The 144,179-nt window shown below is 39.2% G+C and overlaps 1 protein-coding gene across 1 annotated transcript; it reads left to right on the top strand.

Annotated features, from left to right (window-relative positions):
* The first annotated feature begins 4,494 nt into the window (after positions 1 to 4,494).
* Ap1s3 (adaptor related protein complex 1 subunit sigma 3) lies at positions 4,495 to 74,045 on the top strand. Its single transcript, XM_087205960.1, has 8 exons — positions 4,495 to 4,558; positions 5,488 to 5,573; positions 11,738 to 11,863; positions 54,972 to 55,150; positions 56,459 to 56,567; positions 59,395 to 59,451; positions 65,083 to 65,220; positions 69,623 to 74,045. The coding sequence occupies exons 1-8, from the start codon at positions 4,495 to 4,497 to the stop codon at positions 69,656 to 69,658; spliced, it is 795 nt and encodes a 264-aa protein (XP_087062086.1). The 3' UTR covers positions 69,659 to 74,045.
* Positions 74,046 to 144,179: the final 70,134 nt, after the last annotated feature.

A 144,179-nucleotide genomic window follows, 5' to 3' on the forward strand; every position in this document is an offset into this window, starting at 1 on the left:
GCAGCTCTAGGAATCTCTAATCATTTGATAAGTACTAATAAATTAATGGATAATTAATGCTAGTTCACTAGTCATTTATGTTAAGGAGTAACACGTATCTTCTGCCTTGAGTCTGGAATCCTGCACAGAGGCAGGGGCCAGGGCTTTGCCTCTTGCCAGGGAGCTGAATGTGAAGCAAGTCACTGAGTAGGATGGGTCTGAAAAATAAATCACTTTGTAGCCTGGTGAACGTAGTTATCATGGGCAGAGAGGGAGAGTCAGAAGTCTAAATCCTCTACTGGTCCTAGGACATATGGAGTCTGAGAAGATCTTTGTGTTTGCCTGGACAGTGGCTCACAAGAAGGCTTGACTTTAATAAGTGCTTACAGGCAGAAGGATAAACACTTCTTAGGTATTATTGCAGTAAATTCTCACAACAGAATATCATCTAACGTCATCTCTGTTGGCAGATTTGGGTGCCCAGGCACCAAATGTGAAGTAATTAATTGGTCACATGGCTAATGAGGGTTGAGCAGAACTGACACAGAAGCCTTAGCATCTGAGATTGTGACCACCTCCCTGGAAGCCTTTGGACAGAAGAGACTCAGCATTTCTCTGGGGAGGTGCTGGGCGGGAACGTTGCAGCAAGTTCTCGCAGTGATTCTGTGCACAGCAAACGTCGAGGTCCACAGGCTGGAGATGGGAGCCTGGAGTTCGCATGGCTCCCCCAAGCTGCAGCAGGACTTTGTCCAGGAGTGTTGGGGTCTTTCTTCTCATCAGTTGGACCCTGGTCTGTGTGCAGGGTGGCATCTCCATACCTCAGATGGAGGAAAAGCCTGAATGTTGTGTGAGGGACAGGGGCTCTCTTCAGAATCTTGCCCACAAACTCAAAAGGTCTGGACTATAATTTGCATGTTGAATGTCCCCAAAGGTCCATGTGTTGAAGGGTTGGTTTCCTGGGCAGCATTACTGGGAGACAGTGGAAGCTTTAGGAAGTGAGGCCTAGTGGGAGGTGTTGTGGAGTGCCAGTCTCTTCCTCTTTCCTTTTTACTTTCTGGCTCCTGAGATGAGTGATCTGCTCTGCCACACATTTCCACCCACCACCATATGCTGCCTTGTCAAGGACGCAAAGTGGTAAAGCTACGCAGCCATGGACTGGAACCTCCGAAATAGTGAGCCATAATAAAGTTTTCTCTTCATAAGTTAATTGCTCTAGGTTTTGGTTATAATGACAGGAAACTGATTAATATAATTTGGCTAGAATAAATACAACCAAATGAACTGGGAGTGAAGAGAACAGATCAAAGGAAAGCTCAAAGTCTGGACGAAGCTCATTCTGGAGGCTGGAAAGACAATGAGCTTTGGGGGCAGGGGGCAGGTGAAGGGAAAGAATGTGCTTTCAGGAAACAGACAAAGAGTCTGCAGAGAGGATCTCACTGCTGAATGAATTCCTGGCATCTGTTTGCTTTATTCTAGTCTTAAAACATTAGGTCAAAGGGGGTAGCATGTTTCTTTTAAAGACACGATTAATAGCTAATATTTATTGCCTCATGAAATGTAGCTTGTAGACTCACGGTAGAAAAGCTAACATGTTACAGACAATTATGATTGGAAGAATATTGTAAGGACAAAAATTAGAAGGCAAGGTACCTGATCACTTTTGTTTTTTGCTGAATTTTACGCATTTGTCCTGATTTTTTTCTTATTCTGTTTTTCAATATAATATATATATATTCATATTAAATTTTCAAAATATTGGGTTTGATTGTGGTATTTTCATACATGCATATAATATGCCTTGATTATATCCACCCCCTATTACTTTCTTTTACACTTTCCTTCCTGCGCTGCCTTGTTTCCTTCCTTTTGTCTAATGGTCTCCTTTCTACTTTCATGTACTTTTTTTTTCCCTTAAGGTTACACATATTAGTGAAGATGTGCTTCGTCTCTTTGAGTCTGGTTTATTTTGCTTAACATTATCTCCAGTCCCATCTGTTTTCCTGCAAATGACATAATTTTATTCTTTATGGCAAAATATCTGGTTACCCTAAACAAGACAGAATGCATTTTTTTTCATTCAAATTTCTAAATGTGGGAGACAGACAAAAACGCAGACCTTCTCTCAGGTAATAATCTCTGTCTTTGCAGGTCCACTGAAAACAACAAGCATTCGTAGGACTGATTCTGAAGAATCATAGACCGCGGGGTCCCCAACTCCTGCTGTGGTGCAGAGTACTGTTCTACTTATTTGCTGGGGGTCACGTGAAAGGCACGTATGGCTTACAGTGTCAGTGACGTCCCATGCCACAGCAATTGGCTTTCACTGATCCTTTAAAATAGGGCACTCTGACGTGCTTTAGACAAGGTATTTTATCAGTGAATATCCAATGTAGCTTTCTACCCTTTCCCTGTCCCCGCTCATTTGAGGGCTAGGTGATTGACTGTTTTACGTCCTCCTTTCCACGCTATGCTCTGGATTTTGAATTACTGGCCTGAATTTCAGTCTTTTGCCTAACATATACATTTACCTAGTGAACTCTGTACTTAATGCTTAGCATGCAAGCAGAGTTTATCTGAAAGCTATAAAATCAGGAGCGCCAGAACCAACTATTCTCTAGTTGATATTGAATTTAAATATCGATTAAGGAGTTGAGTACATTCAGGAGGAGGCTGGCAACATCAGATACCAATGCAGCATTAAGGTTCAGGCCAAACTGAGGGCTTTCTTTTTGGGCTTTTCTTCTCCTACACAGCTCTGACTGTGGCCCCAACATCTCTTCAGTGTAACTCCGGATCTGCCCAGCAGCCACACGAAATTCCCAGAGTAGCAATCATAGGAGCATTTCAGCATTCAGTCTGAAATAGGGGGATGTGATGAGGAACGAAACAGTGGCAAGTCACACAAGAGTCAGATCCAGCAGGCAGGAATGATGCCAAGCCCCCCAGTGGGGAAGCCAGCTTCACTAACACTTCCTGCAGGGATCAAGCCCAAGGCTGATCCTTGCACGAGAATACATTCTGATTGCTTCGCAGCCTCTGAATCTTACTCAGCACCTGTGACCCTGACATGTCGTACATTTTAAATTGTGATTGTAATTGCCACTATCCAAAGCGTATGTTTCTTTTCTCTTTTTGGTGTAGCCATGATAGACATCAGTGTGCTTTGTTGAAGTATTCAACAACAGCAGAGATAAAAAACTTTGGGATTAGTTCTCCTGGGCCCAGTTACCTTTGGTTTAGTTAGCCTTTAACCAACTAGTATCATGGCTGGGCTCTGTTCTAATGGGAAACACCTTGTTTTCTTCCTGACAGATCTTATTTGAAGATGCCAAATGAGTCACATCTGTTTGCAGAGTCCAGAGATTATTGATAAGAGTTCAATAGGTATTAGGAAGTGCTTTTGGTAATTACACAGACAAAAATGCTCTCTCTGCCTTTGACCACTCACCTTTTTTTTTTCATTCTAAAGACAACCTAGCTTTTGCAATGTGATAAAATGACATTTGATTGGCATTAAACAGTTCATAGAGGTCAAGTGGATCAAGATAACATTAAAACTCTAAGGCAGAGATGAAGGTAACTATACAGGTATTTGCCTCATTCTCAATGGGAAATTTCACATTCTCAGAGGTCTGCGTGACTCCTTCAGCTTGCCAGGAAAGAATGTCAAGAACAGGTACAGTCACTTTCAGCGATATGTATGTGACACTGGTATTTTTTAAAAAGCAAATCAATGTCTCTAGGAATAATGGACAAGGTTGATTTATGGCTGAACCAGCAGGGACTTTTCCAGAAAAGAACAGATCCACTCTCTTGCTCAGCTTCCTCAAGGTCTGTCCAGAGCCCACCATGGCTCTGGCTCTTGGGCATATGCTCTTTTCTCATAATCTTGACGGTATAAAAAGCATACTATAAACACACTCATGTAGAAATGGAAATATCTCCAGCATTTGCATGCAGTCTTTCCTGGAGATTAATTTTAATAAGCAATACAAGTCTTAGCCTTACTGAACTGAGCCCTTGTGGGGTGTGCTCAGGGTATGTGTGTGTGTGTGTGTGTGTGTGTGTGTGCACGCACTTATGTATCTAGGAATGATGTCATAAATACACTGAATCTCTTTGCCAGGTTACCAATTTGTTCTCAAATCTCAAAAATACATCTACATTCTTACCCAACTGGGCACCCAGAGGAGGTTGGAGCGATTCCCTCAAGCATGATGTCCTCACAGCCTGTAGCGAGGTATCTTCTCAGATAATCTTCTTCAAGTGCAGCTTTGTTGTGTTTGCACACCAACCTCTTTCTCGCTTAGTCCTTCCCTCTCCCAGTCCTCAGCCTGACTCAACTCTTCAGCAGACCCTCACTGCCCAAATTCTTTGACTGGCGTAAGTGTCCTTTAAAGATTGGGCCACACTTAGACTAGGGGCTTTCAAACGCCCACTCTCTCAACTGATTCCACATCCAACCAAACACAAGAGTGAGTGTGAAGCTGAGACAGCCAAAGACTGAAACCGAGTATGACCATGTTGAGAGGTTTGGAAGATGAGGAGGATTCAGCAAAGGCAACAGGATGGGAACAAGGTAGGAGAGAGAAGACTGAGTGCTGCCCGCTGGATTGGGCAATTAGATCTTGTTAGTGATCTTGTAATCAGAAGCCATAAGGGAGTGTCTTCAAAAGAATGTGTGAGGAGAGCATAAAACTAGGGAGTCATTCCTATAAAGGGGAGCGGAGAAAGAAGGAGCCTATTAGAAGGGAATATGAAGCCAACAAGATTTTGTTTTGCTCTTAAGGTTTAAGCATTGCATAGAGATGTTCCCTGTAAACAGGGAAAAGATGATGAATGAGAGAGTAGCAAGTGCCAAAGAAGGTCTTTGTCCACGTGGGAGAGAGTGTGAACTTTGGCCCAGTGGAAGGAAGGGTGGAAGGGCTGGGGGGTTGGCACTGACAGGCCACTCATTGTAGTGACAGCAGAGACGATAAGCAAATGCTCTGGAGGGGCAGTGAGTGCAGGAAGTCTGGGACCTTGCCTGTCTTAGGGCTGATGACATTCTCTTTGGATGGCTTCTCTATGCTCAGCAAAAAATTGAGGAAAGAGCAGGAGGTACTGAAGTAAGAAGGAAAGAGAAGGTGCAAAACAATCCTTTAGGGAAAGGGAGGAGGGCAAGGAGGGGAATGCAGGGATTGCTTGTTAGCCTCAGGCCACTTAGATTCCCAGGCAGGAATTTAGAGTCCAGCCAGCTGCTGGGGCTTTTCTCATTAAATTCAAGGGGAACTTTGATGTTGACATTTATTAACTCGAGTTACGAGTTGGTTTCAAACTGGAGGGAATCTGGTAAAATAGGGACTCTTGTATACTGGTCAACCTTTCTTATTTATAAATCTATACAGATACATAGATACTGAAAACTTAAAAGATTTACTCTTTAAGCCAGTAATTTGAGTTTTATGAATTATTCTGATGTAACCAGAAAGTTGGATGCAAATTTTATGTCCTTAATTTGTGTTATAGTATTTGTCAAACTGGAAATAATCTCGGTATTTAGTTATGAGGACACAGACTCCAGGAATTATATTACCTCTGCAGTTCCACTGTTGGTAAAACTGGAAGCAATCTCTGTATTGAGCTATAAGGACATAGATGGCAGGAATTATACTTATTCAGTTATAAGGAAATAGTATATGAATGGTCCAAGAATGGACTATCATGTGCCCTTTAAATATGATTTTAAAAGTAGACATTTGTGCTGGGAAATTATCACATTATAACATTAAGTGAAAAATCTATTTCAACCCTCCTGGCTGGAGCCACTGTATGATCTCTAACTTGAAATATTTTAGGCCTCTAACGAGTATTCCTGCATCCTTCCTCCTCTGCTACACACTCTACATACTATTATTATAGACAGATGAGTTCGGTAGAAATATTATAGGCAGTCAGATAGGGCTAGATCCTCAAGAGGGTCAGGACAAAGGTGAAACATACCACAGCCCTGCAGTTGGAGACATATCAGTTGGAAACCAGGCCTCAAGATGACCAGACCTGCATACTTCCTCAAAGGACACACATTGGGCCTAATGAAGGCTAGGTAGACATCAACCACCCCTGTGGGTAACCAGAGACCTCTGAACCCACCACTTCCTAGGAGAATCTTTGTTCTTTCCATCCACAGTTGTTGGGTGACTTGTTCCCCCCACTGGACCACCATCACTTAAGTGACTATACTTGTGACCTTATTGGATGATCATGGCCGTGGCCCACATTATATCCACGTGGGTTTCACCCTACAAAACTCCTCTGTAGAGTGGGGTCCCTGGTTACCCACTTGAGTCCCCTCCCATCCCTCAGGAGCTTTCCTATCAATAAATGTCTTCCTACTCTTAACCTCCATGGTTCCTAGGACGCATTCTTTGCGTTCTAGAGAACAAGGGCTTGGTGTCTCATACAGCTAACAGGTTGGGAGATATAATATTTCATATTCATCTCCAGTATTATTTCCTATATCATTATGGTCATGTCCACCCCATTATCCATCCTCACTCTACCTCCATGCTCTCTCCATTCCTCTTCCTCTTCTCTAAAAGTTTCTCTTCCATTTTCATGTGGCCCTTTTATTTTCCTCTAGATTCCTAATCAAGGAGGTAAGACTTCTACAATAAAAATTACAATACACTGAAGAATGAAATCAAAGAAGACACTAGATGCCAGGGATTTAGCTCAGTGGGGCCGCACCTCCCTCGCAAGTGCAAGGTTCTGAGTTTGATTTCCAGTACCGCAAAAAAAAGAGAAGACACTAGAAGATACAAAGGCCTTCCATGTTCATGGACTGGCAGAATTAATATGGTTAAAATAGCTACATTACCAAATGCAGTGTATGGATCCAGTACAATCCCTATCAAAATACCAATGTTATTCTTCAAAGAACTAGGAAAAAAGAATCCTTAAAACTCATATGGAAGCACAAAATACCAAGTACAGCCAAAAAGGAACCTCGAGAAAAAGCAATGCTGGAGGTGTTATAATACTTGATTTCAAATTATACCACAAAGCTGTAGCCACAAAAACTGCATGGAACTGGTATCAAAACAAACATATAGACCAATGGAACAGAATACAGGACACAGAACTAAACCCATGCACCTATATCCGTCTTGCTTTTTTTGAGTCAGGGTCTCTCTTTGTAGCCCAGGCGGGTCTCCAACTCACAGTGATCCTCTGCCTCAGCCTCCCGAGGGCTTGAATTACAGGCATGTGCTACCACGCTTGGCTCCAGCCACCTGACTCTTGACAAAAGAGCCGAAAGCACAGATTGCAGAAAAGATGGCCTCTTCAATGCATGGTGGTGGGGAAACTGGTTAGCCACATGTAGAGGATTGAAGCTAGACCCCTATCCCTCACTCTGTACAAAAATAAACTTGAAATGGGTCAATGACCTGAAACTCAGATGTAAGACCTGAAATTTTGAAATTGCTAAAAGAAAACATAGGGGAAATACTTCGAGATGTAGGCACAGGCAGGGACTTGTGACTAGGACTCTGACTGGCTTCTTGATGCAACCTGCTAACGCTTTCCTGTTTGGGGTGCACCCCTCGTTCCCTCTGTGTCCACATCCATGGCTCTGCACTGTTCCCTGCTCCAGGCCAACGTGACTCCTACTCATGCTCCAGGTCTCACTTTACACGTCCCAGCTCCAGGCAAACTTTCCCTGACATGCTTATGTCTAGAATCATCCTTGGCACCAGGAACAACCCAAATTGTTTCAGGTAACCAACGCATTCAGGGTTGGTTTCAGGCTTGATCCATTCCTCAGAAAGTGTCATCAGGACTGGCTTCGTTTCTCCACCTAATTGGTCTGATAGTCTTGATGTTGGCGGCATAAGAAGCTCATCTTCATGGAGCTAAGATGTTGGCATCAGCCTCAGCTCCCTCCTCCTTCACATTCAAACCTAGGAGGAAGAGCAGATGTGCTTCTCGAAGAGGGTTCCAGAAAATGTCCCAGAGTTTCGTCTCATTGGTTTGGGCTTGTTGACTGACCATATGGCTATTTTAGAATCAGGCATTGTTGCTATGGGAAAGAAAAATGATGATTGGCAGGACTGGGTCATGTGCCACCCTTAAAGGTAAAAGTCCATGTGTGAGTTGCGTCCTCAAACCCAAACACAGAATTGCAGGAAGCTGGGGAAATGGATCTTGGAGAGACAAACAACAAATGTCCGCTAGGCACTTCTTTATTACATGTTTGCAGAGCGCCTCACCCTTACACACCGTTTGCAATAATTACACATTTATGTCTGTAATTTGCTTAATAGATGTCTTCCCCATCACACCGTATGTTCAGTTGGAGAGGGGCTGTCTCCAGGATGTCTTCTTTCATTGTTCTGTGACCAATGCGAAGCACAGTTCTTGGTACCAAGTAGATGCTCAAGAAATATTGGTTCAATCACAGTGCTGCCAAAAAAATTGAACAGTTGGATGCACAACAGTACATATGGTAGGTGTCTCAGTCCATTTGTGTGGCTGTAACCAACTACATGGGCTGGTGTATACAGAGAGAACAGACATTTTTTTCTTACAGTTCCGGAGGCTGTGAGGACAGGATCGAGGTGCTAGTAGTTTTGGCATTTGATGAGGTCTCTCACTCTCTGTTCCAAGGTGGTCCTGTGAACGCTGCATCCTCCAGAGGGGATGCACGTGTCTTCTACACTGTTTCCCTCCAGCCCTTCTATAAGGCAGAGCTTTCCTCCCTTAATTACATCCCCACAGACCCAGCCTCCTAGTTCTCCCACAAGAGGGATGGAGTTTCACAGGCTGGCTTTGGGGAGGAGACATTTTCAAACCATAGCAGGAGGATTCTGGTTTCTGTTTTAAAAACAAAACCTCTCTCTCTCCCTTCCTGTATGTCTACACAACACAAACCTGAAAAGAAATATACCAAAAATAACAGTGGTTATTGCTTGATGGCAAAATTAAGAATAAAGTTTTAAAAATTAACCCTTTTATGCATTTTCCAAATCTACAATGAACTCATTTTATAATTGAACAAATTTTGGAAGTATTCTTGCTCTCTCTCTCTCTCTCTCTCTCTCTATCTATCTATCTATCTATCTATATATAGCAGTTTGTCTTCTTCTATTTGGAATAAATATGCTCTATTTCAAAAAGTGAAGGGAGTCTCTATGGGAGTAAAAGTTCCACCCTGACAGGACGAATTCCTGGAGATGAGAAGGGCTGCCCTCCGGGGTGCTGATCACTTGAGAGATTACTAGGAGGGTAACAAAGAACAGCAGAGTCAGGCTTCACTTAAATGTGTGTGTTGTGAAGGTAGGGGATGAACTGCTTTTGAAGCGACCTTTCCTCTGCTCTTTTTAGTGTTTTAAACTCATAGCTTGATCTTGTACAGCTTCTGAAAAGTGAATGGTATCTTGGTTTACAGGCTATGACTTTACTTTTTCCTATCACACCTCTAACTTGGTCATCTCCGCTGCTGTGATTCAGGGGTGGCTTTTACTGCGTTCTCTCTGTACCTTGTGTTAAAAAGTATTTAGGGAATGGGATCTGCCAGGTGAGTCTCCTAGGCCAAGCTGACCAATGCCAGGGCCTTGTACTGTGAGTGAACGTGCATACACAAGCCGCACACTCTGGCTCAGAAACAGCCCACGCCAGGACGCGTCACGTCACACGCTGCACGCTGACAGGGACAGCAGGTGGGAAATCTGACAGCCCCTCTGGGATGTGGCCAGGGAACTGCTCTGGGGCTGGAGTATCTCTGGCTAGGGGGTCTCTGGGTCCTCCCCAAGGTTGGCCAGAGCATCGGTGGACTCCACAGGGAGCCAGGGAAAGGGAAGTGACAGTGAAAGAGGCAAGTTATTCTGCAGAAACAGCTGAGTATCCGATAAACACTGCTTTGCTGCCTGTCCTGATAGGCCTGCCAGATAGATGCAGGGCTCTTGGGGCAATCTGACCAGGTTTTGGGGCCTTGGTCCGGGCTTATCTTGGCCTGGGCTTAACTGTCTCAGCCTACTTTAGTCTTTGTTACTGTCTCTGAGCCTCGGGCTCTTGTCCCCATAGGGAGCACAGTGCCTCTTTTCTTATGGTTTGTCTGGAGGGCAGAAGAGATAACATAGGCGAAACATCCAGTCTACAACAGGCCTCTCTTAGGATGACTTTAGGTGTGGTGTGAGTATATGGAAGGAAGAACTCACAAGGGAGGATGAGGCAGGATCACCATGAGCCTCATCTACACGGTGACACTATCTCAAAAGAAAAACAAAAGCCAAGAGGGAGAAAGTCCACTGCCCCTTTCAGCAAGGTCAAGAAGGAAGGCAAAGAATGCCAACAGTTTTTAAGTTAAACTCCCTCTTCCTTTTATCTCACTCTCTCCAGTGGGAACCACATAGTACAGGAACTTTCTCCTGCTTCTATTTTTGACTCACCTGCCATGACAAGAGCACGGAGCCTTCTGAAGCTTTAAACCCCACCGTTAGCAATGCCACCTCTTTCCTGGTGGGTATAGACCTTCTGGGTGCCTAGCACAAGCTCAGGAAGGTGAGGGCAGAGCTGGGCCCTGAGCAGAAGACAGAGGAGAGCTGGGGGAAGCCAAAGGCCTGTGATGAGGGAGCTGGGGCAGAATTCGGGAATTAGAAGGCAGCTTTCTCTTCCCATCTTTCAGGATGAAAACTGCCCCGTAGCCCATGTGGACCTTTGGTCGGTTTGCTTTTGTGGTACCGTGGATTGAACCCAGGGCCTGGCACAAGCTAGGCACACCCACTACCACTGTGCTATACCCGGCCCTTTTCATTTACTCAGAGACAGGATCTCCCTGTGATGCCCAGGCTGGTCTTAAACTTTCTATCTTTCTGCCTCAGCCTCACAAGCGGCTGGGATTACAGGCATGCACACCTTGCCCTCTCAGCTCTAGACTGGGGTTAAATTGTCCAGTCCTTTTCCTTTGCCCCTGTAGATGCGCCCACACCAGGTTTGAAAGGGTTGTTAGAATGTGCAGCGGGCTTTTGGGAATTGCTCAGGAGCTGCGTCCCTGCTCTTGGTTTAGTTGTAGCAAGGCCTTAAAGCTGAGAAGGTCCATTCCTGGGGCTCTTGGTCACCTCAGACCTCTTGTCACTTAACTCCAGCCACACAAGCGTCTTTAGGGTCTTTCCAGATGGACAACCCTTCCCAACCCCATGAGAGTACTGCGTCTCCCATTCCAGTCTTTCCTTGCTTGTGGATCGGGGGTGGCCTTCGGTGGCCACCCAGCTGAACTACACAGCTTCCGAAGCCCACCTTTAGGTCTTCTCAGCACCCATTTGCTTCGTCATAATTTGTGTACTTGTTTGTTTCGAGTTGCCCCACAGGACACTGAGCTCGGGGAGAAAGGCGGCTGTGTGTGCCCGGCGGTCCCCCAGGGCTCCCGCAGGGCTGGCGCAGAGTGAACTCGGACAGTATTTCTATCCGGAATGCTGAGCCCTTTCTTAAAATATTTAACAAAAACAGTCCACTTTCTCCCCACAATATGCACTCAAAACTCTGGTTACAACTTGGGGATTAATACCCCAGAAAATCAAGAGGAGGAGTGGACTTAGAAAACCAAACTCGGACACCACAAACGCTTAGGGATAAGAGGGGTGGCTTGAAATCATCTGTGTTCTCGGCGTGCAGAGTGGATACCGTAAAATACGAAATGCGCGGGGAGAGAGAGTAAACGGCTCCCGTTTCCGGCGGCCGTGCCATCTGCTCCCTCCCGGCACCGGCTGGCACCTGACAGCCTTCCGCGCCCTCCCCGAGTGTATCAGGAAGTATCTTTGCCTGGTCTGACGAACGTCTATCTAAGATACGCTCGCGGGGCAGGATCAGGAAAGCAGAGTCTGGCTGCTCCTGCTCGGGGCTCCAGGTAGGAAACCGCGCGCTCCTGGCTGGGGCGCCGGGGGCGCAGGCTCGGTGCAGCGGCCGGGAGGGTGCAGGTGGCGGGGCACCTGTGGCGGCCAGGGGCGTGGCCTGGAGGGGCGTGGCCGAGGAAGTGCGGGGAGGGGAGAGGAGGGAAGGAGGGAGCTGGAGGGGTGCTGGGGAGGAAGAGGAAGAAGAAGAGGAGCTGGAGGGATGGGGAGGAGGTGGAAGGGAGGAAGAGGAGTGGGAGGGGCGGAGGGAGGAGTCAGTGAACTTTCCGTTTGGGGCATTGTGGGAAGCAGCCATGGTCTGAGCGGCGCTCACCTGCCAGCCCTGCGGGCTCCTGCGCTCCGCTCCGGCCCTCGCGTCCCTCCTCTGTGCCAGGCAGGGGCGGCGGCGGTCCGGCCACCATGGTGAGTGCGGCCTGGAGGGTGCGGGCGAGCCGCGGGACCTCAGCCCGGCTGCTCCGCGCCGCGGCTTCATTCATCGGATCCGCGCTAGCCGAGCGCTCTGTCTGCGCCGGCGGGGTCCCGCGCGGGGCGCCCAGGGATCCCCTGCTCTGGGGAGCTGACGTCCAGCAGGACGCGCAGGGAAGGGTGTTCCGAAGTCTTCAACGCGGCCGGGGAGGAGAGGCAACTTTTGATGCAGCCAAGGGCTCTTTGCTGGAGGTGACGTTTGAGCTGCTGGAGGGCGCCGAGGGGCAGGCGACACCCGTGCGGGTGGCGGGCGAGGGGCCGCCCGATGAGGCGGGTCCTCTGAAAAGAAGTAAGGACCCAGTGGGGAACCTTGGGAGTGTTTTAGCTGGAACTTTGACCTTGACTTTTTAAAGATCCCCTCGGCAGTTGGAGATTGGGTTGGGGGTGTGTGTGTTTGGCCTGGGGGGTGGGTGGGTAGCAGACTCCAGGTGGAACTAGGAGGCCGGTGACGGTGCTGCTCGAGGGAGAGGTGTCCTGCACTCCGGAGGAAGCCGGAGCCCAAGCTCCTCTGCTGGCGCATTGTGTAGAGAGTGCAGCGATGTGAAGAGGAGCAGCCCCACTTCCCCAGTTGCGCTCACTTCCCAAATCCTTGGAGAGAAATGATCTGCGGGCGCTCTGCGGGCTCCCCGGCCTCGAGGGAGCTGGAGGGCCGCCGGGTGGGTCAGCAGGTTGACTGACAGGTAGAGCTGCCAGAGTCCAGCACCTGATGCTAAGACCACCGAGGGGAGTTCCTGGGATCGGCCTGGCTGCTCCCACTGGAGGCCCATTTTGCTTGTAGGTGCGGTGTGAGGCAAAAAGGAGGCTGTAAATAATGGAGCAGCTCTCTTGGCTTGCTCAAGTTTCCCAGGGAACACGGTGTGGGCCCAAGCCACCAGCTCATTTGCCTAGTGGAGGATGGAAGAAGGCCCTGAGTTTCTGAGCAGCCAAGAGCTGCTTCCACTCTGTAGGGTGGGGCAGGGTCTTCGAGGAGAGGACTCCGGGGACAGCACCTGATGAAGGGTTTTATTTTTTCTTGTTGGAATCATAATGAAATGTTCTCCAGCTTTTCAATACCAAGGCTTCCAAATGGGAGACACTGTCATTGAGCCCTTGGGATAAGTCATTGAAGATGTTCAACCTCCTAGGATTCCATCTCATTCCATCCTTGCAGCAAGCAGAGGAGCTGCTGTGCTCTGCAGTCTCTCTGCTTTGAGCTGCTCTAGCAGTGAGCGGCTTTGATGGCTCTGCCTCAGTTTGTTAATTTATCCAGCCCGATAATAACTGCTCCTGACTGATAAGGCAAAAAGGTTCTCAAAGCATAGCCTGGGTACCCTTGAGGAGTCTCCAAGACTTTTTCAAGGTCAGGACTATTTTTGTGATGACACGGAGAGGTTATCTGCCCTTTTCATTCTCATTTCTTGAGCCCACATGACCCAAAGTAGCACAACAAATCGGATGCAGTGGAATTGTCTTCTGCTAGGCCAGACATTAAGGAAGGTTTGCAAAAAATGTGATACAGTGCCACTCTTTTCACTAGTTTCTTTCTTGTTTTTCCCCTTGGAAAATATTGGTGATGAAAATGCTATCAGTGTTAATGTATACTAGGTTTATTTTTTCAGTACCTACAATTTTTCCTGTTTTAATTTCTAATATAGTAAATATGAATTGATATAATCACATAAACAAAAAGATCTTGGGGGGAGGGTCTCAATTTTAAGAGTTTCAAAGCTGGGTATGGTGGAGCATGCCTGCAATCCCTGCATTCTGGGAGGCTGAGGCAGGAGGAGCACAAGTTTAGGCCCAACCCCGGGGAAGCTTAGTGATTTAGCAAGAACATATCTCCAACACACACACACACACACACACACACACACACACACACAAGAAGAGGGGCCTGGGGATGTAGCTCAGGGTAAAAACACTGGCTTCATCCCCAGTACCACACACACACACAACAAAATTGTCTAAAATGTTTCCTAATCAATGCCACAGAGATAGAGCTGTGACCGGTAGCAAGAAAACACTTGCAGGCAACTTCGCAGTGAGCGCAGTATCTGACCTCTCATCTCTTACTGCTCCGGGTAGGGAAGAAACACGCAGCAGCACTGGTGCTTAGCCCTCTGTATTCAGGGCACTTTGTGATTCTCCCTTTCCCTGGCTGCTTTCTGGATTCCTGACTGTTACTGACCTGCCTTTTGCTAGGAAAGGGGATGGTGCTTGCTGCCTGCTGCCTGGTGCTCTATGCAGAAAGTGTTGCTCCTTCTTCTATGTTTCTTATCTGAGTCTGCTGGGAGTGAGCCCTGTTTGCCTCTGGATTATTCTGCTTAACTCAGCTGTGCACACTACTTTATCTTGCCCCTGCTTGAAAACGCTTTACCTCAGAAAATGATGCTAGGCCTATTGAGCTTCAGAAACCTAAGTGTGCCTAAAATCTTACTAGTAAGACTTTGCTGAATGGTTAACCCAGGTGATGGAGGAAGAAGGATTTTGTTGTCATTGTTCCTTTATTTGTCCTCTAGGGAGATAGCCTTGGGGATGGATAAGGTGACAATTGAGCCGCCCTAGAGACACCTTTAATAAAAATGCAAGTGGGCTTTGACTTCTTAAGCTGTCCTTGTGCTTCTGAAAGGATGAGGTGACTTTAAAACCAGGTTGTGAACGAAATAGGGGAATCATTCAGTGGAAGAAACTCAAAAAGTGACCCCCTTGGAAATATGAATAGTCATCTCTTGGTGTTGTAAATTCAATTCTCATGATGTATGTGATTTATATAAAGTGGGACAGACTTTCACTAAGAATTCAAGGATTATGTGTGCTATTTAAAATCTGACTTCAGGGAGAAGTAACCATGAAGCCATTTCTTTATCAGATTCACATGAGTTTGGAAGAGTGTGGGTGTACCTTTCTCCTCAGGTAGATTTTTTAAAAAAGGTTGCCCTATTTGTTGTAATTTCAAGTTATGTAGAAATAGGAAGGTTGCCGGGAGGGTGCCTTCATGAGGGTGGAGGAGTAGAACCCTGCACCTGCAGCCTCTTCCCGGGATGGCAATTTTATTGAGGCTTAAATGAACTGTCATGGGTATGTAGTTATTTTGGCAGTTTAAATTCCCGTTTGAGGGTGAAGGGGCCCATTAGAGTAATGAGGCTCCCCTCCTCAGGGGCCTGGTCTGGGCCGCTGGCCAGCAATTAGTGTGGGGTAAGGGGCTGGAGTAGAGGGGAGAAATGACGCTTTGTGCTGTTCACTTGTCCTAAGCAGCCCCCCAACAGACTCTTCCTGTGGGTTTCCCAGCCCACTGAGACTTGTATTTACCTTCTCCATAGTTGCTTGTTGTTCGTTTGCGAATGCTCTCAGCTGCTTATGGTTTTTATATGGTAAGCAGCTGGAAAGAAATCACCTGCACACTGTGTATTTGCTGCACTGGCTCACCAATGGCTAGTCTTTGGGGTCCTACGAATTATTTATTATTGGCTAAGACATAATTGGTAAAATTCCCCCTATTATGGGTAAGATTGCCACTTTTACACACACGTGTGCACACACACACACACGCACACACACAGATAGGCACTTCTTGATGTTTCCATAAATCATTTCTTCAATTTCATCTTCTAGTTACTGTAGCCAGAGCCATTTCCGCAGACCCAAGATTCCCTGTGGTTTATTTTACCCTGAGGCTTGTCCTTGCCTGTCTCATAGAGTCTCCCTTTTTGATATATTTTGTCCTTCTTTGACACCACTTCCTGTGGAATTCTGTTTTTCCTGAAGTGTCTTGGTCACTTGCCCACGAAAGCTTCCTTGCTACAACGGGAAGCTCCCAGATCCTATGACGTAAAAGAATGTACACAGATAGCAGAAGCAAATGGTCCTAAAATTTTCGCTAGCCACCACTCCAACCAGCTAGAGAAATATCCTGATGTGTGACTACTAACAGCAAGGTAAAATAAGAACTCGAAGTGCAGGGGAGTACTGTAGATAGTTCATGTTAGAAATACAATGCCCTTGACCTTTACGAGGAATCTGGCCTTCGAAAAAAATCTCTGCCAGACTCCCAAACTTGTAAACTTTCTGACAGGTGGAGCTGGGTTCTGAAATTGCTCTAAGTAGTTTTTGAAAACTGCCCAGGGAAAAATAAGATGGTCACTCAGTCTTCCAGGGCGATGGGGCATGGAACTAAAGTGCATTCAGTCAAGAATGAGAACATCAGGGGTTCTATATGTTAATGACCTAGTTGGATCTTTCCTGCCAGGAATTTTGCACTGGTAGGAAATGATTGGAACATGTTGCAGTTGAGTAGACACTTAAATGCTATAAGAGTCTTCCTTCCACACTGGGTACTGTATATTGAAGAGGAAGAACTAAGACCATGACTTGCAAATTGGGGTCCCATACACCCTCTGGGTGCTCATTCTTGTTGAGGTGGAACATGAGGGACTAAACATGAGCCAACCTTGGAGTCTTGTTTAGATAGAAGAAAATATTTTTGTATTAAAACACAAATATATTTGGGTCCAAGATGCAATATTCACTGTACATTTCCAAGACATAGCTTATTTATGCCTGTCTGTTTAAGGCTAACACACAAGGCTGAATAAGGGTCTCTGCCTTTCAGCTGTCGGCTGGGTGGATAGGAAAATTTGAGAGACTGTGTTTAGGGCAGGGGATAGCAAACTTTCTCAGGAAAAGCCCACTGATTATAGTTTAGGCTTTGTGGACCTTGCACTCTCTGTCATTATAGCTCAGCTCCTCTTTTTTTTTTTTTTGGTACCAGGGATTGAACTCGGGTCCTTGCACTTGTGAGGCAGGTGGCGGAACCACTGAGCTAAATCCCCAGCCCCTCAGCTCCTCTTATAGAGTGAAGCAAACCATGGACAACATGCAAATGCTTGGGGCCGTGATTTAATAAAACTTTATGAACAACAAAAAGTGGAGGGCCCGATGTGGCTTATAGGTTATAGTTTCTGACTCATATTCTAAGGCAACTTACTAACTTATTCATTTGTACATTAGACAAATAAATTGGGCATCTGTAGGTCTGCATATATAATTTGTGGCACCTAGTTCAATATGAAAACATAAGGTCTGTAGTTCAAAAAAATATTGAAAATTTAAAAACGATGGTGGGGCCTTACGCCAAGTGCTAGGGCTCTGTGTAGTGACCCAGAAGCCCCCTGGCCTTGTGGAGCTCCCATTGTGGTGGTGAATTCTCTGAGCTCTGTATGTTGGATGTGTCACACAGACGAGGAATTCACTATGGAGTACTGGTCAGTCAGAACATCATCTTGGTTTTCCTCCATGGGAAGTCACAGATGTTTTGCGGCAGGTGGTGTGGGGACCCAGTCATGGCACATGGGTGGGGAACAGTGTTGGCTTTGGTGGCTCCTTCAGCCTTAGAAGTGGGGCCATTCCTTCAGCAACTCAGCCACTTCCTGAGCCAGTTCTGACCATGAAGAAAGCCCAGAAGCCCTGTCCATCTCCTGGCATTTGGTTTCACTTTGATGTGAGCCCTGAACACAGAATGTCAGGGCTTCTCCAGCCTCTCCTGGCTTTCTCTGGTGAGACAAATGTGGTATAATTTGTCGACTTCGGTCATGTGCCTTATTTCTTTGTGTATAACTTCTTGAAGGATATGGAAGAAGGCAGTTATTTCTAGGAAGGGCTCCAGGAATCGGATGTGGTAAAAAGATTCATTTTTAAATTGTGTATTCTTTTAGACACTTCAGTTTTTCCTATTTGCAAATAATACCTTTTAAACTAACATGAAAAATGACTTTTAAAGTAGTGTCATTTATATTACTTCTCCAGAAAAATACTGTTTTGTTTTTTCCTTGTGCTTTGTAAATTCCTAGGTCTAGGTATGTCTGAAATTGGGATGGAAGCAGAAGAGGCCCCTTAAAACACACACACACACACACACACACACACACACACACATACGCATACACATAGGTACACACACATATACATATATGTGCACAAATGCACTTTTTATCATCTACCTACCTACCTGCATTAGGCTCTTGGCAAAACCCCCAGGATTCTTGACTGTATCTTGTCTTCTTCTTATTTTAATTTTAATTTTTCTTTTGAGATACCCTATGTAGTTCACCCTGGACTTCAACTCTTGTAGCCCAGGCTGGCTTCAAACTTCCACCACACCTGGCATACTTTTTCTTTTTTGTGCCATAGAGTACTACTTATTTTCAGGTTTTTTTTTTACTGAAGTCAGGTCTTTAATTCCAGGTCCAGGATGTGAGTCCTGTCCTTCAAAGTCCATTTGGTCTATGGTTACAGTGCTTTAAGAATGCAGATAATCTAGCTCATTGGAACACTCTTTGCAAAAAAATAAGAGACAAAAGGAGGCTTAACTATATATCACAAGGGAAGTCTGTCCCTCTGATTGACTTTAACAGGGTATAGTGGATTCACCATTGCCAGCCTCTTGACAAATTTTATTTGCAACCAAAGCCATCTTTGTCAAGGTGGAAAGTCCCTAAGGACAGATTTTCAATGAGTGCTGAGTAGGCTGGAGGAGGAAGAAAATGAAAGTTCTTAATAAACATTTAAGTGGCCATTACCATGCAGGACATTGAGCTTAGCATATTAAGCATAGTGTCTTGAACAAAGTTAAAAATAATTTTACATTAAGAAAGATCTAATAAGCATCACTATTAAATAGGAACAGGGTCTCAAGTTATTAATGTTTTATTCAGCATCAAAGTCATACTGAAAATTGCCTGGAAGTTTCACCTTCTATTTCCAGTGTCTTTTTTTCCCCCCTGTTTGGATGACTTGAAGTAGAACAAAAGAATAGTCTATCTCTCAGAGGACTCCAGGGAAAATCCAATTGGAACATATTTAGTGTAGGAAAAAAAATACTCCACCAGCAAACAGGTGTCTTGATATATTCAACATTGATTACTCTGTCTTGGGGAAATGATAAATGTAGGTGCTACGTTTATCACATTTTAGGGTATTTTCCACTTGTCCATCTTGTGTACTTGGTTATAAGGAAAGAAACGCCCACAGGTGAAGATACGTCACTTGCTTACAAGAGACTCCTCATGTTGTTGAGGAGAAATTTGCCCTCCGATTTCTAGAAGAGTATGGGCCTGGGAATCAGGTATATGTGTGAGTGGGAAGGGGTTAGAGAGAGGAATATGAAGAAAGGGGTGGTTATTAAGCAAATGGAGATCCTAGAGGAGAGCTGGGTGAAGGTCAATCATATGGAAATGTTTTCTCATGGACCATTTCACCTGTACCCTTCTTTCCCATTAGGAAAATATTTATCCAGTATTATCATTTCTCACAAGTAGATTTTCTAAATAACTTTTTAGAACAACTTTTAAAAAATGTAATGTTTAAAAAAATAATAATAAATATGAAGCACTTGGGGAAAGGGGTCAAAGCCAGGAAGGGCTTTACTACATGGTTTTGGAGACAGCCGTGCCTCTGGGCAGACAAAGCTGGCACGGTGCTGACACTGCGGGTGTACGTGGGCAGTGTGTACTTGTCTCAGGGAAGGTTCGTTCCTTTGTACAGCTCTAAGAAACAGCCACTGTTCCCCCTCCAGCACCCTATGTGTCTGTCCCCAGCATTCTTCCTCGCCTACGTTAGTGTTTGTCTTTGAGATGAGGAGCTTGTTTTTCTTTTTAAAAAATTCTTTTATTGGTACATTTTAGGTATACAATACATTTACATCTCTCTTTGGGGACTTGTACCTTTACATGATGCATCTTGGTTCTCATTTTCTCCCCATTCCTAGCCCTCCCTTTACCCCCTCCATCCCTCCCTGTTTACGAAGACTTTGTTTCCATTTTCCCACTTTCTCATAGTAATACCACAATTTTCTTTAAGTTCATCTAGTTCTAAAAGTTGACAAAAGCTGGGGGCCCACCTGTAGTTCCAGCACTCTGGACACTGAGGCCGAAGGATCGCTGTAAGTTTGGGGCCATCCTAAACAACACAGTGAGACCCTGGCTCAAATAACTAAAAAAAATTGACAAACAAAAATAACACAACAATATGATATTTTATATATGTAAGCATTGCAGGATGGCTAAATCAGACTAACTTATATGCATCACCTCAGATGTTTATCACTTTTTGTGTGTGGTGAGTGCCCTTAGGATCTGCTCTTTTAGCAATTTTCAATTATACACACATTGTTAGTAAGTATTGTCACTATGTTGTACAGTTAATCTCTTGAGCTTATTCTCCTTGTCTGAAATTTTGTATTCTTTGACTAATATTTCCCTAATTTTTCCCATCCTCCTCCCAGCCCCTAGGAACTACCATTCTAATACTCTGCTTCTATGACTTCATCCTTTTTAGATTTCACATATAACTGAAATCATGTAGTGTTTGTCTTTCTGTGCTTCTTTGATTTCATTTAACACATTGTTCTCCTGGTTCATCAACATTCTTTGGAAATAAAATGATTTTCTTGATTTTTTTAAAAGACCAAATAATAGTCCATCATGGATATGTAGTGCATTTTAATAATTTATCTGTTGATGAAAACTTGGATTATTTCTATTTCTTGGCTATTGTGAGCAGAGTTGCAATGGATATGGAGGTGCAGATGTCTCTTCAATATACTGATTTCATTTTCTTTAGCTATAGACTCAATTGGGATTGCTGGATCATATGTGGTGGTTCTATTTTGAATATTTTGAGGAAATCCACATAATTTTCCATAATGGCTATACTTAGTTATATTCTCTCCAGAAGGGTATCAGTGATCCCATTTCTCCAAATATTTGCTAATAACACTTCTTACCCTTTGTCTTTTTTTGGTACTATCCTTGGTACATTTTTTGGTACTATCCTAATCTTACTCTGGCTTTAAATCGGGATTTCTGTGGTGATTGGTCATATTGAGTATTTTATATGTCTGTTAGCCATCTTTATGTCTTCTTTTGAGAGCTGTCTGTTTAGGTGCTTTGCCCATTTCCCAATCTAGTTATGTGTTTTCTTACTATTGAGTTGTTTGAGTTCTTTATATATATTAGATATTAACCCCTTATATATGGTTTGCAAATATTTACACCTATTCCATGGGTTGTGTATTTACTCTGTTGCTTGTTTCTTCTGTGGGGCAGAAACTTTTAGTTTGATGTAATAGGAGAGCTTGTTTTGCTAGAAGCTTAAGACAAACATCAATAGAAAGACAAAGAGAATTTGTTGGAAGGATTGCTGGGCTGGAAGATAAGGAGACCTCGGTTCAGTACTCAGCTTCACCAACAGCTTCATCAGATCACTCAGCTGACTGAGGACCTGTCCTTTGCTGCCAAGTGAGAAGAACGTGGGCCTGAGATAAAATCTGAAGCATCCTTTCTAGCTCTAACAATCTGTGATCAGCTAGGAGAAAATAATAATATGGCTCTCCAAGCCTGATGTGTGTCGTGTTCTCAGTGTGTCAGAACCAGAGGTGTGCCTGGCCTGATGTGAAATTATTCATCCATGTGTTCACGTGTTATGGCTGCGCTGGGGGCTTGGCTCTCCCAAGTGCAGCTGGTAGGTGGAGTTTCCGTGTCTGTTGCCTGCATGAAGATCCTGCTCCAGCACAGATGTGTGTGGTTGTGTTCTCAGGCCAGGCATGGTTTACAGGCATGGTTTATATCTGTGTGCCTAGCCACCATAGTAAACACAATTTTGGCTTCAGTTAGGTGAAGTGCCACAGAACAGCCCTATTATTTTGCTTTATATACACATTTATTGGACACCTGCCAGCACTGAGATTACTGAGAGATGCAATGTTAACAAAACCGGTTATACTTCTGTTCCTATGGGGAGCAAAACAGCCATAAATGGGGTGACTTGTCCCTCATTCAAAATCCTGGGCTTCTTTTGATAATGTGGAAAATGAAGGTGTGGTCAGGAGTAAATTCTGAGTCCTGAGAAAATGTTACAGAAGGGGAGCATATTTCAGACTTGGGGAGCAAGCTGGAGCTGGGGTGGTGAGGCAGGTTTTAGCAAGATGTACCTCTGGGCCTGCAAGAAGATTGGCTTGGATTGGGAATGAGTTCAGAAGACCCCCCCCCCAACTCCCAAGAAATCTAGTTTCTGAGAAAAAGTGGAATCATTTGGTAGATGTTGAGTAGCAGGAAATTTTCTCCTTGTCATTTGTCTGAAGGACAATCCAGAAAGTTCTCTTCAGAATTATTCCTAACTTTAACTTATTCCTAAGTTTAAGATTTTATATTGTTTTGTCTATGGTATACAAATTACACAACCACATCCATATCTTAGAAAACTCAAACCTATCTGCCTATGGCCGTTTGAAAGGCAATTCAGACAATAAATCTACTTAACTGCACAGCTATGTGTCAGCCTATGCTTATTAAACTCCAATCCATTAATTCTATTTAATAATAAAGTGTTTTAAAACATAATCGATTGGATGCAAAAACTTCAACTCTGGGGCCCTGGGTAAAGCATTTGGAAAAAGACTTTCATCCTATGTCAATTGCAAGATAACTTTTGGTCTGAGAAAAAAACCCTTTAAACCTTGAAATAATGGGCTTGTCTGATTTATTAGTAAATTAATTTCAAAAGTACCCTTTAAATCATGATAGAAAATACTTTTTGGAGCAACTAGCTTAGCAAACCTTGTGCTAATAAAATTTGCATTGGTGCAATCTCTTCTCCACATAAATCAGTTTCAGGGTTAAAACTTTGATATTTTAAAGACCACACTAAATCTTTCTAACAAGAATCACATTAGCTTTTTAAATAAAACCAGCTTTTAAATTCCATTTTCCCTGAGCTCATTTTTACAACATGTGAACATACTGGTATTTTTTTTTTTTAATCAGGTAAGAGTTCAAAGAGCGGAATACATTGTAGTAAATGTTTGCAATGTGAATGCTTCTGTACTTTCAATTTAACGTTATATTTTGTAGTAGAGTCTTGGCTATGGAACCTAAAAATTTAGGGTCTTGAGTAAGGTGAGTAAAAAAGTATACAAAATTCTCTTTTGTTAACTGTAGAATAAGATAATCACAGAGTAGGACTTCCCTTTCCTTACAAAGCATCTTGAAGTGGTATTTTCATAGTATCTTTGAAAGATTCATAATTAAATACCAGTTTTACTGCCAACTACTATAATTACTTATGGGTGTCAGTGCCTTTATTCTACTGCTATGCACTGCTAAAATTAGTTTGGATTTCTGAATTTTAGAATAACTTAAATATTTGGCAAGGGAAAGAAGTAAGAAAATAGAGTGTGTTTTTCTCTGTGGAGAGATGTAAAGAATGATTATTTCTAGCAGAAGGGACCTGAAAACATCTTACATTCATCCTTGAGAAAACTTCATGTAATCTATTTGGCAGGTCTTATGTAAAATAGACAGACAGACAAGTATTCAGTACTCAAGGTGTTGGGTCTGTCTGCACATGGCTGCTGCCATAACCACAGAATGAGTCAGCCTGAGTGTGGATCTGGTTCTTGCTATGTCACTTGTGTGTAGAGAACTAGAAGCCGCCAGATTGAGAACAGATGATGTTTACTTTACTATTCTCCCTCTACCACATCACCTTATAAGGACAGAAGTCGCTGAAAGGAATCATGTAATGGGATTTGAGTTCACTATCAAGTAATTAGCCATGGAGTTACTTTAATAACAAGTAAAATAGTATTAACCTATTTTCTCATAACTAAAGCTGAAGTGTATGACTATTAAATAATGTTGTCTTCAGAGTAGATTGTAGTTGAGTTTTCTAAGACAAGAATAACTTTGAAATTCTGCTAAAATTCTGGGTCTTTCCTTTACAGCAATGATTATAAATGTAAATTTTGCATACTTTCACGAAGTCTACAGATAGCCCCTTTCCTTCCAGATTATCCTTGGACCTTGGGTAATTTTTTTTATAAAGCTGTATTGTGCAACTTGCATTCAGAATCTAGCCATGCCACCTATATTTTGATGATTCTGGAAAAGCCTTTTGTGTCAAAAACTTTTCTTTCTTTCTTTCTTTCTTTCTTTCTTTCTTTCTTTCTTTCTTTCTTTCTTTCTTTCTTTCTTTCTTTCTTTCTTTCTTTCTTTCTTCCTCCTCCTCCCCCTCCTTCTCCTTCTTCTTTTTGGCTTCAATATAACACATTGCCTAGGTAAGTGGACTAAACAATATAACACCCTAACACCACACCTGGCATGCAATAGGTCATTTTTATCCATGAATATAATTTTCATGTGGAATACCATACTCACATTAGTTGGTCCATGTGTTTGAGTCTTCCTGGGAGAGAGTTTCCTTGAGAAGTTAGATGGCAATCAGATTTCTTGGGAGAGATTGTAATATGCCAGGGGCTGATCAGACCATTGGATACCTGTAGGGGGGATGACGGAATAAAAGAAGACAGACAAAATTCAAGGTATAAGGGGACTGGGAAGAATCTGCCTCTAGTGGACAGGCTTAACAGTCTCTGTGGTTGATCCACTTTTATTAGCCAGAAAGAAGTGCAGGGGAGGGGTAGTATACTTTTTGTGGAACAGTGACTGCAGTAAGAATGGGTCAATAAAAAATGAGGAGCAAGTTAATCCTCACAAAGGAAATGAGTTAATGGGGATTAGATCCTTCCCTATATCTGGATTCCTATATCTGGATTCCTGCCTTTTTTTTTTTTTTTTTTTGCATTGTCCTCAGCAGATGCTGTCTTGCCTTAGGAGTGCTGTGATTAGGAGCTTTCCTCACACAGCTAGGAAGCATGCAGCCTTCTGAATACTTCCCTATTCCTAAAGCAGGTCACACCAGTCTCTTGAGACCACAGGACCTAAGTCACATAGCCTGCTCCCCAACATTTTCCTCACATAGCTTGATCCCCATTAGTAATCAAAGTAGCAAGAGGGAGGGGACAACTGGTTCATTCCTAGTGTTCTCTAACTCCCAGCTGTTGTATGTGTCTTTACTGCAGGTAAGCAAGTCAGCAGCAGATGTTCCTAAAGCCCTGGCTGGTTATCTGTTCCCATGGGGATGTACTCATAAATTCTTCCTCATCTTTGTCAAGCACCTGCGGCTTGCTGCCATGAACACATCTGTCTTTAGACTGACTTCTGTAGATGTATCTGACAGCCACCTTCTTGTTATCATTTCACCTGTGTCTTACTATGACTACCCCACAGTCATATTGATTGGGGCATTTCTTCTATAAAGGGCTCATCACATTGGCTGTGGGCTATTTTATTTAATTGCCAATTTAGGAGGATGATCTGCAGTTATTCTTGAAGAATCTGTATTTTGTTTCGTATTGATTTAGCAGAGACTCAGAAGGCTCAGGGTGGTGGCCAGCAGTCCCGGTGCACTGTATGTATGTGAAGACTGCATTTGATTGGTGGGAAGGCTGGTGTTGGAATTTCTCTGTCACTGTTACTCTCTGAGCTTAGCCCTTGGCACAGGTACTATGAGACACCTACCCGTTGCCTCCTTTTGTACTTGCTGTCTGTACTGTGCTATGGGGTATGGTGATTGGTATGGGTGGTGGGCGCTCACATTTCTGGCTTCCCTTAGCAATGCTGTGTGCTTTTGGCCTGGAACTCATTTTGCTCACGAAGAATCACTAATCTCTGGATTTGCTTTTCACAAGTGACCAGTTAAAGTAGTTTTATTTTCATGTGCTTAGAAGGGGAAGGAATAATCATTGCCTGTCATAGAGCTTTGTATATTACTTTAATTTTTCACTTAACCAATCGACCCAACTGGTGATAAAGGTCATCATGATAGTATTGTGTTCTGTGGAATGCAGAATAAAGCATGCATAAGAGTGGTTTGTGTATTTGGCTTTTTTGCTGTGGAATTTAAAAATATTTAGATTTTATAGGCAAAAAGGACTTATCACCATAATTTTTCTTACAGGGTTTATATGCTAGGTTGGTTTAAAAAATGTAGGCATGCCTTCATTTTAGGTTCTATAGTACAACAGATGGTTCATAAACTTCAGAGGGAAAGTGACTGTTACTTTGGGAGTTGGGTCAGACCCTGAAGAATCATTAGTTCAGTCTGCTTGGAATTAATTAACTCAGTCTCTCTACTTTGCTTGGATTGCATCCAAAATCAACTACATACTTCATCCCAATTCCTCCCAAAGAAAATGTGTCATAGACTTGAGCCCAAGATTTAAGCTTTCCACATAAGGAGACCCAATGGCAATCTCTTTAGCTTTATAGCAAAAAATACTCAAAGGGTTTCCATGTGGCTTATAAAACACTGACAATTATTTTCAGAGTCAGTGGTATTGTTTTACCAACTCTATCAACTCTATTGGTGAAATGAATAAAAAGTCTAAGTCAAATACTAACTCACATACATGTAAAATAAAGATTGGTCTCTATTCATTTATAAATTCATCTCTATTCTTATTGTCAGCCTGAAATCACTTGTCTAGTTCTAGAACTCTTGTGTTTTTAGTTTAACATACTAGTTCCCCTTTTTTTTCCTTTTGTTTGAAGTATAACTAAGAGTTTCTGTATTTGAAACAGGAGACTATTTTGTAAATAGTGGATATTCCACATGATCAGTGAGAATTACATTTGGGAAGTTTGTTAGGGTCTTTGGTAAGTTAGTCTCAGATACACATTCCCCATGATTTTGGCATGGGGAGGGGGCGGCTTAATGCTACCTTTTGAGCACATTTTGTTTTCAGGAGTAGGTGATGTGTGCGGAGCAGAAAGGCCACCCATTTGCCATTTTTTGTCTCTTTATTAAACATGATGCAACAGACTTCTGAGAACTAGATGGGTAGGACAGACCATGAAAGGCAGAGAAGAGTCACTTCCCATTTTTAATAGAAATACAGGCAGGCACGGGGCTCGTGGTGTCAGCTGGAAACCTCAGTCCCTTCCCACTGGTTTTTTCCCTACCTTAATAAAGGACATCTTCTTCTCAAGGTCCCAGAAGTACAAGGCTTCTCACGCTTGGAAAGTCCAGGCTACTTTTATTTCCTGAAGCCTCTGGTATGTGAAAAATGAAGTAACCAAATGAATCTATAGATATTGTGGCATGTTAGAAAGCCTTATGCTGAACAGGTTAAGGGATGTGTCGTGCGTACAATACTGTGTCCTTTCATTTTGCTTTTTTTTAATAAAAACTTCTAGACCCACTCTTTGAGCCAGGAGCTCAGGTGGAGATGTGACACATACTATGGGCACAGGGAGGATGCCTGTCTCGTGGCAGCATTGGGGTTCCTCTGTGACAGTCCAAGGTATGACACCAATCTAAACATGAGACCTTTGTGGAGGTGAGGGCTGCCCTTTCCTTTTCATGCTTTCCCTCAAAGGGGTTATCTTGTGATTCTGCAGCCTTATTTGTCTTTGCTGTCTCATATATTGGGACTCATATCATCCGTCCTTTGGAAAGTTGTTTATAGAAGGCTGCAGGGATAGTGTTAGAGTGGCTTCAGCCCACCTGTGTCCTACAGACAGGGCTACCATTGGTAAAAATGTTTATAGGGTTGGGGATCTGCTGCTAGTCTGCTTGACTGATAAGCCTACTTCTGCCATTTGTAACTGTATGACCTTGGGTGAATTATTTAACCTTCTGAGCCTCAGTTACTTTTTTTTTTGTGGTGCTCGGGATTGAACCCAGGGCCTCCCATATGCTAGGAAAATGCTTTATCACTGACTTACACCCACAGCCCACTTATTTCATCTTAAAGATGGAAAATAATCATCATCGACCTCATGTATGTTCTGTGAAGATTGAGAGATTAAAATGCTTGTGGAAAAATCTGACACATGGTCAAGGATATTACAAACATTGCACAAATTATGGTTCGTTGTATTATTTATTCCTTCCCTCAATGTCCTTATTCTCTTGTCCTTTGCATTGTTCAGATAATTAAGATCCACGCGTGTATGGCATGGTTCCATGTCTGGGCCTGAACTCCAAAGGAGAGCCTTTGGCAGTCATAGAACAAATTGCTCCTGGCCTTTTGTAATCTCTGTTCTGAGGTTGAAATGGCTGACTACGTGGAAACCCCAGGAGTCCCCCAAACTTTAACCAGAGCTACTCAAATTCTACTTCTCACTCTTTGCCATTAACGTTTATTTAGATCTAGAGTTTCCATGTTTAAAACAATTATCCACAAAATGTGATGACCACTTCTCTAAGGACAAAGAGTACAAGAGGGAACTGAAATTTCTTGTCCCTAACTCACCAAGACTCAAATACACACATTGGCCAGTGGAGGAGGACTTGGTCAGTGACATAATTTGTGTTATTCCATAATACTTAGTTTCTGAGAAGTAGGTAAGAATTCTTCATGACTGCTGACCCAAGAATGCTTCTCTGTACCTCATTCTTCTTAAAGAATATATGATTATCATTGTCTTGTGGATAGGACATATGATGTCAGATATTATAATTGAAAGAAATCTTGATAATCCACTCAGATTCAACCTCCAGAGCTGCTAGTCAACTTGCATAATCACATAGAAATGGTTCTTTGGGCAGTCTGAGTTTTTGAGCAGTTTCTTTATACACCTGTGGCATATTGTTTCTTTTTTTTCCCATTAAGTTTATTGGTACATTTTAGGTATAAAATACAGTTACATTCATCATTGGGATCCTGTGCCATTACATGAGTATCTTGGTTCTTAATTTTTTCCCCATTCCTCTGCCTTCCCTTCACCCCCTCCACCCTTCCCTATTTGCAAAGACTTTGTTTCCATTTTTTTCATTTTCTCATATTTTTTCTTTTCCCTTTTTCCTTTTCCCCTACCCCTCCCACTTCCCCTGCTCCTTTAGACTTTTCTTCCTATTACACAATATCAATTATACATTTTTAAAATTAAAATATCAAGATCCAGGAGACATTACCACAGATTTTACAGAATTTAAAAGGATATAGAAAGCATATTACAAAAATCTTTTTTGAAATAAATTTGACAACTTCTAAGAAGTACCTTGGAAGACAAATTAATGAAACTAACTCTGGAGGAAATATAAAATTTGAATAGCACCTATTAAAGAAAGTATATTCCTGGCTTGAAAACCTACCTATATGACAACAGCAGGCTCATATACATTTTAACTGATAAATTATATCAAACAATTAAAGCAGAAAAAAGAAGGAACACTTCTCCCCTCATTTTAGGAACTCAACATTGTGCTAATCCTAAAACTGGATAAAGATAATAGAAGAGAAAATATGAACATAGATAGAAATTTGTTTAACAAAACAAACTATCAGGAGTCAGATCTGGCAGTATGTAGAAAGTGGTTTTATTATAGGGATGGCAGTGTTGGTTCAGCATTGGAAGATCCACCCCCAAAACTCATCATTTGAACAGAGGAAAGGAAAAAGCCATATGATCCTGTCACTAGTTGGAGAAAAAGTGTTGGACTAAATTCTACAGCTGTTCATGGTAAAAGCTATCAGGAGACTAGAAGTAGAACAGAACCTTCTCAAAAGATCAAAGACATGTACTCCATACTTCCAGTGAGAACGCCTTATATGAATGGAGAAGATACAATGCTTTCTCTTTAAGGTGGGGAACAAGGGCAGATATGCTTACTCTTTATCTGTCCATTAAACTTTGAAACCTAGACCCACCCAAAATAGTCTGGCAATAAAATGGCACAATTAGGATAGGATTGGCAAGGTAGAAGTAAAATCTTTACATGTAGATGAGATGATCATCTACAGAGAAAATATTAAGAAATCTCTAGGAGCCCCTAGAACTTGTATTTGAATTTAGCAGGATTAGAAAACAATGCTATAAATGAAGAATTGGATATTGAAATTTAAAAGTTATGTAGGAGTACAAAGGACTAGAAAAGTTAAAAGAAAAAGGACAAAAAAACATTGTTGGAAGATGTTTAGTACCTAATTTAAGACTTCCTCTAAAGCTACAGTAATCAAGGCAGTGTTTGTGTAAGGAAAGACATATAGATCACTGGAATAAAACAGAGAATCTAGAAATAGAACCAATTTTAGTATATGTGCTGCTGAAGCAAGCACTAGAAATAGAACCATACATATATGGTCTACTGAGTTTTGAAAGATTATTTAACATTAGCATTTTATAGAATATAAACTCAATTCAAGAGCCAAGGAAGAGACAGTGTTTTCAGCAAATGGTACTAGAACACCTGGTATCCTTATATAAAAAATTAACCTCAACCCTTTATTTCCATATATGAAAATAACTTGAAGGGGTCTATGAACCTAAATATGAAAGCCTAAAAGTATAAAACTTTAAGAAGAAATTATAAGGGAAAATGTTTATGAATTTAGGGTAGGCAAGAACTACCAAGGATACAAAAAGCATGATGTATAAAAAAAAATTGATAAATGAGATTCCATCAAAATTTAGAACTTTAAATGACATCATTAAAATGAAAATGAAAATAGTCCTTAAACAGACCATATTTCCAATGCATATAACCTATGACCAGAATATATAAAGAACTCTTACAGCTCATTAATAGACAACCCAATTAAAAAGTAGACATAAGAAGATGATAAATAGCCAGTATAGCACAAGGAATGGTGTGCAACTCTAGAATCAGAAAAATACGAATCAGTACAATAATAAGATTGAATTATACACTCGTTAGGGAGATGAAGTTAAATGTTTTAAAAGCCTTGTCGTGACTTTTTCTTTTTGTTGGTTTCTCCCCCTTTGCATTTAGTTTGTCACACCCAATGGATTCATTCTGCTGGGTTTCCTGGGGTTGCGATCCTCATTGTCTTTTCCTAGGGTATTGTCTAAAATTTTTTGCAGTGCCGGTTTGGTATTCATGAAGCTCCTGAGGTGCTCTTTATTGTGAAAGTATCTTATTTCTCCATCAATTTTGAAAGATAGTTTTGCAGGGTACATCAGTCTGGGTTGGAGGCTGTTTTCCTTTAGGGCTTGAAATACATCACTCCAAGCTCTTCTTGCCTTGAGGGTTTGCACTGAGAAGTCTGCTGTGATTCTGATGGACTTTCCTTTGTATGTGATTTGTTTCTTTTCTCTCACTGCTTGTAGAATTTTGTTCTTCTGTTGGATTTCTGGAATCCTAACTATTATATGCCTATGTGTAGATTTTTTTTGATTAAGGCTAGCTGGAGTCCTATATGCCTCCCTTATCTGTATGTCAAGTTCTTTTCCCCTGCTTGGGAAGTTTTCTGCCATCACTTCTGTGAACAGTTTTTTATGTCATCTGCACTCTCTCCTCTTTCTTCACTGACTGCAATCAGTCTTATGTTATTCTTCTTTGCATTGTCTAGCAGCTGCTAGATTGATTTCTTGTGTTCCTTTACAATTTTGAAGGAATTTTTCTTTTCCTGGTCACTAATTGTAATCTTATCTTCTATATGTGAAATTCTATCTTCACATTGGTTCATTCTGCTGTGCAGACTTTTGATGGAGTTTTTAATCTCCTGGAAATCTGTTTGCATCTGTTTTATAGATTCCATATTTTTCCTATGTTGGGATTCCATCATGTTCCTCAGATCTTCTATTTTTTTTATCTGTGTCCTCTCTAGATTTATTAATCATGTCTTGCACCATGAGCACAATCTTTGCTGTTATCTGAGTAATTATTTCTGATTTCATTTTTCCCAGATCCTCTTTTGTTGCCAGTTCAGAGAGTCCAGGTGGTTGAGTATCAGATTGTTCCATCTGGTTTCCCTTTGGGGTTGCTGTAGGTGATCCAAAAGTCTGTTTTTGAGGCTTGTTTACTTGTCTTCTCATTTCCACGGAGGGGGAGGGGTGCTTCTGGTGGCCATGCAGCTCACCTTCTCTGCCCTAGGAGCTTGGGATGGCAGCAGGGGATCCTCCTTCCAGGTGCTGGGACCTGCTCACCTTCTCTGCCCTTCTCTGCCCTAGGAGCGTGGGATGGCAGCGGGGGAGCTTCCTTCTGGGTGCTGGGACCGGCTCACCTTCTCTGGCATATTGTTTCTTAAGGCAATTATTTTACTAGCTCAATAGCTCCACTTAAAAGGCACCCAAAACTATCAAATCATATGTTCTAATTTTTTATACTCTGTGTCCAAGAGGCCTCAAGATAAAAATCCAAGTTCCACATAACCATTGATTGAGAACATACTTCAAACTGAGAGTTGTATATCGATAGGAAGGTTAGAACTGGGGCCAAACAATGTGGTGAAAAATGGCAAAGGGCTTGAATAGATATTTCTCCAAAGAAGGTATACAAAGGGTCAACAAACTCACAGAAGCACAAAATTACTAATCATTAGGAAAATGCAAATCAAAACTCCAGTGAGATGGCACTGCACAGCCATTAGGATGACCACTCTCATAGAAGCAGAAGTAACAAATATTGGGGAGGATGTGAAAAAATGTGTACTGTTGGAGTGTGAAATAATGAAACCACTGTGAGAAACGGCATGGCACTTCCTCAAAAAATTAAACAGAACCAGTGTATGTTCCAGCAATTTCGCTCTTAGTTATAAGCTCCAAAGATTTGAAAGCTGGGACTCAAAGAGGTATTTGTACACCCATGTCATAGGCAAAAGCTGGTAGCCCTGAGGTCAATTGAAGGATCAGTGGATAAACAAAATGTGGTACTTATGTACATGTAAGGGAATATTATTAAGTCTCAGAAAGGAAATTCTGACACTGAATGCTATAATTGTCAAAGGTTTGACATTCTTTCTGGTTGTCTCTGTTGGTAAAATCTCTGCTCACTAGAGTGCCAACTATCTTGTACCATTTTTGATTCTGTCTCTAGTATTAAAATGGGGATTTCTGGCAATATTCAGACTAGGGAAGATGCAGAAATTATTCACATTTAACTTCAGAATCATCATTATTTGTAAAAGTTCTGAAAATGGATAATTAAATTATGCATAGTATATGGGTAAAGAAAAGTAAAAGAAAAAAAGATTCTCAACTCACTGAAACTTAAAAGCAAAACTGTTTGAGGGTCAGCCTTCAAGATATGCCAGGTATTTTAAAGATATCTTTTAAAAGATGAGCCAGTCAAGGAAGTACATGCCTGTACTCCTAGATTTTGGGGGAGGCTGAGGCAGGAGGCTCACAAGTTTGAATCTTACCTGGCCAAATTAGTGATTTCCTATCCTAAAACAGAAAAAATGAGAAAGGGCTGGAGATATAGTCCAGTGGTAGAGTTTTCCTGCGTCTGATCTCTTGCACTGCAGAAGAAAAAAAAAAAGTTCACCACGAGACACCAGCATATATTGGTTAAAGTAATGTAGAATGGTGTTGGATAAACATCTAAAGTATCTGATAGATTATTTATCTCACAGAATAAACTTTGAGATGAATTAATTTTGTCTGGCTCTCAGAAGCATAGCATCATATGTTATAAACATAAGGACAGAAAGCACCATCTTCAGAAGTGTTCTGGGAGAGAGTAACAAGCAGACTCTGAAGCTGTAGTAGTTATTCAGTTTTCCTGAACACACTGGCAAGTTCTGCCCGATGCTGGGCTTTTCTTTGCTGGGCCATTCAGAGTTAAGTTTATTTTTGCCATTATTTCTTCATGGAGATTATCTCAAAGGTTCTTTTCATTTGACTCACAGTTTTCCACATATGGGTTTTTAAGCCTAGATCATTTCAGTTGTTCCTTTCAGGTGGTTTCAGCTGACTAGAACCAGAGCTGCCCATTTTTTAGAAGAGTGCTGCAAAGTTAAGTTTCTTCCTAACTATACAGAGCTGAGATGAACATGCAAATGTGGTTTGCAGATTTGACCTTTAATATTCTTTATTTTATTAGTACATGTTGCAATACGTAATGAATCAAACATTCACTGTGGGGAGTCGGTACATACACATACTTCATCTTAGTCCTGTTACTCTCTTTCTTTGGAATTGAATCCAGCAGATCCTAGTGTCTTCTGTCCCCCTAGTCTTGCATCAGTGACCTGGAAAGCAGAAGGATGGGGTTGCTGGCATTGGAGATGTAGACATGCTCACTCAAGGGTGTGTTGTGAAGTTAATCAGCAGCGATGCCTCTGTGTTCACAGCCATTCATTTGGAGGGTGAGGGGTGTATGCCTGGCCACTGTGTGATGCTGATCTTCTGTCCAGCTGGAGCAGGGGTGGACCTAAATTTAGGAGCGTGAACCTAGCTATCAGCTGGGGGGTGTTAAGTGTTGTATCTAAATGTCTTCCCCACAGCCTCATGGGGTCATAGCTGGGGAATTTTGAAGGTGGCTGGGTTAGGGTGTGTGAATGTGGATTAAGGATGTGATTCTGGGATTAAGGGTGTGGATAATGGAAGGCCCACTCTGGGTATTGGCACCAATCAACAGGCTTGTAGCCTGGATGGAATATAAAGGGACAGAAAGAAGGCAGGCTGCGGCTGCTGGTTGCTGCTTTGCTTTCTCCTGCCTGCTTGCCGTGGACTGTTTCTCCTCTGTGATGCCTCTCTGCCAGGCCACCCTGCCTTGGAGCCAGGTGACTATGGACTGAAAATTCTACAAACTATGAGCTAAATAAGCCTTTCCTCCTTTAACTTTGGTTGTCTGGTATTTTGTCTCAGCAGATAAGAAAAGTAATTAAGACAGGAGGTTCACATGTCTAGCTTTACCTGACTTGAGTCACACCTTTTTTCTAACGTGCCCTTGTTCAGCCTAGGGAAGCTGATGTAGGATAGGTCAGTCGCAGTTCCGCATTCTACTGCCGTTTAGTAAAGACTTTGGTTCACCTCACATTTGTGCTGTTGGGCGTACCTTTCAAAGGCCAGGAAAATTGTACTCATGCTGAAGTATCTTTTAACATTGCTGCTTCCATCTTTATTGGTCCTCTGCTTTGTTTCAGTCACCTCAAATTGTCCACATTGCTTTCTGAACTCAACAACCACTTTCTAGCCCAACAGTAAGTGACCTGCCATCCTAGGACTTTTAAGAATCATTGTCTTTGAGCACATCACTGTTAGCACCGTCCTAGGTATGTGTGATGAGGATAAACTCATTAGTTGCATAAAGTGAAAAGCAATTGTGTAGGGAATTGTAACCAGTAACATTTAGTAACACTAAAGTTGCACCATGAAATTGGGGCATTATAAACTTGATTGACAACACCCAATTTTTGCATGCTATTTTGTTTAGTTCCCCTTAACTTCAATTGGATATAAATTTTAAAAATTAATTGGCTGCATTTGATTTTAAATAAAGCTTTAGCTTTCTGAAAGGTGAACTTGTAAGTGAACTAATGACATGGTTGAGGATGGAGGACCTTGCAATTGGGCAACTGTCTTCATTGAGTACCAATGAATTATAAGCAATTATCCTTCCACCTGGCCGGTACAGATGTTTGTTTACATTTTTTAATATCACAATAGTTGAAAATTTCTTTAAACAGGGTTCAAACAGTCATAGGAAAAAATGAGTCTGTACTTAACCAGTACAGAAATTTTGATTGATGGTCATGTTCTGATTTTAATGCAATTGAATAGATGATAGTCATGGGAAAATGATCTTACTTTGGTTGTAGAACATACTGATTTCCATAGAGAAGGATTTAGAAGTACTACAGCTTCATCTACAACATATGCTTGATTCTTCAGGACTATTCCTGGACTATGTGGTTCCAGAAAGATTCTTCTTCTGAGAGCTGCAAATGGTGGAGTGGAAGCAAATCTTCAGTAACAATGCCTCTTCCCAAGACCACCGATGAAATTCTGAACAATTTACTTCATACTATGGTTGAACATGTCTCAGAGTAAATGAAAGGGAAGTACACTGTTGTAACAGTTTGCCTTTGCTGCCTTGGAGATTTATGCAGTTATCAAAGTTGCTGCAGACCTATTGTCACCACATGTGGTGGCATACACTTGTAATCCCAGCTACTCTAGAAGCTCAGGCAGGAAGGTTGCAAGTTCAAGGCCAACCTGGTTAGGGAGACCTTATCTCAAAATAAAAATAAATAAATGAAAGGGCTTAGGATGTAATTCACTGGTAAAGCACTTGCCTAACATATGAGAGGTTCTGGGTTCAATCTGTAGTACTACAAAACACAAAACAAAAAACAAAAACCCATTGTCTTTAACACAGTTCCATAGACTGCCTAAGAATATAAATTATAGCTGTAGGAAATTAAAGATAGGATGCATTACTAGAAATCAAAAAGCCAAAGATCATTGATAATTTTTATAGTATGCTTTGTAAGAAAACACATTTATATGTCTTTATGTTGGAAAACTTTGAGATGTTTACAGTAATCTAGCAAATAATATTAATTTTTTCCTGCACTGTTAAAATGTTTATATAAATATTTCTGACTATATTGTTCATTAAGAAATATTGAGATACCTTCAATCTACAACTCATTATTATTATTAATATTATTATTGTTAAAAATATTATTGTTAGGTTTTTTGAGACAGAGTCTCTCTTTGTCAATATGTGTGAGGATGTCAATATGTGTGGGTGTTGGATTGTGCGTCTATTGGTAGGATCACGCGACTTTTCTTCTTTAACCTGTTGATGTGATGGACTGCATGAATTGATTTTAAAAATGTTGAATCAGCCTCACATACCAGGGATAAAGCTCATTTAGCCTCAGTGTATAATTCTACTTGTGTATTACAGGATTTGACTTACTAATATTTTATTGGGGACTTTTGCATCTGCACTCATGAGTGGTTTTCTTCAGTTTTAAGATGAGAAAGTTTACATCAGACCAGCTCTGTTGTTCCTTCTAGTGATTGTCCTTTTTGTGAGTCTAGGAATGGATCATCATTTCAATTTTAAATACCTCACTGTGGTAGATACCAAGTAAATATTTGCTAAGTCGAATGGAATCTGCCGACTATCTCTGGAATGTAGATGGTAAATGACATTGAATTTCAATGACATAGAAAACAACAGATGATGATGATTTTTAAAACCAGGGAAAAAAGACAAAGTGGTGCATGCCTGTAATCTTAGCTATGTGGGAAGTTGAGGCAAGAGGATCGCAAATTCAAGGCCAGCCAGAGACGGGATGTTAGGGGTTAGCTAGGCTGCTATGAAAAAGACCATGAGCCAGGTGGTGTAAATATCAGAAGTTTATTGTTACAATTCTGGAGGCCAAATCAAAGTGTCAACAGGGTCGGTTCCCTCTGGGAACTCAGAAAATCTGTGCCACGCCTCTGTCCCAGGTCCTAGTGTTTTGCTGGTGATCTTCTATTACCTCGGCTTCCACTGCATCACCCCAATTTGTCTCCCTCTCCACAGGACATTCTCCACATGTGTATCTGGGTCCAAACTCCCCCCTTTTTATGAGGTCACAAATCCTATTAGATTAGGGGTCCAGAGTATACCAGTATTACCTCATCTTAATTGATTATATCTGCAGCAATTCTGTTTCCAAATCAGGTCAAATTCTAAGGCTCTGGGGGTTATTAAGACTTCAACATGCATTTTTGAATGACCTAATCAGTTCGTAGTAGCCTGATTCTCCTGTCCTTGAAGTATAACTCCCTATCTACCCTTCCATCTTCTTTTCCAATAAACTTTATTGTGCAATACAAGTGAAGAGATAACAATTTTATGTGAAATTTTCTTTACAGAGGAAACTGAAAAAGTTTTATGTAAGTGGCCTGTAGCTAATTCTCAACAGTTAGCCTTTTAATTTGCCGATTACTCATTCCCAGAACTGGTTAAACATTTAATATTTTTATTATTCTATTTTCCCCTCTTTTTCTATTTTCTGTCTTTCCTCTTGCCCAAGTATACTTAACTTGTCTCCTTTATTGAACATTTCCCATGTTATAAGCCGATACTTCTACCACCAGATGGTGTCCAAGGATTGGGAAAAGAATTGAAACACATCATCTAGCATGGTTGCCTTTCTTTCTACATTTTATTTCACAACAGAGATTGGTAACAGCAGGCCAAAAACGAGATTGAGGTTTTGTAGATTTTCATTATTCATATACATTTTCTTTCTTTTTTCTTTTTATAGGGAAAGGGAAATTAGACTATCAATCCAGCCAGAAATCTAGGCTAGTGACGGTAAAGGGTAAAAACCTTACAAAATTTAGTGAATAAACATTTACGGGGAGAACTTGATCTCAAAATAGATTTGACACTAGGCTGAGATGTGGAGACAAGGTTCTTGGGTCAGAGGATCTTTTCCTCTAATAGATAGCTTTGAATACACAAAAAAGAAATGTTTTGATCCCAATGAAGCTATAGAATATTAGTACAGTCACTCTTCAGCCTTCTAGTTTAGCAGGCTCAAATGTAGCCTGCAGCCAAAAACAGATCGAAAGGGCCAAGTTCACTCTCTGAGTGCTTTGTTTGGTTTGAGCAATGTGTTTTTTGTTGTTATAATTAATTGCTAACAATAAAGCATTCTCAACATTTCATATAATCATCCAGATTTCAGGCTTCTTTAGGCCCTGGCAATGGAGACTGAGATTTTTTCTCAGCAACACTAACTATAGCTGAGTTAGGGTTGCTGTTTTCATTGGAATTGGGGATTTATAGTTGGCTGCTGGCTCTTCTACCCCCTGTTTTATTACACTGAACCTTTACTCACATTTAATATGTTACCTGCCTCTGCCAAGCCCAGGAAAAGTACCTGAACATGTGACCCTGCTCTTGTATTTCCTAGATGATGGCAGGAGGTCTGGGGAAGTGGTTGGCAATTTACTCAGTGGCTCTCTTGCCTTCCAGCTCCTGTGAACCTGTGCTGCTTCTTCTGTGAATAGAAATGGGTGGGAAAGAGCAAGTTACTCGGCATAAAGGAGTAGTAAGGAAGGTAAAAAACTAAAAGTGAAAAAATTGGCTACCATTGATTATTAAAAAGATACTGGAGGATAATGCATAGGAGTGAAACAATGGGAAATCCTAAAGTGCCATCTTACAGGGAACTTGGGAAGCATGGATAAATACCTGGTCAGCAGGCAAAAGAAAGAGAGGAACCCTGGATGACTGATTCATGTGCAAGCTTGGGCTGTTGTGGAGTAAATGCATTGCTTAAGCACTGGAAAGGTTACTAATGAGAATCCACCATTGCGGGGACAGGACAGCAAGTCCTGAAGCTAGAAATTGGATGGTTTATTATTACCAACAGAATCAGCAGAATGTCCTTCTAGGTACCTATAAAATAGCTGCCAGGGACTCTTTCCATCAGAACACGGAAACTTATTAGTGCAAAAAGAGGTCATAGAGTGATTCCAGAGGGAGAAGTTGAGAATGATTTTGTTTTCCTCAAAACTCCTGGGTGATTTATTAGTGATAGGAAGCATTTGTTGGGTGATTGCTCTGAGCCTGACTGTGTACTTAGAGGTTGACGTGTATAATGTCCTTGCATCCTTCAAAGATCATTGAGATTATTACTATTGTCATCATGATTGTATAGATAAGGAGACCCAGGACCAGAAAGATCAGGTGAATTTTCCATATCCACTTGGCTCATAAATGACAGGCTCATCAGTGACAGAGTTAGGATTTAAATGTAAGTTCTCAAGATACCTGTTACCAACCTTCCCATGTAACCAAGCTATTCTCCTGCCTTCTACTCCTGGCTAAGGACGTGGCTTGGCTTTTAAAAAAACTCTCTGCGTGCCCTGAGCCAAGTCTGGTTTGGCCTATTGATAAATGCATAGCCTGCCTTGGACCAAACCAGAAAAAGCAGGTGAGTTATACTATTTTGGATAGATGGCATATAATGAGTCTGAAAGAACTAGCTGAGTATGGCAGCACATGTCTGTAATTCCAGCATTCTGGGAGGATCTGGTAGTAGAATTGCAAGTTTGACTCCAGCCTGGGTGACTTACCAAGGCCGTGTAGCAAAGTAAAAAAATCTGAAAAAGGCCTGGGGATGCAGTTCAGTGCAAAGGCTCTGGGTTCAATCCCTAGTAATGCAAACAAACAAATAAATCCTAAATTCTCACTTTGTGGCAGGTAACAAGTTTGTTTCAATGGGTCACTAAGTTAGAGGCCCGGCAGGTTGTCATCCGAAGGATGTGTGTAAGTGACAACTGGGAAACTTCATCTGCCAAATGTTCCTTCTACCTGGAATGTGCTGGTAAATGTCTGATGAGGTTGCTGACTGAAGGATGGGTCATTAACTTTTTAACGGAGACAGTGTGGCCAGGTCTCTGAGGAAGAAGGAATTGTACAGGACTGGAGCCTTTTGAGAAGTCTCTGTAGCACACTGGTGAGGAAACAGTCAATGTCCCCTCTTCTGTTTTTAGGAAGCCCCTGGTGAGGGTCCAGAGCAGAGGGAGATGCTTGAGACGGGGCAGCCCAGGAAGGATTTCTTTGTGGCCTTGAGACTGAGTGCAGAGGAAGGAAATCAGGATTACTGTTAAGGGCACATGCTGACCTGCACATGGAAACCACGCAGCCCTGGAGAAATGAGTGCCAGACTAGTCCTCTGTAATATTTTTATGATGGATTATATTTTGTAATTGATCTAGCAGAAAGAAGAGAGCAGACAGATCTCTTAATGTGTACATCTTATTCAACCTTTCCAGCCAGAGAACTGTTAAACTAATCAGGAAGATCTGGCAAATACAGACAGGTGTGGGTTGAGTGTATTGCATCTGGAGAAGAGTAATCCTAGCAGTAGATTGATGGTGCCCAATATTTTTAGGAAGGCTATCTTGAGAAAACTATAATGTTCTTAACTCTTATAGAAAACCCAAGGCAATTTTCTACCCTGAGTATTTATACAGGACTAGTTACCATTTCCCAAAATTCAACAGTTCCACCAATATTCCATTCTCTGTTATGAGCAAGGAAAGGAGTTAAGCATTTTGGGATTTTTGAGGAAGAAATATGCAGAATAACAAGGGAATTAGACCTATAATAGGAAAAAAAGCTTAAGAAGCTAGGCTTCTTTAATCCAAAGGTGGAGGCTGAGGGGGATATATAGTGACGGTTAAAACATGGACAGTACGCTCAGTCAGAATCAGCAAAAACTTCTATCAATCTTCTCTCCTTACAAACTGTATTAGGTGGGAATGGGGAGCTGTTGGCCAAAGGATAGAAAATCCTGGGTAGGGTGAATAGGATTTGGACTATAGTGCAGCATGGTCAATATAGTTAATGGTAATGTAGTGTGTACTGGAAAGTTGCTAACAAAGTGGATCCTAATTGGTCTCACCACACACTCACAATAATTAGGGTGATGGCTATGTTAGCTTGATTGTGGTAATCATTTCACTTAGTGCACATATATCAAAACATCCCATTTTGTACTGTGTATATATATATGTATATATATAATTTTATTTGGCATTGACACCTCAATAGCAGGAAAAATTGTTAGGAATATTAGAATACAGGTCAAATGTTATATGCCCCAAGTAAATGAAGATATATAACATGAAAATGCATTATTCTATCTGGAAGCTAGTAATAGTTGAAAAAGAAAACCATATTAGCTAAAACTCAAATGATAGCTCATAATGAGTAGGTTAGAACAATTGATGTATTTAAGGATTTTTGTCAAACTTTGCATTTAACACGGGGAGGGAGAGGATAACAATTCCATCATTTTTTCCCCTTTAAATTCTTTTATTTGTACATTTTAGGTAAACAGTACATTTACATTTATCATTGGGTGCTTGTACCTATAGACGATGTATCTTGGTTCTTATTTTTTTCCCCATTACCTGTGCGCCCTTCACCCCCTCCACCCTTCCCTATTTACATAGACTTTGTTTCCATTTTTTTCTTTTCTCATAATTTTTCCTTTCCCTCCTTTCCTTTCCTCTTCCCCTCCCACCACCCCTACCTCTTTGGACCTTTTCTTCCTATTTCAAATTATCAATTATTCGTTTTAATCATTTTAATTCTTAATTACACTTTCAGTTTCTCACAGTAGAGAAACTATTTGATATTTACACATGTGTGTCCTATTTATTTCACTTATGAGTATGGCCTCAATATACATCCATTTAGCTATAAATGTCTCTAGTTTCTCATTCTTTATTGCTGAGTAGTACTCCATTTTATAAAAAAACCACATCTTCTTTATCTAGTTTCCAGTGATGGACACTTGGGCTGTTTCCAAGCTTTAGCTATTACAAACTGTGCTGCTATGAACATGGGTGCACATATATCGCTGTGGTACGATTCTTTTAATTCTTTGGGGAAGATCCCCAGCAGTGGAATAGCTGGGTCAAATGGGACCTCTAGCCCTAGTTCTCTGAGGTATCTCCATACTGATTTCCACAGTGGTTGCACCAGTCTGCACTCCCACCAACAATGGAACAATTCCATCATTTTTATGCTACCACCTCTTATTAGTTTAAAATTACTTGTTTATTTTAAAATCCAAGATACACATATACACACAGAATTTCAAAAATCAGAAATTATTTTCAATTAAAATGGTAACCCCTGCTTCATTCCCAAATTTTTCTCCTGAAAGCAATTACTTTATTTTTTAAAAAATTCTTTTATTGGTACATTTTAGGTATACAACACAATTACATTTCTCATTGGGAATTGTACCTTTACATAATGCATCTTGGTTCTTATTTTTTCCCCATTCTTAGCCCTCCCTTCACCCCCTCCACCCTTCCCTATTTACAAAGACTTTATTTCCATTTTTCCCATTTGTCATCATTTTTCCTTTCCCTTCTTTCCTTTCCCCTGCCCCTCCCACTACCCCTACCCCTTTGGACATTTTCTTCCTATTTTACATTATCGATTATTCATTCTAATCATTGGTACATTTTAGGTATACAATATAATGACATTCACCATTGGAAATTTTACACCTTTACATAGTCTCTCTTGGTTCTTATTTTTCACCCTTGCCCGGCCCTCCCTTCAACCCCTCCATTCCTCCCTATTTATAAAGATTTTGTTCCTATTTTTCCATTTTCTCATATTAATCCCATTCCCTTCTATCCTTTCCCCTACCCCTCCCACTTCCTTCCCCTTTGCCCCTTTTCTTCCTATTTCATATTACCTATTATACATTTTAGTCCTTATTTACACTTTCAGTTTCTCACACCAGAGAAACTATTCCGTATTTACACATGTGTGTCCTATTTATTTCACTTAAGAGTATTGCCTCAATGTGCATCCACTTAGCTATAAATGTCTCTAATTTCTCATTTTTTATGGCTGAGTAGTACTCCATTTTATAAAAAAACCACATTTTCTTTATCCAGTCTCCAGTTGATGGGCATTTGGGCTGTTTCCAAGTTTTAGCTATTACAAACTGCGCTGCTATGAACATGGGTGCACATATATCACTGTGGTATGATTCTTTTAATTCTTTGGGGAAGATCCCCAGCAGTGGAATAGCGGGGTCAAATGGGATTTCCAGTCCTAGTTCTTTGAGGTATCTCCATACTGATTTCCACAGTGGTTGCACCAGTCTACACTCCTGCCAGCAGTGGAGCAGGGTTCCTCTTTCCCCATAGCCCCGCCAGTATTTGTTATTGGTTGATTTCATGATAGCAGCCATTCTTTCTGGAGTGAAGTGGAATCTCAGCGTTGTTTTCATTTGCATCTCTTGTTGAACATTTTTTCATGTATTTATTTGCTATTTCTACTTGTTTGTGTGAGAAATGTCTGTTCATTTCAGATGCCCATTTTTGGATTGGGTCTTTAAATTTGGGAGATCTGATCTTTTTAAGTTCTTTATAGATTCGAGATAGTAGACCTTTGTCTGAGGAAGAGCAGGTGAAGATTTTTTCCCACTTTGTGGGTTGTCTCTTCACACTGCTGGTGGTTTCTCTTGCTGTGCAGAAGCTTTTTAATAAGAAGAGATCCCATTTGTTGATTGTTTGTGCTAGTTCACGGGCAACTGAGGTTTTGTTCATAAAATCTTTTCCTACACCGATGTCTTCAAGGGTTCTACCTAACCTCTGTTCCAACTGGTTCAGAGTTTCTATTTTAATATTTAGATCTTTAATCCATTTTGATTTTAGTTTAGTGCATGGTGAGAGATACAGGTCTAGTTTTAATCTTTAAAGTTTTAATCTTTAAAGCCCAATTTTTCCAGCACCATTTATTAAAGAGGTTATCTTTCCTCCAGTGAGGGTGTTTGGCTCCTTTATCGAAGATGAGATGGCTGAGTGTGTCTGGCATTGTTTCTGCATCTTCTAATCTGTTCCACTGGTCCTCAAGTCTGTTTCTTTGCCAGTACCATGCTGTTTTTATCACAGTAGCTTTGTAGTAGAGTTGCAGGTTGGGGATTGTGATACCCCCTGCCATGTCTCTGTTACCTAGAATTGCTTTTGCTATTCTGGGTCTCTTCTTGTTCCAAATGAATTTTTGGATTGTTTTCTCGAGGTCTATGAAGTATGCTGCTGGGATCTCAATTGGAATTGCATTAAATCTATATAGCAGTTTTGGAAGAATGGCCATTTTCACTATATTAATCCTTCCTACCCAGGAGCAGGGGATGTCTGTCCATTTTCTGATATCATCTTCAATCTCTCTTTTCAGAGTGCCATAGTTTTCAGAGAAGAGGTCTTTGATTTCTTTTGTTAGGATGATTCCTAGGTATTTCAGTTTTTTGGATGCTATTGTGAAAGGAATTATTTGCCCTATTTCTCTCTCAGTGAGTCTGTCATTGGTGTAGAGGAAAGCTACTGATTTTTGTGTGTTGACCTTGTAATCAGCTACTTGACTGAATTTGGTTATTAAGTCTAGAAGCCTTTTGGTGGAGTTCTTGGGGTCTTCTATATAGAGTATCATGTCATCTGCAAATAATGACAATCTGACTTCTTCATTTCCTATCTTTATTCCTTTTATTTCTTTCTCTTGTCTAATTGCCGTGGCTAATGTTTCCAGAAATATATTGAACAAGAGTGGTGATAGTGGACATCCTTGTCTTGTTCCTGATTTTAGTGTGAAGGATTTCAGTTTTTGACCATTTAGTATGATATTGGCTGTTGGTTTTTCATAGATGGCTTCTATCAGTTTGAGGTAGAGACCATCTATTGCAATTTTTTGTAGGGTTTTTATCATAAATGCATGTTGGATTTTGTCAAATGCTTTTTCTGCATCTATGGAGATAATCATATGTTTTTTGCCCTTGGCTCTATTGATATAGTGTATTACATTGATTGATTTGGGTATGTTGAACCATCCCTGCATCCCTGGGATGAATCCCACTTGATCAAGGTGTATGATCTTCTTGATGATCTTCTGTATTCTGTTTGCCATTATCTTATTAAGGATTTTTGCATCTATGTTCATTAGTGAGATTGGCCTATAGTTCTCCTTTTCGGTTGGGTCTTTCTCTGCTTTGGGGATCAAGGTGATGCTTGAGAAACAATTACTTTAAATAATGGCAATCTTTTCTTTTTCTGTTTACCTCTATAGCTCTCAATCATTTACAATGCTAATAGTTTGCTATTCATCATTTTTTACATTGTCTACTGACTTTCTCTTATGGTAATTGAGCATTTTCTTCTACCAGCATGCCCAACACACACACACACACACACACACACACACACACACACGCACATATGCACATCTCCCAAAATAGTTTTAAGGTCCACAATTATGATTTCTTGTATAATTTTTCTTTGGAATTCATTATTTTCTCATTTTTTCTACTTGCCTAGTTTTCTGTGTATCTGTCAGTATTTTTTCTCCAATGCAGTAGAAGATCTTTCAAATGCCTCTCAATACTTTCTCCAACTATGCAAAGAAATCAAGACCCTCCCTCTTCCTGCACCACCACTTACACCTGCAGGGGCCCCCTCTTAGCCAGGTGTGCTGTAGAGACTCACTCTGCTCTTTCCCCACCCTTTCATCTCGGATTCCTTGTGTCCTGGGAAACATAGCCCACAATTTCTTACATTCCTTCCCTGCTATGCTGAGGAATATCCTCAGTGGCTTCTAGGAAATTCTAGAGGCATATTTCTTTCTTATTTTTTCTTTGTATTTTAGTCTTTGCCTGAAATATCCAGTGTCTCTGTAGCTCTGTCTTTCACTTGATTGATCATTTGACTCAGTGGGGACTTCTAGTTTCTAACATCTGTTATTACAAGAGCGGTCCAATTTCTGATCCATTGCATGTTACCATTTTGTTTTCCCGAAATCTTTATCTTGGTTGTTTTGAAGTTTTGCGCATTGCACTTTAAAAATTCAGTGTGCTGCACATTTGATGAACTGTTCTAATCTGAAGTCCTATTTCCTTACTCCTAGAAAATATTCTGAATTGTTTCTTTGATATTTTTTCTTCTCCAGCATCTCTGGTCTATTGTTCTTGACATTTCACCTTCTAGTTTGGTCTCCTGATAATTTTATCTTTTCCTCAAACTTTCCATCCATTTTTATTTTATTTTGTTACATTGTCTTGGAGATTCCTTTAACTTTATTTTGGTTATCATACTTTTTAATTTTCAAGAGATTTCTTGTCTTTTTAAAAATAGAACCTTGTTCTGTTGATACAGGGACTCCGCCTTCTTTTAACTCTGCTCATATTTTGTGTGTGTTTGTGTGTATTCATAACAATTTGTTCTGCACCACACTTTGTTACTTTATCCTGTGGTCTGCTTTTCTTTACTTGTTCTTTCCTCTCTTTTTTTTCTTGTTTAAATTTTATTAATTTTTCTTTTTGGTACTGGGGATCAAACTCGGGACCTTGTGCTTATGCAGCAGGTGCTGGAACCACTGAGCTAAATCCTCAGCCCCTGATTTTTCTTTTTTGAGACAGAGTCTTGCTATGTTGCCCAGGCTGACCTCAAATTTGTGATCCTCTTGCATCAGCTTCCTAAGTAGCTGAGATTACATGTTTGTACCACTGTGCTCAGCTTCTGTCTCTCTCTTTCTTGTTAGAAACTTCTCTGGTGACCCTGTGCTCTGCTCATATTTAGAAGTGGGATGCTGCGATGCTTGGAGGCAGTTCTAAAGCCCCAGCCAGGTGACTGGAAGGGTTGTTTGGTACCTAGAGGCCTTTGCTCTGCTGTTTGATGTCTTCAGGGAAGGATCTATCAGGCTGTTGAATGAAGAGATGGGTTTTATCTTAAAGCAAAGCTAGAAGTTCAGAAACGCATTTCTCTCTTGAATAAAGATATATAGTTTTGCTGGCTCTGAATTTGGTTTAACATGTAGGAGAGTTGAAGAAATCATTAAATATTCCTTCATAAAGACTTACACAGTTTGTGTGAGTGCTTCAAGTGGAAATACAACCCTTAAGTGCACAGGAATATGTCACATAGTGACTTTTCAGGTACCAACAGACAGCATATATTACATGGTTTCACAATAGGGCTGAACAATTCCTGTATCATCTAGTGACGTCTCCCAGTGCTGCAGTGCAAAGCAATACTCAAGTATTTGTGATGAAGCTGTTCTCAGGGTGTTCCTCACATGTGGCCTTTGGTATATTTATGTATCCTTTAATAACACAATTGGGAACATTGTGTGTATGTGTGTGTGTGTGTATACACTTTTGCAAGCGATTATGTGTCCTCACTTAGCTGTGGTCCTGGGAATCCTGTAAGTGGCAATGCCAACCCTTCCATAGGAAGACTTTCAGCCAGATTGCCGTTCTCAGAACTCTGTCTCTTGTGCTTTGCCCCATGTGTCACCTGTGGACATTCTCTTGGAGAGTTTGGCTGGTTCCTCTTTGGGTTCCATCTTTTAAAACTTATAGCCTTTCCTATTTTGCTAAATCAGTCATCATACATCTGTCTCCTTGCAGTCTTCCAAAGATTGGTGGAAACCTTTTAGCTGCTGTCATCTTTTCCACAAACTCTTAGTCTTTGGGGTTTAATACATTTTTGAAAATTTTATTACTAACAGTATAGAGGCATTGTAAGAGGGAGAATAATAGCTAAAGGCCTGTGTTTAATTCCATATGTTTACCTTGAACTTTCTTTTGACTCCTTATCTATCACAATTATATGCTCCCTGAGGTGGAGGACCAACCCTTATATTTGTATGTTTTATAGGCAATAAATATTGGTCAAATGAATAAATGATCTCTACTGGCAGGTCTCTTTAAAATCCTATTATCTTAGCTGGCCATCCCGGATTCATCTTGATATGAGTGGAGGGTTGATTGCCAAGTAGAAGGTTTTCAAACTGACGTGTGAAAGAAGTTAGTATTTTTCTTCATTTTACTTGTTTTTTACATTTTTTCAGCATTAAGAAAAAGAAGTTTGAGCTTGTTCCCAGTTCAAAAGAGGTATTGTTGTGTTAGCTATTTGGCCTTTTCCTGCCCTTCTTGAAGGTCAGCTCTCTGACTGTTTACACACCCAGTGTCTCACCCGAATAATCGCTTTCCATTCTTGAAAAACAAATCTCTATATAAAAGTTCTTCCTGGTACCCAGCACTGTCTGAAAGTTAAATATTAACACTAAATAAAAAGGTACTTTTCTGCTAGCATTTTCTTGCTACTAGCCTCATATTTTTAAAAGTTTATTTTGCTTTTTACCTGGTTGTGAATGACCTCTTCCCTGGACTCATTGTCCTTGTGGTTGTCTTTCTCCTTCTTTCGCTCAGAAAGCCCTCTTTCTCTTCCTTCTTTTGTCTTGCTATATCTATAGCAAGACATACATTTATTTATATCACTACCTGATACAAGTCTATGCAATCGGGTCGCATTTCTGGAAACAGTACTCACCCTTGCCATGCGCGATTGCTCTGGGGTACACTGTTCTCCTCACTAAAAAGAAGGGAACTGGGATCCACTCAGTTTGTTTTACAACTCAGATCACAGCCTGCTATTGCAAAAACAGCATTCTAGTCAATGTGAAGAAAGCCTAAACTATAGGTCTCCCCCTTTCTTCATTTCATTGCCAGATTAAATAACATTGCTTTGAAACAAGAGAGAGATAATTATCAGAGCTGCCTTTCCTAACAAGGCAGCAACGGCCATTCTTGTATGTTCCCTATCTACCCTCTTTTGTCCTTATGCATACCTAGCTGGCGTCTTAGTCAGGACTAGGAGACAACGTTTGTCTGCATACAAGTTGTTTTTTTTTAAAGGTTATATTTTTAGAGCAGCTTAGGTTTATAGCAAAATGGACCAGAAAGGACAGGGACGTTGCATGTACCCCCACCCCCTACACCTCAGCCTCCCTCATTTATCAACATCTTATCCCAAAGGGGACATTTGTAACTCTGATGAGCCGACAAGCCCACTAAGGAGCAAATCCACCCAAAGTACGTCAAGGTCCATTGTTTGTGTTGGACATTCTATCTGTTTGGACAAACTGACCGTGACATGTGCCACCATTTTGGTGTCCCGGAGTGTTCCCACTGCCTCAACAATGCTCTCGTCTCTGGCGGTTTATACCCTGTGCCCTTCTGCAACCACTAGCAACCACAGAGCCCTTACTGTTTTATGTAGAACTGCAGGTTCTCCTGAATTATGTGTCATCTCTCTGAGGTATAATTTTATTTTGTTGAAAGAACTTTGGCATTTACTTAGTATTTGGCCTTCAGATAGAATGCTGACTGATTTTTATTGAACTCACTAAGATTCTTTTTATTATACATTTTTTCTATTATAGAACCATATGAATTTTGGAAAGTTCAATTAAATACAAAGAAGAAAATAACATTTATATTTCCACTATTCTAAAATAACCACAATTAACAATTTAGCATACTTCCTTCACATAACTTCTTTACAAGTATGATACATTTTTGCTATAATATTACATACAATTTACATATTTTTAAACATATCATAGATATTCTTATTTTGTAGAAATCATTTAACAAATACTACTTAAAATTTTATTTTTGGATATTTAGTTATTTTCTAGTGTTATTTATTGTGTGTTACTATAAAGAACGGTAATAACCATCTAGTGCTTAAATATTTATCTTCATCTTAAGACAGATTTTAAGATAAGTTTTAGCAATAGAATTACAGGGTCTTTTTTTTTTTTTTCCTTTGGTACTGGTGATCGAACTCAGGACCTTGTGCTTGCGAAGCAGGGGTGGTGCCACTGAGCTAAATCCCCAGCCCTGGGTCTTTGACATTTACTGTCCAGTCACTTTTTAGGAAAGCTACAGTTCCAGAGAGGACCACTGTGTTTTAAAGATAAGAGATTCAGGGTTCTCAGCAGCTGCATGTAATGAGAAGATGGACATAGATTGGCAGTGTAGAAATGATGGAGTCACCCTCCCAGGGAGGCAGGTGAGTGTTGAAAGCCAGGACATGAGAAGATGTTGTTTTCCTCAAGATAGGAAGAAAATAGGTCAGGGATGGGTATGCCAGTTTGGGAGGAGCTGAAGAAACCCCAGAATGGCTTTATTCTCTCCTCAGATGGGGAAGTGAGGATGGATGTCGGGACTGTGAGGGGCTGGGGTGACAATATGGTGTAACCAAGGAGAAGAGAAGAGCACATGATTGGAGGTTCTTTACATCTGGAGGTTCCTGGGAAATGTCCAAGCATCTCTGGAGATTCAGCTGAGCTGGGCAACCACACAGTTGCCGTGGCCCCAACCTGTGAAGTCCTCTGTGATTTTTCTCAGGAGTGTCTCGGTGTGGAAGAAAGATCAGAATGGATGGGCCAGTCCAGCCCTGGCTGGGAATTTGCAGAGTTGCTATAGAGGCAGGAAAAAGAACCCAGGAGGTGAAGATCAGAGGAATAGTGTTGCTTAAGATATGTCATATGATCCAGGCCACCAGAGGAGAGGGCCTGTCAGGTTAATGAAGTGGGAGTGTAGCAGGATTCTCGAGGAGAGAGACGGAACAAAGGCTCTTTCCAGGAAGTGAGTTTATTTGTGCCGGCAGTGACTCAGTGGATTCACGTGGATTCACGTCTAAAGGTTGAGCCCTGAGCATGAGCATCACAGACTTTTGCCTTTCACAGAATTCTTGTGTCTTTGTCTCCCTTATAGTGTAACACACCAACAATCTGTAGCCGGATTGGGCCCAATCTATGTTATAGAGCCATACTGGAACTATACATGGGTACATAGGAACTAATTATGTCATGTTGTCTTTGTTCTGACAAGGCCCCCACTGCATTTTTTTGGGAGAGTCCTGGCCACATTCCTTCTAGAAGGGTCCTGCCACAGGAAGAGAGGAATGTGTTTTTTGTATTTACTATATTCAGGGCTCAGATCCTGAAATGCCAGCTTGTCCTGAGAAGGTGGTGTCCATGGTGTGATAGTCTTGGGACCGGGACAAACTTCTGGATTCCTCTTTTCTCAGATGCTGACCCATTTAATGAATCCAGGTTAGGAGCCAGAAGATATGCAAAGATTAAGAAGTAAAAGTGCTGTTAGAGTCTTCACTATACATATTCAACTAGAAAGAAGATGCTAACACTGGTTCAGTACTAGTCTGCTTTGTGCTTCCCTCAGAGACCTAATGGTGCCTCTCTGGACATGCTTTAGAAATGTAACAAGAAAGCACCCAGGGTAGTTCTACTTCCAGGTCAAAGTGAGATTTGGGGCTCTGCCCGGTGAGGTTGAAGATTGCCCTAGTAGCCACAATGAAGACAAGGAATGTTTCATTCACCTGACATCTTTAGATTTGAGGAGTCACCTGGGACAACCAGACCCTTCAAAATGGTGGCTGACACAAATGGCTCCTCTTGGGCTGAGGATGGGAGGTGTGATGGTGCCCATCTGAGGCAAACATTGGAGCCAAATGTAGAACATGAACCCACCTGTGCACATGTGGTTAGATTTCATGGGACAGTCATTCTATTGCTTCCTTTTTCCCCCAGCTATATTACTGAAGGAGAATGTTGGGTGTTGTTTTCTGAGTTCAGGTGGAGTTTATTTTTGACATTGACTTGAAGTTGACTCTGCAAATATTGGAAAAAATCTCCCATTTGCTTTTTTTGCCCTACTCTTAAGCGAATGCTAATGAAAAACAGTATTTGAATAACCTCTTGAAACATATTAGTCAAATGTGCCCTGAATGACTAAACTGATGGATCGGATAAAATTAATCGCTAGAGGTGATGAACCCATGAATTGCTATATTTCATTCTGCGGGCTTGCTCAGGCTATACCAGGAAGTCTGGAGAGAGAACGGGCACTCTAGCACAAGCCCAGTTCTTATCAGAGCAGAGCTTGTGGGGAGCTAGATCTTTCCAGCCATGTCCTAGGCAATGCATTTATTGGATCACTGTGAATTTATTTGTTACTTCTTTTGAACATGTAGCACAGTTTTGTATTTTACACAGACTTATGATATATCAGGTCCTGATTTTCTACTTTGAGTTCACTGCTAGGGTGAAAACTGTTCTTTGTTCATCATTCTACTTCACTGATCCACGTCAGCACAGGCATCTGATCCTGAGATATGTTTGCAACATATAAAAACTAGAAAGGAAGATACCGTTAACCTTAGAAACAGTTCCTGTCTCTCAATAGAACTTTGAGTATCAATCTGGGTTTAAAATAATGTTTAGCCTATGGAGAATCCCAGAGGATGCTCAACATGATAATTATGAAATCCAAATACAGAACCTGTGTAAGTCAGCTGTCTTTGGAAGGTGCAGGGTAAAGGAGAGCTGCTCATCTCATGGTGGCCAGAAGGAGAAAGAGAGAGGGAGAGGGAGAGGGAGAGGGAAAGAGAGACCAAGGCCCCCTCGGGTCCCAATGTACCCTTCCAGGCCCACTCCCAGTGACCTCCTTCTACCCACTAGGCCTCACCTCCTAAAGATTCTTCCCCCTCCTAATGGTGCCATAGCTGTGAACCAAGCATTCAGCATATAAGCTTTTGGGGGAACATTTAAGATTCAAACCATAAAACCAATAAGGAGAAAGTCTAAAACCCGGATTATTTCTTCTGGAAGAAAAAGGCTAAGGGAAGCTTTGAAGGCTGTCTTCAAATATGTGAAAGATAGTGATATACAATATTGCAAGGACAGTGATACTGTCTCTTTATATGTGCCCTGTGGATGAAATCAAGAAAAATTGATTTAAATTTTACCACAAGAGATTTAGGATACATGGGAATGAAAAAATATGTCTTATAGGCAGTGAAAGGGAACACCTAGCAAATGTGTGGATTTCATTTCTCTAGTAAGAATCTGACCATTCACCAAGTGATGGATTCTATAGTTTCATCTTTTGGCGGTGATCCAAGCTGAGCCTTACTTTCAAGATCCTGAGGTTTTTGATCTTTTAACCATTCAGTGTTAGAATGATGCTTATCTTCATGGCATCTCTTCTTGGAAGCAAAAATACCCTTCTCGATGTGATTCTTAGGAAACTGTAACTGTGTTCCATTACTGAATTATTTATACCCATGTTGACAGTGACTTGGGTATTTAAGAAAATCCTGTACTGTAAGCAGATATTTAAAATTTCAGACTGAGGGTGATTTTTCTTAAAGCTGCTGACTGAGTAGGGCTTTTAAACTTGGTTTCTCATCATCCGTGGTGTCTTGGTTCTTGGATCCTTGCTGGAACAGATGTTTCCTTTCTAAGACAGGAGGTTAGGTGTTAAGAAGACTTCCAATTCTGTGGTTGGGGTAGGGGGAGGGCCCTGGCTAAAGAGCTTTGTTTCATCTGCCACTCAGATGTTGCCACCTTGTGAGTTGTCATGGCTCTTATGACATTCAGAGCTAAACCTCTTCAATAAAGAGCTGAATATTATATTTGCAAAAAGTTGTTTAATGTAGTTACTTTTTATTTTCAGTGTATATTTTTTCTTCATGACACAATTATCTGTAACAATGCATTTTATTTTTCAAAAAACAAAAGCTGGACAAAATTATGATTATGATTAAATTTAAAATGTTTGATTTTAATGAATGATGTTATGATTTTAATTATGATTATGATTTTAATTATGATTTTAAAGCTTGACCTTCTAATACTATGGGTTGAGAAACCTTAATCTCTTATAAAATGAAGATCAGGTCATTTGACAATTACTGAAAATAAAACCTACCATACCTTCAAGGAACCAAAGTAAATTTCTGGATGTGACAAGGTCTTCTTTTCATTGAAACTTTTGAAATTTATTTGAATCTGAATCTTCAAAGATATTTTGAAACTTACTTGAAAATAAAATTAGGTCAGTTCCTAGTGTAGTCAGCACATCTTCTAAATTGTTAATACTCTGCGATGGCAGAGACAGTTGTAATTTGAGATGGTTGAATTTTAGCCAAGCAACCCATGAAGAGAGTGAATGAAGAGCTTACATTTAAGACAGATTAGAACCCTTTCTTGCTTTCTTCCTCTTTCTTTATTCTTACTTTCATTCCTTCTTTTCTTCATTTCTATATTCACTACATTTCTATAGTTGTGATATGAAACTATATATATACATCAGGAATTGAACCCAGGCCCTTCACATTGAGCTAAATCTCTAGCCCCACTTAAATTTTTTTTTTTTTTTTTTTTTGTAATTTTGAGACAGGTTCTCACTAAATTGCCCAGGCTGGGCTTGAACTTTTGTGATCTTCCTACTTCAGTCTCCCAGAGTGCTCCATGAAGCCCAGGTCAAATGTAATTTTTAAAGCAAATCCTACTATTAACTTTTTCTTTCTTTCTTTTCCTTGCAAAGGAAGAATTTGATATTTTCTTCAGTGTACTACTATTTTCTTGATACATTTTTATCCCTTAATGTGTTTACAACTCTTGAAAGGAATTCAAACTTAAAAATTATCTTCCTTCTATAATAAAAGAAAGATATATTTGTGACATGCACATTTCTTTTTTTCCTCTCTGATGGATTAAATATAATTTTATCAGATGAATGGTTCTCATGCTGATAAATATTTTCTCGTCTGTTCAGATTTATATTTCTATGTAAACGCAGACACTGAACTTCTCTGTCTATGCAGAATGATTGTTGACCATATGTTTTTCCCTGCCCTTCATTTGTTCTAGATACAATTCATATTGCTCTTCAGTCGACAAGGGAAATTGCGGCTGCAGAAATGGTACACCACCCTCCCTGACAAAGAGAGAAAAAAGATCACCAGGGAAATCATTCAGATTATTCTCTCTCGTGGTTATAGGACAAGCAGTTTTATTGACTGGAAGGAGCTAAAACTGGTTTATAAAAGGTGTGAGTAACTTTATGAGAATGGAATTTGTCATTATTGCTTTGGTTTGTTCTAATCCCAAACATTTTAGATTACAAGATCAATTCTGTCATTTCCTGCAATTTTTGAAGCCTGGGCCCCAATATTTTTACCAACAGACTAATGAGTAAGGAATTCTCATTTACTGAAATGACCTCAGTGTGTTAGGATGGATTCTAAATACATAAGCTATATTGATAATGCATACATGAGTTTGAGAAATGTTTCATGAGCACTGAATACATTCCTGACATTGTCTTCATTTCTGGGTGGAGCAGTGAACAAGACCTGTAACATTCCTGCTTTTATGGAGTGTTTACTTGTTAAGTCAACAGATAAAATCTTTTCAGTTAGCCACGAATGCTGCAGAAAAATGCAAGTTGGTAGATAGAAAGATGGAGACTTTGTTCATTGGACAACTTTTATTGTACTTATTTACATTTGTGGATGGTAAACTGAGGACCCAGAGTTTAGGTAATTAGTCCTCAGTCATGGTGACTGAGTGGTAATTAGTAGAGTCAGAACTCAAATCCAGGTCTTTCTGGCTTTAAAGCCTACATATTATTTTTATTGTACCTGGTTGACATGGCAAGACCATACTAGACAGGGAGTTCAATTTATAAATGAGAAAATTGAGGCCTGAGAGATTTACCCAGAAAGACCCAGGTAATTGATGCCTCAGCTGGGACCAGCCTGACCCTGCATCTAGCATCAAACCACAGCTTCCAGGAAAAAAAGATACACCGGAAATATCCTTGCAGAGGATTTTCATAAAACCCCGTGGGAAAAACAGAGGTGCACCCTGCGACTGATATTAATGGAGTGAGTTACCAACAGGCTCCTGGGCAAGCTTCCCATGCTGGGCCCAATCTTAGAGCTTGATCCATTGAGGGTAGGTGGCACATTAGAATGCAGAGCAAAAAGGTGGGCAGCACCAGCTACTGGGAGCCTTGCTCAGGGGCTTGGATTTTACAAAGGCCAGTTTATAAGCTGGAAAGAGGTATGATCCATGGGCCAGAGGATACTGTCTCCCTGATCATAGATTTTTTTCAAAGTAAAATTTTGTTGACAGCATTGCATGTAATTAACAGAAGTGACCTGTCTACCACAATATTTTTATATATTCTGGTTTATATTTGGGGAGGATATTTGATGTGGGGAATGATGATTTCATTCTTGGATGGGGAGAATCTGGAGGAGGAGCTGACTTTGCGTATTCATCAGGAAAACCCATCTGTAGGTTATTTAATGTCTTATCCTATTTGCTTTCTTTATGTTTTTCTTTTCAAGGTATGCTAGTTTATATTTTTGCTGTGCAGTAGAAAATCAAGACAATGAGCTCTTGACACTAGAGATTGTGCATCGTTATGTGGAGTTGCTGGACAAATACTTTGGAAATGTAAGTGTTCTTCTGGTCTGTTAGGATCAGGCACAGTCTTCATCTCAGCTCTTCAGTTCCATCTCTCAGTTCCTTCTCTCTCTGAGTCTAAAATATGAATTGCATTTGTATCAGTGATTATGCTTGTCCATCTTAGATCAGAATATGGGTTCTTCTCCCAAAGTGAAGTTCTTAGCAAAGATTCACTGGAGACTTTCAGTGAATCTGAATTTAACTGTGAAGGATTTCTTGATTATTTTTCTTTCATTCTTCATTAGCTTTGTCATCTCTTTTCTATTTTGAATTTTTATCTCTTCTCTCTTCTCTCTCTTTTTTCCTAAGCTAAATATTTTTTAATATTATTAATACAGAAGGAAAAAATACCAAAATCCCCAAATCATATCCCTTCCCAGTGCTATTCTGTAATCTTTTTTGCATTGACTTCCAAGTTATACCCCAATATACCCCAAGAGTATATTATAGCTGCCCTAATCTTCAAAACATGGAGATTCCAAGGAGATCACAACATTACCACTGAGGCTTCCCGAATGATCCACACCACTGACATTTCTTACATTTTCCCCTCTCCAGCACTGCATCCTTGCTCATCGAAGTGCTTTCTTAAATTCTCTCCTCTTTTTTTTGCTGTGGCACTGATCACTGCAGGTTCGTGTCCTATAAATCTGGAGGCTCCTCCTTGGCTTCTTCCACCAAGCTCCCTTCCTCCTCTCAGTTTTAACATATCCTACTTCTCCCCCTCCCCTCCTGGTGTGACGACTGACTCTTCTGGAAACCATTTGCCAGGTGGCTCCTCTCTTCACTGGTGATGATCTTCACTAAGCTGCTCATGGTGAAGAACCAGATTCATCTTTTAAAATCTGATCCATCTTGTTGAAATTTACTATGATACAGGGTCCTCCCAGGCAAAAAGACAGTTTCTTTTGCCTTTCTCTTCCCACTACTGGAATCTACCTTTCTGTATTCAAATTAGACTAAAATTCATCTCCTTTCTACTATCACTAGTATAGATTTATGTGGAATTTCGGTTTTGCTTCTTTCTAAAGCTTTCATATTTGGCTTTTCTGCCTGCCGACTCTTTTGTTTCTCCTCTTAGGCTGTTAGTTGCCATCTTTCTGACAAAGCATAGATCTAGCTGTGGCATTCCTTCACAGTTACATTTGATCACCTGTCATGAATAAAATTCAAACCTTCTAGGTTGGCATTTAAGCTTTCAAAACACTGATCCTAGACCACACCCCAACCTTGTTTCCCCCTGCGTAGACTAAGATAGCCTGTGCTCCAAGATTTAGGTTGCTGAGTAACATCCTTAATCAACACAGCTGCCTGGCCGCCAAGGTGTAAGTCTCTGAGGTCGTGATCTGCGACTTACGGGTTTTTTTCCCCTACTGCTTATAACCTGTTTTGGGTCAGATTTTAGCAGGTACTCTAGAAATATTTAATTCATTTCACCATTTCAAAAAATAAGTCCTTAGATTTGGAAAATAATTTTCTTCTCAGCAATATTCTCTACTTGATTCCCTTTTTCATTGAAGACTTTTTTTTAATCAAGTGAATTTGCTTTCAAGTGAAATTTTATCAAGTGTTAGGAGAATTTACTTTCAGAAGAATTTTTTGTGTCCTCTTAATGGAAGGAACAGATTTTGAAGTATTGGTTGTGGTTTTATCAGACTTGTTCCAACAGTTTCCATAAGGCTGAGCACTGGAAGGATTTATAAAGAATTTTCTCACCAGGTGTGGTGTTGCATGCCTATAATCACAACACTTGCTGTGGCAGCAGGATCTCAGTGAGTTCAAGGCCAGGCTGAGCTACATAGGGTGAGTCCGAGGCCAGCCTGAACTACATAGTGAGATCCTGTCTCAAAAAAAATAATTTTGTCTCCTTCTTTCTGTTTTTTTCCTTGTAAATGATAAGACTTAAAATGGTGCCACAGGGATTTCAGTTGTTAGTCAATATATAAAAGTAATAAGACAGCTATGCCATCTCTTCTTTCTCTTTTTCCTCCTTCACCAAGTTTTTCTAAAGAAATTTGCAAATACATGCTAGCATATTTTCACAGGTAATATTATTTAATTAAGTGCTTTCATTCATTGAAATAAATTCTGATATTTTGGTACCTTTCTTTGAAGTAAACTGCAGATGTAGCCTTTTGCAAGGGCCTGGAGGGGTTTTGCAAAGTCCAAGCTTCCCCATAACTTGTCTCTCCCCGCTCATTTCTAAATGCTGGTTTGGCCTGTTTTGTTTTCCTATATTAAACAAACAAACAAACAAAAAACTGAAAACAGGAATTGAGGCTGAATTTTTATTTCAATGTGCCTAACCTAAGTTCAACCAAATATCTCAGGGTACCTTACTTCTTGAGAGGATTTGAATAACCTTCACCAATACGAAAGCCCTCAGACTCAGAATGAATTCCTACTTGTCTAACCTTAATTTTCCATCCCACTCTGGTGTAGCTTTAGACGCTCTGTCTTTGTCATGAACCACAATTTAATTTACCAAAAAATTCAATGAATCTTTCATTAAGCTAAGAGCAGCTGAGACCACTTCAAGGCTCTATGCCCTGTAGGTGTTCAATTCTTATTAATTAACTGGATGAGCAAAGGCTTCCAGTGTGATTCGCATTGATATCATCTTAGGAATAATACATTTCTCTTTGGTTTTCTTTTTCTCTTGTGCTAATACCAAAGGTTTCCTTGAATTCTACCCTTATATTATCCAAGGGAAAATTTTGAACTGAGCTTTTCTTCTAACTCTGGAAAATATTATCTTTTGAAGACAGATAAATCAAAATCTCTGGTTACTAATTTGATATGTGTTTTTTTTTAGCACTTTTCAATTCCAAAGAGATTTATAAGGATTAACTGGTTAATCTTTCAATCTTCAGTAAGTAGCATTAACCCCAATTTATAGATGCTAAGAGGAAATGCCTCCAAGTCTCACAGTAGATAAGGGGCTGTGTGAGGATTTAGACATATTTTCCATTATAGATTATGTATAGTGGGAGTTTTCACTGATGCACTCAGAGTGTGTGGATGTTGCTGTCCCAGGGAGTTTTCAGACTTGATGTAGGCAGCTTTTCCCCTGTAAGAGAAAGAGGACCATGCATCCTGCCAGATCCTGCTGTCAGCCTGCCCACTAACCAGACCCATGACTTGGGACCTGTCTCTACCTCCATATTATAGATGAGAAGAATGACACTCAAAAAGGTTAATGGAAATATTTGCTTTGCTAACCTCATGGGGCTGATACATGGGTCAAAGAGAGAGTACACAGTAAAATTTTATGAACTGCTCATTGCTGTATAGTTGTGTTTTGCATAACAATTCTTTTTATTTTATATACAACTTTATAGTGTTTATGTAATTTCTTGTTATCTGATGCATTTCCTGCAAATGATTTGAAACTTTTATATTTAGGATAGAATTCAGTTAAGGGCAGATGCTTTTTAGACTATCCAAAAAGATTTAGTTGGTGAAATGCCAAAAATAATCTCCTCAAAGCATGTATTCTGCTATTCAAGAAGATCTTAGGGCACACTGTAATGGAACACAAGGCTAGATACTTTGTAAGCTATATTCCAGATTCTAGACACATGGGAAAAGGTATTGTGCTAATAAACATGGTGCATGGAGGAGGAAATCACAGGGAGGGTCTCTTGAGCATCAAGGGCAAAGTTCTTATTTCCTTGGAAAGAACCTTAAAGTGGGATTTAGAAGATATAAATAATTAAGCATAGCTGAAGAAACTTGAATGTTGCCTGCTGTTCTCCTGGGATATTATCTCTTCTTATTCTCAGATGGAGTTAGACTCAAAGAATAACCATAGAGTAGCGCTTTGGAGTTGTAAATGAAATATTTGCTCATTTGTAACAATGCCTATGATGCCACTGAATTCGTGCCTTCATTTTGCTCAATGATCTAAGGTAGTAACTGTATATCACGTGTGTATGTATGTGTGTTTCTGATTGTGCACACCACCTTACCTCATTTTGATCCCTTGAAGCTAGTTGCAGTAAGCTAATTGCCCCATGGCTGCTGGAAGATGCTAGAGGCCTGGGAATGGGTTTCTGCTCACCGTAGGGTGTAAAGACTTCCTAGAGAGTTTGCATTAGTAGCCCTCAGGCCAAAACTACAGGACTCTGATTGCTGCTTTGTCCTAAGGAGGCTCCTGTCTGTCGTGCACTCCTAGTCTACATTCATCTTGAAATCTGAGGTTTCTCTGCTCTCACTACTATAACTCCTAACCTCTGCCTCTCCTGATCTCTGGTAACTGCTTACTTCTACTTGTTTTCATGTGCGTGGATGTCTAATCTGTGATTTCTTTTTATTTAGTTATATTACTTTAAACTTCAAAATAATGCAAATTTTTCATAGCCTTCTAGATCTATATAGTTTTTTTTAAAGTTAAATAAATGGGATAGCGTTATGCATATTATTCTGTGACGTTTTTCTTTTGCTCACAGATCCATTTTGAAGCTCTTTCTATATCTGTGCATATAAATTTTCATTCTTCCCCAATTCTTCATAGAATCCCCGTGCCATTTTGACAGTATGCAAACTTTATTCAAGCAGTTCTACAGGGTCCACTTAGACCTTGTCTCAGGATGAAAAATAACAAAAGGGTTGAGGTTGTAGTTTAGTGCAAAGGACCTAGGTTCAATCCCTAATGCTCTCCCTGCTCCACGAAAGTGCTTTCTATGGATGGACTTTGGCTTGTTATTATGAGCTATGCTTCTATAATTTTTGCTATTCATATACTACATTTTATTGTGCACTAATTTGAGTATAGCATGAGAATAAATTTCTTGTGGCATTTTTGGGTCAAAAATTTACATTTAAAACTGATAAATACAATTTAACCCTTCAAAATATTCTAAAAAATTTATAAATTCCACTAACAGTGAGTGTGAATACATGTTTGTCCATACCACCACCAGGGATAGATATTATCTTTTAATTTTCAGATGAACATTAATTAGATTTTCATTTCTCTGATTATTAATGAAGCTGCACATTTTATTAGATGTATATTGGCCATTTTCCATTCATGCCTTGTATGTGAATTGTTTTCTAATAGCTTTTATTTGTTTTTCCTATTGTGATGTTTATCTTAGAGATTTGCAAGAATTCTTTCTGTATCATAGGTATTGTCTCCTTCCCCTCCATCTACCCTTCTGCATGTTCCAACCATTTTCCTCAGTCTGTTGCTGTGATTTTAACCTTGTATATAGCGGTACATGGCCCACACTGTGTTCTGATCTCTCCAAATTTTTGTTTGAAAAGCTTTGTTCCCACAATCATTCAAATTTGTGGAGGGAGGAGTAAAAGGAAGTGTACGTAAGCTAAGGACATGCCTTTTATTATACTATCTTATCTCTGAAAGTTGTTCTTATAAAGGAAATTTAATGGGTTGGGAAGTCCTAGGTTATCGTGCCATATCCTAGTGAGTAGATTTTCTAAATTTTAAAATCAGCCCCATATGTGTGTGTGTTTGTGTGTGTGTGTGTGTGCATGGATATATGTGTGAATGTATAAGAGATACTTATGAAGGAGGAGATATAACTGTAGCTGTCTATCTCTCTGTTTATCTACATACCTGTCTATTTGTTTATTGTTGATTTAATTCTGTTTTGTAGTGACTGAAAAGACTGTATCCTTTGCAAATGAGTCAGATGAGCTTTTCTGAGCTGGCCATTTATTACAATAATATTGAATTCATTTGTCTACATGCTTCCAGATTCAATTAGATCTGTCAACATAAATCATGTTCCACGCTGTGGAGGCTACAAGTTTATTGACCTAAATCCTAAATATATGGAGCAATTTGCTAAACTATTGACCCCAATTTTGTATAAAGTTGTAGCATTTACTAGGATTAGAGAATTATCTGGGAGACCTTCAATTTCAAGCAGAATAGAAACAAAGCCCATATGGTGGCCAACTCTTTCACTTCCTCTGCAGCCCTGTGTCCATTATTATTGCACCTACCATGTGCCAGGTACCAGGGATATAAAGGTGACTAAGACAAGGTCTCTGGCCCAAGCTCCGAATTCAGGGGGTTGCTTAATGATCCATAGGTTAATGCCTAACAGAGCACAGAAGGTGTGAGAACCTAGAGGAAAAGATATGACGTCGGAATGGGGCAGAGAGGATGTGGAGAATCACTGTGTCCCTGACTTCTGACTTTGGCTTTGAAATGTGATCTTAGTTTTTCCAGTGGGTAAATAAAGGGAAGGGAGTTTTGGGGGAACCTCCCAGGAATTACTGGAATATGCCAAGGTGAAGACCTAAAAGGACATGGTGAGTTGCTGCCAGGAGGCCGTAGAGTGGGATGAAGGCTGGCACAGGAAAGTAGAGACCAGGGTCGTGGAAATTCCTGTATGCCATGCTGAGGAATTAACCTTTGTCTTGAGCATAAGACCGCACACAGGGGAGGAACAAGATCAGCAGGTTAGCCAGTGTGTGATCGATGGCAATGGCCTCGAGCTGGCACAAACTCTGCTAGAGGTCATCACAGTGGGCCCAGGAAGAGGTGTTGCAGGCCTCAGCAGCTGTGAACCAGAGAAGAGAGAAAGGGTTAGAGATTTATTTAGGTGATGGAATTAGTAGGACTTAGTGGCCAAATCGAGTGGGCCAGACCAAGGGAGGGAGAGGTCTAAGAGGAGAGAGAAAATAAGATGAGCTCTGGAATTAAGTAGATTGGGCAACTAGAAAGAGTTTGCAGCCACTAAGCAAAATGGGGACGGGAGGAAAAAGAATCAGCTGGAGGTTTGTACGGGACATGGTGGTATGGACTGAGGAATATCCAGGTAGAGATGTCAACAGGGGAAAATACTGGACTCATGCCCAGGTGGAGATTGGAGGTAGCTGTCTAGTATTATTAGTCTCCGAGTGCTAGTCGCAGCTGTGAGAACCAATGAGATCGTCCAGGAGAATTAGGTATATTGCCGAAAAGAGGCTGTGATGAAGAACACCAGTATTTGAGGAGAAGATTGTGGCCATAATGTGGCAGAGGTGTGGTCTGTTCTGCTGACTGGTCTGTCCCTGGGCCCCATTAGTCTTCTTAAAAGAATGCATGGTCGTAGGGAGGGGGAGAAAAAGCATCCAAAGAGCCTGAGAGGGAATCATCACATGGGGAGGAGGAGAACAGGCATTAAACACTATTGCTAAGGCTAGGGAGCAAGGGAGAAAATATTTTCAAGAAACAGACCCGTGGGTAGTATCAAAGGCTGCTGAGAGGTAAATGTGATGGGAGTTGGAACTTTCAATGAGCCAACTCAAAGACAGTGGCTTCCAGTGGGCAGGTTGGGTATGGATGGAAAGGGAAAGCCAGGTGTCAGTGAGTTGCTGAGGTGTAAGAAGGGAGGAAGGCAGCATGGATAGCACCCGAAGAGCTGTCTGCTTGAGGCACTGGAAATGATCCTTGTTTGGAATAAGGGGAGTGGCTTTGCCGTGTGCTGCACTGCCACACCACCATCTGTCAGGCTGGTGCAGTGACCTGGGACAGTGGTTCTTAACTCCTGACCTAGGCATTGGCATCCCGTGGGAATCTGTACAAGTGTGGACTCTTGGCTCTGACCCTTTAGGCACCTGGAGACAGAGGTCACAGTGTATGTTTTAAGGAGTCTGCTGAGGACACTCTCAAGTTTGAGAACCATTTGCCAATGGTATAATTTTGAGAAAAATTAGCACAGTTGAGCTGATTTGCTCCCAAGAGTGAATTTCTGAGTGAAGTTGAATGAGAAGAGTGAGGAGTTCCAGACCAAAGGGGAGAATTACCTGTGACATGGCTGGAGCCAGCATTCCTCTGTACAGATGGATGCAGGACCCGGCAGTCTCCCTCTATGGAGCCTCAGATAGATATCTTCTCATGATACAAAACACTATTACCTAAGGACCTGCTCTGCTTTAATAGAATGTGATTTTACTTGACTAAAGGCTTGGATTCCTTGGTTTTATTTTTCTGTCCTGAAAATAATTTCTGATATTGTTATGGTTTAGATCTAAACTGTCCCCCCAGAAGTCCCATGTGTTCAGAGACACAGCTTTGGGAAGGTGGTTGGATCATGGGGTTGCTGTACTCACCTGTGAATTAATCCTTTGGTGAGTTCATAGCTGAATGTGCTGTTAGGAGGTGGGGCCTGGTTGAAGGACGTGGGTAACAGGGGACCTGAACTGGAAGCGATATTTTTGCCCCTAGTCCCTTTCTCCCTCTCTGTTTCCTGGCTGCCATGTGTGGAGCAGCTTTCCTCTGCCATGCTCTTCCAACATGCATTTCTGCTATGGAGCCAGTCAACCATGAACTGAACCCTCTGAAACCATGAGCTCAAATAAACCTCCCCTCTTTTAAATTGTGGGTGTTGTATATTTTATCCCATTGATAGGAAAGTGACTAATGTAGATATTTTTAGCTCTAATATGTTACCTGGGTGCAACTGTCAGATAAGCTGGAGGCACTGGTGTTTCTGTTAATATTTCTGCAAGTTTATCAAAATATTTGTTTTTATCCTACCAGGTCTGTGAACTGGATATTATCTTTAATTTTGAAAAGGCGTATTTTATCCTTGATGAATTCATAATAGGTGGAGAAGTTCAGGAAACATCTAAGAAAACTGCTGTTAAAGCCATTGAAGAGTCTGACATGTTACAGGAGGTCAGTAAGTACTTTGTGCTAGGTATATTTTCTAAGCAATTTACATGGACTAGCTCAATTAATTCTTTCAGCAACTCTAAGAAGTCAGTAGTACTGACTTTACAGATAAGCAAACTGAGACATGAAGAGGTTAAAGGACCTGCTCAATTGCACACAATCAGTAGGTGTGGGGCAGAGATTTGAACCCAAGCAGTTAAGTTCCTGAGTCTTTTCACATCCTGTATGAGCTTTTAATGTAAAGATAATGTCACTGTTAAAAGTGTATCAAATGCTTAGTGCTATTTTTTGCAAAAGTAATTTTATGAGATGTATAAAAGAACTGTCATTAAAATATCTGTGCTGCCCTGGGAAAGCAGAATAGCAATACATAGTTATTTCATTTTCAGGGAATATTAGAGCTTTTTTATTGAAGGTGACATTTATCATTTTAATTAAAATTTCTTACACCTCCTGGGAAGGCCATGTGTGCTCTTGTTTGCAGAAATAAATTGGGAACGCTATGGCGTGATTGCAGAGGTATAAATGGCCCTGAATCATCTTTTTGGTACTGCTCCTGACTCTGTGAGTCTTACATGAAATGTCATGAGACTTTTCCTTTAGGAGCAGCCTTGGATTTGCATCATACCTAGTTGGGGAACTTAACCTACATTAGTTCCCTCTATCCTCCTGTGTGTGTCTGGAGCTCTGGGTTCTGGCCCAGCTCAGTTACCACTGGGTCTTCTCCCATGGCATCACTGGATCTTTCCATCTTTCTGTTTCTGTAACAGCAAGTTGAGAGGAGGCAGAGCATTATAAAGTACCTTTTAAAATTTGTTGTTAAAGCCATTCTTCCTGCTATTTGGAAGTAAAAAGTTAAATTAATAAAACAATATTGGGCAGGATTTTCCAGCAAATGTTTTGGCACCTCTTTGAGCTGATCATTTTCTCCTGCCCATGCAGGGGCTCAGTCCTCAGGTGAGTGGATGGGAAGACAGACATCTATTTAAGTGGCACCCCATAACCAGCTCTGGGGGCCTATTAGAAGGCCAACACATTCATTACTAGAGGTGTTCTCCCTCTAAAGATGCATTTGAACTCTGATATTTACTTGGCTTTCTCCAAATGCTACAGGAAGGAGATTTTACAAGGCACTAGAGAATCAATGGTTTGGAAATTCCACAGAATAGTGTTTCTTAAAATGTGTTGGCGGTTGAAGTTATTTATATTGCTATCTTCAGGTCCTTAATGTGAAATCTCCTTGTAAGGAGAAAGGAGACTTTTCACAGGGTCTTTGGTGCTCCAGTAATTAAAGCCTTCTGATTTGTGGTCAAGACACACCTGGCTTATTTTAAAATCCACCTCTAACCCCACATTGGTGAACATAGACTGTTAAAGAGCTTACAATGAATCTAGTTTCTAGTGTTTCTAATTCCACTGAAATCTGGGGAACAGGTATTTCAGGGGAGAGCTCTTTTACAATCAGCACAATTGGAGGGTCAGGTCTCTGCGGATCCAGTGGACATCTTGACAGGGGTCTCAGGAACCATGTATTTAGCCCTGCATCCTCACTGAGCAGGGAATGTCATGGCTGCCTTTCAATTGCTCTTGTTGAATTAATAGCACCTACCAAATAGAGAAAGTGTTACAGTTTTCCTTTTGGGCTCTGGTACCTACTTCAGAGAAGTCAGAGAACATTTTGGGGAGTATGTTAAAAAACTGAATGTATATCTAATCTTCTTGGGAAAGTTTAGAATCAGTACAAGAAAATAATCAGTGCATAAAGGAAAAAACAATTGCTCCTTCCCTTCTTTCTTTCTTTCGATATCAGGGATCAAACTCAGGACCTTGGGCTTGCGAGGCAGGTGGCAGAACCATTGAGCTAAATCCTCAGCCCTACTGCTTTCTTTATTTCTGTTCTTCAGATCAAAGCACACTTTTGTAGTTACTGTAGGTTAAGGAGTGACATTGTTTTCACTTTTCAAACAGCTGTAAACTTTCGAGCAACCCTGAACCCTTCCTTAGTCTCTACTTGACAAAAATTTCATAGGGGGAACAAAAGAATTCAAAAGCTGTCTTTACGTATTTAGTATGAAGAAACATAGTCTCAGATCTTCAAAGGCTCAAGGTTGATTCTGAGTGTAGTAGAGCTAGATGTTGATAACAGGGAAGAAGAAATGGTTTAATTGGTTGGGGATGACTTACTTGGGAGGGAGGAGCAACAATGTGAATGATGACATAGTTGTTAGAAGGAAAAAGAAACAAAGAGTGGAGTACCACTGAAGTTGCAATTCCTAGAATCACCAGAGGGGGCAGGCATCAGCAAATACAGAGAACCCTTAATTTACGAACTGGATTGGTTCCCAGGGGCTGGTTGTAACTCAAGTTGGTTGTAAGTCAATACAGCTGAGGTCTGGATGTTTACCTCAGTACACGCTATAGGTAACAAGAGGCAGATGAATCTTCCATTAACCTAATTAATTCAAATTGTTTGTATGTCAGGTTGGTTGTAACTTGAAGGTCCACTATATTTTACACAATAAGCATGTCAAGGGACAGTCAAGCAGTACCTCAGGAGCTCAAGCCAGAGGAAACCCTTATGCCTGTGTGGATGGATGGGCACCTACTTGATGTACCCCAACACTGTCACCTTTCAAAGCATAAACCATGTTAACAGCTAAGCCAAACCACGATGCAGTTGAAAGTCATCACATGTACAATGTGGAATGCATAAGAAACATTACAGTGCTAGCAGTATCCAGAAGGAGTACCAAGATTCACACTGCAGCCTTCCTTTTGGGAAAGCGAGGGCAGAGCTTCTTAAAATTTGTGCTGATTTTTAAAAGTCTGTTCCACACCTTTCAAGTGCCCAGTTCAAGAACATCCCAATTCTCACCTTACTGGTTCGTGCATGACTCAGACAGCCAGTCAGTGTAGTTTAGCAGCCAGAGCCATCTGGTGGTATGAGCTGTGTCCCAAACCAGGGCCCCTGACTGGCTCAGGAGTCTTCAAAGCTGCAGAAAAGGCCTGGCAATGTGCTTAGTTGTACATTTTAGTCAGATTTGCAAAAGTTAGATATGTTAACTGAAAAGCCATCAATGAACATGAGATATTATAGAGGAGGATCAAGCATTTAGTTAGTGAAAATAAATACTATTGTTCTGGATTTTGTGATATTTATGATCTTTCGAATATTAGTAATCTGTCATTTCTTTTTTCACTCTAAATCAACTTTACACCTAAATTTGTATCTGTGACTTTGTGTTCCTTTTTAAATGGCATGAGCTCTAAGCTCCTCAAAGCTAATGTGGGCTCTGGCCAATGTGCTACCCCAGCTAAATTAATAAACATGGGTGGCATCTTCAGGAAGAGGCACAGGGCAGTGCTCATTTAGAGGGTTCAGAGCTTCAGAAGAAACTGTGGATGACTGAGTATAAGAATTTTGAGCAGTAGAGCCCAGGAATTCTACAGAGAGCAGGCAAAAGCAGTTGGAAAGACTGATTTGGTCTCTTTAGGCGATGTGTCAGTGTTTCCTGGCAGGTTCCAAGGAGTCTCATACTTGGTCTAAGCCTTAGAACAAGTCAAGCTTTGATTACTAAGTTGCTGATGGTGATTCAGATGGAAAAGGAAGGATGTTGCCTAGGGATAACATGCGGCCCTCCTTGGGCTCTCTTATTGATTCAACCTGCAGCTATGGTGTTATACAAACACACGCCCCCAGTAGGAGGCAGCGTAAGAGAAAGTACATCCTCTTGTACACTACAGGGCTTGCACCTTCACTGTATAATGACTTGTAGTTGTGAATCTTTTCAGACATACAAAAAAGAAGTGTTGGAAGAAAATGATGCCCTTCTGGCTTGTTAGCAAACTTGGTAACTGATGAATAGGATAGAGAGACAGTTTTTGTATACTTTGGAGGAAAGCCTTTTCAAAACACATGCCAGAAATTCTTTAGAATCATGGTGTGTTTATCTTTTATGCCTTGGCGGTAAGTGTAATAAAGATGTTCTGCACAATATAGGAAACAATACATATGTTATACAAGATGACTTGAGGTTTTTTCAGTACATGTGCCTGGATGTGATCTCCATGATCATTTTAGCAGACATTTATCTTAAATCAACAGTGACATGTTGGCAGCTGTTGCTTTTGGATTTCTCTTATCAGACATTCATTTTATGACCAAGCTTAGCTTTTTCTCAGTTGAAAGTTATGTAGTTCCAGGCATATGGTTGTGCATACAAACGATACTCAAACTTTGAACCACCTTTCTTGATTAGAACGCAAATATTTAGGTCCATATATGCTTTTGAAAACTTTTGTCAGTAATAGCAAAAAAAGTATAAAAGAATGAAAAAGATCTCACAGTCTGCAAAAGGATGTAATTTAAAAGAGAAAATTGCTCTAATTCATTGTTCTCTTTCAGACACTGGAAGAATATATGAACAAACCTACATTTTAACTGTATATCTACTTGAAGACTCAGTACTACATGCTGTGAACTCCTGAATAAGCAACACCCTATGTTCAGTCTTGACAGAGCCTTTAGCACCATGCCAAAAAATGACTTAAAGGGATTCTTTGTTAACTAGCAAAAATTAAAGTTCTTTAGCATAATATATTTATAATTGCTACATGTCTGTATTATATTGTATGTGAGTACTAACTGTGCCTCTGGTTGTTTGAAATAACTGTTGCATAACTCAATCCACTAGTGATTTGCAATATTTTAATTCCATGTGATATTTTAAAGCTACTTTCAAAATATTATTTGCAATATATTTGTGTTGGATTTGATCTTTTACTGACAGTTTGAAAACCATATTGGATAACTCATGATTCTCATTGTAAAGTATACCTTACATCATTATTGCCTTTCCTAAATGTTTAGTTTTTTAAGTTGTACATGAATTCAAAGTTATGTTACTAGTTCGGAGTTCTTACGTAATGGTAGACATTTTTAATATACTTAGTAATACTGTAATTTCTGGCCAGATACAATGTATCTGATGTTTATGTCCTGAATTCACTTATTTTTGTCAGGATTGGAATTAAGGAAGATAACCAAAGAGAGTATAGAATTTAATACGTTTTTGATGACTTAGAAGCTGCTATGTAGACTGAGGTTTTAATTTCAGCTTTAAATTAAATATGAGACATTTCAATAAGGTTATGTTTTCTACAAACTTTGTATTTATTAAGGTTTCAAAAGATCTAGAGATAGACTGTCTATGATAACCTGATTATAAAATAGTATGATAGGGTTTAATTACATTAGCTATTATTATTATTGCTACTACTATTGTAAGTTTCTTACATTCCAGCCACTCTTATTGGCTTGAGAGATTTTGTTTCAAATATTTTTAATGTAAATCAAATATCAAAGCATTGCTTATAAGACTTTTATTATCATTGCAGCCTACACAGTAGATGCCTTTCCTCTCCTTTTCCTCTGGAGGAATTATTTGCTGCTGACCATTATTGTGGATATGTCACCTTCATGTTTTCTGGACTGAAAATACTACATAACTGGGTACTAAATGTGATGAGACATATTTTGGGGAAATAGCCCAGCATGTTCTGGCTTGGTGCCTATCTCTGAAGGCTTCAAGGTCTGGTGTCACTCCCAGTGGACGGTTAGGGACCCCGTAGTGCCCTTCGCAAGACAAGAGTGTGCTTGCTCTTGGATTCTATGGGAGCTCCCCGGTGGGAGACCCCTAGAGGACATGGTGGAAAAACGTCCCTTTTGGTTTATCTGAACAAACGTATTTTGGGGGAAATTAGCAAGACAAGAACAGAAGAAAAGGGAGAGAAATTGACCGATTCCTCAATATAACCATTTCTTTAAAAGAACTAATTCACATTAGTATATGAAGTAGTCATTTGGCTTTTAATTTTTTTTGGTACCAGGGATCAAACTCAGGATCTTGCGCTTGTAAGGCAGGCGCCGGAACCGCTGAGCTAAATGCCCAGCCCTCATTTGGCTTTTAATATCTGATATTTCCTCAAGGTAATGATAAATTACAATTACGGCATGAGATTGAAATATATCTTTTTCTTTTCGCACTGGGGATCGAACTTGGGACCTTGCGCTTTCGAGACAAGCGACGGCACTACTGAGCCAAATCCCTGACCCAAAGTATATCATTTTTGATCACTGTTTACTTGAGGAGTTCTTCAGTTTTGTGTTTTAACTTTTAAAAACATGATAGAAGTCTTTATTTTTCAAAACAATTTTGTAAAGATAGACTTTATGTAACTCTATCAGTTTTTCTGGCTCACTTTCACTACTTTTGCATGAAGGTATCTCGAGCCTCATTAAATATACTACATATCTGAATAATTCTATATTCAACACTGCCAGGCTACACATAGGATTTCTTGGACTTCCTGTCAACGTCACACAGAGAATGATCATATCTATGTGGCATACTGGGGTAAAGTTGAGGGACTTGGGAGATGTCTTATATGGGTGTTGGTAAAAATAATCATGTTTTCTTTATATACCAAAAGTACCAAAGAAAAGGAGAAATAATAAATATTCAATTTGTATAAAACTTCCAAATAAAATGTTTTTTAAATTTTTAAAGAGGATTGTGAGTATGCTTTCAGGAATATATTTATTTTTAAATCAGATTTTTATGCTTGAAATTGCTACCCATAATTCCTGGCCAAAGTCCCTTGAATATGGCATCTTCATTTTCATGTTAGCTACCATTAAGGAGCCATTGCACAAGTAAGTGACAGCAAATGGGAGAATATTTATTGCTTTTGCTCCAGTTGACTTCTCACACCTGTATTTTTATAATCTGCTTTATGTGTAATTAAGGAAGTGATCAGTGTTCAAAACTAGCAACAATTCCTTTTCTTTCATTAACAAATGTAAAATTGACTTTTGGATGAGGAAAGTGGGGTTTTCCCCCCATATTGAGTCTCCTAAAATAATGATAAGGATTTTATCAAATATACTGTGCTTCAAAACCTAATAATTCTTTAGGATTCATATTATAATACCCATCAAACATTATTGATGAACTGTGTTTAATTTCACTTTTCTAAGGATTAATCAATAAACTATACTGGTTAATGTTAAATGTATTTTTCCACATGGTCTCTGCATGTTTTGATGAAATACATACATTCAGATGCCCTGGCACACTAGGAAAGCAAGGAGCTAGCTAAGGAAAAGGCTGGAGAAGGAACGGATGGTCAGTCTACCTTGAAGCCTGCTTTCTCGGTTAGATCAGAGGCATAAGGTAACCAAGGAAACAGCTGGGCCCAAAGGGAGCACCCACCTGGGAGCCTGCTTTCTGGGTCTAGATTCGTCTTCTGAGTTAGACATTAGCCCAGGGCCCAGAGGCCTAGGTCTAAACACAAGGGAAAAAAGTAACCAGGTAACTTAGCTTATCCACAATAAATCTCTGGGCATGCACCCAGTGGTCTTTTCTGGCCTGTGGCCAACCCCAACCCTGATTACTATGTCACTGACTATGCAGATTTGACATCTTCCCACCCCTGGCTTTGGAGGCCGAGACCGTTCCTCGAAGGGCCATAAAAGGTCAGAAACTCCAGAGCACGATGAGAGGCTGAGTCAGGATGTTCAACCCCAGCCTAAATCCTAAGGCTTAAAATGCTCAACACCAAGCCCCTCAATACCATGAGCTCTTCTCACTGACTTGTATGGAGTGTATCTTGTCTTTTCTCTTTCAAATAAATCTTTGATCTTAGTGCTGCTCCTAGGTGTCCTTCTCAGTGCTTTTTTAGGACATCAAGAACCTGGACAAGACGCCCAACCCAGTAACACAATGACTGTTTTCCAATAATATGTAAAGAAAGAGCCATTAAAATTTTTTTTTTTACAATTCTTAACTCAAACTCTCAACAAAATTCTGCCCATTCGGCAATGTGCTTTCATATTAAACAACAATAATCTATCTGTCATCTACAGCAAAAGCCAGAAAGATCTGTATCACCTAGGGCTTTATTAGGTTCACCTTTGATCATACCATGAGATGTGGAATTACTTGCAGACCAACTACTGGTAAATTCTTCATTTTGATGAACTCACACTGGAGATGATTCTCAGGGTCTTCTCAGATCTGGACATCAGTGAATAACATGGACTCTCCATCGTAACTCATTTATTTCAGAGTGTTCATTGACTATTTTGCTTCCTACTTTGTTTTGTAACTTTACTGAATAAATCATGTTCCAAGCATTTCTCTTGAGGGATTAACAGTTACTAACAAAAGCCATTTAATCTGAGATGATACATTTATGATTTAACTCTCTTCCAGACTAGAATTATATCCATGTCTTTGACACGGCCTTAACTTATCTGCTAATATGATTTCAAAGTGTCATCTCTTTTCTTTCCTTTGGCAAATGTTGAGAATTTCTGTGCAAGGTGGGAAGACAAGCAGTTCTGCAATTATGTATTATGTGGGCTTTTGCAATTGTTAGCATGACCTCATCCACTAGATTCATAAAGGATACTTACGGTGGTTCTAACTTTAAAAAATTCTTTCTTATCTTATCCTTCTACATGTTTAAAATGTTATCGTGTGTAAAATGATGTTTCGTAGAAAGATGCCTCTTCCTTCTTTTTTTCCTTCCTCCTTTCCTCCCTCCTTTCCACCCTTTATTTCTTTTTTTGTTGAGACAGGGTCTCACCATGTACTTCAGGCTGGCCTTGACTCACTGTGTAGTTCAGGCTGGCCTTGAACTTGCAGGGATCCTCCTGCTTCAGCCTCCCAAGTGCTGTGATTACAGGCATGTGCCACCGTGCCTGGCTTCATTCCTTTTTTGATAACATTTTCAAGTAAAATTTATAAGACATTTAGGCTAAAGAGAAGAAAATATTATAAAGAACTTAGTTCCAAATGTAAGGCTTCCTCTGCCACATTAATAGTAACTTAAACTTTTTTTAAACTATTATTTTTGGTGTTGAGGTCTACTGAATTTGTGAAAGGTTCATTTTTTTCATTATGGTCGAAAAATATCTACAAAACTCAGGACTATATAAATGTAAAGAAGAACTAAAGGAATTGCAAACATGTGTGGTCAGAAATTAAGATAAATGATTTCGGTGATTTGCATTTACATGGTATAAAATAAAATGAAAAATTAAAGTGCAATAATTTTTTTTGAAAATGAATGCAGTTAAAAATTGGAAGTTTTGAAATTTTAATTTTTACAAACTATAACTTCCAAAAAACCCTAGTAGTATTTCAATTATAGATAATTAAATGCATTTTGGAAAACCTGTCATCTATAATTAATTGATTTAATTAAATGATGTTTGTCATTTTTAGAAATAAGCATCATTTTATTTTGGGGAACAATATAAGATGGAATTTTATCAAGAGTCAGATTTTGACTAAGTAGAGGCCAAATCCAAAAGAACGGATAAAAGAATAAATAACAGGCATATTTATGAGAAAAATGAGTAAAATTAATTATATATTCTACTTGGTGCACCTAGTCTCATATGATCGTAGTAATAATCATAAAAAATTTTTTCATAAATTGTTAGTTGAAAAACATTGAAATATAAAAAGAGCAAATGCGTTGGAAGAAAAGTATTTTATATAAACACAAAGAACCTCAAGAATGATAAACCAGAAGATAAAAATCAGACTAGCTGATTATCTTAGGAATTCATGTGAGAAACTTATTTCAGTCCTCTCTGCTCTGTCAGTCATCTGATACTGTATTTGAAATCCTGTGAGCCAGAATACATAATTACTGAATTTAGAAACTTTTCTGAGGCAGTCATGCACATACTATAAAAATATAACTTCAATGCCTATGAGGCTTCAAATCAGTGCAAATAGCTTCATTTCTTCTTATCTTTCTACATGATTTTCAGCCATCAATCTCTCAGGTCAAACTGGTGGGTCACAGTTTAGAAGTTTGGAACCAGTTACACATCCTATTTGTTATTAGCTTGAGCATCGCAGTAGATTAGCACTACTGATACAGAAAAGTTTTAGATAACTTAATAGATTGAATATTAAGGTAGTTGTAGAAGCAAAATAAGTAATGTGTTCTTTTAAGATTTGCTTTTCCCAGTAACTCTTTGTTTAGGGTGACAGTTATCTGACTCTAAGCAGTAACTTCATTAACCTAGCAAAGTTACCATACCAGGGTGAATTTACAATGTATATGGCCTATCTTGTAAATAGGAACTGGAATTGTATTTACACATCAAAGACCACTAGGGATGAGATAATGGCTAAAAAGGATATAAAAAGGGAAAGCTGAACAAAGAGGGCATGGACACTGACCAGACTGGTTTCTGACGTTTGGCCCACTCGCGAGAAGAAATTTTATTATTTTATCTGAATTCTGTGTCTCTATGTATTTCTTTCTGAGATTTCTGCAACACTACAACACAGTTGACTAGGCCTTACTCTGTCCTGTTGCCGACAATGCTCATGGACTTGTTCTTTGAATGAGTGGACTATCAGGATCAGAGAGGCTAGCTAATGCAAAGCACTCATTGTACAGAAAAGAAAAGAAAGTCCTCTTTATATTTCATTAACATTTATGCTTTGGCCATGTCTTAGTGCTAATCATTTGTTTAATTAAACCTTGCCTTGATCAAAGGTGTTACCCCCATGAGGGTATTTGATGAGCCTGTTTTCTGGTATGAAATACAAGTAAATGACATTCAGTTACTCTTTTAAATGATACTAGTGAAGTATATTGAGTGTACTTTAAATAATTGGTGACATTAAAAGAATAGGAAAAAGAACTAAGCCTGGAATATGGACAAAAGGTGACTTACCAAATTTGTGTTACTGAGCTTTGCAGGTAGAATATCTCACATGTTTCAGAAGAATGGAGAGAACAGATGAATCTATGTTTTGCTAGAGTTGAATTAATAGTCTGGAAAAGTGAGTTCTGCGACTGCTGCCAATGGTTAGCTAAGCCTAAATATTTCAACCTTGTTTGGCCTTAACAATGAAAGAAGACCTTCAGATTTGGTTCTGAGGTGAGGAATCAATGGCTGGATGATAACAAATACTGCTTGAAAAATGAGGCAGTGCCCGGAAGTTCATTTACCAACTCAATTCCTATTTCTTCCTGGACATAATCTAGACTTCATTACCAGCTTCTTTTGAAGTTCAATTTATTTATGGCAGAATTAAGAGCAATGAAAGTCAAAGTAACACATATCCCTTTGTAGGTCTGGCTCATAAAACTCATAGTAGCTCTTCATTCTCTGTGTTTTCCTTTTTTAATTCTAAAGAAAAAGACTCCGGAATCCAGGGGAGGCAGAGGCATGAGATAGAAGGAGCCTAAAAGAAAGCCAGTCAGGAAAGCCAACCAACTGGGATCAGCCACATGTGATAGAATTAGATTTTTGTTGTGTGAAAGTCTTGAACTCCTGGGTGGATTTTGTTTTTTTTATATAGCATGAAGCCTACCCTACATAATGCATGAAACAACCATGGGAAACCATCAGCAAGAGCAGCTGGACTGTGAAATCAAGTTTGTTTTCAGAAAATGGAAAGATAGCTTCCATTTCTCGAAAATAATTAGCCCTTTAAAGCTAATGCAAGCAACTAATTATATGGAAGATGATGGATAATAAACATAATCGAGAATAGGCTACAAAGAAGTGGATACTGAAACATAAAAGTAGGAAGACTGTATCATTCACACATCATGTAAGTTTTGTAGAGCTACAAATTTAGTCTGATGGGTCACCTTGAGTCAGAAGACAGGTTTTGTTTTGGGGGGGTTATGTGTGCATCCCACATTATATATAAAAAATATTGTGGGATTCCATATAAAAATTCGATTTTGTTGTTGTTTTGCTTCTTTTGGAAAAGTGGAAGAACTGGGAATGCTGGGCCTGCATTTCTGCATGGAGCTGGAGATCCTGCTGTACCTTTCTTTGTTCTCCCACCACCACACCTGTCCAAGTAGCTGATTTTATTGATTTACAGGCTAGCCTAGCCCTGAACTATTTTCATTTGACCCCATGCTGGATTTATACCCTGATTCTATGTTTGGTGAAGCAGCCTCTTTGTCTGCCTTTTGAAACTCTTTTTAATCTGACTACTTCTGAATTTTTAATTCACATATTCCATGTTCTTCTACACTTCTTCTGGCTTGAAGTATGACTCTCTTCTTGGATGCTGCTGCTTTCGTTTATTCCTTTAACCTGAATTGTCTTTTGCTCTATCTTCTATGTTCAGACTCTTACATACCCAACTCCATCAAGTGCCACTTATGAATCCTCTCCTGTTCCTCCTTCCTTCTATGAAAACCCTTTGCATTACATTTGTGTTTTGTGTTTCTCAGGGCACTTCTCATGTTGAATAATATATGATAGTTAAACATATGCCTTCTCTCTTGTTGATATGAAAAAATTCATGATGAGCAGTGAGAGAGAGAGAGAGATCCTTTTTGAATATTCTAAGTAGCCTATTTATATTTTGCATATACCGACACAATTATTTTTTATTTTATTTTTTTAGGTACCAGGGATTGAACTCATGACCTTGAGCTTGCTAGGGAGGCGCAGTGCCACTGAGCTAAATCCCCGGTCCACTGACACAATTATTAATAGCTATTAGATTGAAATTTGAAAACCTTCCCTTAGAACAGGTGTTTTTTTCTTAACACTCCTAGGCTGGAACATCTTTGAAGAACTCAAGAGGTTCATAAAACCAGAAAATAGTCTGTTCATTCCCAAAGGACATCACCAGAATAGTTTTTTTTTTGGTTCAGAGGGTCTGTATTGTTTCTTACATTGTCTCGAGTTCAGAAATAACATTGAAACGTATTTCCAAAACATGATAGGATTGCCAAACTTCAGTGGAGACTGTGATCCAAGATCTTTTTTTTTCTTTTGCTGGGTCCTCAATGTCCATATCAGTGCCCAACACACAGTAAGATGCCAGTGAGTGTCTGCTGAATAAAAGGTGACTGCTGAAAAACTATACCTAATGCAGTGATTATTTATTACTGTGATAAAGTAAATAAAATAAAAACTGAGCACTTAGAGGTGGCACCTTACGGATCAGTTTTGTTTCTTGTGAAAGAAAAAAGTCAGTTAGATCAAGAAGCTAAGCTATCACATTTCTAGGCAAACCTTAATTCAATACCATTTATGTGAAGCTATTCATCCATGTAGCAAACCATTGTTGACTCTTGCCAGCATGATAGAAGAGAACCCAGTGGTTTGTTGATGTGGTTGTCCAGAGAGGAAGAGCCTCTAAAACACTAATTTATATCTATTGAAGATGAGCACTTTGTGTTTTTAATTGTCAATAGATTATAATATTAGCTGATGATTGTTATATGCAACAGCTTTTTAAGAATGGAACTCCCTTTGATTATTATTTTTTTCAATCCATGGAGTAGAATGCAATGACATTCTAATTGCTCTGCATCTCTTCAATCTTTCTTTTGTCCTCTGCTACAAAAACATGTTGACTCTGTAGATACCATGTGCAAATACAACTGATAGGCAAACAAAGCCTAGAAAGGCACGATTGTAAACAGAAAGGGAAAAATGCCTCTTAAGAAAGCTTGACTGTAGCTGCAGGTGGTAGATACCATGGAAATGATCGACTGCCAATTATACTGTACACTAGACCAAGCTGAGCTATTACTCATATGGGACAGAAAAGAAAGTTTCATGCTTTAAAAAGTTTTTAAAACAGATGAGCAGATGATGGTAAAAGAGAGAGTGATATTTCATACTGATAAATGTAGATTCCCTTTTATTTGATTCTCTCAATATGCTTTTGTTTATAGATGGAAATGTAGTAAAACAAGAATTTAGCATGAACAGTTATAAAGGAGAGCCAAATTAGGACGTTTTATTGACTTCTCTCATGACAATTACATTTTAGTGATAAAGGTAAATTAATGACAGGCAGTGGAAAATTAGCCTTAGTGATAAAGTGTCAATGTCAAAACCAAGTGTTTCCATTAAAAATATGGGACTGGCTTGATCATTCTCTGTTGCTTCACTAGAAATTATAATGCAAAGATTAAGTTAAAAAAACAAACAAATAGAAAATTCATTGGGAAATCACACCGATCTGTCTTGCTTAGTTTGCCTCAGGGAAAGCAGGAGTTTCCAGTCTGGATACCCTCAGAGCTGCCTCTCGGTGGACAGCTTGCCCTACCCCTGGGCTCCCCAACGGTAAGCTGTGGTAGTGGGGACAATCAAAATACATGGACGAAGGTGACCTGGTGGTGTTGGTCCTCTTGTTGTGCAAAATATGAAATATGAAATATTATATCTCTCACCCTGTTAACTGTATGATACACTGAGTTCTTCTCTAAAAATCGAAGAATGAGTCCTAGGAATGACAGAGGTTACAAGTAGGAAGATATTTATTGATAGGAAAGCTCCTGAGGGCCAGGAGGGGTCCCGAGTGGGTAATCAAGGACCCCACTCTACAGAGAAGTTTTGTAGGTTGAAACCCACATGGGGACAATGTGGGCCACAGCCATGACCATCAATAAGGTTACAAGTATAGTCACTCAGGTAGTGGTGGTCCATTTGGGAAGTAAGTCACATAGCAAGCGTGGATGGAAAGAACAAGGATTCTTCTAGGAGGTAGTGGGTCCAGAGGTCTCTGGTCACCCCCAGGGTGGTCGATGCCTATCTGTACTTCACTAAGCCCAGTTCTTGGAAGAAGTATGTGGGTCTGGTTATCTTGTCTCCCTCTTGAGGCCTGGTTTTTAGCCAATGTCTAGCTGTGGTGTGTTTCACCTTTGTCCTGGCCCTCTCGAGGACTTAGCCCTATCTGACTGTTTATAGTATTTTTACTTAGCTCATCTATCTATAATACTCTGAACCCCAGAGAAGCCTCCTTCCTTTCCCAAAGGAAGTGCCACAAATAGGATTGTTTGCTGTGACAATGACATAAAAGTGTTGAGGTGATCTGTTTTATAAAAACTATCTTATAACAATCAGCCTTACAAACTTGACCTGGCAGACAAATTTAGAAAAGTGACTTTATTGGTGTGACAATCCAGAAACCCTAACACACTGAGCTGCTGTGTCCCTTATGTATGCACTGAGACTGCATCCTTCAATGTCCTACCTCTTTCTTTCCTGCCTTGGGAGAAGCCCAGTAATGTTGACCTGGTAACTCCGGTCACCATAGCTCAGCTCAATGTCAGCTCCTGTGAAACCATCCCCATGAGTCACCTACCCAGCAACAGTGGATTTTATTGGACACTGCAGGAGCACGGAACACTGTGGCTCAAATAAATGTGATCATGCACTCATAGCGACATGTCTCTTCCTCGAGACTGTGAGCTTCTGCAAGGCAGAGGCTGTGAACTTCATGTTCCTCTTCCAATGGATCACTTAATGCTTATCACATAGATACGTTATGCCTTCATACTTCAGGTAGAACAAAATTCATATAGATCATAGCTAGTAGAGTTCCCACCCACCACATCAACCCCGGCACATTTGACTATAAAGTCAGGGTTCCCTTGTCCATTTATAGTCCTGCATATTATTGATAGACCATTTGAGATGTATCATTTTCTCGGAACACAACATATACAGAAAAGTGTTAACTTGGCAGGTCTGCGTTCTCAAAGCCTACACAGTCCAAATAAAATCCTGCCTCTTGAACTAGCTGGCTCTTCAGGTTTAACTTCTGAATCCTTGGATTCTTCTGGCTGATAAGAGTGTTTTTGCATGTCGGAAACATGGGGCCAGGTTGTAAAAGTGTGACTGGATATGTTTATTCCAGTGGTGCGATTTATCATGGATACTCGTTTTTGCTCTGAGTTGAGGGCTGGAGTCAAGGTCACATGGGACTCTCAGTAAAACCTGGATCCCACATCAGTGCTGGTAGACTGAGTATATCCTATGGGACACCACTGAGAAGGGATAGTCTGAAAGCTCACACTTGGTTTCTCTTGGACTTAGTCCCCTGTGTCTTTTACCTTGCTGATTCTGGGTCTTTACCCTTTCACTGTAATTGCCTGTGACTGTGGCTAAAATAGCTTTGGAGTTCTCTGAGTCCTAGTGAGCTTGAAGGTGATTCTGGGGATCCCACCACCAACCCAATACAGGTGCTGTCATTCAAGAATATGGTGTGTGAATTCAGACAACTGGGGAGACTCAGAAGGGGTAATTGGAGGGAAGCTGTGGGCAGGTGTTTTTGAAGTGGAATGTGGTGGGTTCCGGGAGAAGGCAGGGCCTTCCCACTTTACTGAGATTAGGTTGGAAGAGCCAGAATCGACACGATGGGTTAAAGACTCTCAACCAGTATTTGAAATTAGTACATTTGAGACCTTGTTTCCAGAGAGCCTTGTTAGGACTGACTCTGAGGAGCAGATGAGGTATCCTTGCCAACTGTGTCAAGGCCAGGTGATTCACTTTGTATATTCCATTTTACAAAATATGGAAATTAGCATGCAGAATTTCTTAACTGATTGATAAATTGGGAACTGGGTCTCAGTTTGTGAGCTGATTATGAAAGTTGCCCTTCAGTACCCTTTCTTCCATATTGTACTCAAAGAGGATTTCCTTGTGGCAAATCAGATGGGCAGTGTGCCCCCCTAGTAGACTCTTCCTCCTGTCCTTCTCACAGGCTGCCCTTGGAGCTGCAGGTACACAGCTGTTTGGGACAACTTTCTTGCTTTACCAGCCAGGGAAAGAATGAGGCTATTAATATCCCATATGCTAAAAGGACAAATCTGACGAAGCAGGAATGTAATCACAGACTCCATTTCTAAACTCGTGAAAGTTTAAGATTAGAACATTTAATGAAATGAATGAAAATTCAGTGCAAAATTTCTTTATCAAGAATTCCAATGATAATTAGTAAAAAAATGAAAACTAAAAATAGTAGCCAATATTGGTGACACAAACAAGCAGTGCTTTTTGCTGAAGATGGCCGTGTTGGCATGTGTAAAAAATGACAATGATCATATCTGTTGCCCCACAAAGGTGGAGAATCTAACTCAGAAAGCGATAAATCCATAGGCCAAATCCAAACTACAAATTGTTTTTATATGGCCAGCAGCAAGGTAAGGGTAGTTTTTACATTTTTAAAGGGCTATTTGAAGAGAAATACTAAGTGTGGAGGAGGAGGAGGGTAAACAGTCTGGTCCATAAAGCCTAAAATTTCTACTATCTGGCCTCTCCCACAACATATGTTTCTACACCTGATCTTACCTAAGAGCAGAATCCAAACTGGAAAAATCTGCAGAAATAAAGATGAGATTGTCAGTACTCGTATAATAGTTTCAAAGACCAGGAGTCATTTAAATGCCCAGGATAGACAAATGGTTATATCTTATGAATTCATATATGAGGTTATTTCTCCACAAATGAAGCAGTGGCTCACAAAGGCTAAGGAGAAGTGTTCTTGGGTCTGTGATTCTGAGTTTGCCTGTTATAGGAAGGCTTTTGGGGCCCTTTGAGTAGGAAGGTGACACTCAGGTCCACGCAGCCTGCTTGGGACGTGTTCCAGTCCAAGACACTCTTCTCCTCTCTAAGGAAGCTTCTCTGTTCCTGAAAGCCTGGAGCAACCCTTCTTCCACATTCTGCAGAATATGGTGTGGATGGATGGGATTCTTAATTTTTTAATTGATTTAGAAGTCTTTCAGAAACCAGGCACCAGCTGGTTTTCCATAGGTCCCAAGCGCAAGTGTCTTTTGTGGTAATTTTGTTAGGTTGGCTGCAGAGTCTGGGCTAGGAATACAGTCAGGGGCACATTTATGCTTTGTTGAAAAGCATCAGATGGAGTTTACTCATACCTATTGCTTCATTTTCTATGAAGGAAGTTTTGAGAGGAACCTCAGCCGAGGCCAGAGATTTCTCCAGCATAGAGCACAGCTAAGATGCAGATCACATGTCTCCTCTGTTGCTCTGAACCCTGCAGCCACCACTGCTGCCCATAAGATAATGCCCACCCCCCTCTTGGTATAGAGTCAGGTAATGTCATGGTTTCTCTGATCCTAGTACTCCATATCCAGCTGTGTCTCCAACATGTGACATGCTTTCTTTCTTCTGCATTTTTGCTTGGTTGGAGCCTTGGGCTTACATGCCACCTTCTTAGAAAGCCCTTACTTGACCACTGAAATTAAGTAACAATTTATCTCTGACAGTTATTTTCTTTTCCATATCTTGTTTCATTTTCTTTATGGCACTTGTATTACTTGAAATTATCCTATCAGTTTGGGTGCTTGCCTATTAATTACCTATTAGTGCATGTATTTATGTGTTTATTGGCTCTCCCTTCTGGCTCTTCTCCTTTACTAGAATATATGATTTTTCACCCAGAACATCTGCTGGAGGATACCTTCTCATTCTCAGGACCCAAGGGTGGGTGCCTTCTCAGGTTTTCCAGTTAGAGGAGGGCACTTCTTCCTTTGTTCTGCTCACACAGTTCTTAAGTAGTAGTTGCTGTTAGTCAATGCGTCCTTCACCCACTACACTGTGAAGACCTTGGAAGGTTGGGGTTGTGTTCTCCCTATCTACAGCTCACAGCCTGGCATGTTGTAGGGGCAGATTTTAAATGAATGAATGAGCAAAGGAATAAATTCATAGTAGTTCCCATTTAGTATTTGTTACATTGAATTGATTTCAGTCAGCAATTTATTGGTTCCTTTTTCTTTTCTTTTCTTTTCTTTTTTGGTACTGGGGATCGAACTTGGGTCCTTGCACTTGTGTAGCAGGTGACAAAACCACTGAGCTAAATCCCTGGCCTTGGTTCCTTTTTCTTAAAAGGAAGAAAGAAACAATCAGAAAAACCTTTACAAAGTATGTTATTTCTTTTGAGTTATAAAATATTTTAAATTTATAATAGCTAAATCTTGGAAGCAGCTTATATGTCTATCAACAGATGAAAAGACAAGGAAAATATGGTATTTACACACAATGGAGTACTACTCTGCCATAAAGAAAGGTAAACTTCAGTCAACTGTAGGAAAATGATGTACCTTGAGACCATAATGTGAAGTGAAATAAATCAGACACACAGCTTAAATATTGCACAGTTTCTCTTATATGAGAAATCCAAAAGATAAATAAAGAGAAAAATAATAGATAATGGGAAGTAGAATGATAGAGGTTTATATTATTTTATTAGTACAAGTTGGCAGTACATGCATTTTACAATCATCTTGGGGAGTGGGTACATGAACATAGTACAGCTTGTTTCTTTTTAAAATCCTTTTCCCTCCCCTTTCTACCCTCCTCCTCTAGTTCTCTTTTGCTTTTTACCTTCTTGTTGATATTATCAACCTTAGTTCATGTTTACGACATATAACGTCCACATTCATTGAGGTTATTAGGACCTTGTGCCTAGGACATCTTCACTGTACTTATTTCCCATCTCCTCCCCCCCATCACTCACTCTTGGTCCCCACACCTCTTCCCACCTGTAAGAGATCCATCCCCGTGTCTCATTCTAGCCTTCATTTATATTTCTCTTAGTTTGTACTTTGCCTTACTCAGATAAGAGATACCATATGGTACTCAAGTTTGTGTGTCTGATTTATTTCACTCAACATTGCATTTTCCAGGTGCATCCATTTTCCTACAAATGTCTCATATTTGTTCTTCTTTATAGCTGAGTAGTGTTCCATTATATATAGATACCACATGGAGATTTCTCAAAGAACTAAAATCAGAAATTCCATATGACCCAGTTATCCCCCTTTTATGTATCTTCCCCAAAGAGCTTAAGACATCATACTACAGTGATACATACATACCAATGTTTATAGCAGCACACATCATAATAGTGAAATCCTGAAGGTAGCCTACATGCCCATCAACAGATGATTGGATAGAGATAGAGCTTTCTCAAATGAAAAGGGGATTGATGATGGAGGGAGAGGGATAGGAGGGGAGGAGAAGGAGATGAAAAAAGGAAGATGTACATGTACTGACTCCCCATAAGGAATGTAATAATTTCTTATGGTTTGAATCTAGATTTTTTGCTAAAGCCTCATGTGCTCATAAGTGGGGCTTTGGGGAGATGTCTACATCATGCGTGTGTGATGCTAGCTTAGGCTCTGTGATACTAGGATTAAGAGCATGTGTTAACTAATTGGTTTAGCATAGATCTCGGTGTGGATAATGGGATGGCCCCACCCATAAGGTTTGTAGCCTAGATGGGATAAAAAGGAGAAGGAGGCTGTTGCTGCTTCTGCTTTTGCTGCTGCTGCTGCTTGCTGCCTTCTGCATGCCTTGCCATGAACTGTTTCTCCTCTGTGATGCCCCTCTGCTATGCTTCCCTGCCTTGAAGCCAGGCAACTATAGACTAAAACCTCTAAAAACTGTGAGCTGAAGTGAACTTTTCCCTCTTTAACTTTGAGTGTTGCATATTTTGTCAAGTAACTAGGACATCACTTTGTACTGCAAACATGTACTAACAAAGAGTAAAAAAAAAAAAATGTGCTTACATGGTGAACTAAGTTGGTTTATATTTAGTTTTAATATCCTCACCACTTCTTCTTCCTTTTTCTCCTCTTCTCTTTCCTTTCCCCCTTTTCTCTTCCTCCTCCCTTAACTTCATAGACAAACAAGAACTTTAAAAATCATTGATGTGGAAGCAAAACACTTTTGATCATGACAGTGCTGGCTCATTTTCCCCCCACATTGAGAGTGTGTGCAGTGCCAGGGAAAATAGAGTTTCTAAAACAACTTAAAAGTTTTCACTTCATGATTCTAGTAGGTGAGATTGTAGGCCAGATGCCTCACACACAACGGAAAAGAATTTAATTAGAACCATGGCCAGAGAGTGGTTGATATAAACTCTGGCTAGTGGCTTCTGTGTTCAGATGACCAGTATACAAGATCCAGGGAAGACAGAAAGACTTTTTACACATACATTTCTTCATCGATTTTTCCATTCCAATATCCCTTCTTCAGTAAACCTTACTTGACCACCAAAGCATAGGTGGTGAATTTATTAGAGCAACTAGCTCGAGACGGAAGAAGCCCACAAGGGCTCAATTTCAGGCCAAAATGGTGCTCCAGAAATCACCAAAAGAGCATTGTTTTCCTCATGTGGTTGCTGGCTGATGTGGCAGGTGGAGAAAGACACCAGCCCACAGGTGAAGGTGAGCACAGCCAGGCTCAATAGCTACTTTGTGCAACTCTTGTTTCTGACTGTTTTTAAAGCGGAAATACCACAGCATCAGATCCAAATTTGGAAAGGTCTCGGCTTAGTCTGATCCCACTGTTGTTGCTCCCACATCTGTTGCTTTTCTTCTTTGGGAACTCACCCTGCAGATGTCAGACTGCAGCTTCTTAGTGACTGAATGTAATACAGAGTTCCCACAGTGTGATGCCTGCTGCATTAGGAGGCCTCTCTCACTAGTCTGCTAAGCAGAATTCCTATTTTACAGCTAATGAAATGGAAGCACAGGAAGCTATCGACATGACCAAGTTCATACAGGTGTTAAGAGGCAGGTACTGAAATTCTTCCCAAATCTAACTTTGAGCCACTGGTTGGCAATTTCGTATTTGTAAGTCTCTTGAAATCAAGTATGGTGAATTTGCTAGATGACTGACTCAGGCCAAAGTCTTTTAGGTAAAAATTGATGTTGATTTAATGAGACCAGCTTTCTTGTGGGATTCATAGAAATTTGAAGGCAATTTCAAAGTTTAATTTCAGAAGAATACATGGGAAAAGATATTTCAAATATCAGAAATACTCGGCATGTAAACACAAGCTTAAGGAGTTATTATATGGCCATCTTGATTGTAAGTGACTGCCTTACACTTGATCTTAGCCAAAAGGCTGAAAAGTGATGTAAGTGACTGCTTTAATATAAGAAAAAAGAAAGGTGGGAGGGAGGGAGAGAGAGAGAGGAGGAGGAGAAGGAGGAAGGAAGGAAAGAAGAGGAGGAGAGAGAAGAGAGGAAAGGGAAGGAAAGGGAAGGGAAGGAGGGGAAGGAGGGGGCCTATGAGAGTCCAGAGAGCGCGGGTGGGAAAGGGACAGGACCCAGGGCAGCTCCAAGGAGCCCAGCAGCAGGACCATGGCTAGAACCACTCTGCAGAAAGAGATGGGCCAGAAGCTGCTCCCCATGTGGACACTGCAGTATTGCAGCTCCTGCTGCCCCCAGCTGCTGCCGCCATGTTTCCCAAAGCACCACAAGATTTGATCTGAGCTCATTCCCAGTGACTTGTGACCCAAATGCCCAATACGAATGGCTTCAGCGTGATCATCAAACAACCCCAGGTATACCACACAGAGGGTAGGCAAAGTCACCTCTCAGTGTTACAGAAAGCGATGAATCATACTACTGCCCTATACCACATGGGGCAGAGCACGTGAGAGTGCACACGAAGAAATGAGAGTGCTTTGAAGGAAGGTAGATAGATCTTGGGCATGAAAATAAAGAACAAAAAGGATCCAGATAATGCCCAAGACTGTCTCAAAGGGGAAGAGGAGACCTCAAAGTTTTAATTGCAAATATTTCTGAAAAAAAAATGCATGTTCCCCTCTATCTGTGTACTGAATTCAGAACAATGAGTACAAAGGCTGTTTTGGCTGAAAAGGCTGTAAACAATGCCATATTGTAACCCACTGTCTTTATTTCAAAGGACAAAAAGGCCAGCAAGTGACTTTCACACTGAGAAGAAAGTGAAGAGCGGGAACTGAAACTCACATCCAGACTCCCAGTTCCATGTTGGAATTAGACTAGAAGTTTTTACTTAACATCATGCATAAGATTATGGAGTTAACCTTGGGTGTGAAATTAGCTCTGGCCTTATTCTCTGTGGAATCTTGGGTTTTGCCCAATTTTTCAGGTTTTTTTTTCATTAGTAAAACTAGAGCGGGGGGGGGGGCAGGTCCCTTGTACTTTCAAGGTTATTGTGGGAATTAAATGAAGAAGAGCATGTAAAATCCTTGTTCATGCCTGATGATAAGAAAGCACTCAGCAAATGTCAGCTGAACCCAGTTATGGGCACTTGAGTGTGTGGCCCCGAGCTGCTGTGTTGACAGCAGACATTTCTCCTGAGACACACACACCACAGCCAGGAGAAAACTCGTCCACTTCATGGCGAGTGGGTTGGTGATAAATGTGTTGAGGAATTTTGCCAAGGAAACAGCTGAGCAAAAGGCCAAATTCCTAGCTCACAATGTGTTTAAAAATGGGCTTCTGCATCTTCCTGGAGTGGCCAAGAATATGCTCAGAATCAGGAATGTAAATTGCAACATGAGCAAGGGGCAAGAGAGAAATGTGGCTGTGTCTTCCAGCAACTTCGAAGTCCTGTTGTTCTTGGCGATAGGAGTGTCCTGCATAGCTTTGCCCTGGGAACTTGTGACCTTGAAGAAAAATCATGGTGAGCTAGAGCTTCCAGCCCAGCAGGACTAACCTCTAAGCAGCACTGAGTGTTTTGGCTTATACCTAGATGGCTCCCCAAAGCCACATGTGCTCACAGGTGGGGAGGTGACTGGATCATGGGTGTGTGGTACAGGGTTGATTAGTTCACTGATGGATTCATAGCTGGGTGTGATGTTGGGAGGTGAAGCCTGGTGGGAAAAGGAAGGTCACTGTGAGCGTGGCCTGCAAGAGTGTACATCCTTCCTCCTCCCTTGATCCCTTGCCATTTCCTGCCTGCCTTTCCAGAGCCTTTTTCCCTCCACTGTGCTCCTCTGCCATGCTGCCCTGCCTTGGAGCCAGCAGACTGGGGACTGACACCTCTGCAAACTGTGAGCCAAAATAAACTCCTCATTTAACTTGTGGGTGTTGGGTATTTTGTCTCCACAATGAGAAAGTAACTAAGACACCAAGAGGGAAGCCATACATCTTGAGGTCCTTCTGTGTCTCCCCTCTGAGCTCCTTTGCTTGGACCCTGCCACCACCCCTCAAGCTCCCCAAGGGACCTCTGCATATGTGCTGCCCCAGAAGAGCTATTCCTGCCTCCATGCAAAGCAAACCCCCATGAAAGCATCTCAATCATTTAATCAGAACTTGGCTCTTAGGCCTTTCTCTAATGCAGACAGAATAGGCCAGGAACAGGGGTGGATCATATGACTACGACCCCACAGTTACAAAATTAGCCTTGATTAAAGTTGCCTTCTTCTTAGTTGGCTAGTATACACCCACCAGTTCCATTCTCTCTCTCATTCTCTCTCTCAGTACTGGAGATTGAACCAAGGGGCTCTCTGTTGAGCTACACCCTGATCTCTTTTAAAATTTTTAATTTTGAGACAGGGTCTCTCTTAGTCACTAAGTTGCCCAGCCTGGGTTTCAACTTGCCGTTCTCCTGCCCCAGCCCCAGAATGCTGGGATTATAGGCCTGAACCACCATGCCCAGTTTCTCTCTTCTTTTGTTCCCTTTTCTAGCTTTGAATTTCTGGTTTTCTGCCTCTCATCTTGGACTTCTAAACTCTGGCTCCCTTCTTGGCTTCTCTTCCCAGTTCCGTGAAGCTCAGATCCCTTACTTGGTGTTTGACCTCTTGGACTTTGCCTCAGATTCTACTCTTCTGAACCCCTCCTGGCAGCTTTGAAGATGGGGACTGGATCATGTCACATCCCCTTCCCTCTAGAGAGAGCAAGTGGCTTAATAACTATTTCTGCTAAGCATTTACAATGGGTCCTTGGGACACAATGCTTTTACTCCCTGCTTTCCAAAATGTAAAGCAGCTAAGCAGTCACAGAGGTATTAAAAAAAAAAAAGGTGTGGGGCCTGCCTTGCAAGTGCAAGGTCCTGAGTTCAATCCCCAGTATCAAAAAAAAGAATCTCATGTGAAAAAGACTTTGAGAAGCATGTAGAAATTTTGCACACTCCCTTCCCCTTCATGGAGTGTCGGAGCCCATTACAGGTTCTGAAAACAGTTACATAAAGGCCTTTTTAAACTCAGTGTTTCGCAATTGTATCTGAGTAAGAGAAACATTTTTCCCAGCTAGTATCTCTTTAGCAACCCACAGAAGGGACGCTGCCTTCTCCACCATATAATGATGGTGCCTCAATGGGGGAGAGAAGGTACCGTGGTAGAAGCTGTCCATACATTTTTCTCACCTAGTCTTCACAACAGCTTTACACAGTGTATTGGTTACTCCTGCTCTAGTAGGAGGGGTTGGGATGCAGCATGTGAAGTAGAGCCTGTTGCACAGCAGCCAAAAAGTGGGGGTCCAAGCCCAGGCTGCTGCCCCCAAGCCTGCTCACGTCCCTCTAGGGGTTTGCGCTCAGTCATCCCTCTGGCAGCAAAGATGAGGAATGGACCATCTCACATCGAAGCTGCTGATGCACCTGTCTGAGTGGCAGGCCAGGAACAATGTCATTTCCCTGGGCAAGTATCTGGGGCCCCCAAAGGAGTCCATTATCTCTCCCGTAGGACTCCCTGGCATTTCCCACCTGCAGAGTCTACTCAGGGCTTGATTACTCCTCTCCTCAGTGAGCCTCCTCCATCCCACCTCTATGACTTGCCAGATGTATCTTTACAATAGTTTTATTTATTTATTTATTTATTTCGAACTACAGGTTGAATATTCCTGATCCAAAAATCCAAAATCTGGAATATTCCAAAATCTAAAATTTTTGAGCACTGACACAACATTACAAGTAGAAAACTCCAACCTTGTGTAACAGATTGCATTCAGAACACAGGTACACTAAAAATACCAAATGGGATTACCTTCAAAATGTGTGCATAGCATGTATATGAAGCACAAATGAATTGCATGTTTAGAGCTGAGTTCCACCTCCAAGGCATCTCATTAGGTAAAAACAAATATTCCAAATTTTTAAGAAATCTAAAATCAGAACACTTCTGGTTCCAAGCATTTTGGTTAAAGGATACTCAACCTGTATAGAATCTGAGCAATGATCCTACAAGTTTCCAGAGAGAGAATATTCTCAGGTAACGAACCGAATGGGGATGGCTTGGGCTTTTCAACAGTAACACAGAAACACTTTTCAAATTCCTGGGAAAATAGCTTCCAAATGAAATTCTACCCAGTCATGTGCCAATCATATTGGGGGGATGAAAACATTTTTCAGAACTGTGAGACCCTAGAAGAATTTTACACTGCCTGTCTTCCCCTTCTCAAGAAACTACTAAAGATGATAAGAGTTACAGGACACAGGGGGTGACAAAGTGGAGAGGTGAAGGAAATCCCAAGATGATTCAAAGGAATTTTTCTAGAAATCTGCTGTATAATAGGCCACTAGACTAGTATCCTTGAGAGCATTCCAGAAGAAACCTCTTCAAGGTATTGAAATGGACAGAACACTTATATTTGCCTAAATACAAGCAAGGCTTCATTACTCTCTGTCCCCTTTCTCTGTTTATTTTTGCTTTATAACACTTCTCAATACAATAGTCTTAAAAATCAGACTGTTTCCTTCTCCTCTGCCTTCACTACTGTGATACAAGCCACTGTTGCAGAAATCTCAGAAAGAAATACCCAGAGACACAGAATTTGGATAAAATAATAAAATTTCTTTTCGCGAGCAGGCGGGATGCCAGAAACCAGTCTGGTCGGTATCCGTGCCCCCTTTATTCAGCATTTCCCTTTTTATATCCTTTTTAGCCATTATCTCATCCCTAGTGGTCTTTGATGTGTAAATACAATTCCAGTTCCTATTTACAAGTCACAGACACAAGATAGGCCATATACATTGTAAATTCACCCTGGCCTGGTAACTTTGTTAGCTTAGTGAAGTTACCGGTTAGAGTCAGATAATCCTCACCTTAAACAAGGAGTTACGGGAAAAGCAAATCTTAAAAGAACACATTACTTATTTTGCTTCTACAACTACCTTCATATTCAATCTATTAAGTTATGTAAAACTTTTCCGTATCACCACTGCAGCTGCAGCCAGGTATCATAATGGCCCTGGTGCTGGTCATGTCTCCTCTTGACTCACAAGCCTTTTTAGGAATCACAGGAATCTCTTTCAAACAGTAATCACCTCCTGGCACTTCCTTTCTCAGAAGCCCCCCAAAGCTTCCCATCACACCTTAGCTCCAATTCCAATTTTTTATCATCATCTACATGAAAGCAACTCCTGCCGCCCCTCTATCCTCACGTTGCTCTCCTCGTGTTACCTGCTCTAGTTATGTTGGTTTTCACTCCATCGCTGAGAGTGAGCCAAGCCAAGATCAGCAGAGCCACTGGCCAAGCCCCCTAGACGTGAGATCAGGACAAGCTCGGGGGTTTGTTACAGGTACCATTTGGTGACAAAGAGCCACTGGTCGTCTTCCCTCCTGTCCCGAGTTTATGCCTCCCACCCAAATGGCTGTTCCTGGCTCTTCTATCACTTTCCACTTCTGTATTATTTTAACTATTTTATTTCTGTCTCTTTCTTTGTTCTGCTTTAGTTTACTTTAGCAATTATCTCTACCCACAGCCATAGTCTATAGTTCTTGTTTATTTTCTGTCAAATTTTCTCCATAAGCTACCTGAGGGAAGGGACTTTGTTTTATTCATTACTATCTCCCCAGGGTCTATAATAGTGTTTTGCAGAATTGCTGCTCAGTACATATTATTATTACTATTATTATTATTGTTATTTTGGCAGTGTAGGAGGTTGAACACAGGCCTTCCCACTGGGCTATATCCCCACTCCTTTTGTATTTTTTATTTTGAGCAGTGTCTCTCTTGCTAAGTCGCCTGAATTGGACTGGAGTTTGTGATCTTCCTAACTCAGTTTCCCAGAGTTCTGGGATTACAGGCATGCACCACCATGCCCAGTTTATTTTTATCTCGGCCCTGTGTCACCCCAGGAGATCTCTGATCACTGCCTACATTATTTGATGGTTGTAGTCTGGCTTTTCGTTTCTCCACCATCTGGTGCTTCCGTATCTCAGCACTCTTGGTGTGTGTTCTCCTCTCTAGCCTGCCCCCGGAGCTTGGCATCTGGGCCTGGAGCTTGGCAATGGTGATCAAATACTTCCTGGAGGAATGAGTGCATATTTAGGGTAGTCAGCCCAATAGGAACGAAAGACTTCGGCCATTGTGGTAATAGAAGGAGCAAATAGAGAGAAAAAAATGCCCAAAGAGTAGAATAAGATGTCTTTAGGGTGAATTGTTTTATTTATGTAGGACCTACTTTATCGAAATTAAACATTTTCTTTCAGTTAGCTGAATTGTTTACTTACAGATGATTTAAAAATATTCCCAGAGAGGGGATAATGCAAAAAATATGAGCATGACTGATGCTAATGTGTGACTTATATTCCTCAAAGAAACCCAGCAGCCTATATGTTAGTTACATCCAGCTCCTCAGGGTTATGGTACTTATGGGATGGACTTGAACTCAGAGGGCTAAAGATAGTGTCAAGAGCTCCAGGCAATTTATAGGAACCGTGGCCAAAAATTTACCGCACACTTTCTGTTAGGCTCTCATTTCAGCACTTCCCGCTTATATTGGCTTTTTTGATGTAGTTTTATTTGGGTTAACCAGGAGCTAAAGAGATTTTCTTAAAAACATTTTTATTTAAAGTTAACAAGTACTTCTGCCTGTGATTTTCAGTGCAGAGTATATTCAAAGTAGATTTTTGCATCTCTTTATTTCCTTTCTTCTTTTCTTTTTCCTCTTCCTCCTCCTTTTTTTTTTTTCAATTTTTTAAAGTGGGAGACTGAAGCCTCATAATAGCATCCAGGTAGCAATTAGCTCATGTAATAGTGAGATTACCATCTGAGGTCAAAGCTGAAGTGACTCCCTACTCCAAAGGGCAGAATGCTAAGAGCAAGATTAGGTTAGGTTGCTGGTGAGGCATCTAAAGCTTTTGTCTAGTTTTGGAAAAAGGTCCAAGCTCATGGTGTCAAGATGGTAACTGTGTTAGTGTTTGAAATGAGTAACTAATAAAATTATAAATTATTCATAGCTACCCACACTTGTCATTTTCTTCTGATGCATGACTGTGTATATATGTGACTAAAGCAGGTGAAATAACATCTCATCCTCGTTATTTACATCTGGCTGGGGAGGGTAAGGAACAGGCAGATGAGAGAGTCTATTGAAATGCTTAGCACAGGGTCTTCCACACAGTGAGTGCTCAATAAATAAGGTTGCTTGTGTTAGTTATTATAGTAATCTCTTGAATTCTTACTGTGTGGTGTGTACTAATAAAAAGACTATCTTTTTGTACATTTAATTTTTATAGTCATCTTATTTATCATTTTCATTTTACATTTGAAGATACTGACACAGGGAGTTCAGATCACACATCAGTGATAAAGCTAGATTATCATCAGAAGCATCATTAATACCACATCAGTTATATCAAGCTTTGGGAAACAGCTTAAGAAAGAGGATATTGAGCAGCTATTAAATGGATTATGACTTTTGTTTGAAAGGACTTAAAATAAGATTGATTTAAATTATAAAACAAGCAAAAATTATATTAGAGCACTTGAGGGATACAAAAAAACAATGTAAAGAAGAAAATGAGCACACCCACTATCCCACTGTAACAAGACTCCTATTGTAATGCTAATACTGACTTCAAGCCAATTCCAAAAGAATATATTTAGTGGCTTCTCAAGGGTCTTTTCTAAAAACGCTAGATTTCCTGTATAAAGTACTCCCACACCACTTGATTTTGTACATCATTATGCTGCTTAATGATCGTACAATAATTTCTATGTGTATATTTACTTTTACTTGTCCTCTTTTGGGGAAAGTCGCTCCTTCAAGCCAGCCTTCATGTCTCTTTATCTTTTCATCTTTGGCTCAATTTCGGATACATGGTAACTTCTCAGAAAATGGTGACTAATTTAAACATACACATCCTTACACCTGCACATACCATGTAGTCACAAGTACAATTCTTCCTCTGAGCCTTTTCCCAAAGGGATAACAAAGACTTATAAGACGCATGGCTGATGAAATTTGTCATATTGACACACATTTTCCTACTTGACTTGTGCAGAAGGAAGAAAGATGTTAGCAACTCCCTGTGGCTTATCGGAAATATAATCAGATGATGAGTCCAACAGTAGTATCTATGCAGATGCACCACCTTTACTGATGCAGATCTTCCAGCCCTTGGCATTTGGTATGGAGTGATTGACCTACTAACTGCGGGTTTTTCAGACTGTCAGAGCACTTTGCTTTTACCTGACAGGGGCAAGAGCATACTTCTTAGGTTTAGGGCTGTCAACTCTCCTATTATCTGCCACAATGTATTCACAGATATATTTGATTATTTTGATTTTCCAAAGAATAGCACATTAGCCTACAACTTTGAGGTCATTGGTGGTTGAACATAGATAACAGGGTTCATAGATAACATAGTTCAGATGCTTTGTCACAAATACATGTGTGAGCCAGAGAGCAGAGAAAATTCCAATTCCTGGTATCAGGATCCTGCCACAAACACAGATATCAGTTATTTTAGCAGAAAGAATTTCATATAAAGAATTGGTTTAACAAGATGAAGGATGGAAAAGGATAAAAGGGAATTCAGGTCCTGAAGTTACTACTCTTAGGGAACAAAGCAAAGAGGTTAGATTTTTGGAATGAAAAAGTTTGGAGTAGGAATCTTCCGGAGCTGGGCCTGTGCCTCTGAGGACGTTCAGGACTTGCAGGAGGGCCCTAAAGAGTTGACATTCAGAGCTCTGAGGGGAGAAGAACAGGAGAAAGCACAGCAGAAAGTAAGTTGAACAGAGAAGGGCGGCAGGCTGGAGAATGAGGCTGTAGGAACATCAGTGTATGTAGAGCATGCCGACAAACTTATTTGTCTTGATTTATTTCAGGAATGGGTTAAGGAATTAAATACAGAAGAGAAGATGACATTTCAGAAAATGTAGGGTACATTTCACATTGATAGCTCTCATTTTTCTTACTCCACTTTAAAACCACTGTTGACAGAGATGAAAAGCCGACAGGAAACAAGCTGACTCCTGGAGCTGGGAGACAGACAGTGTGAAGTGTAGAGAAGAGGCTGGGCCAGGTGGAGTGTGGTTCAAATCTCAGCTTTCACACAAGCGGCGCTATCACTCCAGTCACCTCACCTCTCTGCACTTCAGCTTCTTTGTAATTAGGATCCTTAGTACGATCACCCACACTGAGCTCTATACAGGAAAACTCGAGCGATGCCTCCAACACTTAACCCAGGCTTCATGTGGGGACTCTCTACCCCCAAATTATATTTTTCTATACTACAAAAATCACGAACCACCTGCCTATTTCTGATCTATAATAATTACTGATGATTCCTTTCCTACTTTTATTTTTGTCTATCAGATGCTAGGAGTTTGACTTTGTTTAATGTGAACTTCTGAAATTCTCTCATAGATATAGATATATTTTTTTGGTACCAGAGATCGAACTCGAGACCTTGCACTTGCAAGGCAGGCAGCAGAACCACTGAGCTAAATGCCTGGCCCTCATATTTTTGATACACATCTAAACTTGGGAGATCCCAGGCTGAATATTAGAAAGGATTAGAGGAGTATCTCACAGACGTTTGATTGAAATTTCCTCCAGGATAAAATAGGCAGTCTCACTGAGAATGATAATAACAAAAAGCGGTTTTGAAATAAAATGAAGTTAAGAAATTAGGAAAGTAGAGATTTACATACACTTTAGAAAGGGAAGCCAGAAAAGAAGTTTATCATAATCACTTTAGAGAACTGGGATTCTAAGATTTACCCCTCTGAAAAAGAAAGCTATTCATTTGCTCCCCAAAGCTCACTGAAAATATGTTTAGTTCTTGTCTAATATTTATCAGGCATTTTTTCATCTTAATTTGCTTTCTTTAGCAGACTTGCGTTCTAGGAAGGAAATGCCCTCTGCTACTATGAGAGTTCATAAGTCAGGTCCCTCTCTGGAAAATTGTAATTTGTTTCCTGTTACTCATTAGTTCTGTGATCATGTTACTGTGAGGCCTAAGCTGGGGCAGGACTAGTATCAAATTGATTAGGATGAGCTTTCCATACCAATGATACTTTGTATTTGTGAATATGTTAAGGGGTTCTAAAGGTCCTTCTAACTCAAGTTACCTATCTCACCATCTTGATGTTGCCATTAGATTTATGTAATTAGACTGTGCATAAGTCCTTAACTTATGTATGACTTTTTTTACTTTATGATGTGCAAAAATAATATATATTTGGTAGAAGCCATATTTTGAATTTGGAATTTCGGTATTCTTGTGTGTGTTGTTTTTTTTTGGTACTGGGGATTGAACTTGGGACCTTGCACTTGCGAGGCAGCGCCGGAACCACTGAGCTAAATCCCTGGCCCTAGTACTCTTGTGATACTGGGGACAGGCAGGGAGCTAAAGCTCTCATTTGGCCATGAAACCAAAAGGGTAAATAATAGCAGGTCCGTGTTGCTATGCTGTGATGTTTGTTAGGTACACTCAATACATTATTTTCAACCCGCGATCTTTTCAACTTATGACAGGTTTATCAGGGAAGAACCACATCATAACACGGAAGATTTGTAGTTCCAGAAGTTATCATAATGAGAGTTTGGCTCAACCTGACAAACATATTGAGTGAACCTTTAGTGCAAGGCATTGCGATGGGTCCTTAGAGTAAAAGAATAAAAGCAAAAAAAAAAAAAAAAATGAGGAAGTAAGTTTATTGACCTGAGAACAGCAAATAAAATTCTAACTTGCAATGTAAAGTTAATATATCAAAAAATGCCCATCGCTTCTCGGCCTTTTGGCTAAGATCAAGTGTAAAAAATGCCCAAAGGAGCGATAAAGACTCATGCAATAAAAACTCAAAGAACTAAGTGATTAGTTTGTGCTGGAGTAGCCAGACATATGACTTGAATTGAGACTTCAGAGGTAGACCAAGTAACTGATCCTTTAGTGGTCATACACAATTTAGGTTTGATCTGTTAATTAGACAACAATTCTCCTGGAAAGAAGAGAAAGATTTGTAATGGATCTGATAGAAATCTCAGAGGGCTAAACAAGGCGAACACCCAGATGAGAGGCCTCAGAGGCTGAGAGCTGTGATGTAGCCAAAAACTTCTCGAAGACTAATTTTGTCTGACAATAGGCACAGAGGTGTCAGATTTGTTGGATTTCCTCTGAGTTCCTTGGCATGCTGGAACTTCTGTATGAATAATTGTCAGAGTGAGACTTGGACTGCCCATATGTATAATTCAGCAAAGTCCTTGGAAATACTGAAATGAAAGAAAAACTGGAAATAGTCACTACTGAGATACTGCAAACACATAGTTATGGAATTCAAGTACATACTCTCTCGCCCCCCAAATTCATGTGATTTAGAATTCGTATGATACTTAGAGATGGTGACCTTTGGGACATGATTGTCTAGATGAGGTCATGAGGTTAGATCTCCAGTGATGGGATCAGGGTCCCTACAAGAAGAAAAAGAAACTAGCTAGTGTCTCTCTGTCTCTGTCTCTTGGTCTCTCTTTCTCTCTGTGTCTCTGTCTCTGTTGGTCTCTCTCTCTCTCTCTCTCTCTCTCTCATACAGCAAGATCAACCAACCAGAATGTGGGTACTCAGCGTCCCAAAACTAAGGAAAACAAGTATGTGTTATATTAAGCCGCTCAGTCTATGACAGTTCCAACGGACTAGGACGTAAAGCAGTACAAAAACTCTATGAAAGGCTCTAAAGGCCTTCAACATTTTCTGAAGGAAAAGAATTCAGAACAAAGATAAACTATTGCTTGACAAGGAGAGATTTCAGTTTCTAGTTTTCCAATTAACTTGACAGTGAACTTGGAGTTTTCACAGTTCAAACTTTCTTTGAGTTTTAATCATCGTTGCCAGGCAGAGGGAGAGGAAGCAGTTATGACCGACGCAGGCCTCAGGAGGGAATTTGGGTCCTTCCACCCAGGCCATTACAATTCTCTTCCTCCTCCTCCTCCTCCGGAAGGAGTGAGCTTTGACGTCAGGTGGGGATGAGCAATCTCACTTCTCAGGGCCTCCGGCTGGGATTTATAGGCTGTCTTTGCAGCAGCTTTCCGTTAGTCACTCACAAAAAAGCATATTGAGAAAGCAGAAGGGAAATGCTTGGGTGAATAAGTGATTACATTTCTATTTTCATGGCTGAGAACCCACTGGCTCACTTACAAAAGCAGCCTCTTCTAGTACCAGCCTCTCCTAGTACCACCCAGTAAATACTAACAAAAGAATCTGCCGGGTCCTTGTAAATCTTGGTGTTGAAAGTGAATTTTCAGATACGATTCTGTGGCTGGGAGATACAGCTTTGCCTATTGACTCCTCCACACTGTGGAATATCAACTCGGATCAATCTGATTTACATAAAGAGGTTAGGAACATTGCTGGCCTCGCTCTCATGAACATCCTGAAAGGAAAATGCAGGAGGGCCTTTCTGGAGCTTTATCTGCGGAAGGCCAGGTGGGAATCAATGGCAGGAAAGTTGAACTTGGATCCAAGAATGAGTCTCTGTTTTGCCCCAGGAGGACCTCAGCAACCATCCAGTCTGTTCTGAGAGTTGGTTAGGCAAAAGAGCAAAACTATCTCCTTGCTTGCCAAAAATATAGGGTGATGGGAAAAAAGGCATAGGGGCCCTAGATTTCTCCATGCTGAGATAGGATGTTATATTATTGCTCTGCCTCTAATTAATGACAGGAACTCTGAGGCCCAGAGAGACACAGTGAATTAATTAGTGAAGTCTATGAATGATGGCCTAATAAGGGTTCTTCTGCCTGTTCTCCTTGGAGATCTCTCTGGCTTTACATCCCACCCACATGTCAGTGGCTTTTATGTTTCTATTTCTATCCCCAAGCCACAATCGTGTACATATACAAGTTTGAGAGTCTAATAGGAATTTCTAGCTTCATAGTCCAACTGAAACTCATAATTTTCCCCTCACCCTTGCTCCTCCCTTCATTAGCAGGGACCACCATTTGTAGTGATGGAAACTCAGCCACCTAGGAGTCGTGCGTGATTCCTCAACTTTTCTCGTTGCATCGAATTCCTCATAAAGACTCAGTCTGTGTTCCCTTTTCCACATGTCCCCTGCCAGTACCCATGTAAAGCATGGTTATTTCTCCTGGGTCCCTGGCAGTCACTTTGACATTGCTTCCCTCACTCCTAACTCCTGGGATGTATGTCTCCAAACACAAGCTCAGGTGAATTTTTTTTTTAAATTTTTTGTATTAAATTCTTTTATTGGTACATTGTAGGTATACAACACAATTACATTTCTCATTGGGAACTTGTACCTTTACATGATGCATCTTGGTTCTTATTTTTTCCCCATTCCTAGCCCTCCCTTCACCCCCTCCACCCTTCCCATATTTACAAAGACTTTATTTCCATTTTTTCCATTTCTCATCATTTTCCCTTTCCCTTCTTTCCTTTCCCCTGCCCCTCCCACTACCCCTACCCCTTTGGACCTTTTCTTCCTATTTTGTATTATCGATTATTTATTCTAATCATTGGTATTTTAGGTATACAATATAATGACATTCACCATTGGAAATTTGCAGCTTTACATAGTCTCTTTTGGTTCTTATTTTACACCTTTGCCCAGTCCTCCCTTCAACCCCTCCATTCCTCCCTATATACAAAGATTTTGTTCCTATTTTTCCATTTTCTCATATTAATCCCATTCCCTTCTATCCTTTCTCCTATCCCTCCCACTTCCTTCCCCTTTGTCCCTTTTCTGCCTATTTCATATTACCTATTATACATTTAGTCCTTATTTACACTTTCAGGTTCTCACACTAGAGAAACTATTTGGTATTTATACATGTGTGTCCTATTTATTTCACTTAAGAGTGTCACCTCAATGTGCATCAGTTAGCTATAAATGTCTCTAATTTCTCATTTTTTATGGCTGAGTAGTACTCCATTTTATAAAAAAACCACATTTTCTTTATCCAGTCTCCAGTTGATGGGCATTTGGGCTGTTTCCAAGTTTTAGCTATTACAAACTGTGCTGCTATGAACATGGGCACACATATATCACTGTGGTATGATGCTTTTAACTCTTTGGGGATGATCCTCAGCAGTGGAATAGTGGGGTCAAATGGGGCGGACTTTCAGTCCTAGTTCTTTGAGGTATCTCCATACTGATTTCTACATTGGTTGCACTGGTCTACACTCCCACCAGCAGTGGAGTAGGATTCCTCTTTCCCCACAGCCCTGCCAGCATTTGTTATTGGTTGATTTCATGACAGCAGCCATTCTTTCTGGAGTGAAGTGGAATCTCAGCATTGTTTTCATTTGCATCTCTCAAATGACCAGTGATGTTGAACATTTTTTCATGTATTTATTTGCTATTTCTACTTCTTTGTCTGAGAAATGCCTGCTCATTTCAGATGTCCATTTTTGGATTGGGTCTTTAAATTTGGGAGGTCTGATCTTTTTAAGTTCTTTATACATTCGAGATAGTAGACCTTTGTCTGAGGAAGATCAGATGAAGATCTTTTCCCACATTGTGGGTTGTCTCTTCACACAGTTCATGGTTTCTCTTGCTGTGCAGAAGCCTTTTAATAAGAAGAGATCCCATTTGTTGATTGTTTGTGCTAGTTCATGGGCAACTGAGGTTTTGTTCATAAAAGCTTTTCCTACACTGATGTCTTCAAGGGTTCTACCTAACCTCTGTTCCAACTGGTTCAGAGTTTCTATTTTAATATTTAGATCTTTAATCCATTTTGATTTTAGTTTAGTGCATGGTGAGAGATATAGGTCTAGTTTTAATGTTTGGCAAGCTGGAGCCCAATTTTTTAATCACCATTTATTAAAGAGGCTATCTTTCCTCCAGTGAGGGTGTTTGGCTCCTTTGTTGAAGATGAGATGGCTGAGTGTGTCTGGCATTGTTTCTGCATCTTCTAATCTGTTCCACTTGTCCTCAGGTCTGTTTCTTTGCCAGTACCATGCTGTTTTTATCACAGTAGCTTTGTAGTAGAGTTGCAGGTTGGGGATTGTGATACCTCCTGCCATGTCTCTGTTACCTAGAATTGCTTTTGCTATTCTGGGTCTCTTCTTGTTCCAAATGAATTTTTGGATTGTTTTCTCGAGGTCCATGAAGGATGCTGCTGGGGTCTCAATTGGAATTGCAATAAATCTATATAGCAGTTTTGGAAGAATGGCCATTTTCATTATATTAATCCTTCCTACCCAGGAGCAAGGGATGTCTTTCCATTTTCTGATATCATCTTCAATCTCTCTTTTCAGAGTGCCATAGTTTTCAGAGAAGAGGTCTTTGATTTCTTTTGTTAGGATGATTCCTAGGTATTTCAGTTTTTTGGATGCTATTGTGAAAGGAATTATTTGCCCTATTTCTCTCTCACTGAGTCTGTCATTTCTGTAGAGGAAAGCAATTGATTTTTGTGTGTTGATCTTGTAACCAGGTACTTGACTGAATTTGGTTATTAAGTCTAGAAGCCTTTTGGTGGAGTTCTTGGGGTCTTCTATATAGAGTATCATGTCATCTGCAAATAATGACAATTTGACTTCTTCATTACCTATCTTTATTCCTTTTATTTCTTTCCCTTGTCTAATTGCTGTGGCTAATGTTTCCAGAACTATATTGAACAACAGTGGTGATAGTGGACATCCTGGTCTTGTTCCTGATTTTACTGTGAAGGATTTCAGTTTGTGACCATTTAGTATGATATTGGCTGTTGGTTTTTCATAGATGGCTTCTATCAGTTTGAGGTAGAGACCATCTATTGCAATTTTTTGTAGGGTTTTTATCATAAATGCATGTTGGATTTTGTCAAATGCTTTTTCTGCATCTATGGAGATAATCATATGGTTTTTGCCCTTGGCTCTATTGATATAGTGTATTACATTGATTGATTTGTATATATTGAACCATCCCTGCATCCCTGGGATGAATCCCACTTGATCAGGGTGTATGAGCTTCTTGATGATCTTCTGCATTCTGTTTGCCAGTATCTTATTAAGGATTTTTGTATCTATGTTCATTAGTGAGATTGGCCTATAGTTCTCCTTTTCGGTTGGGTCTTTCTCTGCTTTGGGGATCAAGGTGACGCTTGCTTCCAGGAATGAATTTGGGAGTATTGCTTCCCTTTCAATTTCATTGAAGAGTTTAAACAGTAGTGGCAGCAGTTCCTCTCTAAATGTCTTGTAGAATTCAGCAGTGAAGCCATCAGGGCCCAGGCTTTTCTTAGTTGATAAGTTTTTAATTACATTTCCAATTTCATTGGTTGATATTGGATTGTTCAGAATTTTTAGGTCTTCTTCGTTCAACTTTGGTAATTCATATGTATCTAGGAATCTGTCCATTTCTTCTGTGTTGTCCATTTTATTGGCGTATAGGTTCTGGAAGTAGGTATTGATGATCCTCTGGATTTCTGCTGAGTCTGTTGTCATTTCACCCTTTTCATTCCTAATTGCATGGATTTGGGCCTTTTCTTTCCTTTTTCTGACAAGATTGGCTAAGGGTTTGTCAATTTTGTTGATTCTTTCGAAGAACCAACTCTTGGCTTCATTGATTCTTTGTATCATTCTCTTAGTCTCGATTGCATTGATTTCTCCTCTGAACTTTATAATTTCCTCCCTTGTGTGAGCTTTGGGGTTGTCCTGCTCTTCTTTTTCTAGAAGCTTTAGATTCAGCATCAGGTTGTTCAATTGGACTCGTTCTGTTTTCCTAATATGCATATTTACTGCTATGAATTTTTCTCGTAAGACTGCTTTCATTGTGTCCCACAGATTCTGATATGTTGTATTTTCACTGTCATTTAATTGAAGGAACTGTCTGATTTCTTCTTTAATTTCCTCTGTGACCCATTGGTTATTCAGAAGTGTGTCATTCAATTTCCACATGTTTACGAAATTTTTTGTTTCTTTTGCTATGGATCTCTAATTTCATCGCACTATGGTCTGATAATATACAGGGGGTAACTTCAGTTCCTTTGCACTTACTTAAACATGTTCTATGTGTGAGTATGTGGTCTATTTTGGAGAATGACCCATGTGCAGCTGAGAAGAATGTGTATTCTGATTTCGTGGGGTGGAAGACTCTATAAACATCTGTTAAGTTCATTTGTTCAAGAGTTCGAGGGGCCGGGGATTAAGCTCAGTTGTTCCGCCAGCTGCCTTGCAAGGGGAAGGATCTGAGTTCGATAGCCGATACCAAAAAAAAAAAAGAGTTCGATTGAGTTCTAGTATTTCATTACTTATTTTTAGTCTAGTTGATCTATCTATTTGTGACAGTGGGGTGTTGAGATCCCCCACTACAATTGTATTAGTGCATGTATGACTTTTCATGTCCGTTAGTATTTGTTTTATATAGTTGGGTGCACTAGTGTTTGGTGCATAGATATTTATGATTGTCATCTCTTCCTCTTGGATTCTTCCCTTCACAAGGATGTAGTGTCCTTCTTCGTCTCTCTTAATCAGTGTTGGTTTGAAATCTACTTGATCTGCAAAGAGGATAGCTACTCCTGCTTTTTTTCGGGTTCCTGTCGCATGCAGTATTGTTTTCCACCCTTTAACTTTCAGTCTATGAGTTTCCTTTTGAATTAAGTATGTTTCTTGCATGTAGCATATTGTTGGATTTTGCTTCTAGACCCATTCTGCCAGTCTAATTCTTTTGATTGGTAAATTGAGACCATTAACATTGAGGGTTATAACTGAAATGTATTGACTTGTCATTGCCATGACTTTTTATCTTTGTTGGGTTCTCCCCATTTATATTTAATTTCTTGTCATGCCAGATGGGTTCATTCTGCTTTGCTTCTTGGGGTTGTGATCCTCAGTGTCTGTTCCTAGGCTATTGTGTAAAATTCTTTGGAGTGCTGGTTTGGTATTCACGAAGTTCCTAAGGTGCTCTTTGTCATGAAAGTATCTTATTTCTCCATCCATTTTGAAAGATAGTTTTGCAGGGTACATCAATCTGGGTTGGAGGCTGTTTTCTTTTAGGGCTTGGAATATGTCACTCCAAGCTCTTCTTACCTTGATGGTTTGTGTTGAGAAGTCTGCTGTGATTCTGATGGGCTTTCCTTTGTATGTGATTTGTTTCTTTTCTCTGACTGCTTGGAGAACTTTGTTCTTCTGCTGAGTTTCTGGAATTTTAACAATTATATGCCTATGTGTAGATTTTTTTTTGATCAAGGCTATTTGGAGTCCTATATGCCTCACTTATCTGTATGTCAAGCTCTTTACCCCTGCTTGGGAAGTTTTCTGCCATTATTTCTGTGAAGAGATTTTTTATGTCATCTCCACTCTCTCCTGTTTCTTCATTGAGCCCAATCAGTCTTATGTTATTCTTCTTTGCATCATCTAGCAGCTGCTGGATTGATTTCTCATGTTCCCTTATAATTTTGAAGCAACTTTTCTTTTCCTGGTCACTAATTGCAATCTTATCTTCTATATCTGAAATTCTGTCCTCACATTGGCTCATTCTGCTGTGTAGACTTTCAGTGAAGTTTTTCATGTCCTGGAAATCTATTTGCTTCTGTTTTATGGATTCCATTTGTTTCCTATGTTGGGATTCCATCATGTTCCTGAGCTCCTCTCTAGATTTATTAATCATGTCTTGCACTAGGGGCACAATTTCTCCTGTTATCTGAGAAATTATTTCTGATTTCATTTTTTCCAGATCCCCTTTTGTTACCAGTTCAGTGGGTCCAGGTGGTTGAGTATCAGAGTGTTCCATCTCATTTCCCTTTGGGGTTGCTGTAGGTGATCTGGAAGTCTGGGTTTATGACTTATTTACGTGTTTTCTCATTTTGATTGGGGTGGGGGACTGTTAGCGCCTGCACGGATTACCTCCTCTGAGCTTGGAGAGGTGGGACTGGGGCCGGGAGCAGCAGTAGGGAGGGTGACCCAAAAGCCCTTTCCTGTGGCCTGGGAGCAGTGGGAGGGATGGGCTGAGGTTAAATTCTAAAAATATCAATCTGATCTTTTTCTCTGTGCCTTGTTAAAAAAAAAATGTCCCTGGGTCCCTGCTGTCCTTAAGATGACATCTGTGATGCCCACCTTAGCAGCAAGCACTCACATGGTCTGGCCCTTCCAATTCGACTTTTCCCTCTGTATTCAGGCCTCTCTTGATTTCTTCAATATGGCCATCTCATTCCTTCCTCAGGATCTTTGCACTTGCAGTGTTCTCTACTGGGGATCATTTCCCTTGTTCTACATGGAGCAGTATCTTTTCCATCTTAGATCTCAGCTCTCAGGTCTCCAGAGAAACCATTTCTGGAAACTGTCTGAAGTGTCCTCTTCTTCCTCCACCCCATCCTTGTACATCACATCACTGTAATGCCTTTGTAAAATTGGTCCCCCACTAATACTCTCTAGCTTATTTTTTACTTGCTGTTTATATTTCCACCATCTTCCTGCCTCTTTCCAAGTAAGCTATGAACACTATGTGAGCCAGGGTCTGTTTTGGAAGAGTTGGTGTGGAGCGGTGGTGAATCTCACACTCCAGAGACAGATTTCTTGTATACAAAACCCAGCTCTGCCACTTGCTATGTATGTGACCCTGGCTAAACTGTCTAATCTCTCTGTACCTCTAAGTCCTTATTGGTAAATAAATACAACAGTTCCTGCTTCATAAAGTCCATGTTAAAAGGTGGGAGTCTCTGGCACGGTGGTTTGTGCTTCCCAAGCACTATTGTTAACCATAGGGTACCTGCGTAGCATGTTTTTGTTGAATTGACCAATCGATTAAATTTATTTGTTCAAGGAGAAATGCTGTTGCAGAGGAACTTTCAGAATTCCCATGGAGAGGCACTGCTGCCCCAGAAGCCTGTGAGAAGCCAGCTGGGCAGAAACACAGCAGTGGAGAGACATAGGAGAGGAAATGGAAAGTGATAGTACTAGAAGCTGGGGTTTATTTTGCACTTACTTTGTGCCAGGTATTGTGACTTACTTTTCTATCTTTCCTCTCAATATGACTGGTATAGTTTGTGTGGTGGTACATCAAGAAACACTTCACAGAGTTCCTCCTTGGACTCTGAGTCCTGGCCACAGAAGTGGGAGGGGTTCATGCCCTGCCCGCTGCTCCCTGTCTTTTCCTCACATGCCTCACCCAGCCCTCCCTCCAAAATACCTCTTCCTCAGGGCAGCTTCCCTGTCCCTGACTGGATGCTCTACTCACTGTCATAGATGCCACTCCTGCCCCCTGTCCTTCCTTTGTGGCACGGAGCACCACGTACATTCATTTACATGATTATTTAATAACTCTGTCTTGCTGATGAGATGGCATGCTTGGCAGAATCAAGACTCTCTGCCTTGCTTTTCTCTTGTGCCCTGAGCCCAGCAAATCCCCTCCTTGGGGGTTGGCAGGCGGGGTTAACACTAGTTGAGTGAGGAAGTGTGTGGCGATACTGCAGCAGCAGAACAAAACTCCCTACACCTAACTGTGGCTCTTCTGTGGAAATGGAAAAGTGCAAAACCCAATTTTATTTGAATTGAAAGTTGGTGCTTGTTACCACCCATGCTTTCACTTCCTTCCCAGTTGAATTTATCTTGAGGTAACAAGGCCAGATGAAATTTGTCTTAACTCTAGAAAGAAAAAGAGAATCCCACATGAACAAAAAGAAGTAGAAGAAGATAAAGCCAAGAAACTTTCCAACATCTTTGAATTTTTAATTAGTTAATTTGATTTTCTGAGGCAGGGTCTCCCTCTGTAGCTCAGGTTGGCTTTGAACTTGCTATGTAGCCCAGGCTGTTCTCGAATTCATGGCAATCCTCCTGCCTCAGCCTCTTGAGTGTTGGGATTACAGGTATGCACCACCATGTCTGGCTTGTTTTAAGAATATATATATATTTTAAAAAAATCATCAATAACCTTCTTGAAAGTAAGTAGCTACAGTCTCAACTGGCTCTTGTATAGAGTCAGTCATGATAACCCAGATAGAAAAAAAGGCTTGTTTTTTTTTTTTTCGCAACACTTAAATTATAGTAAAGAGAATTTCTGCTGATGCTACCAAATCTATAAATGGGGAGAAAATAGGGTCAGTCTGATTGGCATTAATTCTTAAGAATTTGGCCCAACAACAACAATAACAAAAATAGGTAAATTCAAGAGGAAAGAAACATTAAGTAACAGCAGTGAAATGATCACTTAATGAGAAAGTGCATTTAGCATTTTATTATTCTTATTAGAAGAATTACTTTAATTCATCGTGAGCAATATAAAAGGTGGGCAACTTTTGATTATTCATGCCCATGTTTTCCTCGAGGGCTCATTAGGAAACTAGCTGGAAGCTCAGTGGAGTTCAAATTAAAAAATAAATCCCACATTATTGATAATGTCTTCAGAGATGGGAAAGTTAGAGACACGGCCAAAAAAAAATATTGTCTTACCCAGTCAATTAATGGTTTATAAAATGCAGATGTGCTTCTGAGAGGAGAGAGCTCAGCCTTGGAATGGTAATTCTAGTAGGTCAGAAAAGAAAAATGGAAGGTTCACATTCGAAGATCAATTGTAAGACTTGTATAAAGTCTGATTGTGAAGAGGCGTACTTCGTACACACTGGAGTGATAAATCGCTGGTCTGGAATATCAGTTTTTCCCCAGCCTTTGACAAATTAATATTTCAAGCAGGGATATTATTTTTTTCAAAAGAGTATATGAAAGGTATATTTACCATTTAGGAGTAGATGTTAGAACAATAAACTGAAATTACATTACTGATGAAGTTACTGGTAGATTTTTAAAGTATGAATTGGAACCCCAAAGAAAAGTTCACATAAGAAATCTCTTATGAACCACAGCCCAACTGAAATAAATGGTTTATATGAAGAGAAGGAAACAGAGGAGAAAAACAATAAGAATAAAAATGAACATAGAGGGGCCAGGGATTTAGCTCAGTGGTTCTGGCACCTGCCTCGCAAGCGCAAGGTCAAGTTCAATCCCTGGTACCAAAAAAAAAAAGAACATAGGAAGGAGGAACTTCAGAATAGGAGGGGAATATATCATTCACTTCTGCTTCTTTTTTCTTGGTTTTTTTTTTTTGGTACTGGGGATCGAACTCAGGTCCTTGCGCTTGCACAGCAGGTGCTGGAACCACTGAGCTAAATCCCCGGCCTTTTTTTCTTGTTTTTAAATGTTTCTTTTGTTCTTTTATTTTTAAAATTTTAATTTACACAAGCAATTCAGGAACTGTATTTCTTCTATAGAAATTCATTTCTTTGAAATCTATGGATACTTGGGTCAATTTTGGTAAACTAGAAAATTTTCCAATTGTCTAGTGTTTGAAATATATTTGAATAGAAGTCTGCAAAGTGGTCTCATAAACAATTCTTTTTTTTTTTTTTGCTGAAATTCTTTTATTGGTACATTTTAGGTATACAATACATTTACATTTATCCTTGGGTGCTTGTACCTGTACACGATGTATCTTGGTTCTTATTTTTTCCCCATTCCCTGTGCTCCCTTCCCTGCCTCCACCCTTCCCTATTTACAAAAACTTTGTTTCCATTTTTTCCTTTTCTCATAATTTTTCCTTTCACTTCTTTCCTTTCCCCTTCCCCTCCCACTTTTCTTCCTATTTCTTCCTATTCTTTTCTTCATCCTTCGTACACCTTTTCTTCCTATTTCAAATTATCAATTATTCATTTTAATCCTCATCTAACAATGGAAAAAATTCTTCTATTTGAACGATTATTTCTCTCATGCTATTAATTTTGTATATTTGTGTTTTCTCTGGGTTTTCTCACTCAATTAAGTTATCTAGTGCTTTTTTTATTTTGTTGAGGTTTAAAAATGTTTTACTAATTAGATCTACTGTCTTAATGTCTCTCTCATTCATTTCTGCTTTTTGTATTTATTATTTATCTATGAATTTTCCCTTAGTTCCCAAATTCCTCTTTTCCCCTGCCCTTTAGCACAACATTCAAATAAATTTAATACATCTGGTCACAAATTATTTTCCAGCCTAATTTCTCACTATGGCTCATCACAAGTTCATAAGCAAAAAGGCATTGTAGCTATGAAAGAGTGCTCCCATAGCAGGCTGTTGAGACTAAAATTCTGGTTCTACTATTTCTAATTGTACTATTTGTAATTGTATGACTTCAGGCAAATTACCTAACTATGAGCTTCTTTTCCTCATTTGCAAAGTGAAGATTTTAATGTCATCAGCCTCCTGACAAAATCAAGTGTCACACTAAGATGAGCTAATCCACTTAGTAAGATGCCAAAAACTTAATAAGCATTCTTGACATGGTGGGTATGGTTGTTAGGATTGGTAATATTGGACTCTCATTCTGGACTTTGCTTGTTTTTTTGTAAAGTCTAATTGACCTTGGAAGCGAAAAACCAAAGGTATCTTAAACATTAACCTAGATATAAGTACATAGAAAGAGGGAAGTCAAGATGTGGACATTGATATGGGGGAGGCAGTAAGCTGAAACCTATGCAAGAATATAAAGAAGGCGTTAGAGTTTAGAAAAAAAAGGGAGAATTTGCCTGCAATTCCAGCACTCTGGGAGACTATGGCAGGAGCATCTCAAATCCTGGACAGCTGAGTGAGTTAGCAATACTCTGTCTCAAAATAAAAACCAAACAACAACAACAACGGGCTGTGGATATAACGCAAGGTGAAGGCCTTAGGTTCAATCCTTAGTACAAAACCAAAATAAAACAAAACAAAAAATTCCACTTAATCCAGTGGTGGAGGGAACATCAGTCCTGCCAGAGGAGATATTTGAATCATTTAGGAATGGTATGGCTAAGAACTTTACATAAAGAGCTCTTCCGAGTTATCCTTAGAAGAAACATTGGGTTAGACTACACTGAGATTTATTTCAAGGGGCTCAAAAAATCAAGGTGCATTGATTATTTTATTCTAATTCATAAACTAAATTTCAGACATCATATAGTACTTGCATTTTGTTTCCACTGAGAGGAAAACCTCAGGTAACCCACACATTCTGAAAGGTTTTGTTTTTCTTTATGTCAAACATTTGTAAAATAAAGTGATGGGATGGGACAATCTCCTAGTCTTTCAGATTACCTCTACCTTTGCTATTCTATCACATTTTAAACAACCCTGTTTCCCTAAGATTTCTATGGTACAGTAGGGATGGTAACACTGCAATATCCTTCTTAATGAGCTTTTCTCTGTGGAAGATCACATAGAGCTTAATGGAATTATTTTGGCTGACATGTTTAATTTTAAAAAGAATTTTCATGCCGGCGCCAGCAGGCATAGATCTTGACAGGCAGGAAAGCTTGGATCCTGCCAAGTTTGCACAGGAGTGTGGCTCTATAAGCCATGGCTCTGGCTGAAAGGTTGCTTGTAGACACTGGTGGCTGGGATGGCACATAGATGGTTCAGTGAGATATTCCAGAGCTCCCACAAAGAGCGAATCTGGCTTGTCTTCCAGGCTAAACTGGTCTGACTGTGGGAGCCTCTTTCTAATCTGTCTAAAAGGGCAATCAGATGTAGGGGATGGGCTACCTGGGACTTAGGCAGACTTGAAGATGAATTTTATGCTAAGGAGGTTAATTTCAAGAGACAAAGCAAAGCTCTCTATTACAGCAGTATCATGATCCCAACCCCTCCCTCTGACCCTTCTGTTTCTGTAGCTTTGCATTCACAAGCGAGAGGTTTGTGTCAATGAGACTAAGCATCCTCAACAGCAAACACTGGCATCTCTCTCTGGGGCCATAAGGGCCATTGCTTTTTCAACTCTAGCAGCTTTTACCTTTTTGCATTTTATACTTCTTCCTAAGGATAGGAATGGCCTTGGGGGCTGAGGGAAGTGAAACTTCATATAATTAGGGCCAACCCAGCAGAAGCAGGACCCACAGGGACTCCAAACAGATTTTCCCTTTGTAGCAGAAAGTACTGCCAATTAGCAGGGTAGTTTTCATTTTTATCCTTTCTCTATAGCTGTAGGTAAAGGAGAACATACCAGAATAGACCAGGTATTGATCTATGAAATGCATTTCTGTGTCTGCTGTATTTTTGAACATTAAGCTTAATTGCTTTGCAAAGGTCTTGGCTCAGAGTAGAGAAATAATGATGTCATAAAAATACTCAGTGGCCTCAGTTTGTGGCCCTGGAAGGCAATACATTGGTTAGGACACGAGCTTTGTCCTCAGACTTGGCTTCAGTTTAGGCCCTGCTTCTATGCAATGTGTTATCTTGGAAAGAAACTTAATTTCTCTAAGACATATTTTCCTCTTTTCTAAAATGAGGATAATAATAATAATACCTATATCATGGAATAGAAAATATCAGATGAAATAAAGTATTCAATACACATCAGTTAGTATTAAGACACAGACAGTATCTTCTTTATGTCTGAACTCCTTATCCTGAAATCCAGGCTTCTTGGCTCTAAGCTATTTAACTTTTTCTTTTTCTCTTTCTTTCTTTCTCTTTCTTTCTCTTTCTTTCTTTCTTTCTTTCTTTCTTTCTTTCTTTCTTTCTTTCTTTCTTCCTTCCTTCCTTCTTTCCTTCCTTCCTTCCTTCCTTCCTTCCTTCCTTCCTTTCCTTCCTTCCTTCCTTCCTTCTTTCTTTCATTCATTCATTCTTTCTTTTTTTTGTAGCCTGAATTAGATTTCTAGGAGGGACAAAGGAAAGGAAAAGCCAGCTTACAAGACTGCAAAGAGGAAATTGTTCAGGACAAGATAAATCCTTTTAAGAGGGGTAAAAGCAGAAACAGGCACGTTTTAAATCTGGAACTTAAGTGGCAGAGAAGATGGTAGTACTATGGAGTATGTAGTTGGGAGAGGAAAATGTTTTTAGACAGAAGATGAGGAGTTTAATTGCTTATCTATAAACACTGGGCATTGGTGAGACATTTATACAAAGCCCCAGTAGGCAAATGGAGGAATAGGAAAGATGACTTTGTTTATTTCTATAATTAAAGGAATCTAAATACAATATGACTTATTATTTTATTTTGTTTACTTTTACCTTTAATTTTTAATAGTATATAGTTTCCTTATTTTTGTTCACTAGCATTCAAAGCCATTTTAAGTAAATTTTTAAATTTATACTTTTCCTCTTGGAGGATATTTAGATTATAATTTTGGGAGGGTTATAAAGAAATTTTTTTCTATCTATCAATTTTACTCTTACCTGAACAATACTTTTTCTTTAACTTAAAGGTAAGCAGAGTTAATGAAAAAAATTACATTTCCTGAAACTTAGGAGTTCTAACTATGCAATAGAGTGTTCATTACTTACTACTTAATTGATTAGCAACTCAGAGATCTTTGAAAATGAAAGTCCCACTAGGAAAATCTCTTCCTTTTAAAAGACATATGCTAAGAATTATCCCATTAGGCTAGAAGCCCGCTAAACTTATCAACTCTGGACATATTTTTCTACAAAAGGCAGAGAAAGCTAGAATAAATGACCAATAAACACTGATAGAAAATGTAAATTTAACTTCAAAAAATAATAATCACATTACATATAGCTGTCAGTTTCATGTCAAGAAGACTCTGAAGACCTATAATGATCTGACCTTTGATAACATTTAGATGAAATATGAAAAATTCAGTCTAACTTCAAATGTCAGGGTCTATTTGATTCTTTAAACAGTCACCTGTTTTTTTAATGTAAGCCTCTGTGATTCTGGAGTCTTTTTAAAAAAATCTAAGTTTATTTATTGGTACATTTGAGATATACAATATAGTTACATTCATCATTGGGATCTTGTACCTTTACATGATGTATCTTTGTTCTTATTTTTTCCCCATTCACTGGCCCTGCCTTCACCCCCTCCACCCTTCTCTATTTATAAATAATTTGTTTCCATTTTTTCCTTTTCTCATATTTTTATTTTCCCTTCTTTCCTTTCCCCTATCCTTCCCATTTCCCCTATTCCTTTAGTCCTTTTCTATCTATTTCACAATATCAATTATACATTTGATCCTTATATACACCTTTAGTTTTTCACACCAGAGAAACTATTCAATATTTACACATGTGGGCCCTATTTATTTCACTTAAGAGTGTGGCCTCATTGGCCATCCATTTAGCTATAAATGACTATAGCTTCTCCTTCTTTATGTCTGAGTAGTACTCCATTTTAGAAAAAAACCCACATCTTCTTTATTCAGTCTCCAGTTGATGGGTATTTGGGCTGTTTCCAAGCTTCAGCTATTACAAACTGTGCCACTATAAACATAGGTGAGCATATATCACTGTGGTATGATTCTTTTAATTCTTTCAGGAAGATACCAGCAGAGGAATTGCTGGGTCAAACAGGAATTCCAATCCTAGTTATTTGAAGTATCTCCATATTGATTTCCACAGTGGTTGCACCAGTCTGCACTCCCACCAACAATGAAGAGGGATTCCTTTCTCCCCACAACCCCGTCAGCATTTGTTATTGGTTGATTTCTTGATAGCAGCCATTCTGGGGTGAGGTGGAATCTCAGCATTGTTTTCATCACTGGGATCTTGTACCTTTACATGATGTATCTTGGTTCTTATTTTTTTCCCCCTTCCTCTGCCCTCCCTTCACTCCCTCCACCCTTCCTTATTTGCAAAAACTTTGTTTCCATTTTTTTCTCATATTTTTTCTTTTCCCTTCTTTCCTTTTCCCTGCCCCTCCCACTTCCCTACTCCCTTAGAACTTTTTTCCTATTACACAATATCAATTATATATTTTGAAAATCACAATATCAAAATTTAGAGGACATTACCACAGGTTTTACAGAGTTTAAAAGGATATAGAAAGCATATTACAAAAATCTTTCTTGAAATGAATTTGACAACTTCTAAGAAGTACTGTGGAAGAGAAATTAATAAAACTGACTTTGGAGGAAATATAAAATTTGAATAGCATCTATTAAAGAAAATATATTCCTAGTTTGAAAATCCACCTATATGACAACAACAGGCTTATTACATTTTAACTGTTAAATTATATCAAACATTTAAAGCAGAAGAAAGAAGGAACACTTCTCCCCTCATTTTAGGAAATCAACATTGTGCTAATATTAAAACTGGATAAAGATAATAGAAGAAAAAAGTGTGAACATAGATAAAAATTGGTTTAACAAAATAAACTGTTAGAAGTCAGATCTGGCAGTATGTAGAAAGTAGTTTTATTACAGGGATTACAGTGTTGGTTCAGCATTGGAAGATCCACCCCTATAAGTAGCATTTTAACAGAGGAAAGGAAAAAGCCATATGATCCTGTCACTAGTTGCAGAAAAAATATTGGACTAAATTCTACAGCTGTTCATAGTAAAAGTTATCAGGAGACTAGAAGTAGAACAGAACCTTCTCAACAGATAAGTTATGTACTCCATACTTCCAGCAAAAATGCCTTATATGAATGGAGAAGACACAATGCTTTCTCCCTAAGGTGGAGAACAAGGGTAGATATGCCTACTCTTCATCTGTCCATTAAACTTTGAAACATAGGCCCAAACCAAAATAGTCTAGCAATAAAAAGACACAATTAGCATAGGATTGGCAAGGTAGAAGCAAAATCTTTATATGTAGATGAAATGATCATGTACAGAGAAAATACTAAGCAATCTCTAGGAGCCCCTACAACTTGTATTTGAATTTAGCAGGATTAGAAAACACAAGGTATATATAAAAATTCAGGTTGATATATACTTGCTATAAATGAAGAATTGGATATTGAAGTACAAAGGACCTAGAAAAATAAAAAGGAAAAAAAAACAGTGTTGGAAGACATTTATTACTAATTTTAATACTTCTTCTAAAGCTACAGTAATCAAGGCAATGTTGGCATAAGGAAAGACATAGAGATCAATGGAGTAAAATGGAGAATCTAGAAATAGAACCACTCATATATGGTCCACTGAGTTTTGAAAGATTATTTAACATTAACATTTTATAGAACATAAACTCAATTCAAGAGCAGAGAAAAAGATAGTGTTTTCAGCAAATGGCACTAGAACACCTGGTATCCATATGTAAAAAGTTAACCTCAACCCATTATTTCCATACACAAAAATAACTTGAAAGGATCTATGAACCTAAATATGAAAGACTAAAACTATAAAACTTTAAGAAGAAATTTTAAGGGAAAATGTTCATGAATTTAGGATAGGCAAGAATCTCCTAGGATACAAAAAACATGATGTATAAAAGAAAGAAATTGATAAATGAGATTCCATCAAAATTTAGAACTTTAAATGACATTGTTAAGAAAATGAAAAGTAGTCCTTAAACAGACCATATTTACAATGCATATAACCTAAGTCCAGAATATATATAGAACACTTATAACTCATTAATAGACAATCCAATTAAAAAGTAGACATATGAAGATGATAAGTAGCCAGTACTGATACATATTAATTTATCATTGTCATGACTTTTTCTTTTTGTTGGATTCTACCCCTTTGCATTTAATTTCTTCTTGCACCCAACAGACTAATTCTGCTGGACTTCCTGGGGTTGTGATCCTTGTTGTCTTTTCCTAGGATATTGTCTAAAATGATTTGGAGTGCTGATTTGGTATTCATGAAGTTCCTAAGGTGCTCTTTGTCATGAAAGTATCTTATTTCTCCATCAATTTTGAAAGATAGTTTTGCAGGGTACATCAATCTGGGTTGGAGGCTGTTTTCCTTTAGGGCTTGAAATACATCACTCCAAGTTCTTCTTGCCTTGAGGGTTTGCATTGAGAAGTCTGCTGTGATTCTGATGGGTTTCCTTTGTATGTGATTTGTTTCTTTTCTCTCACTGCTTGTAGAATTTTGTTCTTCTGTTGGGTTTCTGGAATCTTAACTTTTATATGCTTATGTGTAGATTTTTTTTTTGATCAAGTCTAGTTGGAGTCCTATATGCCTCAATTATCTGAATGTCAAGTTCTTTTCCCCTGCTTGGGAAGTTTTCTGCCATCACTTCTGTGAACAATTTTTTTATGTCATCTTCACTCTCTCCTGTTTCTTCACTGACTCTGATCAGTCTTATGCTATTTTTCTTTGCATCATCTATTAGCTGCTGGATTGATTTCTCATGGTCCCTTACTATTTTAAAGAAATTTTTCTTTTCCTGGTCACTAATAGCAATCTTATCTTCTGTGTTTGAAATTCTGTCCTCACATTGGCTCATTCTGCTGCATAAGCTTTCAATGGAGTTTTTAATCTCCTGGAAATCTGTTTGTATCTGTTTTATGGATTCCATTTGTTTCCTATGTTGGGATTCCATCAGTTTCCTCAGTTCCTCTATTTTTTTGTCTTCTCTAGAATTTATTAATCATGTCTTGCACTATGGGCACAATCTCGACTGTTATCTGAGAAATTATTTCTGATTTCATTTTTCCCAGATCCTCTTTTGTTGCCAGTTGAGGGAGTCCAGGTGGTTGAGTATCAGAGTGTTCCATCTCCTTTCACTTTGGGGTTGCTTTAGTTGATCTGGAAGTCTGGTTTTGAGACTTGTTTATGAGTCTTTTCATTTTGATGGGGGAGTTGCATGGCTCACCTACTGTGTGCTGGAGGAGGGGTGGTACTTCAGTCCTGAAGCCTCCTCCTGGGTTCTGGGAGAGGTTCACCTCCTGTGTGCTGTGGGAGTGGTTGGTACTTTGGCTCAGAATCCTCTTCCTGGGTGCTCAGAGTGGCTCACTTCCTGTGCACTGGGGCAAAAGGTACTTCCGGAGGTTTCTCTTTTAGCGCAGAAGCTTTTTAATAGGATGAGAGCCAAGTTGTTGATTCTTTGTGCTTTCCTATGCTACTGAGGATTTTTTCATAAAGTCTTTCCCTATGCCAATGTCTTAGAGAGTTTTACCTAACTTATCTTCCAGTAAGTTTAGTGTTTCTGCTTTAATATTTATATTTCTAATCCATTTCAATATTAGTTTAGTGCAAGGTGAGAGATAGGGGTCTAATTTTAATTTTTGGCAAGTTGAAATCCAGTTTTTCCAACACCATTTATTAAAGAAGCTATCTTTCCTCCAGTGAGGATGGTTGGGTCCTTTGTCAAAGATGAGGTAACTGAGTATGTCTGGAGTTGTCTCTGCATCTTCTAATCTACTCCACTGATCCTCAGGACTGTTTTTTTGGCCAGTACCATGCTGTTTTTATCACAGTAGCTTTGTAGTATAGTTTCAAGTTGGGGATTGTGATACCCCCAGCCATGTCTCTGTTGCCTAGAATTGCTTTTGCTATTCTAGGTATCTTCTGGTTCCAGATAAATTTTTGGATTGTTTTCTCTAGTTCTGTGAAATATACTGTTTGGATTGCAATTGGGATTGCATTGAATCTGTATACCAGTTTTGGAAGTATGGCCATTTTCACTATATTGGTTCTTCCTACCCAGAAACAAGGGATGTCTTTCCATTTTCTTATATCCTCTTTGATCTCTTTTTTCAGAGTATTGTAGTTCTCAATGTACAGGTCTTTTGCTTCCTTCATTAGACTGATTCCTCAATATTTCATTTTTTTGGATGCTAGTGTGCAAGGGATTGTTTCCCTAATTTCTCTCTCAGCGAGTCTCTTATTTGTGTACAAGAAGGCTATTGGGCCAGGGATTTAGCTCAGTGGTTCCAGTGCCTGCCTTGCAAGCGCAAGGTCCTGAGTTTGATCCCCTGTACCAAAAAAAAAAAAAAAAAAAAAAAAGAAGGCTATTGATTTTTGAATGCTTACCTTGTATCCATCTACTCTACTGAATCTGTCAATTAAGTCTAGAAGTCTTTTGGCAGAGTTTTGGGTCTTCTATGTAGAGTATCATACAGTTAGCAAGTAATGACAGTTAAACTCCTTTTCTTATCTTTATTCCTTTTTTTCTTTCTCTTGTCTAATTGCTGTGGCTAATGTTTCCAAGACTATATTGAACAGGAGTGGTGATCGTGAGCATCCTTGTCTTATTCCTGATTTTAGCATGAATGTTTTCAGTTTTTGACCATTTGGTATGATGTTGGCTGTTGGTTTTTCAAAGATAGCCTTTATCAAGTTAAGATAAAGACCATCTATTACAATTTTCTGCAGGGTTTTTTTTTCATGAATGGGTGTTGAATTTTGTTGAATGCTTTTTCTGCATGTATTGAGATGATCATATGGTTTTTGTCCTTGGCTCTGTTATTGATTTACGTATGTTGATCCATCCTTGCATCCCTGGGATAAATCCAAGTTTTCCAGGTTGTATGATCTTCTTGATGACCCTCTGTATTCTGTTTGCCAGTATCTTGTTGAGGAATTTTGCATTTATGTTCATTAGGGAGATTGACCTGTAGTTCTCTTTTTGGGTTGGGTCTTTCCCTGGTTTTGGAATCAAAGTAGCAGTTGCTTCCAGGAATGAATTTGGAAGTATTGCTTCCCTTTCAATTTCATTGAAATGTTTAAAGAGTAGTGGCAATAGTTCTTCTCTCAATGTCTTGTAGAATTCAGCAGTGAAGCCATCAGGACCTGGACTTTTCTGTGTTGGTAAATTTTTAATTGTGTTTTCAATTTCACTGATTGTAACTGGGGCGTTTAGAATTTTTATATCTTCTTTGTTGAACTTTGGTAATTCATATATATCTAGAAGTCTGTCCATCTTCTGTGTTTTTCATTTTATTAAAGGACAGGATCTCGAAGTCAGTATTGATGGCTCTCTGGATTTCCGCTGGATATGTTGTGACTTCACCCTTTTCATTTCTAATTGCATGGATTTGAGCCTTTTCTTACTTTTTTTGATTTTGATTTTATTTATTCTTTCAAAAACCCAACTTTTTGATTTGTTAATTTTTTGTATTGTTCTCTTAGTCTTTCTTGCATTGATTTCTGCTCTGATCCTTATAATTTCCTCCCTTGTATGGGATTTGGGTTTGTCTTCCTCTTCATTCTCTAGGTGCTTAAAATTAAGCATTAGGTTGTTTATTTGAGCTTGCTCTGTTTTCCTAGTGTGGGCATTCACTGCTATGAATTTTCTTCATAGAACTGCTTTCATTGTGTCCCATACATTCCTGTGTGTTGTTCTGGCATAATCATTTAATTGCAAAAAATGTCTAATTTCTTCTTTAATTTCCTCTGTGACCCATTGGTTGTTCAGGAGAGCATTATTCAATTTCCATGTGTTTGTGAAGTTCTTGCTGTTTCTTATGCTATTGATCTCTAGTTTAATTGCACTGTGGTCTGATAATATACATGAAATGACTTCAATTCATTTGCACTCACTTAAACATATTCTATGAACTAGTATGTAGTCTATTTTGGAGAATGACCCATGTGCAGCCAAAAGGAATGTATATTCTGATTTTGTGGGGGTGGAACACTCTGTAGATGTCTATTAAGTCCATTTGTTCAAAGGCTTGGTTCAGTTCTATTATTTCATTGTTGACTTTTTGTCTAGATGATCTGTCTATTTGTGACAGTGGAGTATTGAGGTCTCCCACTACTATTGTATTAATGCTTATATGGATTTTTTATGTCCCTTAATATTTGTTCTGTATAGTTGGGGGCATTAGTATTTGGTCCATAAATATTTATGATTGTCACCTCTTCATCTTGGATTATTCCCTTTCAAGGATGTAGTGACCTTCATCATCTCTCTTAATTAGTTTTGGTTTGAAATTTACTTTGTTTGCAAATAATACAGCTACCCCTGCTTTTTTCTGGGTTCCTGTCACATGGAGAACTGTTTTTCATCCTTTTACTTTCATTCTATGAGTTTCCTTTTGAACTAGGTGCATTTCTTGTATATAGCATATTGTTGGATTTTGCTTCTTAATCCATTCTGCCAGTCTGTTTCTTTTGATTGGTGAATTGAGGCCCTTAACATTGTTATAACTGGTATGTATTGACTTATCATTGTCATGTTATTTTTCTGTTGTTGATTCTTTTTTTACTTGTTTTTAAAAGTAAGAAGAAAAATAGTCTTTTATATACTTATGTATTTTTACTATTTTTTTATTCTGATGCTTTGTATTATTTCCTGAAGATTTAGATTTTCATCTGGTTTTATTTCCCTTCAAATTGAAAGATTTCTTTTAACATTTCTTCTGCTGTGTATCTGCAGGTAATTAAATCTTTTAGTTTTTACCTGAAAAAATATCTTTATCTGATCTTGAGTTTTTGAAGGTTATTTTTGCAGAAGATAAAAAGTTTGCATTGACTTAAAAAATTATTTAGGCACATTTTAAATAGATGCTCTGGTCTCTCTTGTTACTGATGAGAAATGAATTTAGAAAGAAATATTATATTAAATTAAACATAGTACACAAATTGCTAGTTTTTGTATAGCATTTCCCAAACTGTATTTAGATGAACATGCACCTCTAGATATTTCTTAGGGAAAAGATTATGTGTTTCAACAAACTTAAACAAGTATTTAGAGAGTAGGAATATATGGTATTACCTCACACAATGGTAGACTCACCAAAGCTGGGAGTAAGATAGAAATCCTCTTAGCAATGGTAAACTGTAGTGAACTTGGATGAATCAGAAAGCACACCAAGATCCTTTCTTGCTTTTTCTTTCTTGGTAATTTTCTTGGTAATTTCAGTCATTTCATGGCTTTAAACAAAATCTATGAGATGATGACTCCCAAATTTATCTTTTTAGTCTAAACCTTTTTTGAGTATAACAGTCTGCCTTGAAGTTTTAGTTTTATGCTTTGTAGACTTTAAAAAAGTAACATTTCAATTGAGAACATTTAATTCTACTCTTCATCTCCAAATATATTCCTACTTAGTCCTTCTTATTTCAAATAGTGGCATTTCATTTGCTTACTCTGGAAAGCTTGGAAACATCATGGATTTTTCCCATATGCCCCCTACTAGTGAGTCTTTTTTGCTGTTGGTTCTACTCCAAAATATACTTTAAACCCACCTACTAGTCCAATCAATTAATATGTTATAAATGTGAAGGAAAAACATTGGTCATGATATTCTCTGAGAAATTAAAGTCCATAAATTATTCTCATGCCTCAAATATATTTCATATTTTCACTTCCTCATTATTACCTGCATTAGTAAAGTGTAAAACATGTAAAGTTCTTTGTGAACAATGTAGATGAGAGGTCAGAAAACAGTGGGCATAGCAAATATAGTCTAAATTTCTTTTGTGTGTGGTGCTGATATCAAACCATGGCCACACAATGCTAGGCAAGTACTCTACCACCGAGCTGTACCTTAAGTGATAAAGTTTTTTTTTTTGTACTGGGGGTCGAACTCAGGACCTTGTTCTTGCAAGGCAGGCGGCGGCAACACTGAGCTAAATCCCTGGCTCTAAAGTTTTTTTGGAAGCCTGTTCTTTTACACATAGTCTATGGTGTTTTTATACATTGCATATCATGCTATCAGAGCATTGTATATTAGTTGTGACAGAGAATATATGCTTGCCAAGCTTAAGTTATTTACCATCTGGCCTTTCCCAGAAAATGGCAATTTGTTGATTCCTAATTTGAATGAATACTATAATTCTTTAAAGATGTGCAGCATTAATGTAAAAATTGAATTAGTGAGTCCTATGGGCTATTATTTTTTTTTCTACACCAGATGAAGTTACATATTTCAGAATATGAAGATCGCGAATGGGAAATATCTTGAGCACCTATAGCTTAGTTACTTTCCCATTACTGGACCAAATTCCCAACACCCACAATTTAAAGGAGAGGTTTATTTTGGTTTACGATTTCCGTCCATGATCTTCTGGCTCCAAGATAGAAACAGAATGGCATAGGGGAACTGCAGAGGAAAAGATGCTAAACCCGTGGCAGCCAGGAAGCAGGGACACAAAGGAGGAGCTAAACAAGAATACACCTTTCCTGGCCACACCCTCATGGACCCTCCTCCTGCCTGGTTCCCCCTCCTAATAGCGCACACAGCTACTGAGCACATCAGAAGACGAAGGCTGATGAGTACAGTGTCTTCATGCACCAACCACTTTTCAGACATACAAGAATTTTGGAGGATGTTTTAGACTCAAACTTTTTGATTTTTTACCTTCAAAAGAAATTTTGCTAACATCACCAAGTTAGGATGGCTGATCAAGCTTTGCAAATAAAAATGAATACATTCAATGTTTGATCTTGAATATTGAAGTGAATGCTTCTTTTCTTTTCTGGTTATAGATTAAACCTCATCTAACAATGGTTTCTGGTAGAAAGTGTGAGGGCATGGGTCAAAAGATCTATATACTAAGTTCAAATATGTCCTTTATTAGCCATGTGATTTTGACCAAATTGCTTAAACTCTCTGATCTTCAATTTCTTTTTTAGTTTGATCAAAACTAAAAATATCTAATCATCATATGCATGAAAGGGTTCTGGATATGAGGATACATTTGTAGACTCTTACAGATATTGGCTGCTAGTTTTATTCCTGGGACTAAAATAAATCACTTCATCTTTAATAAAAGGAAAAAATGAATATCCACAAAAAAGAAAAAGAAGTCAGAGCTTTTTCTAATATCATACATACGTACACACTCCAGATATACTACACAACTCTATTAGTGTGGAAAAATTTTAAGAGAATATACAAGTATTTTTATAGATATTACAATGGGGAAGACCTTCCTGGGCAAAACCCCAGACCCAGAAACAATAAAGAGAAATGTTGACTGATTTGAATACCATAAAATATATAATAAAATTTAAAGACTGTGAGAAAACTGGGAGAAAATAATTGCAACTGGAGACAAAAATATTAACCTCTATGAAATATAAGAAGCCACTACAAATCAATGAAAAATAACTGATACAAAAAATGAGAAAATGAGGAAAGGATATGAACAGAGGGTTTACTGTACTGAATGTGCAATACTTACAATAAAAAGATGCTTAACTTACAAATTGATATGCAACTAGAATTGTCATTTCATCCAGAGTAGTGAAAATATGAGGGTTGAAGTATTTGGCTGGGGGGAAAGACCTTTTATTACATGGTAATATAAATGATTTCAGGTTTTTTGAAGGAAATTTGGTAACTACTAGTAAAATTTAAAACATACATACTGTTTATGGAATAATTTCCATTCTAGAAGCCTCTCCTTTAAAAATACTTACATAAAGTGAAAATAATAATCACTGCTCTAACAGTAGCTACCATTTACTGAAAGCTTTCTGCCAGACTGTCATTCATTTTGCACCACTATTTCATTCAGATTTCATGCAAAAAGGTGGAAAGGCAACAAGTTATACAAACAAAAGTATACAAAGAGTGTAAAGTGACAGGTGATTTTTTGTGTCTGTGGTTTGTTTCTTAAATTACTATCATGAGTGGATATAGTTTTTGTGATATGTGCATTAATATTAGGAAAATCCGTTTCCTACACAACAAATGCGTTATATATTAGTTCTGTTTCTAACAATGGATTGGATACAGTAGGACATGTCTAAAGAAAATACAGATTCAAAATGTAGATACGTTAGTATCTCAGGAAGAAGAGAAGAGGAAATAGTTTGAAAAAACTGAGACATTTTGTACCAATTGCTAAATTATCTCATGTAGATAACAGTTGCTATAGCAATCTAGAGAAGGAATCTTATACATACTCATTTCTGTGACAGGCACTTCTTGCTGCTTTGAATTTCTCCAATTTATTCATCTTATGTCGCCTGTATGGTCTCATTCCACTAGGTCAGCCATCAATTCATCTGCAGAAGCAGTTGACTTGTCTCTTTCTTCTGGCCCAAACTGAAGTCTGTATTGTTCCTTGCCAATTAAGATCACCACCTAGAGAAAGTGCTAACTATAGAGAGTTTTTAGAAAAATATGGCATCTTTAACTGCAGTGCTTTCTGACCCTGTTTCTAGAAATACACTTCATCAATAAGTAGAACTTTTCTTTGTAATCTATAAATAGTAGCATAGTACACTGCTAAGAGCACAGACTCGAGCTAGGCTTTCATACTGGGAGTGTCACTTACTAGCTGTGTGGCACTGACAATCTACTTGATTTGTGTCTTAATCGCATCTTCCTTAATCTAGAGATAACAATAGGACCTTTATAGCATGTGGTTATAATAAGTACTCAGAATAATGTCTGGCACATGATAAATACTCCATAAATACTCGCTATCAAAAATGGCCAGATTTATCAACTAGTTGCACCTTTTGATGTAATTGAATACCTTCATGTGGATACTGTTTGTAGCTCTACTCTGGAAATCCCAACAGATAATTTGGCAGACCGGGCTATCAAATAGCCTTGGAACATTCTTCTCAGTCTGACTCCAAATGGCAGCTGGGGTTTGGCACTGTGCTCCTGTCCTCCAGGACCAGTTTGCAGTTACACCAGGCCATGTGGCCGTTGCTTCATGCATGGTGTTGGACAAATAGTACGAAAACCAAGTTAAGCCTAGCAGAAAAGAGAATTCTATGTTTTGGAGGTAACAAATAAATGAACAGAGACTACTAAACAAATGGTCTCACAAGCTATTCAACCAGCTAACAAAATTAGTTGATGCCTAATTTTAAAGGAATACTGAAAAAACTCAGGAATTGGACATACTTCTGTCACACACTTGACATGTAGACAAGAAAATGTGTTCTCATTATCTTCATGTTTTTGTGGGTTGAACACCAGCATCAAAGCTCACATTGAAGGGCCAGGGATTTAGCTCAGTGGTTCTGCTGCCTGGCTCCCAAGCACAAGGTCCCGAGTTCAATCCCCAGTACCAAAAACAACAACAACAACAAAAAAAACCCCACATTGAACTTAAAGTTTCATTGTGGCTTCTTTAGAAGTGAGATAGGAGTTTTTAGGTTGTGAAGACAGAGCCATCCCAAACTGATGAACTTGATCACAGATGAATAGGTCAGCAGGCTATCTCACAAGTGGGTCTGTTACAACAGCCAGTTTGGCTCTTTCTCATGTGTGGCCTGCACTGCCTGGGGAATCTTCGGAGAATCCCTGCCTGCCAGAGATTCCCTATCTGATTTGGCCTCTCAGCCTGGGACTTCCCAGACTTGAGAACTGTAAGAAATGTATTTCTTATCTATAAAATACCCAGTTTCAGGCATTCTGTTACAACAGCAGAGCACAGACTAAGACAATGATCTCACTTTGCTTCAGAAAAGATGTTTAGCCCCATGTGGTGACACATACCTATAATTCCAGCACTCTGGGAGACTGAGGCAGGAAAATCACAAGTTTGTCTCAAAAAATATATGCAAAATATTGGGGATGTAGCTCGGTATGAAAGGTCTGAGTCTAATCCTCGGTACTACAAAACAAACAACAATGTTTTATTCATGATGAATATGAATCCTAGTGTTTGGATGAACATAAGAAAATCAAATATAATAGGAAATTGAGATCAAATTCCATATAAGACAAAAATTTTATATTTTATTGGATGAAATTACTAAATATTTTCTAGTCCCTGAGGTTGTATATTTTATGATGTTGGCTGCTGCATTCAAATTGTTACTTTAATTTCTTTTTGACCCATAGATTTATATGCCCTCAGGGACAGCATATAGATTATCTCATTGTATTTACGTGTTTCTCAGTCTTGGGAAAAAATACCAAAACAAAATAACATCTTAATCTCACACCTTTTGAGAGTAAACTTCATTGTAAGATTGAATCCAAAGTCATGGGACTGTGAAATGTATTCTGTGTTGGAAAATAAAGATCTTAGTAATAGAAATATATTCACAAACTTTTTCAACTTTAAACAATTTGTCAGAGTGTGATTTTGAACAAACTATAACTGAGTGTGATGTTGAAGCTCAAGCAGCTGAATACACCATCCTGTGAGTCATTTCCTTTACCCCCTGAGTCATAATTATCTTTGTTCATTCAGATCTACGCAAAAGGTCTCAAGATAAACTCCCAAGTACCTTGTGTTCTTTCTAACTCAGTAGGGAGGAATCTAGTTACATTCCCATTATCTTTCAAATACACACTGACCTTGATGGGCGGCAAAGATGAGAACTCATCTTTGAACAGTGTCTTGATGATTCAGGTGGTACAACTTCTCTTTCTCCTCATTTTCCTTTCTTATAAACATTCCCTCCTTAAAACTCTTTCTGGCCTTTATACCAGCATTTCTGCCTCCAAGACAACCTGAGTAAACTAATTTTCTTGGTTGGAACCAATTTGAAGTTCTCTTATGGTCTGTCTGAGATCAGTATTTAAGACTGAGTCAAAATCCCACTCCTTTTCAACAGTTAGTTTCTTTTAGCTACCCATAAAGTACTATATCCACTTTCTTGATTCAGTATCTAATAATTTTCTCCTTTGTTGTATCCTAATGCCTCTCTGTCATTCAGAAGGATAGTTATGGAGATGGGCTGATAGAGCCATTCCTAAGAGAACACGCTGGCTGGGTTAAAGATACAGAGGCAGACGTCTCAGGGATCAAAAACTTGAACTCACTCTCGTGTCAAGAGTGTTACCCTTCATCATTTGGAGTCAATCCCCATTTCCTCTATGGGAGAGAAAGCAACCTTAGAGGAAATTTGGTTGAATGGTCAGAAAAGAGTACAAACAGTATGTGCTGAATTTTATTGAATTAGGGACCATAAAAGAAGCTAATAATCAATTGGGATATATTTTCTAACAGTGTTTGTACTTGTTTATAATGAACAAAAAACTACCTCCTTAATCAGAATGAACGTAATTTAGAGATAAAAATAACTTCAAATAAAAGATAAGACTTTGGATTCAAGACAGCTTCAACCTTGTCTTGTTCTAAGGGTTTACACAGAGTCGTTTGGAAGAACACATTTCATAGTTGATCCTTCTTTACATTATTTCATGAAACTTTAAAATCCTAGAATGAGAATCAGAAGCATGGCTAGGGGGAGATTAGGATGAGTAATTTATGATTAAGATTGAGCAGTAACCATGATTATATCCTGTAAATGAGATTCCTTTTCAACATTTTAATGAGCGAGAACCATGTCAGTAGGTAAGGCTGTGCTGAACACATGCTAGTAGAAGTGACTGTTAAAATATAGAAAAGGTAGTCATGGAGGTAAGGTAGAAGTGGTCCTGCCAATGAAAGACACAGATTCCCTTGTGCCTCTACCTTAGCCTAGTTCCAAAAATTGCTCCCCCTGAAGTGTGAATCTAATCGTTCCTTACCTGACCTCATGGGTACAAAAGGTCATATGTTATAGGGGATCTACTGCCAGCATGAGAGGAGTGCAAATTTATCCTCCATGTGCAGGCTGTGCCTCCTTCTCAGAATTACTCCTGGAAGCTTCCACATTAAAGGGACTTTTTCTCCAGGCTTACAGGTCCAGGTAGAGTCCATGCTAGGAACCTTAGCAGACAAACCTTATGTATTGCTGTGGATATTTTCTTAGTCTTTGTAAAATGCATTGGTTTCTGAGTTAAATCGACCTCTCAGTTCTTACTAAATGATCCTGATATCGATGAGAAAGTGGTTTGTTTATTCCTAAATCCCAGAGTTCAGATCATTGTGTTCTCTAGATTGAGTCATAAAATGAAAGTTAAATGCATTACCTGTTCCTTAATGAAAAGACGGGTGTGAGATCTCTCTGTAGTTCATATGATTCACAAGAAACAAATGAAAAGCACAGCCTTGTGGAACAGCATCAGTTCAATTGATCTGTCTTTCTCCTGGTAATTACAAGGCCTCAATCTCATTTAGGCCAGCACATCTAATGAAAAAAGATCAGTTTCTATGGAGAATCATTTCACTTGGATGAATGGACTAATAACTGGTGCTAATGACAAGCATCTTTTCATGCTTTTCATTTAGTAATTAATTTTGAAACATGCTATATTCTCTAAAGTATCCAGTGTCTCAAAGCACTGCTCAGCTTGGCAGCCAAGACTGATGAGCACCCTTATTTTAGAAACTAAGAGCCCGAGGAAAAAAATGTTGGAAAATGTTATCAAGGGATGATTTTTCTGGGATGGACAATGAATTACATTATATGTCTGTGGATTTAAAATTAAAATCTATTGAAAACTCTCAAAGCCTTACAAAATACATTCTTTCCATTTGACACATTGTTATTACCTCATGTTGGTACTCATTAATAATTTCATCTTGCATTTGGATTCTGAGAATAGTTCCAAAAGACAAAGGAATTTCATTTAGAATAAAATTTCATAATGAAAAATAGACCAAGATATTTCTTTCTTTCTTTGGGGGAGGAACAGATAAACTTAATGTCAAAATGAGGTCAAGAGACACAGAACTGTGTACTGTGGTGTCTGTATGTTTATCACAATGTTTTGAAAATGAATGTGTCTAAAAACTGTCAGTCCCTGTACATTGTAGATATCTATCAGGGTAAAATAGTATGGAGCAATTTGGGTAAAATAGTATGGCTTGATACAGAAATTCAAGAAGACTAACCCATTCTTGTTTTATGTTAAAGCACTTATGTTACATAGAAATTATTTGTGTTAGATAGAAAAATTATGCAGGAATCAAGGAAAGGACCCACATTTTTCAGTCAAATTGAAAATTCTTTCTAATTGATTAGGTGAAATAAAATCGGAGTGAAGAGAGAGCTGGGAATACATTTGGTCATTGTTTGAATGGCTGAAAGATCTTGTTTTACTGAGAGCTTCCCTTTACTTTCTAGGCATATCAGCCTTGGCTGCACATTGGACATTGGTGAAGCTTTTAAAAACAGGTGCTTGCCTTCCATCCAGATCTACTGAATCTGAATTCTGGGGCAGAGTGCAGCATCTCTAACCTGTCAGCTACAGTGGTTACTCAGAAGAGCAGGCCGGGTTGAGAATGGATGCCTAGAATTGGAGGGACAGAAGTGAGCAGAGCTTGACCAACTCTCCCTTCTGCCTTGAGCCCTAGAATGTCAAAGTCTGTTTTTATATGTTGGATTATTTGTGCAGAGGGTTGAAATAACTAACTTGAAGGGGCCCCAAGCTTTCCCACTTCCCTCTACTATGCTTGTCTTCTTGCTTGCCTCATTGTCTTAGGAGGAGAAAGGTAAGGGCACATTCTCACTAGGGGAGGACCTCCATGGTGAGAAAAGGTGACCTGAGTGAGACACTTCTTTTATCAGGGAGATGCTAGATGGAGGAAGTAGAATGAAAGAGACTTCTGGGATTAGCATGGTCAAAGTGGAGATAGAGGTGAAGATCGGGGTACAAACATTTATACATTACATTTTGTAGAATAATTATTAAGCAATATTTGTCTTTTATCTTTACACATGTTCCTCATGGTCACAAAATGGCAGCACATCTGGTTTCAGAGCAGGGAGATGGGAGTAGCAAAGCCAGGAACCACACATCCTTTCTATGAAGAAGGAAGAGCTTCTCAGTTCCACTAGGATACTTCCCCTCATGAGTTATTGGTCAAATGGAGTTACACTTCCATCACTAACTGTGAAACAGCTTTAAAACGTGTCAAGTTTTTCTGTCCTCTAAGAGGCTAGAATTCGCTGTTGGCTGAGCCAGCCAATGGTATGTGCTACAGAGGTATTCGATGGTACACCATGGCTTCTTGGGTAACTAAAAGTGTCACTTGGGTGACAAAAAGTGAGCCTAGCAAAAAAAATTTGTAAACTACTCTTTTAGAGCAGTGATTCTCATGTTTTCAGAATCATTCAGAATGAAATTTGATTTCTTGTGGTCCCTTACTATTTTTAAGAAATTTTTCATGTATATATTGCAATTGTTTTTTTTTCTCAGGAATATCAAAATATCTTAAAAGAGGTAGTCTCTGGAATCCTCCACTGTCCAAATCTGTAGAGATAAAGTTCCCAGTTGACACCAGTGTCGCCCAATGTAGATCAGATTTTCTTATGCAGCACTGGGTTTGAGGGACCCGAAGAGCCTCTTGTTTTCAGTAGCAGGTTTAGCAGATCAAATATGGCCTTTTCAAAATTTTAGCAGTAAAACTGTTGTCATTGTGATGGCAGACAGAAAATTAAAAGGGTACGTGTAACTATCTATGAGACACCAGCCTGGTCTCCCAGAACGAGTGTTGTTATGACGAGTGTTGTCCGTGCTATATGGCAAGTGTGGTCGAAGCTTCCAAAGCGTCAGCCAAAGTGTTAAGGAATGTGTGAGCCCATGTAAAGTGTTAGTTCCTCCATGTTCCTGGGGCCAGCTCTGTGATGATGAGTGTCATCAGGGTGTACACACTTTGGGGTGTTGCCGGTGGCAGATTTGTGGCAGGAAAACAGGGAGTGGGAACGTGACTGTATGAGAAGAAGCTAAGAGAAGAGACTAAATTCTGCTCCACAGACATGACACCATCTGTGTTTAGGGTAATGTTCACGGAGAGAGCATGAAGATCAAAAGGGAGAGTCCTACCTTCAGGAAAACCACAGATAAATAACTAGGAAACACTAAAGTGTTTTATAAAATCACAGAGCATTCAAAAGTCATTCAAGTTGAGTGACTTGTAAGTTCAGAGCAGAGGAGCTTGCATTTTGCCTGGGAATTTGAGGATGATATTTAGAGGTGGTAGGACCTCTGAATGTGACTTTTAGGACCATTTCCAGTAGGCCCTGCTGTTAGTTGAAATGCACTTGGAGAAGGCAAGGTTGAGACTGCAAAACTTTTAATGCTCTTTCTCAGAGAGAATGCTTGAACTTGAAGGTTGAATTTAAAACATTATGGAATTAACACACACACAGAAAAAAACATTATGGAACTGCTGATTAAGCTTGAACATTGAATTGTAGCATAAACTATGTAGAAATAAACTTGTCACTGTTGAGATATATTCAAAATCTACATTTCTTGAAAAGCAATTTGCCTAATTAGTATAGTAATCAATAATGTTAACTTTTAAAATATCATTATAGAATCCACAATGCCAGTTTACTTCTGTCTCCCAATTTAATTTGTCTTTTGGTATTGAGACAGGAGTGATGTCTTTGTAACTTAAAACGACTGCTCAATTAGGTGGGGTATGGACTGAAAATCTGTCAGATTAGTGGTTGGAAGGCAGAAGTATCTGTTAGATTATTTAAATCTTTCCTATTTTAATACAGCTGTTTCAGTGCTTGATTAAAAATAAGAGTCTATACTTAGATTGTTGGCTCAAATGTCATTGGATGGCTGTGGATCAGTGTACCAAAAGTTGATTTGACTGTGTTCATTTTAATTTCTTATGTCAGTGTTTCCAAATTGGGTTTTCATCAGCTTTCTTTTTCTTTCTTGTACCGGGGATCACTTGGGACCTTGTACTTGTGATGGGAGCACTGAGCTAAATCCCTGGTCTTTTCATCAGCTTTTAAAAGCTTGGGTATTTTAAAACCATGCAGGTTCCCTGGCCCACTCTGGGAATCTGCATTTAGCCTATTCTCTGGGTCACTTTTTAAAGCAAGCTATTTAACTTTAGTCCACAGAACACCACCTACCGCTAAGGTAATGACTCCTAAACAGTTGTGGAAAACATCCTTCTCAGTCTTGGGTTAGCTTCATTCTGTAGTCTTAAACTGAGTCCTTTATCAAGACAAAGGTTACATCTATCATCCATGTCTCTCTCTATCTAATCCACTTCATATCCCTAAAACTCTAATTTTGCTCTTCTAGTAGCAATAATCCGTTGTGACCTAACATATACAACCAGTTGCTCTTCTGAATTTAAGAGCTGATAGATTTCTGTGCATAGCAGACCAAACAAATTAATGAAGGAAAACTTTGAGAAATGAGAATTTTCATCTAAACAATACCTGACTTGGAGGTTGTAAGGAGCCAGACCAGACAACTGGACCCCCCCCCCCCCCCCCCGCCATTTAGCTTTGCCCTTTTATTGAAGACTTGTTAGCAAAAGTCTCTGGTTTCTGCTGTTTTGATATTTTCCCATATTACAGAGATGAGACGTGTGTAATCTTTCATGGGGTAATGAGAAGCAGTTCACATTCATAATTTCCCTAATTCTTTGAAGGAAAACAGGGGAGGCTCTTTAATCACTGGTTTACTATTTTAGAAGCACAGTATGTTACTTCCTAAGACCTGACTTGAGACACGTCTTAAAAATCTGGAACACCAAAATAATTAAGCAATTAAAGAACCTATAGGTTATATGTGTAAGAGACACAAAATAATGTATAACAAAATATAAAGTGTTAATTTATAATTCAACACCTAAAATAACATCATTTATATAATATGACCTTATCTTGCCCTCCAATTGGAAATATGCTTTAGTTCAAAGTTCTTTTGGAAATCAGTCACTTGGAGCTTGGAAAAATGTCTTAGTTTTATATTATTGCCTTGTATTTATTGTTGTATCATATGTATTACTAAGAATGCCACAGAATATATTTGATTATAGTATACCTTTTATATAATGCATAACTATATTTATATGACATAAGGCGACATTCTACTTATTATATGCAATCTACAGTGACATAGTTGTAAAATATTATCGTATTATTATTTCCTGATATTATAAAAGGTAGTTGGCTGGGGATTTAGCTCAGAGGTTCTGCTGCCTGCCCCTCAAGCACAAGGACCCAAGTTCAATCCCCAGTACCCCCCCCAGAGGTAGTTAACTCTATAATTAGCTCATTTTTGAAATAATTTATACTTGGCAACAGCATTTTTCTATTATTTTTCATTTCTACCAGCACAGTTTTAAGCTGTGAGTTCAATATGCTTTGATAGTCTCTTTTTGAAAAGCAGCTAACAGTTATTAGGAGTTTATAATGAAAAATGTTTCATGACAAAAGAATGTGGCAACTTTGCCACAATGTTTCCCCCTGACGGGATGTCCAGCTCTTTAGACTGTGAGAACCCTCCTCCCGTCTGACATGGCCCAGTAAGGCCTATGTGTGGATATTTAAAAGCTGCCTTGTATTTATGAATAGTGGAAAATTTGTCTTAGTATTAATAACATTGATAATGGTAATAATGAAAATAAGACCATCCACTAAGTTCTTATTGCACATAGGCAATGTGTTAAAACTTACCATATTTTGTGTCCCTAATAACTTCAGAAATAGTATACTGAGGGAACTGAGGCTTGGAGAACTTAGGCGACTTGCTCAAAGCCATTGAGGAAAGCCAAGACCATCCATCTTGGCTCTGTCAAAAGCCTAATTGTTTCTCCAATGTGCTCTAATATTGTATCTGCTTACACTTCAATAAAACGTTATGCAGTTTATCTATTTTGCTTAAAAATGACTAGTGAAATTAGAATACAGATATTCCTCATTTAACGATCTACATGTTTAATGACTGTTCCGACTTACAACCTGCAGGTCAGATTTACCACCCATTTTTTTTCTTCTGTACATCTGGTTTATAGAGGCTTAATGACGTTTTCTGGGGGTACAACACATCTTGTTTATACAGAACTGTAATTTGTGCTGATTTTAATGTACAGTACAGTACTGTAGTTCTATGTTCTGTTAAATTACAGTACTGCACGTAAGAGTCATGCAAATGAAAGCAAAGTCATCAAATTGGAGTTTCCTTTGATCATTTCTTAGTTCTGAATTTTGTAATTTACATATCATGCATGTTTCCTCATTTAGCGACCAATTCACTTAACGACCTAGTTGCAGGAACTGAACAGGGTCATTAAACGAGGAATGTCTGTACAGGAAAAAGCACTCAAAATCTTTTTGTTTTTTTCCATTAAGTTTATTGGTACATTTTAGGTATAAAATACAGTTACATTCATCATTGGGATCTTGTACCATTACATGAGTATCTTGGTTCTTATTTTTTTCCCCTTCCCCTGCTCTCCCTTCACCCCCTCCACCCTTCTCTATTTGCAAAGATTTTGTTTCCATTTTTTTTCCTTTTCTCATATTTTTTTCTTTTCCCTTTTTTCCTTTCCCCTACCCCTCCCACTTCCCCTGAACCTTTAGACCTTTTCTTTCTGATACACAATATCAAGAGCTATGAGACATTACCACAGATTTTACAGAATTTAAAAGGATATAGAAATCATATTTCAAAAATCTATTTTGAAATAAATTTGACAACTTCTAAGAAGTACCTTGGAAGACAAATTAATGAAACTAACTCTGGAAGAAATATAAAATTTGAATAGCACCTATTAAAGAAAGTATATTCCTAGCTTGAAAACCTACCTATATGACAACAGCAGGCTCATAAACATTTTAACTGATAAATTATATCAAATAATTAAAGCAGAAAAATGAAGGAACACTTCTTCCCTCATTTTAGGAACTCAACATTGTGCTAATCCTAAAACTGGATAAAGATAATAGAAGAAAAAGGTATGAACATAGATAGAAATTTATTTAACAAAACAAACTATTAGAAGTCAGATCTGGCAGTATGTAGAAAATGGTTTTGTTATGGGGATGGCAGTGTTGGTTCAGCATTGGAAGATCCACCCCCAAAAGTCATCATTTTAACAGAGGAAAGGAAAAAGCCATATGATCCTGTCACTAGTTAGAGAAAAAGTATTGGACTAAATTCTACAGCTGTTCATGGTAAAAACTATTGGGAGACTAGAAGTAGAACAGAACCTTCTCAACAGATTAAAGACATGTATTCCATACCTCCAGCGAGAACACCTTATATGATTGGAGAAGATACAATGCTTTCTCCCTAAGGTGGGGAACAAGGGCAGATATGCTTACTCTTTATCTGTCCATTAAACTTTGAAACATAGGCCCCACCAAAATAGTCTGGCAATAAAATGACACAATTAGGATAGGATTGGCAAGGTAGAAGCAAAATCTTTATATGTAGATGAAATGATCACCTACAGAGAAAATACTAAGAAATCTCTAGGAGCCCCTAGAACTTGTATTTGAATTTAGCAGGATTAGAAAACACAAGGTATATATAAAAATTCAGGTCTGTGTATACTTGCTATAAATGAAGAATTGGATATTGAAATTTAAAAGTTATGTAGGAGTACAAAGGACCTAGAAAAGTTAAAGAAAAACAAAACAACAAAAAAATAAAAACAGTGTTGGAAGACATTTAGTACCTAATTTTAAGACTTCTTCTAAAGCTACAGTAATCAAGGCAGTGTTGGTGTAAGGAAAGACATATAGATCATTTGAATAAAACAGAGAATCTAAAAATAGAACCACACATATATGGTCCACTGAGTTTTGAAAGATTTTTTAACATTAGCATTTTATAGAATATAAACTCAATTCAAGAGCCGAGGAAGAGATAGTGTTTTCAGCAAATGGCAATAGAACACCTGGTATCTGTATATAAAAAATTAACCTCAAACCCTTTATTTCCATACGTGAAAATAACTTGAAGGGATCCATGAACCTAAATATGAAAGCCTAAAAGTATAAAACTTTAAGAAGAAATTTTAAGGGAAAATGTTTATGAATTCAGGGTAGGCAAGAACTACCTAGGATACAAAAGACATGATGTATAAAAGAAAAAAATTGATAAATGAGATTCCATCAAAATTTAGAACTTTAAATGACATCATTAAAATGAAAAGTAGTCCTGAAACAGAACATGTTTACAATGCATATAACCTATGAGCAGAATATATAAAGAATTCTTAGAGCTCATTAATAGACAATCCAATTAAAAAGGAGATGTAAGAAGATGATAAATAGCCAGTATAGCACAAGGAAAGGTGTGCAACTCTAGAATCAGAAAAATACTAATCAGTACAATAACAAGATTGAATTATACACTCATTAGGGAGATGAAGTTAAAAGTTTTAAAAGCCTTGTCATGACTTTTTCTTTTTGTTGGATTCTCCCCATTTGCATTTAGTTTGTCACGCTGAATGGATTCATTCTGCTGGGTTTCCTGGGGTTGTGATCCTCATTGTCTTCTCCTAGGGTATTGTCTAAAATTTTTTGCAGTGCTGATTTGATATTGATGAAGTTCCTGCGGTGCTCTTTATCATGAAAGTATCTTATTTCTCCATCAATTTTGAAAGATAGTTTTGCAGGGTACATGAATCTGGGTTGGAGGCTATTTTCCTTTAGGGCTTGAAATACCTCACTCCAAGCTCTTCTTGCCTTGAGGGTTTGCATTGAGAAGTCTGCTGTGATTCTGATGGGCTTTCCTTTGTATGTGATTTGTTTCTTTTCTCTCACTGCTTATCGCATTTTGTTCTTCTGTTGGATTTCTGGAATCCTAACTATTATAAGCCTATGTGTAGATTTTTTTTTAATTAAGGCTAGCTGGAGTCCTATATGCCTCCCTTATCTGTATGTCAAGTTTTTTCCCTACTTGGGAAGTTTTCTGCCAACACTTCTGTGAAGAGTTTTTTTATGTCATCTGCACTCTCTCCTCTTTCTTCACTGACTCCAATCAGTCTTATGTTATTCTTCTTTGCATCATTTAGCAGCTCCTGGATTGATTTCTCATGTTCCTTTACAATTTTAAAGCAATTTTTCTTTTCCTGGTCATTAATTGCAATCTTTTCTTCTATATCTGAAATTCTATCCTCACATTGGTTCATTCTGCTGCACAGACTGTTGATGGAGTTTTTAATCTCCTGGAAATCTGTTTGCATCTGTTTTATGGATTCCATTTGTTTCCTATGTTGAGATTCCATCATGTTCCTCAGATCCTCTATTTTTTTATCTGTATCCTCTCTAGATTTATTAATCGTGTCTTGCACCATGAACAAAATCTTTGCTGTTATCTGAGTAATTATTTCTGATTTCATTTTTCCCAGATCCTCTTTTGTTACCAGTTCAGAGAGTCCAGGTGGTTGAGTATCAGATTGTTCCATCTTGTTTCCCTTTGGGGTTGCTGTAGGTGATCCAGAAGTCTGTTTTTGAGGCTTGTTTACATGTCTTCTCATTTCCACGGGGTGTGTGTGTGTGTGTGTGTGCTTCTGGTGCCCACGTGGCTCTGCTTCTCTGTCCTAGGAGCTTGGGATGGAGGTGGGGGAGCTTCCTTCTGGGTGCTGGGACTGGCTCAGCTTCTCTGCCCTAGGTGCTTGGTATGGTGGCAGGGGAGCTTCCTTCCAGGTCAGCACTCAAAATCTTGCCAAAGATAACTGTTGTTAACATTTATGTATCTTTCAAGATTTCTCTCCATATACATGTAAACATATAAATACATGACATAATTACTAAGATAATTATTAGACCATAAATAATAATTTGACATAATCATTATAAGAATATAAATACATCATTAAATAAATATATACTGCTTCTATCTGATATCTATAAAATATATGCTAAAATTGATATTAGATACTGTGTATAATTCTGTACCGACTTTTCTTGGCTAATAGTATACTATGAGCACACCTCTATATCAATAAATATAATAAAGCATATGTTTATTCTAATTGGATGCTATGAATTCCATTTTACAAATAAAACAATTTATTCAGCCTTCTTCAAATCATGTAACACAGTTTTTTAAATTTTTTATTTTTTTGTTGTTGCTGTTGTTTTTGGGTTTTGAGACAGGGTCTCACTCTGTCGCTTAGGATGGCTTTGAACTCACTATCGAACTCATGGCAATCTTGCCTCAGCCTCCTGAGTGTTGGGATTCCCTCTCGTATTTTCCTACCATAAAATTACTTTGATATACATTCTTATATCTTCGGTAATGTGTCTACTTATTTCTTTAGTATGAAATCATAGAACTGGAATTATAAGGTCAAAATATATGCATTTTTGAAGGATTATTATGTGTATTGCCAAATTGGCTTGAAGACCAGTGTAAACTCCTCCCTGAGTTGTATAAGAAGGCCTATGTCCCTATGTACCCCTTTGGGGCACTATTTTTTGTAATCTTGATCTATCTGGGAAGCAAAAATGTCACTTTAATTTGTATTTTAACTACAAGTAAAGATAAACATTTTATGTTCATCATTTATATTTCTTCTTTCATGAACTGTATATTCATGTTTTGCCTATGTTCTCTATATTTTTCTTATTGACTTATAGACATACCTTACATACTATAGCCATGAGCACTATATTTACTTGCACAATTTGGTGATTTTTACCTTTCTAAAAGTTATATTTTTCCATAAATATACTGCAGTACATATTAAATAGCAGCTTTATTGAGATACTTGCTTATCATTCAGACATTTTTAATATATGCAGAATTGTGCAACCATTACACTAATTTTGAATGATTGTTATCACTGTAAAACAGAAAAACTGTCATGTAGCATGGTAACCTGGATTTGTTTCTAAAACAGAAAAAGGGTTACTATTGACGCAATTATACCTGCAATTAAATGTGACATTTTATGTATATGTGTGTGCATGCACGTGTCCAGAGCCACTCAGTGCTACGAGTCTTATGACCAAATGTTTACATCTTCTCAAAATTCATAGCTGAAATCTAATTGTCCATGTGGTGGCCTTGGGAAGATTATTAGGTCCTGAGGGTGGACTCTTTGTAAATGGGGAACAGTCCTCTTATGAAAGGGACCCCAAAGAGCTCCTTCTCTTTCCACCCTTTGTAGTTAGAGCAAATCAGAAGTCTGCAATCTCAAAGAGGGTACTGACCAGAACCCAACTATGTTGGTGCCTGATTTAGGACTTTCAGCCTCCACAGTTGCTAAAATTAAATTTTTATTGCTTATAAGCCACTCAGCCTAAAGTACTTTGTTACCACAGCACAAACTAACTAAGACACTCAGAATACTTTGGAGACAAACAAATAAACCTGCCTGGCCAAAATGGTCAAGTCAGTCAACTTAATTAGATCTGTAGCCAGCTGGTTGTCAGTGCCCGAGATGATTTGAAGTCAGTTGAAATCCTTACCTTTTATTAATATTCAGAGGCAGCAAGCTATGAATGCTTATCAAATAGCAATCTCCTAACAACTATAATTATTTAATCCTAGGATGTCTCCATAGAAAGCTCTTCTCACTTCACTTTTATTAGGAAGCTCTGAACTGTTGCCTATTGACAATTATATCTGAAAAATTCCACTGACATGGCTAAATGGTTGGTTGGTCTTTTGAAGTGACAATTTTTGGATTAATTAGAAATTAAGGCAGCGTGTAAAGCTGAGATTGTCTCCTCCAAACTTCCTCCTCTGATAATTACAATGTGATGGGTAGTAATCTCAGTTGATTGGCTTTGATTTGTTTGTTTTGTCACAGATAATACTTCAAGAAAGTTTTTTTAGTGAAAATTATTGCTTGTCACTTTTTATATTTGTGTAACACACTTTTAATAGAAAAGGAAAATATACCATAGCACTTTTGTGGATAAAAAATTCTCTTTAATAATATTAAGAATTAAAAAAAATTAAGAATTGTAATGGGTCCTTTGAAGAAAAACACTAGCTTAATACAGAAGTCCTTCTGTAAATACCTCAAGCTTTTGGGTAAATAAAAATAGGAATTTAAAGAATTATTTTTATTAGTATATGTTTGCAGTACACAATGATTACATTGGTTATGAGGAGTTGTACATGTACATAATACATCTTAGGAATCTGTTTTTAAAAACAAGGCTATGCTAGGTTGTCCAAAGAAACAGAACCATTAAATTGTGCATGCATGCGTGTGTGTGTGTGTGTGTGTATGTGTGTGTGTACAAAGAAACCAACTCAAGAGACTGTGGATGGTGGCAAATCCAAAATAGGCAGGGTAGGCTTGTAGGATGAAGACCTGATGTGAATCTGCAAGTATCATCTAGTAAAATTCCCTGTGCTTTGGGACAATCATTTTGTTTCTGTTAAGATCTTCAACTGCGTTGCCTGATGTCCACATCACAAATGGAGGTTAATATACTTTGCTCAGTGTCCAGTGATTGAAATGTTAATCTCATCTAAGGAGAAAAAGAACATCTTTGTATCAATATTGAGACGACTGACTACATATCTAGGTATCATGGTCTTGTCAAGTTGATGTGTAAAATTAATCATTACAATGACTAATTCACAAGAAGAGGATGAAATGTACGTGCAAAAGAACTGGAGCAAATGCTAATAGTCACAGAATACTGAACATTTGATGGGCACGGGTGGGGCTGATCATGGCATGGGTTGTGTAGAAACAAAGAGATGATGCCTTTAGTGGTTGAGGATTGGGTGTTAAAACTGTGGATCCTGAATGAGAGCTGGAAAGGTCTTAGTTCTAAGGAAAGAGTAATTCTGAAAAAGCAAAGCCACCTTTTGCCTCAGAAAGGTAAGGAGGAAGCTGATCTCAGCCCTAGATCAAGTGGGGAAAAGAGCTCCCTCAAGAAATAAATACCCTGACCTCATAAGTTTGGAATCTGAATTTCAAATACACTGGTGCTGAGAAAATCCCAGGATAAAATATTAACATAAAAATTAGACTCAGAGCAGAGTCTTACTTACCAATTTTACTGGGATGAGTAATGGAGATAAAATTAAAACTTCTCCAGAGGTACATTTCAATAAACCTGACATCAGAGAGAAAAACTAGTGTCACTTAAAATAAGGTCACAATAAAAATGTAGAAACCACGTAAAAACAGTCCATTATTATTTTTTTCAACAGAGTACATACAGTAAGAATTTTTTCTTCCAATAACTGGAAAGAGTATAAAACAAGAGAGGCAATAAAGCATATTTAAGATGATGTAGGAGAAAAAAGAGGCATGCATGTAAGTCACATGTACCTGTAAATAGCAATATACTACAAAATAGGGCTTTAAAAGAAATTATGGAAAAAATATAGGCATTAAAATTAAAAACTGAGTAGGCTGGTTAAAAGGCACTGTAGGCACAGCTAATGAGCATATTAATAAGTTGAAATCAGAGCTGAGAAAATTATCAGTAAAAATGCTAGTAAGATAATAGTAGCAAAAAATAAGACTAACATTGACTATATATTGTTATGGTTTTTATCTAGAATGTTCCCCAAGGTCTCATGTCTTCAGAGATGAAGATCTTGGAAGATAATTGGACCATAGGGGCGCTGCACTCATCAGTGGATTAGTCAACTAATAAGTTCACAGTGGAGTAGCTGTTAGGAGGTCGCCACTGAGGGCTCATCTGCTCTGGCTCCACCCTTCACTTCCTGCTTCCTGGTTGCCATGATGTGAGCAGCTTTTCATCTGCCCTACCCTTCTGCCATCCTGTTTGTGTCTCAGAGCCTGCTGACCATGGACTAAAATCATGAGCCAAAATAAAGCTCTCCTCCTTTAAGTTGTGGGTGTTGGGTATTGTGTTTTAGGAATAGACAAGTATCTAAGACGTACTCTATGCCAGACATTATAACTGATTTACACATGCTAATTCATTTAAATTTCACAAAAACCCTAGGAGAAAAGCAGTACCAATGCAGGTGGGTGGGAGAGCAGATATAATAGTTCTAGCTTGATCTAATAATAAATAGATATAAATTTGGAATACATTATGATCCTAAAGGTACAATTAAATGCTGTATTAACAATAATTATATCTCAGAAAGATTCTATATGTGAACAACTTGTTCCAGAAGTCTGAGCACTTAACTTTAGTATCAAAAGACAAAAAGGAATGAAGAGAAAGGAAATTCCAAATAATTTAAGGAGTAGATTAAAAGCCCTAATGCCAAATTATCCATCTTCCATTCTGTGTTCTGCTCCTTTTATACCTGTATAACCTTAGCAGTTTACATGTAAGAACTTAAATTGTCAACTCAGGCATTCAGTTAGGTTATATGGCCCCTCAAGTCAATTTAATAAAAATAACCTTTTTATTATGGAATAATTTTAGATTTGTAGGAAAGTCACAAAGATCATACAGGGAGATTCTGTGTATCAATCTCATACAAGAACAGTACATCATTAAACCAAGAAACTAAAACTGGTACAATACTATTAGTTAAATGCTCAAGTTTATTTGGATTTTCCCAATTACTCTACTAAAATCCTCTTTCTGTTTCAAATCCAATCCAGGTCACTGTGCTACATTTAGGCATTATGTCTCCTTCAATCCGTAACAGGTTTTCAATCTTTTCTTGCTTTTAGTGACCTTGACAGTTTTTAGGAGCACTGGTCTTGAATTTTGAAGTTTATCAGTTTGGATTTGTCTGATGTTTTTCTCATGATTAGCCTGAGGCTATGGGTTTTGGGGAAGAATATCACAAAAGTGAGTTCTTATCACATCTTATCAGGAGTCTATGCTATCACATGATTTATTGCTGGTGATGTTAGCTTTCAGTCACTTGGTTAGCTTCTGCTGAGTTTCTTCATTGTAAAATTCCATTTTTCTTTCCAATATTCTCTTTTGAAGTGAGTTACTAGGTCTACATCATATTCAAGGGGAGGTGAATTAAATTCCCTTTCTTGGAGGAAGAGGGGAATGCTCATATATTATTTGGGATTCTTCTATTAGGAAGATTTGTTTCTTCTTATTCATTTATTAATTATTCTGTAACCTATTTACATCACTGTAGACTAAGGTTTTAGTTAATTTTTTGGTAACATAGTATAACATTTGAAAGCCCAAGATCTGGGTTTCTTATTTACAAATTATCCTTAAGAATTATCTCATTATTGGATATTAATTAAAAAGACCTTCAGTGGCTTCAAATCACATGGAATGAATTTTACCTTTTACTATGGATTTAAGAGTCTTCAAAAGTATAGTTTAAAAGTAAACAAATATTTAAGAAAATATGTAGATCTAACTTCCCTGAACTTTTGCTAACCTGACATTTGAAGTGTTGACTTTTGACATGGATTTTTAAATTTCATAGATATATATGTAAAATAAATTTTTCCATATATTATGTATAGTGTATTTTAAGATGCATATACTGTCATACATCTCTTAACAGTGGAATACTTTCTGAGAAATGCATTGTTTGGTGATTTCCTCACAGTGCGAACATCATAGTGTTTACCTAAACCTGGACATAGGGCCAACTGTATACCCAGGCTAGAAGGCACAGCCTATTGTTCTTTGGTAACAACCCTGTACAGCAAGTTACTATACTGAAGATCGTAGACTACTGTAACACAATGGTTAATATTTGTGTATCCAGATGTATCAAAACAGACAAAAGGTAGAATAAAAATCCTTGGTGATAGAAATATTTTGGCTCCATTGTGATCTTACAGGGTCACTGCTGGGTAAGCAAGTTGTCATTGCCTGATTGAGATGCTGATATGCAGCACATGGATGCATATATATGTCTATATTTATGTACATATATATTTAAGATGCACTAATTGACTGAGTTCATATATTCTTTTATCTGCTTGATTTTAAATTCACCATAAATTGGACAAAACACAGATTTGTTGCTACAAATACAAGTTTGGTTTAATGAATTGCAAAACTGATTACTTTCTGAAAAGTAGACATTTTCGGAGAAGCTGTACTTTTTATTTGTTTTGGATGGATGAGTAAATTGTAATATTTGCAAGAAGTGAAGAATGAGGCCCTATAAATTTTCTAAATGTTCACTCATTCATCCATTCATTCAGTTATTAATCATGTGTGTA

Source organism: Heterocephalus glaber, unplaced genomic scaffold (genome assembly GCF_053883595.1).
Source record: "Heterocephalus glaber isolate CG9 unplaced genomic scaffold, H.glaber_assembly_v1.0 deba00000621, whole genome shotgun sequence".
NCBI lineage: Eukaryota > Metazoa > Chordata > Mammalia > Rodentia > Bathyergidae > Heterocephalus > Heterocephalus glaber.

Bases quoted from the DNA above. Each gene is read 5' to 3' on its own strand.
- Ap1s3 (XM_087205960.1), top strand. From the start codon at position 4,495: ATGACCATGTTGAGAGGTTTGGAAGATGAGGAGGATTCAGCAAAGGCA. The intron at 11,864-54,971 runs GTAGGAAACCGC...CATTTGTTCTAG, and splicing joins GCTCCTGCTCGGGGCTCCAG to ATACAATTCATATTGCTCTT. The intron at 59,452-65,082 runs GTAAGTAGCATT...TTATCCTACCAG, and splicing joins GGTTAATCTTTCAATCTTCA to GTCTGTGAACTGGATATTAT.